The 127,819-nt window shown below is 35.3% G+C and overlaps 14 protein-coding genes, 2 long non-coding RNA genes and 4 other non-coding genes across 32 annotated transcripts; 13 read left to right on the plus strand and 7 right to left on the minus strand.

Moving 5' to 3' along the window:
- Window positions 1-221: 221 nt before the first annotated feature.
- Window positions 222-3,229, minus strand: LOC112292141 (uncharacterized). The gene is made up of 7 exons (XM_024540300.3): window positions 2,974-3,229; window positions 2,141-2,202; window positions 1,657-1,908; window positions 1,472-1,563; window positions 1,166-1,238; window positions 894-956; window positions 222-750 (listed from the first exon to the last, which is right to left on the minus strand). The coding sequence occupies exons 2-7, from the start codon at window positions 2,171-2,173 to the stop codon at window positions 715-717; spliced, it is 549 nt and encodes a 182-aa protein (XP_024396068.1). The 5' UTR covers window positions 2,174-2,202; window positions 2,974-3,229; the 3' UTR covers window positions 222-714.
- A 6,326-nt stretch (window positions 3,230-9,555) lies between these two features.
- Window positions 9,556-10,441, minus strand: LOC149987710 (uncharacterized). Its single transcript, XR_016506487.1, has 2 exons — window positions 10,294-10,441; window positions 9,556-10,053 (listed from the first exon to the last, which is right to left on the minus strand). It is a non-coding gene; the product is annotated as an uncharacterized LOC149987710 (long non-coding RNA).
- Window positions 10,442-15,395: 4,954 nt separating this feature from the next.
- LOC112292509 (uridine/cytidine kinase UKL1, chloroplastic) lies at window positions 15,396-20,876 on the plus strand. Of its 5 annotated transcripts, none has more exons than XM_090256263.1 (16): window positions 15,396-15,784; window positions 16,143-16,200; window positions 16,353-16,584; window positions 17,027-17,168; window positions 17,262-17,423; window positions 17,774-17,892; window positions 18,019-18,115; window positions 18,305-18,384; window positions 18,704-18,898; window positions 19,064-19,147; window positions 19,308-19,368; window positions 19,512-19,572; window positions 19,701-19,794; window positions 19,959-20,031; window positions 20,210-20,292; window positions 20,402-20,876. In XM_090256263.1, the coding sequence occupies exons 3-16, from the start codon at window positions 16,483-16,485 to the stop codon at window positions 20,639-20,641; spliced, it is 1,593 nt and encodes a 530-aa protein (XP_090112389.1). In that variant the 5' UTR covers window positions 15,396-15,784; window positions 16,143-16,200; window positions 16,353-16,482; the 3' UTR covers window positions 20,642-20,876. The 5 variants fall into 5 exon arrangements, with proteins under 5 accessions (XP_090112389.1, XP_090112390.1, XP_024396830.1 ...); XM_090256264.1 differs by having other exon boundaries at window positions 15,396-15,532; XM_024541062.3 differs by lacking the exon at window positions 16,143-16,200.
- Window positions 20,877-29,633: 8,757 nt separating this feature from the next.
- On the plus strand, window positions 29,634-33,096 carry LOC112292021 (uncharacterized). Of its 2 annotated transcripts, none has more exons than XM_024540100.3 (8): window positions 29,634-30,268; window positions 30,758-30,866; window positions 31,011-31,126; window positions 31,379-31,498; window positions 31,759-31,848; window positions 31,986-32,131; window positions 32,357-32,690; window positions 32,860-33,096. In XM_024540100.3, the coding sequence occupies exons 1-8, from the start codon at window positions 30,056-30,058 to the stop codon at window positions 33,010-33,012; spliced, it is 1,281 nt and encodes a 426-aa protein (XP_024395868.1). In that variant the 5' UTR covers window positions 29,634-30,055; the 3' UTR covers window positions 33,013-33,096. The 2 variants fall into 2 exon arrangements, with proteins under 2 accessions (XP_024395868.1, XP_024395869.1); XM_024540101.3 differs by having other exon boundaries at window positions 29,707-30,268; window positions 30,768-30,866.
- A 12,469-nt stretch (window positions 33,097-45,565) lies between these two features.
- Window positions 45,566-48,348, plus strand: LOC112292833 (putative clathrin assembly protein At2g01600). Of its 3 annotated transcripts, XM_024541696.3 has the most exons (3): window positions 45,579-46,843; window positions 46,958-47,475; window positions 47,716-48,348. In XM_024541696.3, the coding sequence occupies exons 1-3, from the start codon at window positions 46,455-46,457 to the stop codon at window positions 47,961-47,963; spliced, it is 1,155 nt and encodes a 384-aa protein (XP_024397464.1). In that variant the 5' UTR covers window positions 45,579-46,454; the 3' UTR covers window positions 47,964-48,348. The 3 variants fall into 3 exon arrangements, with proteins under 3 accessions (XP_024397462.1, XP_024397463.1, XP_024397464.1); XM_024541694.3 differs by having other exon boundaries at window positions 45,566-47,475; XM_024541695.3 differs by having other exon boundaries at window positions 45,574-47,475; window positions 47,821-48,348.
- Window positions 48,349-49,437: 1,089 nt separating this feature from the next.
- TRNAT-AGU (transfer RNA threonine (anticodon AGU)) lies at window positions 49,438-49,511 on the minus strand. Its single transcript has one exon. It is a non-coding gene; the product is annotated as a tRNA-Thr (tRNA).
- A 2-nt stretch (window positions 49,512-49,513) lies between these two features.
- TRNAA-AGC (transfer RNA alanine (anticodon AGC)) lies at window positions 49,514-49,586 on the minus strand. Its single transcript has one exon. It is a non-coding gene; the product is annotated as a tRNA-Ala (tRNA).
- Window positions 49,587-50,221: 635 nt separating this feature from the next.
- LOC112292836 (histone H4) lies at window positions 50,222-51,055 on the minus strand. Its single transcript, XM_024541698.3, has one exon. It carries the CDS (start codon window positions 50,899-50,901, stop codon window positions 50,590-50,592), a length of 312 nt encoding a protein of 103 aa, XP_024397466.1. The 5' UTR covers window positions 50,902-51,055; the 3' UTR covers window positions 50,222-50,589.
- Window positions 51,056-53,278: 2,223 nt separating this feature from the next.
- Window positions 53,279-55,982, plus strand: LOC112292835 (uncharacterized). The gene is made up of 2 exons (XM_024541697.3): window positions 53,279-53,933; window positions 55,087-55,982. The coding sequence occupies exons 1-2, from the start codon at window positions 53,393-53,395 to the stop codon at window positions 55,305-55,307; spliced, it is 762 nt and encodes a 253-aa protein (XP_024397465.1). The 5' UTR covers window positions 53,279-53,392; the 3' UTR covers window positions 55,308-55,982.
- Window positions 55,983-56,939: 957 nt separating this feature from the next.
- On the plus strand, window positions 56,940-59,813 carry LOC112292147 (bZIP transcription factor 44). Of its 2 annotated transcripts, none has more exons than XM_024540324.3 (2): window positions 56,940-58,210; window positions 58,672-59,813. In XM_024540324.3, exons 1-2 carry the CDS (start codon window positions 58,055-58,057, stop codon window positions 59,200-59,202), a joined length of 687 nt encoding a protein of 228 aa, XP_024396092.1. In that variant the 5' UTR covers window positions 56,940-58,054; the 3' UTR covers window positions 59,203-59,813. The 2 variants fall into 2 exon arrangements, with proteins under 2 accessions (XP_024396092.1, XP_024396091.1); XM_024540323.3 differs by having other exon boundaries at window positions 58,685-59,813.
- LOC112292148 (uncharacterized) lies at window positions 59,262-62,045 on the minus strand. Of its 3 annotated transcripts, XR_016506573.1 has the most exons (4): window positions 61,797-62,045; window positions 61,212-61,268; window positions 60,535-61,013; window positions 59,262-60,364 (listed from the first exon to the last, which is right to left on the minus strand). XR_016506573.1 is itself a non-coding variant. In XM_073539124.2 (3 exons), exons 1-3 carry the CDS (start codon window positions 61,908-61,910, stop codon window positions 60,825-60,827), a joined length of 360 nt encoding a protein of 119 aa, XP_073395225.1. In that variant the 5' UTR covers window positions 61,911-62,045; the 3' UTR covers window positions 59,262-60,824. The 3 variants fall into 3 exon arrangements, 1 of the variants encoding a protein (XP_073395225.1); XR_016506574.1 differs by having other exon boundaries at window positions 60,535-61,358; XM_073539124.2 differs by having other exon boundaries at window positions 59,262-61,013.
- Window positions 60,664-60,736, plus strand: TRNAR-ACG (transfer RNA arginine (anticodon ACG)). The gene has a single exon. It is a non-coding gene; the product is annotated as a tRNA-Arg (tRNA).
- Window positions 60,740-60,821, plus strand: TRNAS-CGA (transfer RNA serine (anticodon CGA)). Its single transcript has one exon. It is a non-coding gene; the product is annotated as a tRNA-Ser (tRNA).
- Window positions 62,046-62,203: 158 nt separating the features above from the next.
- On the plus strand, window positions 62,204-65,109 carry LOC112292146 (uncharacterized). Its single transcript, XM_024540321.3, has 2 exons — window positions 62,204-62,340; window positions 63,357-65,109. Exon 2 carries the CDS (start codon window positions 63,367-63,369, stop codon window positions 64,708-64,710), a length of 1,344 nt encoding a protein of 447 aa, XP_024396089.1. The 5' UTR covers window positions 62,204-62,340; window positions 63,357-63,366; the 3' UTR covers window positions 64,711-65,109.
- A 1,767-nt stretch (window positions 65,110-66,876) lies between these two features.
- LOC112292701 (photosystem I reaction center subunit V, chloroplastic) lies at window positions 66,877-68,096 on the plus strand. The gene is made up of 2 exons (XM_024541447.3): window positions 66,877-67,248; window positions 67,704-68,096. The coding sequence occupies exons 1-2, from the start codon at window positions 66,988-66,990 to the stop codon at window positions 67,908-67,910; spliced, it is 468 nt and encodes a 155-aa protein (XP_024397215.1). The 5' UTR covers window positions 66,877-66,987; the 3' UTR covers window positions 67,911-68,096.
- A 2,213-nt stretch (window positions 68,097-70,309) lies between these two features.
- LOC112292808 (large ribosomal subunit protein eL14y) lies at window positions 70,310-71,908 on the plus strand. Its single transcript, XM_024541638.3, has 2 exons — window positions 70,310-70,789; window positions 71,786-71,908. The coding sequence occupies exon 1, from the start codon at window positions 70,378-70,380 to the stop codon at window positions 70,777-70,779; it is 402 nt and encodes a 133-aa protein (XP_024397406.1). The 5' UTR covers window positions 70,310-70,377; the 3' UTR covers window positions 70,780-70,789; window positions 71,786-71,908.
- Window positions 71,909-73,159: 1,251 nt separating this feature from the next.
- On the plus strand, window positions 73,160-75,581 carry LOC141046300 (uncharacterized). The gene is made up of 3 exons (XR_012219135.2): window positions 73,160-73,579; window positions 73,818-73,926; window positions 74,073-75,581. It is a non-coding gene; the product is annotated as an uncharacterized LOC141046300 (long non-coding RNA).
- Window positions 75,582-80,572: 4,991 nt separating this feature from the next.
- Window positions 80,573-82,986, plus strand: LOC112292158 (uncharacterized). Of its 2 annotated transcripts, XR_002972621.2 has the most exons (5): window positions 80,614-81,208; window positions 81,509-81,590; window positions 81,794-81,955; window positions 82,425-82,674; window positions 82,824-82,986. XR_002972621.2 is itself a non-coding variant. In XM_024540353.3 (4 exons), the coding sequence occupies exons 1-4, from the start codon at window positions 80,846-80,848 to the stop codon at window positions 82,571-82,573; spliced, it is 756 nt and encodes a 251-aa protein (XP_024396121.1). In that variant the 5' UTR covers window positions 80,573-80,845; the 3' UTR covers window positions 82,574-82,986. The 2 variants fall into 2 exon arrangements, 1 of the variants encoding a protein (XP_024396121.1); XM_024540353.3 differs by having other exon boundaries at window positions 80,573-81,208; window positions 82,425-82,986.
- A 6,389-nt stretch (window positions 82,987-89,375) lies between these two features.
- On the minus strand, window positions 89,376-98,041 carry LOC112292441 (BAG-associated GRAM protein 1; the record flags this gene model as incomplete). Its single annotated transcript, XM_024540929.3, has 19 exons — window positions 89,376-90,110; window positions 90,499-90,560; window positions 90,903-90,966; window positions 91,477-91,530; window positions 92,018-92,164; window positions 92,412-92,516; window positions 92,618-92,767; window positions 93,083-93,189; window positions 93,512-93,611; window positions 93,951-93,980; window positions 94,155-94,271; window positions 94,397-94,520; window positions 95,086-95,132; window positions 95,330-95,458; window positions 96,003-96,078; window positions 96,281-96,378; window positions 96,574-96,618; window positions 96,841-96,950; window positions 98,017-98,041. Coding segments are annotated over 19 exons (1,743 nt in total), but the record flags the coding sequence as incomplete, so codon positions are not given.
- A 4,487-nt stretch (window positions 98,042-102,528) lies between these two features.
- Window positions 102,529-108,866, plus strand: LOC112292935 (uncharacterized). Of its 2 annotated transcripts, none has more exons than XM_024541952.2 (18): window positions 102,529-102,640; window positions 103,645-103,810; window positions 104,043-104,137; window positions 104,360-104,401; window positions 104,601-104,657; window positions 104,792-104,863; window positions 105,138-105,206; window positions 105,395-105,440; window positions 105,625-105,673; window positions 105,920-106,016; window positions 106,226-106,278; window positions 106,427-106,511; window positions 106,688-106,790; window positions 106,971-107,063; window positions 107,305-107,371; window positions 107,756-107,822; window positions 108,131-108,184; window positions 108,451-108,866. In XM_024541952.2, exons 2-18 carry the CDS (start codon window positions 103,768-103,770, stop codon window positions 108,592-108,594), a joined length of 1,236 nt encoding a protein of 411 aa, XP_024397720.1. In that variant the 5' UTR covers window positions 102,529-102,640; window positions 103,645-103,767; the 3' UTR covers window positions 108,595-108,866. The 2 variants fall into 2 exon arrangements, with proteins under 2 accessions (XP_024397720.1, XP_024397719.1); XM_024541951.2 differs by having other exon boundaries at window positions 102,538-102,830.
- The last annotated feature ends 18,953 nt before the right edge of the window (window positions 108,867-127,819 follow it).

Consider the following 127,819-nt stretch of genomic DNA (forward strand, 5'->3'; position numbering starts at 1 on the left):
ATTCTTGGTAATTCAGCAAATTTCAAGGATAGTTATGATATTTTTCACATCAAAGTGGTGTTATCACATCAAATTGCTATCAAATCAAACTGTATGATTCTATGTAAGTTAATAATTTGAACATCTCTTGTACACTTTTAACCTCCTTTCAAACCTTTGGACACAGTTCGACAGACTTTAATCCATTTAACCTCAACAGCAGAAGTTCTTAACACCGCATGAACATTGCACCGTGTAAATTGTTACGGTGATGAGATAGCAATAACAATTTACTGCTTCCATGTCCATTTATGAAGTGAATCACGGATGCAATGGAAGGTAAAATATTGCTCCGAACAAAAGTTTCGAACCAGCCTATGGCTCAGTTCAGGCTTGTCATGTGTCTACCTCTGAATCTGCTATCCAAGTGTCCATGTAATCCATATGACCACACAAATAGTGCGATAGACTACATGAAGTTATGGATGACATGTAAATGTAGAACCCGATTAATAACCAAAAAGTAAACTTTGTTCAAGCTAAATAACCATGAAAAATTTGACAAAAAGCTGATATGGTGCCCTGCATGAGCCATTTTCTCACTTGGCATACAACTTTACCTCATGCTTCTCATCAAGATCTACAAATAGACTGCTCTACCTAGAGCAGAACGATGTGACCAAACAGGAAGCCAGCTTGAAGCTTATTAAAAGTTAGTTTTAAACCTTACAGTTCTCAATGTTGGGAAGTAGCTGTTCTCTGAGCAAAACTCTGTTGAACCAAAACAACATGAACTGGTTAGTTTCCAGATTTGTGAGTTGTCAATGCAAATTTTGAAGCAACAATGTAGCTCTACAAGTTCTTCCTTTTAATAATTTGAGAAAGCTTTAACTCCTTGGGGGTGGAGAAAGAACCTGCTGCGCACGTTGAGCGCATTCCTTATAGATTCTTACTGCCTCGGTACACCCTAAAGGACTCTGCACCCAGAGGATGAGTATGAAAAACTGCTTTCACGGACCAAGAGTAACTTGTTGAATATTAAAGACCAAACCAGAAAAGCAAATTTAATCCTGTGCTTGCTACAGAAAATATTATTAGATGATGAAGGACTTATTAACAAGTCTCGTTCATTGCCCAGTTAGAAATAAACCTAGAAATGTAAAAGCGAATAATGTCCTGTTCGAACCTTTGCAGATTCCCGATAGCACTGTAAACATCTATCCTTCTCGGCCTGGCAAGGTATTGTATACGATGGAGCCCTGAATTCCGTTTCATCATCGGTAAAGAGTCAGATGAGAAGGATACTTGCAATTGGCATTCCACATACTCATTACAAATACACGTCATCTATCCATCATAAATGTACTCATCATAAAACATTATTAGCCAAAGTGTGCATCGAGAATTTGTCATATTTCAATCTACATGGAAACCTCTAAAACACACAATATTGCATCTAGAATAAGAATTTCCAAGAACAATCATCACGCACCGGAATTGCTTGTCTTGCAGTTCTCGAGCAAGTTGTTTTACTTTCTCCAACTCCTCCTTTTCTCGCTTCTGTAGCTTCTCACCCAGGTTTTCCTGTAATGAGCAAGACCTTCAGTATTTAAGAAATTCAAAAGATCAACTGAAGGATGTAACTTGGTCGTTGATAACGAGATAAAGATTACTTACAGATTCTTCGACAACCTTGTAGATAGGGCCAAGGTCGTGGATTTGTTTCTGTGTTTGTTGGTGACCTTGTTCTTTGCTTATTCCAGGCAGAGCCGATAGAAATCCAGGATAAAAGGGCAGTGGGAGATCCTGCTTTGAAACCAACGGAGCCTCTGATGGCTTTACGCTTGGTTTCGGTGCAGGAGCTTTCTTAGCTGGCCTTTTTGGAACAATATTCTCCTTCGCAAGCTTTTGCATAAGATCATTCGTTACCTAGAAAACAAGAAAAATCCATAAGCCTCAAGGCTTAAATATGAACAGACCGCCTTTCGGTTCAGGTTGACAACCTCTAGGGCGTCAAAAGTACAACGACCTAAGAACTCAAGTCATCCTTTGCTTACGGAATTCAGATAACATGAAAGCCCTCTAATCAAGTCCTTTTCCAAATTCTACAAGCTAAGACAAGTAATACTCATAACTGCACTATGATAGAGAATCAATTAACCTGCAAAGAGAAGGCATCATTTGCTGGGGCCATCTCTTCGTGTGAGCTTGCTGATTGAGATCCTGCTCGCGTTGTTAAACCCACAAATATGGTCAGCTGTCAACAAACAAGCTACACGTACTTGAAAAGCAATTCACTCGCAAACTATTTTCAGAATACCCTGCACCGCTCGGTGAGAAAGGAGACCATACTTTAGAACTCAAGTATGCTAACAAAGTAATGCTTGCTGTACCTCGGGATTCCACTTTTGGAGTAAAAATTGAAAAATCATGGGACAGAAAGCTGGACAGTAGAGCTCTGGTATCAAGCAGTCAGAAAGAACCGGACCGTGCAATCTATCTCGACAATACCCAGACCTAGCTCATAGACGTCTACTAACGCAACCGACCCAGACGTCCGGCATGAGTATATGAGGAATCACTATACACCAACACTCCTCCTGCAGTAGAAAGCTTATATAATTTGAATGCTAAAACTATGAGACTTCGAATAAAAATTCCAAAAACAGACCGAATTCTCAGTTGCTCATGTACAAGCACTAAGCGGAACGGCAATTTCGTGATCGACAGGCTCAATAGCGATCATGTCGATGCTCTAAGATACAGTAATATTAGAATGACATGAAATCTCCAAACTGGAACTCTATAAATTCAAGAGCAGCTCAATGGTGCCAAGTATCTTAATGTAAAGTACACCGGGTGCAGGCCACAGTCACTCAGATCACAACACTGTTAAAAAAAATTATAAAAATTAAAACCAAACAAACAAACAAACAAACAAAATACAGCAATCGAGCTCCGCATCCGATACATTGAAGTCTATCAAAGGCGCACCTCTCCCCAGATTCTTCAAAGCTCAAAGCTCCAGCCCGACACGACCCGCGCTCCACCTTCACAGTTACAAATTTGAACTCTGCGAGTTTTAACAACAAATTTCGGGAAGAATATTGAAAAATTCAAGAGAAATGGAGTAAAATTGCGACGGAGAATCGACGGCAAAGCTTTGCCAGGAGCGAGCTGGTGATCGGCGAAGCAAGCGTCCTCTCCGGAGGAAGGACGACGCTGTGGAGTTCGGATTCGAGACGACGACGAGTTCCACTTAGAGTCGTCGGCCCTAAGATGACTAGTATACATTCCACTTGGAATTAGCAGTGATGACGTGGGTTAATCGACGAATGTCGTTCGGGGGTGTCGATTCTGAGAATGGATGACACGCTCCAGACGTTCATCCGTGAGCTGGACGAAGTTCCTTTTCTGGTTTGTTACAAAGAGAGTGCCCCATTCCTATTTCTTCTCGACTCTCAACATTTAATCACTTATTCTTTAATTAGATGATAATCATGTATGAAATTAGAAACGAACCTAGAATTATCATAGTTCGCATATGGGGGAAGTCAAAGAATAAAATCTTAATAAAATTGATCCATAGGTTTTAGTTTAACTTTATATCATCATATTGTGTATGTGATGACATGCCTATATATATATATATATATATATATAATTTTATACAATATAAATTAAATTTTATATTCTAATATTAAACAATGATTTATGAAATAATTACACTAACACATTTATGACATTTAATTTTTTAATATACCTTAGAAATAAGTGGTGTAAGAAATGATTAAGTCTTACTACTTTACAAATTTTTATTCAAAAATTTAGTATCCAAAACATGTTGTTAGTTCAATTAGACCATAAAAACAAGCCCAAGTTTCCAAATCAACTGATATCTGTGGATGTGAATAAAACCGCTAAAACAAGACAACTCAAAATCAAAGTTTGAAGAAAGATTATAAACAAATTGAGAACTAAATTTTATCACGTGATATCATACTATCAATATTTTTTGATACTTTATTGCTAAGTACTTTTAGTAAATATTATATTACTTAATATTAAATATCATCTTGAATTATTTTGAATTATTCATTGATCTAAAATTAAAAAACACAAATATTAGTTTGCTTATGAATCTGTACATATTTTGTAGATAAAGCTCTTGCTTAGTTAATAATGAAAGTATATGAAATTTATTTGATTCGATTAGTATATTATTTTTTCATCTTTAAAGGAAATCTCTTCTATTTATGATATCTTTTCAGTTTTTTAAAGTTACTTGCAACAAAGGAACTCTTTATCAAAAAATATAAATATTTTCTCGGTATTATATGTATATGTATATATATATATATATACACTGAAAGAAATCTTCTTATTATCATTTTAATTTTAATAATAAATTTACTATAATTAAAATTATTTTTTATTTACAAAATATTAAAGTTCTTCTCAAGTTAGCTTAGTTTTTTACTTAAATTCAATGTTGAATCAAAACAAATACTGTAACATTTGATTTTCCTCTGAAAAAACTCACAATCAATATGTAATTTGGACCTAAACCTCTAATTGATGGAAATAGAGTTTTATTGTTAAGTACTAAACATCTTAATTATTTCTTTATGCAAGATCTTAAAATATAAATATATTTTGTAACATTGTTGTGCTACATTGTGTGTGTGTGTGTGTGTGCGCTTTTCTTTTTTCTTTTTTCTCTCTCACTTATTTCTTTTAAAGTATGTTACTCATCTTTAATGTTCACTGTATCTTATGATGTAAAGAAATTAGATAAACCTTTCAATACTTCATGTGTAGTTTTAAATGACTGTGCATGTGATACTACATTATTTTTAAGACAATTGTTTTTAATGATTCAAAATATAAAGTCTTTGTTATTCTTATTACTTACACTTGATTTCAGTAACAAGAAAATTTAGAATTTTGTGACTAAGCTGAAATTAGTGAAAAAAGTAAGGATTTAATATTATTTACTAAGATCTACAATTTAATTTCATTTTTTTTTAACTTCCTATAAATTTGTGTATACATAAAGTATAAGAAAAATAAAAATTAATTTTTTTAAAATTAAATTAAATTAAATTGAACATGATCGATATCTACCTTCTAAACATTTTTAATATCTTGTAATTATAGAGGTAGAAATTCAACTTTCTGCTTCTTAGTAAAACTTCTTAACATCTACATAAGTACCCTATACACAAGATTCAATATGCAATTTGACATCTTTACTAGCTTTTTTAATGCCATAACTAAAACAAAAAATTCTTGATGAAGCAACTAATAATGCTTTTAAAAACTGAGATGAAATTTTTGAATGAACTTCTTGAAAAAATATTTTTATAACCTTATACAAACTATGATACATTCTTTGGAGATTAAATAAAAAATTAAGAATAATCAAATATAAAATAAAATATATGAATCGTTTCTAAAAAAACAGATTCAAAATAAGCTTAGATTTCATGTGAAAATTATAGATGGAAATGATAAAAAAAAATATGCATTTTATCGATAAGGAATAATAATTTACAAAGCTATATATACTACAGTCACAACTCTTGACAGTATAGTCCCAACTTTCATTATTATTTTTATTATTAATTCTACTACTACTACTCTGATTTATGCTTTACTACTGTATCTTGCAAGTGTAAGACCTGGTTTTTCATTCATCTCGCTGTGCACCTGCTCATGATAATATTGCAGACATTGGCACTTGCCGAAACTCATTTACAAGGACAATAATTCGCTTAGTGTTATGGAATATTCACACAAACACTTCAACACGAATGCATCACTGTATTTTTCGTGAGGTGAAAAAATTGTCTCTACTGCAATCCTGTCCTGGTTTATTTGATTTATGATCCATATGTAGACTTTTACTGTGTTTGAAGTTGAATTGGAGGATTCTCATTCACAGTTTATAGAGTTTTAAAGAGTTTTTTCCCAACTTTTGTGTTGCGAATGTATATCATTTCCTTCATTTTTAGCATCCGTTGCACAGTCAACTGTGACTGCAAATTTTCATGTGTATTTATTATATAATCTGGACTTGCGTTGTATTGCATTTTAGCACCATGGTGACATGACGACGTGGGCATCCTACCATGTGCGTCAATGAACTCATTATTTCCTTCCTTGCATCATTTGCAATGTCTAGCATCAGAACACTGATCTTCTCATGCAAGATAACTTTATCATGGTCTACTGCGGCATAGTTGCATCATAGTCTTACCGTGTAATGAAACCAGAGCCGATCAGGGCACGATTAGGTCGAGGTTTACGAGCGCCCGAGCGAACAATGCCAGGAAGAACCTTACCCCTTTCACATGTGGTATCTCTTAGAACGTTACTCGGATGCGTTTGTAGATTCTATGCCATCTCCATGTGCTAAGTTGTAGAAATGGGCGGCGGCCTTGAATCTGCGGCCCCTATCCAACCATGTCTGCACAGGTCGAGGCTCTAGGGTAGACCACAACGGAAGGTCACAGTCTTTACCGTGACTATGAAGAGAGCACTTTCTACACCAACAGCATTCTTCGGGAAACACAATAAGATAGCTTCATTTTGTTTCAGCGCTTGTGGGTTTGGCTCACTCCCCTCCGGTACAGGTTGATCTGGTAACGCTCTCTACCAGAGAAACAAGTTGAGTCTCAAGTAAGCCGCTACAAGCGTTGCTCAGCCTACTTGGTATCAGGAAGGTGGCGAGACCAACCAAGCTGCAGGTTTGTAATTTACGGCATTGGACTGCTGGGGATCAGTCGTGAGAGCTGTCTGCGATGGGCTAGACGTCAACATTAAATCCAACAGCCACGTTCGCAGCAAACTCTTATTGCCCCTGATTGCTAGCTGTAGATGCACCCATGTTAATCCGGATCACTGAAAACAAGCCCAAATAATAATGATCTGCTAATACTGCAGAACTGCATCGACAATCTGAGCACGAGGATTGTCAATTATAGAGATGTTAGACACAGTACCGGTGTGCATACACTGATTAGTTCTCCAGATTTTCTGAAAGACAGGATGCTTTAAACTTTATGGAGGAGTCACAATGTCAGTAGTGATTACTGCGGCATTCGGTAGTCTGTAGCTTCCGCAAGCAATTCGTTCTTCTTGACGAAATGCTGGAGCTGTTACTTAAGTTTTACACTCTGTTACCCCAGTTCTCTTCGGATCCTCATCTGGCAGATGAGTCTTTCGGCTTTTCAATGGCGGATCTCGCATGTTAACGGGTTTGTGTCTTGAGTGATGAAATCCAGCGCGGGCAGAGCACAAATTCTAAGACGACCTACGGACAGGGCGTAGTGATCAACGAAGGAGTCTCTGACAAGGTCACGGTCTGAGCTGCACGCAGACAAGCTCGAGCAGCAGGATGGTGAGCATGGCAATCTCATCTCAGAACCTCGCCGCATGATCAAACCAGTGACATCGACACACTTGAGAACCATGAAACATTCGCGTCCGTGGCTTGATGCCATGCTTAGAAGACAAATCGTGGCCAACAAGGTGCAGATTTTTGCGCATTCACCTTGAGCTCGTGAATCGCTTCTACATCTGTCCTTCATTCTGCTGCGAATAGTCGAGTCTTGTCATCTAAGGTGTAGAATACATGTTTATCAGAAGCTGCAGCTCTTCACGGACTTGAAATGCGCAGTTGAGAATCACTGAACTGGCCTCGGGGAGTGGTGACCTGGACGAGGGCAACCTTCAGTGACTCTCCAATCTAATTGCGACTCTGCCGATAAGACCCAAGGCTTTCTATGATAAGCATAAACCTGAACCGCAGGTCTGCAAAATCTCAAGCCCAGTCAGCGTCACACAGGAATCTGGTGACTGCTTCTTGACAGCGGATCATTCAAGACGTAAGAAGCGTGCTTTACGTATTTGGCGAGACTTTCTCGCCGCAATTATTCTGAGAGGAAGGGGTCATTTCCCAGCTGACTCGTCAACTTGAGATTACTCCTCTTCACCAGGAATCTCATGTAGACCACAGCAAATGCAAACCATATGTTACTCCCCACCCGAACACCAGTTGTAGATAACTTGGAGATTATTCGGTTATCGGTACGCGACCAGCACAGATCGATCTCGACGTGGTTCTTGCTCCGATTCGAGAAGATGGGTTCAGGAACTGAAAGGATAATAATACTCTTACATATCATGGAGTCAGCAAAGCACATATTTTGCAAACTGCAGGCCCGCCGTTGATGCACAGAACGGATCAGAAAAACAAATGCAATCAAACAAACAAACATGAAGTCATCTCATTTTTTATTTTTTTTTGTCTGTGATTGATTCTAGAACAGGTGTTTCTGTGCTACACAATATGGGTTGTGTGCTTATCATGTATTATGGTTCCATTCTCAAAGCCACCTCACTGAATACCGAAACGTGGGGTTGACTTTGCCACGATAAGGTTTGACCACAGAGAACACGGGTTGACCTTCGAAGACCGCATTTCTCAAGATTCCACATGTGCTCCCATTGGCTGTGATCCTTAAGTTGGGATATTGGGGCCCTGATCAAGGAATGCCACGTCCTCCTGCACCATTTCAATGCAGGATCTCAAATTAGGGTTTCCAGAAAAGAGTGGGTTGTGTTTTTTTGTCGAGGAAGGAGTGTTTGATTTGGTTGCAATAGTTAATTTTTGAGAAAGTTCGTGGAAAGGGTAAATCGCTTTGAGGACCTATCAACGAGTGCCGGTATCATCCACCCCAAATAGAGTGTAATTCATCGTGAGTTCGTGGATGCAAAGGTTTGCGAAGCAAGCAACAGGGGAATCCATTTCTTTAGAGGTTTTGTTGTTTTCCTAGAGTTTTTTCCGTTTTATTTGCTTCTTATGCTGCTTTTCATTTGCAGTACACGAACCAGCTTTGAAAAGCATGGGTGTCAATTGGAGCTTGGTGGGAATGGAGGGCGAGTGGGAATGTCATTTGCGAAGAGGATAAGCACTGGCTGAGTTGGAGGCACCATCCATTTTCATTCAAACACATTCATCTGGCACAATTTTGATTCATCAGAACGAGCCCACTTGGTGTCCCCATGCCTACCAATCTCAAGCTGGCCAATAATTAGGCCTTATCAGATTCTACAACTGCTGCATTCATTCATCTGTAGTGCATGCTTGCTGTCCATTTGAGTGATGAAGCATCAGATGAGATATTTTCTTAGGTTCAGCTAATGAATATTCATGTCTTAATGACGAAATTTAGAAGTAGGACCCACATGGAATCCTCAAATTTGCTGCTTCATTTTCGAATTCTCCACTGGGTCATGGACATGGAATGCTGGGCCAGAGAGAGATTGACATATAGATCTCGAACTAGAATTGTGGCACTCCATGTTTCACACTGCTGAGGTTCTCCCAAGGATTCTGCGGATTCTTCAACTGGATGCTTGGAGTCTAAATCTTGTGACAAAACAAAAGATTCAGTAGTGGGTGTTGAAGGAGGATGGACAAGAGAAATAATGTACAAGTATGCTAGAATCACTCCCAGCCTTCCACTTGGAGAATATAACTTGTTGCAAGGAAATGAGAGAGAAATATGTTATTTGTTTATTTTTAATATTTTTTAAAAGAAGAGGAAGATGCTGCCAACAAATGGGAAATGTTCTTTTATCCTCTTGAAAGTTTGCAAATCAAAGGACACGTTGCTCATGTGCCAACAGTTTAGAAGAATTAACATTTAAGTAATTTAGGAGAAAAAACGTCATCGGCAAGCGTCAGAGAGGAACAATGGCTTGGGAAATTTTTCTTGACAGAATATTTGTCCCCCAATTTCCTTTCTCGAAAATTGAGCCTCCATTTTGACGCTCCGTAGTTTCCTAAAAGTAAGGGTCCAAAAGCGACCAATAAAGTGGAGATTGATTGACCCACCCTAAACCAGATGAATCTTCCACACGTGCTTTTTGCCCTCTAGATCCTCTTCTTCTGATATCCCGTCAGCTACATTCTTTTTCTTTTTCCTTTCTGCAGTGTTAATATGTGTGTTTTGTCTTTCTCCCCGTCCAGCGAAAGGTTGAAATTTGAATCGTAAACAGCACCTAATTCAGCACATCTTACCATTCTCAGTCTGTAGACATGAAATGCCGCAAGCAGACAAAGCTTGGGACTGATACTGGATATGCAAGAAGTGATCCACATGACCCGACTGAGCAAGTGTGGCAAGAAATCGTCTCCACAACTTAATGCCCTGGCAAACAACACAACGACTGGGTGCAAACAAGGAACACAACCAATGCTTTCTGATAACGTTGGCCATGAACGACGCGGACGACACTCACCACCTCTGCAACGCCGACGTTGTCAATCCGCCGGAATCCGACTCATCGATCTCCCCCATCGAGATTCCGGTGTCGAATCCACTTCACCTCTGCACCTCAAGGCTAGGTAGTTTGTTGGACCTATGCTTGGGAGGGCTGCGGAACCCAGTCTCAAACTTCGGGCACACCGAGAGGGGGGGGGGGGGGATTCATGGCGGCCTCCAGTACATGTGCTGTCTCAACACCCAGTGGGCAAGGAGGCACTTTTGACAGAGTGCAGTGTTTGTGACAATCTGGCAGGCCACTGCTGGACAGCAGCTGCTTGGTCAGTCTTCTGATACTCTTTCTCTCTCTCTCTCTCTCTGTGTCATGAAACTGGTGTTGACGCGGTGTTTCCTTCAAGCAAGTGACCTATGTCGTAGCCTCTTCACCCCCTCCGACACGTACAAATTTAGACTGTAATGCCAACTCAGTCCCATCTGTGCAGCTTTGCACCTCAACTCCTCCGGTGCTTCTACAGGCCCAAGTCAATGTGTCTGCTCTCTGTAGAAAAGTGGGGCTTCTGCCTCTCACAAATTAGAGCTTCTTCACTGGGCTGGGCCGCTTTCGGTCGCTGTGTCTTGGCATTGTGAAGCTCATAACAAGTTTGTTGTAACACCATTCGACTAGACATTCCATCCTGTCTATGTCATTCTTTCTTGCTCTTGTTGTCACAAATAGTGATTGTTTAATTGCAAGGGGAATATTAAATAGACCCAAGTTTTTATTGAATCGACCCACTCATTCTAACAATCATGAAAGAAATGATCTCTGGATTTATTACTCCACTATTGGATTTGCAATCAATTAAAACCAACCACATTCATCACGACTACCATATTTTCATAAAGGGTGGGTATATTTAATAAAAGCATGGATCTATTTAACATTCCCCAATTACAATTACATCAATTAATTGTGAGTTTAAGAATAATTTTGCAAAAACATGTATCATGCTTGCTCCTAAACCTTTTTAATTCACTTGTTCCTCACCTTTGCTTGTGTTTAAGAAAAAATATTTAGTTGCTTCAATTTTTGTGAGCAACTGAGTGATGGGCAACCAATTGTTAGAAGTCCCTACAATAAAAGTAAGAAAGTTGGACACAATTAAAAAGTAGTAGGGTTTATAAAATATAAATAAAAAATTATTTGTGATCAATTTGACAAGATTGATGGATTGGTTTTAATTCAAAGGTTCCATTGTGAAGAGTTATTTGGAGTTTTGTTCATCTGTTACTGAGTGCCAAATGGGTACCTATTCTACTACCTTTGTTGTAGTTGGTTATGCAACAATAAAAAAAAGTAATGTAGTATCACATAGTAGAACCTTTGTTTTTGTATATATATAACATTGAAAAATAATTACTTTACACATTCAAAGGGTGAAGTTTTCATGTTAAATTAAAATAATTAACAATTGATAAATTGTTAACAGTTTATAGTTCACTAAACTATAGATAAAAATATTAATTTTATCAATAAATTAATATTTATATTAAAACCAGCAAATAATTAGTTAAACAACAGCCATAATATTAATAATAAGGATAACAAAAAAGAAATATAAATTAAACAATTATTGAATTAAAACCTTCAGACTTACTCTTCTATTACAATATACATTTTGTATTGTATTTATAAATTTGATAAATAGTTGCTACAATAATTACATTAAAGATACTAAATGAAAAACATATATATATATATATATATATATATATATATAAAGATGATATTAAAATTATATTTATGTAATGTTATATAGAATAAAGCATTAACGGTTTTATAAATGATTTAGTTCATGATATTATAATATAGTTTATTGATATAAATTAAAGTTTATAAAATAACTTCATAAACTCACTTAACAAATTTACTAGTTTTTTAAATTTATAATAGACAAGACTGTTATTATTCTATAATTAAAATTTGTTTTTAATACATATACATGTCTTGATGTATTCTACTACAATATATAATATATTATTATATATAAGTATCTAGGGAATATTTTGTATATATTTATATATATATATATATATTTTGTATATATATATATTTATGGCATGAAATTTATATGTATTAATTTTATCTAAAGAAATATATATAAAAAATAGTGCTATTGTGGATGGCACTTTAGCATTTTTTAAATCTAAAAATACTAAAAAAACATATTTTTATTATTAATTAGAATATCGAAAAATAAAAATAAATTGCAATATTTATAACATTTTATAATAAAAATTAACACCGTATTCAGCATGTTCAGGGGGGAAAAAAATTACAGTTTTTTATAGGAGAAAAAATAACTATTAAAATGATTTGTGTAGTTTCAAAAAAAATTTGTAAATTAATTCTAAAAGTAAATTGCTAATAAAATTAATCTGAAGTTAAAATAATCAAATCAAGTTTAAGAGGTTGATATAATTTTTAATAAGTAATGCTCTTAATTTTATAATAGTATCAATTAGGATAGAGAGATAATTTTGATATTTAAAACTAAGTTCTTAAAACTAAAAGTAGAAACCAACACCTAATAGTGGAATGATTTAATATATTAAAAAAAATTAAGTTAACAATTGTTGGATATGTAGATGTATCCCAATTACTTGACAACACTTTATTTATATTCTTTGCTTAGCTAAAAGTATTTGCTAGAATATGTATTGCTCTTAGATTGTAAACTAACATTCTTTAATTAATATTTTTGCATAATTTATAAAATTTATATCTAACAAAGTTATAGATTAAGCATAATACATTTATAAGTGAGATGTTGCATTTTATGTATTTGATATGTAGTATAAAATTTCAAGTAAACTAGTGCATTAAAGAGACATCATTTAATGCTTTTAAATAATCAATGTATTTTTTTTTCAATAACCTTGAATAGTGTTTTGAGAAAATGAAGCCATCATCTATATCTTGATATAGTTATTTAATTCAACTTAGATATTTTACAAAATAATAAATATCTATTTTATTTTAAAGAAAATATTAGCATACTGTTTGTTAACTTTATATTAAATATAATACAAAACTTTAGTTACATAAGAGCAAAAATATTCTAAATCTTATATATATTTATATTTATATATAATTTAGATTTATCAAAATATTAATAAAGAAGATATACTTGTTAGTTGTTATGATGTTTATTATGGCTTTTTTACCTCATTTTGACACATCTTATCAATATTATGGCTCTTTGTTTTTATTTCAATTTTACTTGTATATTTTTAATTTTTATTATTCACAATTGTTCCTTATTTGGTATTATTCTTAAGATATCAATAGCAATACTTTAAAATTATTCTTTGATTTGATTGCCTTAGAATAAATGATGTATGCAAATGCAATCATTTTTTTAAATAAGTTTAATTAGCTTGACAAGAACATAATTGATATAGTAGATTTGGTTATTAGTCACAAATATTGTACAAATTGGCAGTCTTCCAAATCCCAAAATATTCACCATAGAACAATTTCGTGAATATAATATTGTAAGTTCCCTCTTTATAATCAAATTATGCACACTTTTCTGCATGAATATTCTAATAATAAGGTATTAAAAGATGTGATGAAGACCATCCATATATTGTTTGGAATGAATTAACACAACAAGAAAACATCTGGTATGTTTATTCTACTTTGTATGTTTAAATGTGATCATACTTTGTTGAATCAAAGTGGTATAGTCAAAAGTTGGTTTCTACAACATTATATTTTTACTTTTGACCTCTTTCGACAACTTTTCTCAATTAATGCACAACAATATTTACTATATATTTTTTACTCATACAATTATATATATATATATATATATATATATACACACACACACACACATACTTGCATGCATTTGTAGCTTGTTTGTGGCACATAATAGATTCTACAACATAGAACTTACTACAACAATCTCATACATGACTATGATCTAAAGTTTTAACTCTTCTTTTCCATTCCCTTTTTTTCCCCATTGTTTTCTTTTATCTTTCCCATCTTTTCCTTTACTCCACTTATTATTTTTTGTTGGGTCCCAGGCAATGGTTCCCACGAGGCAGAGTTCATTCCCTTTGCATATACCAGGATTCAATTTAAGCTGTCACCCCCCCCCAAATCTGGGGACTTCCAAGATAACCGTCCATCCTTTTTTTTTTTTTTTTTTTCTTTTTCTATTTTATTATTCCCCTAACTAACTATGGAGGGAAATAAAAGAGAGGAAGGGATAGGAAGAATAAACCCCTAAAAGCACCACTACCATTACTTACTTCCTTGCATCTCCCCCCTCCCCCTTCACTAATTTCTTCACTCCAATTAGTTGCTCCAAAGGTTTAACTTTCACACAACACAAAGAAATTAGAAATAATAATTAAAAAGAAAAGGGGGAAAAGAATAAGGGGAAGAAGGAACAAGGGTGTGGCACTTCTCGCCACCTACTTGGCACACCAACAACAACACCACCACCACCACCACTTGGACCACAACCCACTATTTAGGGTTTAGCGTGTTTGCACACCATATCCACGGCATTCTATCCATGGATGAATGATATATATAAAAAGGAAATTGCGAGAGGGAGAGAGATAGTACAACTGTGGACTTTTTGCACAGGAGGCCCCATTAAAAACGTTTCCCCGTCTGCCACAACGCGATAAAACAATGTTCCCAGCAGCGTCAGGTTCCCGGGGGAAGGGAACGTGGGAACGTGGTGTTGGTGGTGGCGTACAACAGTTAACCGATACAGCAATAAAGCAAAGACGAGTGAGTGAGTGAGTGAGCAGAAGAAACTGCGTCACCCAGCTGGCTATGGACATCTGAATGGAGAAAAAGATAAAGAGGAAGAGTGGAAAGAAGGGAAAGAAAGGAAAGAAAGGAAAGAAAGAGGTGTATAAAACATTAAATATAACGAAAGAACAATATCATGAAAGTATTGGAAGGAGAATGTGGAAAAGAGGGAAGGAGATATACAACGCAGCAGCAACATGAATTATACGACAACAATTAGTTAAGGGCAGGGGACTCATGCTGCGGCGTGTGCTACAAATGTTACCTTTCCCCCTGTCCAAGACGAGCGCTTCCCATTTGGAACTAGTAGTAGTAGTAGTAGCAGCCCACTTGCGAAGTCTCTCGCTCTCCCCCGCTGGCTGGCTGGGTGGCTCGCAGTCTTTGATTGTCTTTTAAGGTTTTTATTATCGTGGAGATGTGTTACTACTCTTAGGTCTGCGTCTGATCTCTCTCTCTCTCTCTCTCTCTCTCTGTCCCTCACTCGCACTTGCACTCGCACTCGCACTCGCACTCACTTCATTGCATTCCATTCCATTCCATCTCATTTCATCTCGCTCTCTCGCTCTCGGTTTTTGGCTCGCTATTTGCCGGTCTGTTTGCCTGTCTGCCTATCTCTCTTGGTTGCTTGTGTGCTTGTGAGCGAGCTCGCTGGCTATGGCGGATTCCCAGCTTTGAGTTATCAAACGTACGTTCTGCGTTGTTCTTGCCTTTGCATTGGTGGGTTTCTTGTGTGTTTGAGGTTATGGTGTTGTTGTTCTGCTGTGGAGTTTGGCGGGGTGGGGTGTGGTGGTAGCTGGACTGAGTTGTCGTTATTGACGTGGTGGTGGTGGTGGTGGAGGGAGTGAGATTGTGTCGGATTCTGGACTGAGGAGAGGTTTTGTCCGAGTGGTGATGTGTGCGGGTGCTGTGGAGGAGTGCACTTGGGCGATTTTGTGTTGAGTCGTAGAGTTGTGGTGAAATTCGAATTGCGTGATTGGGTTGGAGTGTTGCTTGGGTTTGATAGATCTCTGTTGATGCGGCTCGCTGGAGTTTGTTGCGCGCAGATTGAGCTTGCTGTATTGTCTTCTCGATTCAATTCTTTAGTCACACGGTTGTATGCAGGTATGTGCGTTTAGATCTCTGTTGTCAGTGGGCGCTAGTGTTGTTGGATGTGCGAGTGAGTTTTCTCTGCTGCTCCTTGCTCCCTTTCTTCCGGGCATCAATTTGGAGTCATCTCACTTTCGAATATTCCCTAATTATTTTGTGAATTGCAGATCGTGCAGCCGACATCTATTGGCTAGGAGAAAGCGTTGAAGGCGTAATTTTGGACTTGTACTTAGCATACCTGACGAGTGGGAAGTAGATTCGTTTAAGCAAGTGTGTGGGTCGATCAACGTCAAGCTGATGCGGGATCGTATTGCAAATGGTGGTGAGAGGCGGATCCCTCAAGGAACGCTTGATATGATGTCGGATACGTGGGAATTAACTCCAAACTGTTTAAATCCTGTAAGCATTCTCCTGGTTTGATTCTCCGACCATTGTAGGTCTTGCACCTTCCCGCGGAACTCTCTGCGAATCTTCACAGAATTTCTATCCCCTACATGTACCAAACTACGCATCATGTGAGGCTGTCGGTTCTAGCGATAGAAACTTTCGCAGATAACCATTCATTGGTTTGCAAGTGGGGTACAAATTGTAGCCTCGTGCGGAGCAGGATGCTTTCTTGAGTAGATCTCAAAAGATTGTGCCAATATTTACACGATCCGCCGTACAACTTTTTGCTAAGTTTTGCTTTTCTTCCGAGGCTATCTTCATGTAACACTCTACCTTGCGGTAATCGAGTGACTACTGCAGCGAACATTATGTTTTCGCAGCTGTGGATCCCCTACATCACAGTCTGGAACGATTTCTCGACAGAAAGGACTGAATATTTGGTTGATGTATTCAGATGTTGAGCGACAAGTTGCCGAAGTCGGAACCCGAAGTAGCCATGAAAACCGCTACGGATGGCCTCTGGATCCCTGGACCTAATAATGATGAATACCCGGCTACAAAACATAAAGGAGCTAACAAAGTTCCATTTATAATTGGTACGTTGTGTAGGTGTCCAGCATTGTGAGATTGTGGTGCGAATTACGTCTTGGTAGTGGGAATTACTCAAATTTTTAGCTTTTTCTGAACAGGAGTGGCTGGGGGTACTGCATCTGGAAAGACCACCGTGTGTGATATGATCATTCAGCAGCTTCATGATCATCGTGTTGTCCTCGTCAACCAAGACTCGTTTTACCGGGGCCTAACGGCTGAAGAAAAGGCGAAAGTGGGTGAATACAATTTTGATCATCCAGGTTGGATTAATACTGTGACGGCCTTAAAATGCTTATTTCACTTTTTAAGTTTTTTCTCTCTATAATTGGCAATCCTAACAAGTGGAAAGTTCATGATGACATTAGTCGTTCTCCGGGCATCCGTTTTATTTGGATTAGCCCTACTCTACATGTTTCGCTGGATGGTACTCTTATCTGGCAGCAGAGTCTGTTTTGATCTCGTGGTTGCATGCATAGTTACATGAACCCCCTAAATATTTCCTCGTCTCTTTTGTTTATGCCTAATGGATCCCATGGCTAATTAGATTTTAACTTTCAGTTGTCTGGGAGGACTTCGTTCAATACTTATTGAGATTCGTTCATGTGGTTAGACGCATTTGATACGGAGCAGCTACTTGAATGCCTGGAGAATTTGAAAGCTAATCTGCCAATTAACATACCTGAGTATGATTTCAAGAGGCATCAACGCTGCACTGACAAGTTTCGCAAGGTGATTCTTTAAGTACCATGCTGCCAGTTCATTAGTTTGTGGATGTTTGCTCATTTTTGGTCGACGATGCGTGAATAATTAAGAGCAAACCATACCATGCTGCTAAAAGTTCCTGGTCACCTGCAGGTCAATGCATCTGATGTAATTATTGTGGAGGGAATATTGATCTTTCATGATGCTCGTGTTCGGGAGTACATGAATATGAAGATCTTTGTTGATACAGGTCAGCATTGAGAATCATTACCCAGTTTTATATAGCTCTTGGTCTCATTCTAATGTGTGTTTGAGGTCACCTTTGTTAGTTTCTTGAATGAGTTAGATATTCTGCACCTACTGCACAACCCGTTATGAGTTGGCTCTTGAAGCCAGAGACGTGTCGGCTCGGACACTCATCTTGAACAGTGCAGTGCAGATGCTGATGTGAGGCTAGCGAGGAGGATAAGACGGGACACTCTGGAGAGAGGCAGGGATGTCAATGGTGTCATTGAGCAGGCAAGTTAAGCAATGCTTTAACTGGCCCCTCAGTTTCAAAACCTAATACGGATCTAAATGTTTAGTCTCTTTTACTTCCATACAGCTCAACTTTGCGGCCTGTGTTGGATTATCACACACGTTAATGTATATTACGATGTTGAGCCCAACATGGAGTTAAATCGCTGGTACTGATCAAACGTTCGTCTTTAATTTTTCTTGCTTTTTGATGTGAAACCTTGATACTTTCATGACTCTTAATTGCACGTTGTGATTAGTTTCTTAGACTTTTGTGCCCCCGAATTGTGGACTTAGCCTAAATTTGTGCGTATTCATGCAGTACGGGAAGTTTGTAAAACCCGCTTTTGATGACTTTGTGCTACCAACGAAAAAGTATGCGGATGTGATATTGCCCCGTGGAGGAGACAACCACGTGGCTATTGATCTTATTGTGCAACATATCCGCACAAAACTTGGCCAACATGACCTTCGCAAGATCTACCCAAACGTTTTTGTGATACAGTCTACTTTCCAGGTGAGTTGAGTCTGACAACATTTCCACGCAAATGGTACTGGAGTTAGATTTATCTCCAATTTCTCATCCTTGGATAGGTCTTCTTTCGCGACATGAAAATGAACACTTTTAAGAATGAAAATTTGAAGGTTATTAACAGGTCGCTTTTCCGTCCTGCCTCTTAAGGTCCGGGGTATGCATACCCTGATTCGGGATCAAGAGACACAAAAGCATGACTTCGTCTTCTATGCTGATCGTTTAATTCGATTGGTAAGTCATTCATACAATGTGTTGTACTTTCATCTCTTCTGCATCGATATTCTTTCGCCCCAGTCACCACAATACTAAAGCCTTCCGCACAAGATTGTATGCGACCACTGGGCTTTTAGTGCCAACAGCTGATTTGGTTGAAGTTGATATTCATTTATAGGTAGTGGAGCATGGACTAGGTCATTTGCCGTTCACTGAAAAACAAGTCATCACGCCAACAGGTGCGACACAAGCCATATACCGTGTCGAGGTTAATTACTAGCAGTATGGAAACAGATCAGCTCACCTCATTCCCATTTGAGCGTCAGGGATAATCATGAAACTTGCTAATTGTGCGTTTCCTGGGGCTTGGCAACAATTTCAGGGTCAATATATGTTGGAGTAGACTTCTGCAAACAACTTTGTGGTGTCTCCATAATAAGGAGGTATTATTCCTCATTACGAGTTACCACCAGTGATTATGTGAATTGGCTGTGTGGAACTGGTATGTGGGGCTGATCTAATGTCATTACAAGTGAGTTGCTAATTATTATTGTCGGGTTCTGCAAACTAGCGGGGAGAGCATGGAGAATGCACTGCGGGCGTGCTGCAAAGGCATCAAGATTGGAAAGATTTTGATACATCGCGAAGGAGATAATGGGCAACAGGTATCAGTCAATTTAATCGTGTTGGATGGTGTTCACTATTTTTCCCTGATTGTACGAATATTCACTCTTCATTTGGTTCAGTAATGATCAGTCTTAGACTTCCAGCGAGGTCAACAATGCAACTCATCCTTTGTTTAGGCTGACTTAATTTTTGCACTTTGCAGCTTATCTATGAAAAACTGCCCCGTGATATAGCCGATCGGCATGTTCTACTTATGGACCCTATTTTGGGAACAGGTTCGACCTTAATCTTCTGACCCTCTAGACCAGACCCGTCCATTCCAGGCTTTTGTGGTTTACTGGACTGGTTTCTGAATCAAACCTCAATATGTCTTATCCCTTGTGTTGAAATATTGTTGTCATTCTAATGCTCCAATTACATGCTAAGAATCCACGGATGTATTCCTTATTGTAGGAAATTCGGCTATTCAAGCTATATTGTTGCTACTTCAGAAAGGAGTACCTGAGTCTCATATAATATTTTTGAACCTTATATCGGTAAGTTTCATTTTTCCTACGTTGAGCAACGTTGGGAGTTCCATTGGTTCGATAGGATTATGACAACTCGATGTCGCGTTCCTGATCCCTGTTCTTGCTGTTTCCGCAGGCTCCGGAGGGCATTCATGCTGTGTGCAAGAAGTTCCCTCTTTTGAAGATTGTTACCACAGAAATTGATGCTGGGTTAAATGATGAATTTCGTGTAGTACCTGGAATGGGTGAATTTGGAGACCGGTACTTTGGCACCGATGACGATGGACCAGAGCGAATGTACAGAGTCCCGATTGAAACCAAACCCTCACAAGCGCAGTGTACCCCTTTGAAGAGTCTAAGTAATGGCAAATGTTAAGTATACATATTAGCCCGATCACATGGTGGAAGCAGACAGGCACAATGTTGGAGAGCTTTACATTTTCGGGAATATCCGGGAATCTTCAGTATTGTAAGGCTTAAAGCTTGGCATTTTCTTTTACAGACTAAGCGTACGGGAAGGAGCAACCTCCTTGTACTCAAACATGCATTTGAGGTTTGTACAGTGTTTTCAAGCCAGAGATGCAGTATAATTCTGTCTTTTCACGTAATAATTTCTGTGCTCTCCAATGACTAGTGTTTGCGCTTGATTTTTGAGGTCTTAAACGCTGTCGTGTGTTGGTTTGGAACCTCCTGTCCGCTCATGGGTACTTTATTAATTAAATTCAGCTGAATTGTAAAAACTTCCCTAGGTGGTGAGGCATCGAACAATTTATCAGGGGTTCTAGAGTGGCATGTCTCATTTCATCATTATATCCCATTATCCCTCTGACGCTGTGACTATTGATATAATGGAATGATGTTTACTACTTGCCAGTTTTGTGGAGAGGCACAAAACGCCAAGCCCGTAAGAAATAACTTATTTGCATGGGTGATTAAGAAAAACACCCACGTTGTCAGTGTCACGACATGCACGCGCATTATGGCTCAGTCAAACGCAAGGGAGGAAACTCACTGACGGTGTTGCTTGTAATGGTATAACACATGTCCAAACTGGAGAGCGTAGACGCCATACGAACCACAGACCTTATGAAGAAATGGTGCGGTGCACAGTTATGTGAGCAATAATTTTTGAAAGGATCGACTGGTACCGACTGACAGCACAAGATTCAACCTTGATTTTCAACGTCCACTTTTGCAGTCTGGAACTGGGTTCAAGATTCCACAGCTCGGGGCTAGCTGCTCATTCCTAACTCCGACACTCCAGCAAAAAATCACACCAACATCAGGAGGAACATGGGGCATAGAAGCGGTCTCAGCTGGGTATCAGACACAGAGAGCAGCTAAACGAGCCAGAATAGCATTCTCTCAGCAGTGTAGATGGGGAGCCATGCCAAAGCAGGACCCACATGAGCTGGATTGCAATGGGACGAAGAAAAGGCAGATCAACACACCATCTCCCGTTGCGTGTGTGTGTGAAAAGATGCCACAACCCAAACAAGCATGTGAAAGATGCAACAAGTTCGGAAGCTTGCTGGAGCAAGCAAGCGCTGTCCTCACAAAGTCGCAGATTTTTACTGTGGCTTCGGAGTAGTTGATGAGGTTGTGATCCATCAATTGTAAGCTGAAAGGTGTGTGAATTCTACGTTCAGTTCTATGCCCCTTTTATTGGCAGTAATAATCATGTGCGTTTGTTCTCTGTCGGCGTTAGTTTGTGGGCAACGTAAAAACTTTCCTTTCGTTGATTTTTGTTTTGGAAGTTATGTTTGTTATATATATATATATATATATATATAGAGAGAGAGAGAGAGAGAGAGAGGAATGTTAAATAGACCACAGATTTTACTAAATTAACCCACCTATAATGAAAAAAATAAATGACCTCTAGAATCATTTCTCTATTACTACATCCGTAACCACATTCTACACACTGGTGTGTGAATGCATTATTTTTATCTTCTATTTTAATATATATTCTTTTATAGGTATAAGTTTATTTTTTTATTTTCTTTAAAGATATATGTAAACACCATAATTTGAAATTGGTAGTTTCAACACAATAGTTGTAGGAATAAAAATGAATGGTAGAATAATACATTAAAATAATAAATACGTTTTTTTAAGTCTATAACAATGCAAGTGCAAGATCAAAGAACCAAGAACAAAAATCATATAAAAATTTAGATATGAAGATGTTACATTTTATACAATATATTGTTGAATTATTTCTACAAAATCAGCATTAGAATAATAGTTTTGATCTTCTTATGCTTCCCAAATGTGTAAGCAATGTAAAAATTGATTCTATAAAAGAAACAAAAAAATTATAATAAATAAAATTTAAAAACTACTGTAATTATTAAATACATAATTTTTAAAACAAAGATTATATCAAAGCTATAATTTTTATTATTTAATAAATATTTCTATTTGCATAGAAATTTGGAATAATTAAAAACAAAGTTGAACATTTTGTAAGCATGAAATTTATAGGCACATGCGTTAAGCATAATTTCAACACACATAATTGTTATTATTTACATTACTAGTATATAATTTCATGAGTTTTTTTTATACTTCTCTAAAATTTATTTTTTCTATCACATCAAAAACACATACATAAGAACACATTGATTTTATGTACAATTTAATAGTACAAAGTTTAACCTATAAATGTTTTTAAAAATTATATATATATATATATATATATATATATAATCTATCATATATAAAATTATACTTATAATTTATAAATTCTCTTCTTTTCAAGTATAAAAAATAATGAGATTGCCTACTTAAGTTAATTTTATAGCAGAGTGCAACTATCTTCTCAAATGTAATTTTTTCTCCTCAAACTGCTTTACTCTAAACTTATGATTAAGTTTTTGGTTTTGATTTTGGTTTTTATTTATATTCTTTCTTAATGGTTTGTCTATTTCTTTTGCTGTATTTTATATAATGCATGTTTCTTTGTCTCCAATATATTATTTTATGCATTATTAAACTAATATGGTTTTATGTACACCTTAATATTTTTATCACTTATGACATAAATATAAAAGAAGAGAAAATAAAAGATTGCCTAAACATTATGAATCAAAGTATAATACATGATTATATATTCCTATTGATTGTAGTTAAGTACATTTCTTATATCTCTAAAGGTTGTATTTTAGATTATGTATTGTTGATTATAAATTGATGTTTATGATGAGATTTTTTGAATATTTAAGATATTAAATCATTGATAGAATTTTTTCATGTAGTAGGTTTTTTTTGTAGTTTTTCATTCAAGATCTAATATATCTTTTTGAATTTAAATCATACAAACAAATTATATAAAAAAAACCCTACTATATATATATATATATATATATATCAAGGAAAGAAGAGCAAGAGACTAAAAAAGTCAAGAAATATAACAGAAATATGATGTTAGATAAAAAATAAAAATAAAAATAAAATAAAAACACAAGATTCAAAAATAAAATTAAGATATCAATTTAATTATTCCTAAATTTGTTTTTACTAGACTAAAATACACAATTTCTTTATCTTTTATTCATATTTTAGCAACTAAGTCTTGTAAAGGCTTTTTAGAGAGATTCTAAGAACCAAAGAACATTCTAGAAATTTAAACAATCTTGTCTAGAAAGTTTTAAAAGATAAAAGGTCTTAGATAGCTGTAGAAGACCATAGAAGCTCCTTACAGGTAATAGAATGTTTTTAGAAATTTCTAAATATTAATAAACTATTTAAAAATATCATACAACATTTTAAGATTTTCTGAAGATTCTTAAAGAGAGACAAAAATAATTACAAGACTAACAAAATTAATAAGATTATAGAAGTTTTTAAAAAAATCTAAAAAATACTTATAATTTTATTTGATTTAATATCCAATACCTTTTATATTTATTTCATTTCTAGATATAATTTTATGATTAGTTTCTTTTCTTTTCTTTTCTTTTTAATAATACTCTTTTAATGTTTATAATTTTTTGATATCTCCAACCAATCCAAGAACATGCTTTTAGCAATTTCAATCCATAAATTTCAATTTCCAGTAAAACCTTGTATATAACCATCTATATCTATTTTATTAATTGTATGATTTTTTTGTATTGCCTTACCTAAAGTAATTGTTTCACAATTTGTAGGGCATGTGTCGTTACTCAAAGTTATACCAAATAAAGAGAGGGAAAAAATAAAATAAAATAATGTCCTTCTATTGTATCTTGTTTCTCATAAGCATAAATAAACCCATTTACTACTATAAAAATAAATAAATATTTAAAAAAAAACATTATTTCACAATTGAAATAAAAATAATAATAGTCACACCATGTCAATACCATTGGTGCTATTAGATGCTACTAGTAGATCAATGGCATTTCAAAATAATTTTAAATTAGGTATATTTAAATACTTAAATATATTTAAATATTTAACCAATATTTAAATACTAAAATAGCAAACACAGCCCAACAAGCAATATTGATTGTGCCATTGCCAAAAGAGGGTTTTATTAAGCACAAAAATCACATTGTTGACCTATAGTTAGGACAATCCTTAGCAATCTGGCATTAAAATTAAATAAAAAGAAAACCATGTCAAGCAGATGCCATTAAATGCTTGACAGACTCACATATCCTTGCAAATCAATCTTTTAAATTAGTGTTGTGAGCTGCTTTATACAAAAGCAACAATAAGTAAAAATCTGTTTAACTGCATTACACAACTCTTAATATACAGCATGTTTCTAAATATATATTTCTATGTCAAAATAAGGCGTACACATGTGTGTGTGAATTTTTGGAATTTATATGTCATAAAATTGTGTAAGTTCTTTTCATATACATTCAAGAAAAATATAGTTGTTTTAAATTCAACCAATGATAATAAATTATATTTATAAAGACAGACATTAATTATTCTATTTAGTTAAATTGAATTTATATATTTTCAGACATACATATTATAAAAAGAAAAAAAAATATATATATATATATATATATATATATATCTCAAATATACTGAAATATCAAGAATATCCATATATTCTTGATAATAACAAATCTATGCCTTGGTTTTGTAATAGCAAATCTACCTTCAAATATAATAAGATAAATGAGAGAAGGTCAAGGTAGAAGACATGGAATACATATTCATGTGAGGAGTATCAAAAAAGAAGAATAGAGTTATAGTATTTATTTTTAGGCTTTTAGAGGCATTCTCCATTGAGCAAACCTTGTTGTTTGTACCAAAGCTAGTAGAATGGAATAGACAACCAAACAAGGGCTCATTTCACACAAAGATAGAATGCTCTACAGAATAAAAAGATATTAAGTTGCCAATTCCATATCCATAACAAGCCTCTATAAGTTGCTCCATGAATTCCAAATCCTTCTTAAGTGGAACAACATAAGAAGTACAAACATAGAAACTTAAGTCATCCTTACGGCTCCTCAAGGTGGTGCTATTAAGAATGTTGAGGTTAATTAGTTGCTCATAGTACAAGACATGAAGAAGAGATTTTGCTCATATAGACAACAATGTTCAAATTTTATTCTAAGGATGATTGAAACTATTTCTAAAACATTGCAATCCTCTAAGATCAAATATGAGCACAACTAAATCATTGAAAATTAGCATGAGATTGAAGCTCAATGGCTAAAATTCCAAGTTTTATTTTGCTTCTCCACTCTTCCTAGAAAATGATTTCAAACTCATTCTATTATACCATGTTTTCTTTGCAATACAATGAGACTTTGATGCATAAGGTAGGTGCTTACTCCTCCACATGCTAGCTAATTTATTTTTATTAGCTAATAAGAAGAAAAGTGAATGAAAATCAATTTGATTGGTACCCTCAAATTTGGGCATAGGTTTTGGAGCTATGGATTGATATCTTGATATTACATGGTTTATCTTTAAAGGAAACATGGAAATACTTGTTTGCATTACTAACATACACCTTCATGTTTGATAAAAGAGATGGAGGCAAGGCAAAATTTGTCAAAAAAAAAACATGCCAAAATCTATGCAACACATTGTTTGGACTTCAAAATTTGACTAAAATAAAAAGAATAGTAATGCCTTGTCACATTCAAGGATAGATTTTCTATTATTACAAAATTGACAAGTAGATTTGTTATTATCAAGAATACAAGGATATTCTTGAAATTTTAGCATATTTGAGGGATATATATGATGATTATTCATACAAAAAAAAATAAGCTTGATGTTATGTTTTAAATTCTATCATTAATATTAAGTTTAATAATTATAGGCTCAAATAGATAAATAATTATTTATATTGATAAATGAACTATTGTAGTAAAATCTTCATGTCAAAAAAAATTCTTATATATTTAAAAAGTAATGTTTGAATAATTCATATAGTTTTAGACTATCTGGTGAAATAATTTTAAAAATAAAATGACATATCTTTGTAACAAATGATAAGATATCAAAATTTAATAATCTTTATCAATCTATAAAAAAAATAAAAATAAAAAAATAAAGTTCATATATTTGAACTATTTATTCAGATATCATTTATACATTATTTAGATACACATGTTTTATATTATTTTTTAGGCAAAATATTATATTTTTTCCTAAAATATATTGAAATATCAAAAATATCCTTAAATTCTTCATAATAGCAAATATACCTTATACTTTTGTGATAATTACAAATCTATCTTTAAGCTTGATAAGGTATAATTTTCTTTCCATTTTGAATGAATCCAAGGCCTAAATCAAATACCGCATTATTTTTGGCATAGGTCAATCTCCTACAAACCGGATATTGATGCTACCATTGCCGATGCTGGCTTAAATATTGTGAAGTCTGTCAAGAATGGAAAATTTTCATAGTGTGCAATAGTGATGGCGTGGTTGAACATGATGATGAGACTTTTGAAGCTTTATGGCCTTGGTTCAAAACCTATTTTAGTCAATCGAATAACTTCAATGGAATTAGAGAATGAGGTGAATAATCCAAAATTGCATACGTAAAATTCTATGATACTTGAACCATTGCACAAAGCTTCAACTAAAGGAGGCATTTGCATAAACAAGCTCAAGGTAACAAACATCCACATCAAAAATCTTATTTTAGCCATAACCATCACCAAAACCATCTTTTCTTCAATAAGGCTTTAACATCTTCTAAAATCCTATACAATCTAGTATATTCCTATTCCAATCTTGTAGCTCAAGTAATGACTAATTTTTATACATTGATCAATTTTGAAGACTTATAGATAATAGGCATCTATGTTGCCATTCAACAACATGTTCTTCTACTTCAAATTCAATCAAAGGAGAATATAAGAAGCTAAATTCAATATAGTGAGGGAAAATGAGAAACTTGGCAATGTTTTTGAATACAAACCAACCAACAATGATTAGGATCCATAATCTTGAAGCATTTAAAATGTGCAAAAAGAAATGGGTAAAACAATAGCAACTCCCTAAAAAGTGTGATGATTGATATAGATATCACCATGAAAGGATTGCAAGAGAGATGTTTTGAAGCCACAAGCTTACTTATAAGCACATTTGTAGTAGTCCAAGATGAGTAGAAGATGATCCTAGTACAAATATTGGAATTGCTTCAATTGCAAATTATAGAAATGGATGTAGACCTTTGTGTAGTACATAGAAATGGCAAGTATTATTGATAAAGACCATTTACTTGCCAACTCTATCCAATCACCATCATTGCTCAACAAAAGTGTGCATGAAATATAATAAAAATTATAGATAAGAATAAATGAATTCTTAGTTTTTAGAAAATAAAAAAATAAAAAATAAAAAATATCCAAATCAAAACTTATCTTATGTCTCAGGTGACATTAAGGTCAAATCTCTATAGCCCGTATGCAATTATGATTGGTAGGCTTCTAGCATCTTATGCAAATTGATAACTAAGGTTGTTAAGTGTGCCATGCTTATAGTCTTAGGAAGTCAACTTAATTCTTCTTACATTGATTTACACAAAGACTTTTTGGCTTTATATGGAATAAAGAGAAAGATCACCATGGTTTAGAACTTGTGCATACAAACTAATGAACTATGGCTAGCTTGATCTACTTCTTAGGCGATCTTTCCATATTATAAATATTTATGATTCTATTAAAATCCAATTCCAAATAAATATATGAAAAAACATGATATTAAGTTGAGTAGCTAAACATATACATTTCTTAAATAAAGACTCATCATAGCTAAAAATTTATCATAAAAGGTATATAGATCCTTTAATCAAGAGACAAAGCATTTAAATTACCAACACTAAAAAAATTAGCAAACTACAGCTTTGGTTATGATTCATTCATTGAGTGGAACTTATCAAAATTTGCAATGCTCTTAGCCAACTTAGGAATCAAAATGCTTTGTGAATTCATTTGCTACTCACTTTTAGTATGCATGCAATTGTTCTCTCCTAACCATTGCAAACTAACAAATTTTAGTATCAAGTAAGCAAATGTGGTGTAATGCCTAGAGTACAACATATATTGCCCATAAAGCCACCAAGTGTTGTCCAAACAAAAAATGTTGTTATTGAATTCAAACTTGATTGTCTAGCTTGTAAAAATATTGATGCTATCAACAAAGGCAATGAGTAGATAACAAAGAGGATACTATGGCAGAGGCAGTGATAGCAGCATCAATGTTTAGTTTATAAAAGGCCAGACCTATGCTAAAAAGTACAATACTTGGTTTGGATCCTAGATTCATCCAAAATAGAAAGAAAGTTGTACCTTATCAAGTTCAAGGGTAGATTTGCAATTATCACAAAAGTAAGGAATATATTTGCTATTATCAAGAATTTAGGGATGTTCTTGATATTTCAACATATTTTAGTGGTACATATGATATTTTTCCTATTTTTTAAAACCATTGTCACTACTTAGGACAATTTGAAGATTTTCCATATTATTTTAATAAATATTTAATTAAATAATTTTTATTTTTTATTTTTGAAAGTAAGTAGATTTTATTGTTATTTGTAAAATTATAACATTTTGATGTTTATAAATCAACTAGTTCGAAACTGATAGTGTGCTGATTTTTATTTATAATATTGTAATTTTCACAAAATTTTCAAAAAAAATAAAATATAAAAAACATTACAACACAATTGCAAAGTTGACATATTAAAAAGCATCCAATCAAGGAATCAATTTTAAAAATTTAAATTACAAATTATTAACATTAACATTATAATTACCTTATTCCAATGCATCAAATAAATTTCACAATTTTTTTCTCTCATCCCATGTTATCACTATTACAATAATCAAAATGAAAACCTAAATTAGGGTATTGGATTCAATGTGCCTTCGTCTCTCTCCTGAGACACTATCGAAGCAATGCCCGAAACCTTAATTTTGCTTCGACCTTCCTTTTTTCGTTGTTGCCAAGCCCACGCGTCATTGAAATCCACTGTTTAGAACCTTATTCTCATGATTTGTCGCGGTTTTTCGAGTATGGGACGATGAATTAGGTTTTCAGCGAACAATTACGTCAATCGGAAAATGAAGACATAGCACATTGATGCCGGAATTTCGTGGGATTTACTGTCTGATCGGGTGCTCGGGAAGGTGTCGGAAATGCGTGCACGGATCCAGTTGGTGTTGTACCAACATTCGCTCCATTGATGCGGAGCGTTTGATTTTAGCGAAGTTTGGATCGTTTGTAGCGGAGAGTCGGAAGTCGATTTTATTGTGCTGTTAGATTGTTTCTTCTTGTTGAGAGTGTTCTGGAGGTTGCGGCAATGGCGACCTCCATGGGAAGCGGGGGCCTAGGTCCTAAGATTCTCTTGTCGAAGCCCGCGGCAGCTCGCGCCGAAGGCTCGGGCAGCAGCGGGCCGTCGGGCATCAAGCTGATGCGAGATCGCGACGACGATGGCGCTGGGAGACGGATGCCTCAAGTCTCCCTTAACGTGTTATCTGATTCCTGGGATTTGACCCCAGAGCGTTATCTTCCTGTAAGCAATTTTCTCTCATAATTCCTCAATGTGATTTTTTCTGTTTTTTGGCTCCCTCGAAGTGTGTTCCAAGTATGTGTGCATTGCTTCTGATCTCCATGGCTTCCTTTTTCAAACCCTTCCCATATGCTTGTGAGAGAGTAGGCTTTCATGTTGTAGCATGCACTCGGGACCCTGGAACATATTGAATCCTTTTGTGAAACAGTGCCCTGTCGACTTGCTCTCTGAATGTCTTGTTCTTTTCTGGAATGAGTTGAGGTCCACTCTCTCGCTATGTGATGGACACGGCCCATAATGATTTAGTTACTCTCGTATTCCTGTACTTTAGGTTATGATTTGATGATGTCATGGGTTTTATTTTGATTTGAGAAAAATGGGTTTGGCACTCACTGTGCACATCTTGATTTTTATTGAACATTTTATTTTTTTCTTGCAATTGTTGCCTCCCGTTTAGCTATCGACTGTTATATGTCTTATATAGAGCTACAGCTTATTGCAGACAATCAGGAGTTTATGGTGGTTGGCGTGCTTGGCCCTCCCGGTGCTGGGAAGTCAACGATTCTAAATGAACTGTATGGATTTGAATCAAGTTCTCAAGGTTTGTCATCTCCATTGCTAGCCGAATCTTAAAAACCATTTAGCGAAGTTCGACTTCATCTCATAGCATACCCAGTAATAAATACTTTCTTCGGTGAATTATAGATATTTACTCATGTCTTGCCGGTAATGTACTCTGGTAAAGGTATATTGCCGCCGTTCAACACTCAAACAGAGGATATACGGGCTATGGCGAGGCACTGCTCTGTCGGAATTGAGCTTCGAATGGCTGCTGAGCGTATCATCCTTGTTGACACACAGGCAAGTTGGCTTTTCACGTTTCCATTTCTCGTGTCAGTTTATCCCACAATGCTGGGACGCGTGAACATAGACATTTGAAAGTGTGTTACGAACGGGAGAGGCTTTTAAAGCTTTCTTATTTATCGTTTCTGTGAGCAATTGAGTCATGCGATTAACGTTGCATTGGTTGTAGGTGTTCATGATCTTTGGTCATTTCGTGAATACTAACGAATACGACTGTCGATGTTTCGTTTCATTGATTAAATGATGCAGCCACTTTTCAGTGCTTCAGTTCTTGTTGATCTCATGCGGCCTGATGGCACATCAAATATTTCAGTGATGGGAGGAGAAGTCATGTCTGCAGAGCTGGCTCATGAAATCATGGGGTTGCAGGTATGCCTTGTCCTTTCCTCTCGTTACTATTTTGCAAATGCTCTGGCAAGTATTATTGCAAATTGGCTCGAATGCAACCATTTGGAAGCTATGTATTTGTTAGTAACCATCCTTACATGGTTTGGTTTGGGTTTTTTTAAATTCCTAAGTTTTTTCTGGTATTGATGGGCTTAGGTTAGTTTGGAGTTTTACAGATTTCCAGTTGGAAGATGAATTGACTTTTATCTGTCGGTTCCGGGTTTTGCAAGGGATATTATTAGCTTGGCGTATTTTTGTTTTCGGTGTGCCATGTAGTTCTTTTGGTAACGGAAGGCACAGATGATGTCAGCATGTGGCGATATATGCGTACTGTAAGTGTTTTTTTCCCACTTGATCTATGTGGTTGAGCTTTTAAGTGCTTATTTGTTCGTTTCGGAAAGCGTTCACGAATTATCTTGTGTTCTTCGTATTCTTTTAAGGAAAACCTAAACCGCATTCAATCTGACAGATTGAGATGCTGAAGCAAGGAATACCTGATCCTTCTATTTACTCCCAGTCCTCTTCGGCATTTGAAAATAGCGGAGACAAGGACAACGATAGTTTGCAAGATGATCAGCTTGAACACTTCGCTGACGCAGTATTTGTGCACACCAAGTTCGTATTCAGCTCTTTTCATATTTACTAAATCTTAATTAGTGCATGGATATCAAGATCAATGGTGTGTTAGCTACAATTTATAATCTGCCTTGATACTTCATTTGATTGGTGGTGTATATGCTGAAGTATAACAAGTTCTTTTAAATGTGTTTTTGCATAGGTATGCAGAAACTGTTTTACTGTTATAACTACATGTCCGTGTAAATTTGTTGTGGTACCTAGATTACAGGATGTCAGTTACACGGAGATAAAATGTTTGGAGATGGCTCTTAATAGCTACTTCCCAAATCCAGCATTTAATAGGAACTCATTAATCCGATACGTAGTACCTCAATTCCCACCTCCTTCTGAATGGCACAAAATGAGTTCTCATCTCAAGGGGATGCAACCTATGCTGAAACCTGTGGAGAATGGTAGTGAGGCTACATCGATCAGAAAGTTACGAAAGCCCGAGAAGGGTGTTAATTTCTATGTGCTTCCATTGAAAGTTTCGGGCGATGTCGTTCAAAACACATATGAGAGCTACCATGTGATGCTTCAGCAACTTCGCAACCAGGTTCCTTGCGCTTCCTTCGCCTTGGTTGGGAGACTCATTTTATTTCATGATGCTGTTCAGGATATCGCTTACAGCTATAGCAGATTACTTCGTACGCTTTCTGTCTCCTATTTTGCAGCTTGTGGTGCACAAGTAAAAGAGAGTTTTAAGGCCCACTTTCTCTTTGCAGGTTCTTTCCTTGCAGCGGCGTTCTTTTTCTAAACCCTTATTTGAGCGGGATTGGCTTAAAGTGTTGCCTCGTATCTGGGATCTTGTGAAGAAGTCTCCAGTGCTTGCAGAGTACTGCAAAATGCTGCAAAGTTCGGGGCATTTCAGGAGATGAACAGCTGGAGAACCCTCAAGGATGCATTGTACACACTGAAACACTACACTGTCGTGAAATTAACATGGAAATTTTTGCAATTAATGAGCAGTGTGAACTGTGCGCGCTTTGAATGATTGTATTCCTTCTTTTGTCATCACGCCTTCATTGCATTCTCAATTGCGAAAGTGTTGGTTGACTTTCCATCACCCACTTGACGGCCACTTTAGCAGTCTGGCAAGCAATGAGGACGACTTTTTGAGCAGATGCCCGTTACTGGTACTTATTCGTTGCTCTGTGCACATAACTCGTGCTTTTTATAGCTGAAGCAGCTCACTCTGTTCTAAACTTATCTCAATCACCTCTCAGGACGTTGTAAGCTATTGGTAGGGACTCTTGATAGGCTGTCCCTTACGATCCCCGTGTCGTATTGCAAGTTGGAGTCCGCTGGAAGTATACAAGTTGCGAACCCTAAATGCTTTTAGTCTCGTGCTGAACAGTTAGATTTCTTTTAATGAAAACAGATCGATCATCAGGAGTAGTAGTTAGTTTGGAGAATTCGACTTGTAGAGTAGGAAACAGTGAGAGCGGGCCATGTGTTTCGTCCCTACTATGCCTCGTTTTTTCCTACGAATGGTACCCAAAATCACAATTCCTCAAGTGCTTTGACTGTTTTTCGCATTTGCTCTTCTCTACCTTTTCCCGGGCCATTCCGGGTTGTATCTCTGTGTTGATACTGCATCATATTTCACGAAGCAGACAAATAGTGGGGGGAATAGAATGGTTTCTATTGAGATCATTATTAAATGTAGTTGGTGCTCTCCATAATATTTACTGTAGACTATAGTAAATACAATAGCTACAGTATTTAGAGTCTAGCGGAGAAGTACTATTTATCCTCTCTCCTTTTTTTCTTGTTGTATACGAGACACAATCAGATCAATAGAATTTTATGTGTGAAGCTCTCTCTCCTTAGAAATCCTTTTGAGTGTATGACTTACTACTACTCTTGTGTGTGTGTATTACTTACTATTACTCTTGTGTCTTTCTAAACATTTTCAACACATTATTAGTACAACTCTCTTCTACACACTATCACAATTTTTTTGCTCTAGTCTTGAATCTTCAAACCTATTGCTATTCCTGCTCAATGTTTGCTTCATGATCTTGCTGCTCTTCTTGCTAGCCTTTCACATATTAGTTGCTTGCTTAGAGCACTTGTTCCACTCTCTGCCCTGCTTGCTTAAAATACTTGCTTAGAATACTTGATCTAGCCAAGCTTCATCCCAGCTTGTTCCCTACTGCTCCTCGCGCCTGCCGCCAAGTTGTCATTGAGCTACTGCAGAGCTATTGCCGAACTGCAGCCGAGCCCGCCGTTGCCACCCTGCCGCCCTCCGTCAAGCCCTGCTGCTCTATCACTGTCGCCCGCCACTGCTTGCTGTCGCTGTCCTACTACTATTCTGTTGCCTTAATCCACAATATCTTGTATAAAAAAATAATAATAATAATAATATTTTTTTTTCAAGCTCAAGTTTATCATTTTATTTGACTTTATATTTTAAGGTACATTTTATTCAACTTTTCTACTTGATTTTGTATTTTCTTTACAGATTTATTTATAATGAAAGCTTCAACATCTTCAACTATTTCCACTATGGTTCCAACTATTATCAGTGCATCCCAACATTTTCAAGCTTTTTTATTTCCACCATTGACTATGGATAGAAACAATTATCTATTATAGACAAAAATGGCAAAAGTAAATTTATTTGCAAAACAACTCTCGGATACCATTATGTTTGAAGAATCTCCTATAATAAGTATTTCTATTCCTCTTACTATTCATTGGAAAGTACTTCTTCTCCTTCATCGTCATCTTATATCTGCATTACAACATCAATACTTGGAAATGGAAGATCCTGCAGAACTTTGGAAGAATCTTAAATCCAAGTTTGATCATCAAAAGACCATTTTCCTTCCATGCACATGTCATAATTGGACACATTTACATGTCTTGGATTTTCCAAATTTAAATGCTTTCAATAGTGAAATGTATAGTATTGTATCACAATTACGATTATGTAGACAAAGTATCTCTGAAGAAGAAATGATTGAGAAAACTCTCTCTACATTTCCTCATGTACCTGCGGTGCTTGCACAACAATATAAGAACATGAAATTTCAGAGTCATTCAGATCTCATGTCCTATCTATTTCTTGCGAAGAAGCAAAATGAGCTACTCTTGTGCAATGCGGAAGCTCGTTCTATTGGAACTACAATTCCAGAATCTCATGCACTTAATATTTCAAAATCTAAGAAAAAATTATATAAACATGGAAAACGTCCTTATAAGTATCAGGGTAGTGATAGTCATGACCATTTCTACCCATATCAAAAGAATAAACGTTCTACTATTAATTATAGTAGAAAATAAAAATTAAAGATGTGTTCTTGCCATAAGTGTGGAATGATTGGACATTTAGCACATGTGTGCTGTACTTTATAATATTTTATTAAAATATTTGAAAAAAATATGAAACGACGAGCTAAGGCTCATGAGGTTTATATCATGGATGCGTCGATGGATTCAATTGGTGTTGATGACTTAGAGGCTTATATGAATGACAAAACCTCTAATGATGAATCAAATGATGTGCTCATTGATTCTGCAACAAAACATATTATCTTGTGAGATAGATGATTTTTTATTGAAAAATCTTCAACTTGGCAAACTATAAATATGATGACCATGGCTGGAACAAATGCATTTTGTTTTCAAGAAGGCACAGCAATGGTAAAATTACTTGTGGATTCGATTATAAAACGTAAACATGCAATGTTTGCACACTCAGCACCTCGGAGTCTGATCAGCTATCGAGATGTGCGTATTAATGGTTATCACGTCTCGACCACCATTTTAAATAAAGAAGAGGTTTTGGTTCTTGCAAAGAACCATAAAGTTATTGAAAAAGCTTTTGCTACAAAAAATGGTTTATACCGAATTGTGATTCACCCTCCTATTATATTTAATTTTGCATCATCTATCATAGAGAGTCGTGTTTCCCTCTAATATGGACGATTGGGACATCTAGGATCTCCATTATTTAGAAAGATCATTCCATGTATAACTAAGCAAAATTTAAAGCATGCGAATATAGACTCTATAGAATTATGTTGTGCATGCGTGCAAGATAAAATGATTACTCGGCCTTCAGTTTGGAAACTTCTACAAGAATTACCACGAATGCTTGAAAGATTGCATGGTGATATTTGTGGTCCTATTAATCCAATATAGGAACCATTTCGTTATTTTTTGGTCTTTGTTTATGCATCAGGTAAACAATCACTGTTTCATTATTATCAATTCAAAACATGGTCTTTGCCAATCTTATATCTATACTTATTCATTTTCGAGGACATTTTCTTAATTATCCTATAAAAACATTGCATATAGATAATGCAAAAGAGTTTGCATCAAAATCTTTTGAAGACTATTGTACTGCAATAGGAATTGAATTGACATATCGTGATCCATATGAATATGCTCAAAATGGACTTGCAGAGTCATTTATAAAGTGTATAAAATTCATTATTCGGCCATTCCTCCTCCATGCAAATTTACCTGCATCAATGTGAGGTCATGCAGTTTTACATATTGCAGCATTAATATGCCTCCGCCGTTCTTCTCTTGAAATTGTTTCACCACATGAGTTCATTTCGGGTCGTGTTCCAAATGTATCTCACTTACAAATATTTGGTTGTCGTGCTTGGATTCCAGTACCAAAACATCAATGGCGTACCATTAGAGCTCATCGACAAGAAGGCATATATGTTGGTTTTGATTCACCAAGCATTATTCGTATTGTAGATCCATCAAATGGCATATTATTATGTGCACGTTCGAAAAAAATTTGTTTTGAAGAAATTGTATTTCCATCTCTTCAACGAGGAATATCCAATCAACAAAGAAATAAAGTACTCATATTTAAAGCATTAGAAACGTTTACAATGAATCCCGATCCTATGTCAAAGAGAAGAACTCGATGAAAAAATAATTCAGACAAGTGAGTCTTCATTCAAAGAGAGGTAACAAAATATATATAAACAAGTATATATATTGAAAGAGGAACTGGAATGGCTATTGCCAAAAGACAAGAAAACTAGAGACCCTTGAAACTAGACTAGAAGCAAGAAAGGAGTTGACAAGAGTGAAGAAGCCTTCACTCTTGTCTCTATATATACTATCTAACTAAGAGCTACGTGGCGACGTTCTATAGGACCTCCAATATGTGTTGACTTTGTAGGGCACATACCTTGACTTACAAGGCAAGTTTTTCTACGTGTGGGCCACATAGTTAGCTTGATCTTCAAGCTAACAACATGTGTGGCACATGGCCAACTTGTTGACCACGTTTCTAATCCAAAAAGTCAATTAAAGACACTTATGAAGTCAAAGCACCATCTAGGAAGTTTCTAAGAAGCTTTCATATTAAATATTATAGAATTAACTTACTTTTACCTACTTTTACTTACTTCTACATATTTCTATATGTAATTATTAGCTTAAATGATTATCGCCGTGACATGATCCCCCCTTCTAGGGACGAATTCCACGAGGAGCGGTCATCATATGTTGAGGAAATCTATGATGTGACGAATTATATTCGCCACATACTCTGATCTCTGTTCTCTTCGAAGATGATTGATAGGGCCTTTCAAACATCGGTAGTGTCCCATACCAGAGCAAGAAGACCACCCAGTTATTTGATCATTGTTGAGGCCTTCATAACTTCTTTCGAATAGAATATTTAGAATACCATCAGGAATTGTTCCTACCTCTAGCAAAATCACCAAACATCTGGATTCCCTTCCCAAATCGTGATACCAGACGCATTGTATTTCACCATCTATTCGAGGAAGAACATGTCGTTCTTGAAGATCTTCATCTCGATTGCATCGTCTTGAAGGTTGTGACAATTGTAATGCTTCGTCTGGTAGGTCAGCAAATAAAGGCTCTTGAGTTGAATCCGCTCGTTGTTGGTTCTCCATCTCCTGAGCGCCACTACTACAATGAAGCTACGAACAAGAATTGAAAGTAGAATGTTATCTTGCCTAGATGTTGTTTCTTTTATAAAGAAGGTTTTCATCTTGATTTTGATGGATGTCGTTGATGAAAAGCCTCCACCGCCTTTGCTGCATTTGCAAGATTCTTTATTGGCTCCCATGTGCATTCACTAATACCATATCCGCACCAATGGACAAGATATTCTAATTTATTTCGGCGTCGCCTTGAATCTAAGACTTCTTCTACTTCAAACTCTTCATTATTGTCCACTTCTATAGGATGAGGTGGAGCTTGTCGTCTTCTTGGTATGTCCACTGTCTTGTATGGTTCAAGAAAAGACACGTGGAATACTGGATGGATTTTCATTGACTCTGGTAGATCTAAACGATATGCAACTGGATTGATTTGTGCAGAAATAGAAAATGGTCCTAGCCTTCGATAGTCCAACTTGTCACAAGGACAAGTGGTCGTGATATTGCGACCAAGTAGCCATACTTTATCACCCAAGACAAATGATGGTTGTTCCTTTCGATGGACATCCGCATTGGCCTTTTGTTGTTCTTGAGCCTCTTTTAACTGCACCTTCATCGTTGCATGTAGCTCCGATAAATGAATTGCCAAATCTTTCGCAGCAGGATTATCAACTTCTGAAAAGTCAAAAGTATCAAGTCGTGGATGATAACCATAATTAGCAAAGAAAGGTGTTTGTTTTGTTTAAGAATGTATTGTGTTATTGTAAGCAAACTCTGCCAATGGCAAAAGAGTTGTCCAATCATCTTGTTGGTAATTAATGGTACATCTTAAATATTGCTCCAAAACTTTATTAACATGCTCCGTTTGTCCATTTGTTTGAGGATGGAATGCCGAAGATAGTTTTATATCCACTTTAAGAATCTTGAAAAGAGTCCGCCAAAATCTTGATATAAATTGAGTTCCCCTATCTGATATAATATCCTTGGATAATCCATGATAGCAATAGATATTGTCAAGAAAGAGCTTAGCTGTTTCTTCACCTGTGATAGATTTTGTACATGGTACAAAATGTGCCATCTTGGTAAAACGATCTACTATCACGAATATAGAGTCATAAGAACCTGAGATTGGAAGATCCGTGATGAAGTCCATAGAAACAGAAGACCATGGTTGTTCTAGAATGGGTAATGGATGAAGAAGTCTAAAAGGTCGATGACGAGGAGTTTTCGATCTTGAGCAAACATCACATGATTGTATAAAATCTTTAACTACATTCCATATTTGAGGCCACCAAAAATCCCTAGATATGAGCTCCAAAGTCTTCTTATATCCAAAATGTCCTATTGCTGGGAAGTCGTGACGAGCTTGAAAAACACGTAAACGTGCTTCTCCTTCTGGAACATATAGCCGTCCTTCAAAATAGAGTAGGTTGTTCTTGAATTCAAATTTAGATGGATCATGAGATTTAGAAGAATTGCTCTTGATATCATGAACAAGAAGGTCTGAAGACATACTTAATTGGACTTGCTTAAGGAAAGTTAAATCAACAGTCAATGTTGATTTTATTGCTCGAAGATGAAATTATTTCGGCTTCAAGAGAACCGTTTTTTGTTGCTCAAAAGCTGCATCTCCTTCTTTTGGTGCAAGATAAGAACGTCTAGACAAGGCATCGAATAAACCTTGTTGTTTTCCTAGCCGATAAGTGATGATGAACTCGAATCTTGATAAAGACATGCTCCAACAAGCTTGGCGATGATTTAATACGCGTGCTAACATAAAATATTCGAGGTTCTTATGTTCCGTATACACGGTGACTCGACTAGAAGCGCCTTCTAGATAATGATGCCATTCTTGAAAAGAATCCACAATTGCAAGAAGTTCTTTGTCATGGATCTCATAATTGATTTCTGTTGCTGAGAATTTTCTTGAATGAAAGGCTACTGGATGAAGTTTGTCATCTGTTCCCATTTGTGATAAAACCGCACCCAAAGCAAAGTCTGATGCATCTGTTTCCATAAAGAATGCTTTGGAAAAATCAACACGATACAAGATTGGTGCAGAAACAAACGTTGTCTTCAAAGATTCAAAAGCAATTTCCCCTTCTTGATTCCATCTTTACAAGTCAAACATGTAAGTGGAGCTGCAACTCGAGAGAAGTCTTTGATGAAGATCGGATAGTAGTTGGCAAATCCCAAAAAACATTGGACATCTCTTACCATTTTTGGGATCTTTCAGTCCATAATAGTTTGAACTTTCTTAGGATCCATCATAAGTCTATCATTTGAAATGATGTAACCTAAGAAATCGACTTGAGTAGTGTGGAATACACACTTTTCTATCTTGGCATAGAGTCTTGCATCTTTTAATTTATGTAACACACGAAAAACATGAAGTTCATGTTCTTTTGGATTCTTAGAATAGATCAAGATGTCGTCTAGATAACATACCATAAAATCATCCAAAAACTCTCGAAAAACATCATTCATTAGATGTTGAAAAGCTGCTAGTGCATTTGTAAGTCCAAAAGGCATGACGTTGTATTCAAAATGTCCATACCTAGTTCGAAATGCAGTCTTCCATTCATCTCCTTCTTTGATGCATACTAGATTGTATGCTCTCCGAAGATCTATTTTTGTATAGATCTTAGCTTGATTCAGCTGATCAAGAAGTCCGGATATTAAAGGTAGTGGATACCTGTTTTTGATGGTAATCTTATTGAGTCCTCGATAATCAACACACATCCGCAATGATCCATCTTTTTTCTTCACAAATAGAATTGGAGCTCCTGCCGAAGATTTAGTATAGCGTATAAAATTCTTGGCTATATTTTCTTCAATATACTCCTTGAGTTCAGCCAACTCATTTTAAGATAAACTATAGATTGGTCCAAATGGCGGTTGTGCTCCTTCTTGAAGGTCAATTGAGCAATCATAGGAACGATGTTTCGGGAGTGTATCCGCATTCTTTTTTTCAAATACATCTTGAAATTCTTGATATTGACTTGGAATGCCACTTGAAGTCTTTTCACCAGTAGAAACGGGTGTAGCATAAATAATGTATGGTGATTCTTTCAAAACAGCATGCAAGAAAGCTTTTGCACCTATAAATACAGGTTTAATTGAACTGGACTTATGACTCTCTACTTGATTAACTACACTGTTAGTTATACTTTTAGAAAAAGTAAGAGTTTGAAAAATCCACTCTATTTGAGGGTTGTATTTTTCTAACCACGATAAGCCTAAAATGACTGGATTAGAGGGAGATCTAATGATATTAAATACTACAAAACTATTATGACCATTGATTATTACTTCTATAGGAAGGGTTTCATGAGTAATATCTCCAGAAGACAATGGACGACCATCTATGACTTCTACATGAACAGGTTTAGTTTTCTTTACTAAAGATATGCTATGTCTTTTAGTAAATTCTTCATCTAAAAAACACGTTGAGGCTCCTGAATGTAACAAGGCACAGACTTTGTAATGTTTAGGTCCTAAAATAACATTTAATGTAAAACAAGGAGAGGGCTCTGAGGAGAGAATAGGACCTTTACTAGAAGTTGTGCAAGGTTCCAGCCGCACGGTCCCTATTATAGTTGGACAAACTCGTTTTTCGACATATTATCTTCTTTCACAGTCATACTCCTCATTTTGTGATTGCGTCATTTCTTTGGACAATGTTGAGCAGTGTGCTTTGGTTCTCCACAAGATAAACATAATCCTTCTTGACGACAACGAGTCTTTTCTTGCTCAGTAAGAGGTTTGAAACATACTGCATCAATTTGCATATCCTCTACTTCTAAATGTATGTGTTGAAGAGGTGTTGGTGTTGCCATTGAATTATAGTAACGTTGAGGTCCACTTGTACGGTTCTCAGATTGGAATTCAAAAAGGCAATTGTCGCACTTCACAGCAAAGTCAATTGCTTGACTCAATGTTTGAGGATCAGGTAAGTTGAGCATTAATTTTTTCACCTCATATTGTAATCCGTAGAGAAATTGGCTAATAAGTGCAGCATCATCCCACTTGATATCAGTTGCAAGTTGTCGAAATTGTGAAGCATATGACGTTATTGATCAATTATCTTGTCGTAAAATACGGATCTTATTGGTTGCAACACGAATTGAATCATGTTCTCCATACATGGATCGAAACTTCGCCAAAAAAGCCTCTAGATTATCCAATATTGGATCTCGTCATTTAAGAAAAGATGAAAACCACGATAGTACCGAATGTGAAAGAAGCGTACCAATGAATCTAACTTGTGATCCTGGAGGTGGATAGCTTTGGGGTTGAAGTTCAATCACAAGTTGCACTTGATTGATAAATCCTCGAAACTTGGATCTGATGCCATCAAACTTCTCGGGTAGGGCAATTCTTGGTTCTCTAACATTTGAAGGGCGTTCCACCATAGGAGAAAGGATATGGTTTGGTACAGATGCTGAAGCAGCTCCAAACATTTCTATATCTTCACTTCCTGCCAATCTTGTTGCTCCTTGTGGTGATAAATTGAGTTGATGCATTGCAAGCATTAACTTCCTCTATTGTTCTTGCATTTGTGCCATTGCACTATTCATTTCAAGAAGTTCTGCCATGATAATACTTAGAAGAGAGAAGATGTTTAATATCGCTCAAGACAAATAGAAGAGAGGACTTGCGGACAAAGAAAATACTAAGGACAATATCAGTTTAGAAGAGGGTAATCCGCAACTTCTAATACGCTTATATCTTATCAAGAAAAAGGGGTAATCCACTCTTAATCAAGATTAGATAAAGCTCTGATATTATACGTGTACTCTTGTCAATCTGTCAAGGAAAAGAACTCGATGAAAAAACAATTCAGACAAGTGAGCCTTCACTGAAAGAGAGGTAACAAAATATATATAAACAAGTATATATATTGAAAGAGGAACTGGAATGGCTATTGCCAAAAGACAAGAAAACTAGAGACCCTTGAAACTAGACTAGAAGCAAGAAAGGAGTTGACAAGAGTGAAGAAGCCTTCACTCTTGTCTCTATATATATTATCTAACTAAGAGCTACGTGGCGATTTTCTATAGGACCTCCAATATGTGTTGACTTTGTAGGGCACATACCTTGACTTACAAGGCAAGTTTTTCTACGTGTGGGCCACATAGTTAGCTTGATCTTCAAGCTAACAACATGTGTGGCACATGGCCAACTTGTTGACCACGTTTCTAATCCAAAAAGTCAATTAAAGACACTTATAAAGTCAAAGCAGTATCTAGGAAGTTTCTAAGAAGCTTTCATATTAAATATTATAGAATTAACTTACTTTTATCTACTTTTACTTACTTCTACCTATTTCTATATGTAATTATTAGCTTACATGATTATGGCCGTGACATCCTATGACATCTTTGGCAGAAACTGAAGTTGTTAAGATTTTGCATCTAAAATGGATCGCAGATGAAACACCTGATGGCTTCAATGATGTACCTAGAATTACAAGAGTTCTTACTAATGAGGCTCAAAATGCACTTGCTCATATTGCAGTGCCATTGACTACAATACCTCAAGTTATAACAACAACTAAAAAAACTCGTGGACTAGATAAGCAACCATGTAAAAAGAAAGCTATAAAATTGACTAATTCTGGTATTATTTCTCAAGAAATTGCCACTCATCGTGCGGAACTACCAATTCATGATAATATATCCATGCATAATGTATCTTCAATTCCTATGAAAAATAATCTTGGAATTGGAAGGAATAAGAATAAGTTGAGTAAATAATTATCTATTCTGTATTATACTACAAATGATATTTGGGACAGACCATCTATTACGGTAGATGAATCATTTGCATATATGATTATAGAAGCCCTTTCTTGTAAGGAAGGCAATCCTGAACCTCAAACCATCAAGGAGGTGATGCATCGCTCTAATTGGTCAAAATGGAAAACTATTATTGAGGAGGAGTATGCCTCTTTGCTTAAGATGAAAGTCTTTGGTCCAATTGTAGACACTCTTACATCTCGCCTTGTGGGATATAAGATGGTATTAATATGCAAGCGAGATGCTCAAGGTCAAATAATCCGCTATAAAGCTTGTCTTGTTACTCAAGGATTTACTCAATGAGTTGGCATTGATTATGAATCCACATATTCTCCAATTATGGATTCAATTACATTTCGATATATTATTGGAATGACAATTCATGCCACCCTTGAGATACATCTGATAGATGTAGTAACTACATATATATATATATGGTTCTCTTAATGTAAATATTTATATGAAAGTTCTACTTGGCTTGGAAATAGGAACTCCAAATGGACCCGCTCCAAGAGAATATCGTGGTATTAAATTATGTAAGGCCTTGTATGGTTTAAAACAATCTGGACGCATGTGGTATCAATGTCTTCAAGATTATTTAATTACAAATAATTTTATAAGTGATCCACTAATCCCTTGTTTGTTTATCAAACGATATAAAACTGGTTTTGTAATCATCACTGTATATGTTGATGATATTAACCTAGTGGGCACTACATCTGCATGTGTTATAGCTACTAACCTACTTATACATGAATTTGAGATGAAAATGCTAGGAAAAACAACTTTTTGCATTGGTTTTCAAATTATGCATCTAACAGATGGTAGTATTTTTCTCTACCAACTTACATATATTAGACAAATCTTATGAAGATTTAATATAATTGATGCTTATCCATTGTCCACACCAATGGTTGGACGTGGTCGTGATGGTCATGATCCATACCGTCCATGCAAGGAGGAGGAGGAAATATTGGGAGATCAATATCTATACCTTGAAGCGGTTGGAGCACTTTTGTATTTAGCTACATCTACAAGACCAGATATTGCATTTGCAGTTAAAGTTCTTGCAAGATATAATGCATGTCCAACACTACGACATTGGAATGGCATCAAACATTTATTACGTTATTTAAAAAGTACTGAAGACTTGGGATTATTCTACACACAATCCGTAAACTCTAAATTGGTTGGATATTGTGATGTAAGATATAAATCTGATACTGCAACAGTTAAATCTCAAATAGGATATGTATTTTTAAGACATAGAGCTGCAATATTATGGAAATCAATGAAACAAACAATAACTGCAACTTCATCCAACCATGCAAAAATTATTGCCTTACATGAAGCATCTCGAGAATGTATTTGATTGTAATCAATTGATAAATTCATTCAAACAATTTGTGGATTCAACCCTAAACCCTAAACCCTAAACTTCGTTGTCTCGTATATAAGAAGAGAAAAGGGGAGAGGATAAACAATACCCTTAACCCTAAACCAGATCATTAGAATTTTATGTGTGAAGCTCTCTCTAGTTAGAAACCCTCTTGTGTGTATGACTTACTACTACTCTTGTGTCTTTCTAAACATTCTCAACAGTATCCTGCCCACTCTCATATTCCTTAAAAACAGAAATCCTTAAAAAGCGGTTGTCTAAGTCAAATGAATGCAGTACGCTACAATAGTACAAATGCTGTATCATTTGACTCACTCTTGACCGCTATTGATTGTTGTTGGAAATCGCCGTCGAGCTGTAACAGTGCAGAGGAATTTCTATCAAAACCACAAAATCTGGCTTGTGTGTGACTTCAAATCACACCAGTTGGGGTTGCGGAGGGACTGTGGCACCCTACCGAGTCCCCAACCGGTTGCTTAAGTGCCAGGGTTTGGTGTGAAGTTGAATTTGGGTGGTGCGTGCGTGCGTGCGTGCAGAATACGATGGAGTCATCCGAGGAACAGCCTACAAACTTTTCTCTAGTGATTAGTTTGAAGAATCAAATCACAGAGCATTTTGCGGAATAAGGAATGTACGGACCTTTAGACCACACTTGGAGTGAGTTTGCTACCGATTCCGTCACCACATATCAGCTGGCATCTCCTGCTGGCCCACTACGAGGTTTCTCGAACATTTGCTGATGGAGTTGTTCAATTGGAGCTGTCTTTCATCTGTTTAGGTGGACCAGTTTCTTTTCACGGTTTCACTAGTGATCGTACAGTGCGACTTTTCTCAATCTTTTTTAGGGCGGTTGCGATATTGGGCGAGTTAGTCTTTGGTCTAGATTTGCGCTCTGTGACTGTGACCTGATACTCCTCGTGGCTTCATTCGAAGTTTCTGTCTCGCGGACCCGCAGTTGGTTTTGCCGTTGGGTGGAAGATGTTCTTGCCAAAGTATGTCGTGCTCAAAAACTTCGTTCAAAATAAGGTTTGTCGGTGCGGGATTTGGAGTTTTGATGACACGAGTTAGAAGCCGTGGAAGCTTGTAGAAGAGGTCGTTTCAGGGGATTCCTTTGCGATGAAGTTACAATATGAGTGATGGTTACAATCCTGGGAAAATTAGTGCGATGGTTTGAGTAGTTTGAAACTTTTCATTGCCTCAAAAAGTTGGCAGTTGTATCATAGGGTATGGCAGGATGGTTGAAGGGAAGGGTGAAGGTAGGCGCCATACTGGCCTTGTTGAAGGACCAGACCGCTGCTTCTCTAGCAAGGGCAAGCGGGACTTTCCCTCGCTTACAAGTGGCAATTTTAATGGGCACAAGTCACAACGAGTGCCTGCCTGCGGAGAGTTACGTGGAAGAAATTCTTGCTACAGGAACTGGATCTCGCATGCAAGTCACTTACTGCATACAGCATCTTAGGAAGCGCCTGAATAAGACACAGAACTGGGTCGTGGCCATTAAGTGTCTCGTCATCTTGCACAGGTGCATTCTGGACGGCGGTTTCCTCTTCCAAGATGTCCTCTCCTTCAGCTCCATTAAAGAAGCCAAGCAGTATCTCCAGTTTGAAAGGATAAGGTATTCCCAAGCTCCTGTGGAAAGGGAATATTGCTTGTGGGTGGGTCAATACGCCTCTTACTTAGACGCGAGGCTGAGGTGCGCCCATACTTTGAAAACGCATCTTGATTGCAGGTGGAGCGTTGAGATCATTGCGAATAGAGTGGAGTACATGGACACCTCAGAGCTCTTGCATCAGTTGGAAGCGTTGCAGAACTTGATGCATGGTCTTTTCCTTTGTCAGCTTGGAGGTGAATCGGGCGAGCATCCAGTTATTCAAGGCGCCCTGGTGCTTGTGGTGATGGATAGCTATAAATTGCATGAGGAAATCAGGCTCCGCATTCAGGAAATCCTAGACAGAATCGAGATTCTGCAGTTCGCTGAGCTCTTACACGTTTTACATATTTTCAAGAGAGCTATTTCCCAGTTGCAATGCCTGGAGACGTTTCTGGCGAGCTGCAAGGAAATGAGATTGTTTTCTGACTTGCCCTGTCCGGGGAAAGGTGTCGTGTCAAAACTTGAGATACAGAAAGTGACTGAGATGATCCAGAACCTACAAAATAATCCGAAAGCTCCTTCGAATGCAAATTCGGTGTCATTAGGCAAAAACAAGTCGGATGGAAACGCTGCTCTCAACTCGCTCAACATAGGAGGTACGCCTTTGTCCACAGGATCTTCCCTGAGTAGGAGATTCATGTTTTGTAGCTAACGGATACCAGTGTGCTTCTATTGGATAGTTGCAGCTTTCTTTGAAGAGTTAAAATATCGGCCATTTTCAGATAATTTCAGTGCTTGTTATTGTCTTACATACTGTTTCTGTAACCTTCTATTCGTGATTTCTGCTGCAATTTGATTTGAACCTAAAGATCATGTACCTACCTCTGATCATGCAGGTCAAGGTCCTCTGCTTAGGACTACTAGTCAACCTATGAAGCAATTGCCTAGACATGCCCAAGTTACCAATGGATATATGACTCGAGAGTTTCCTTTCATTGCAGAAGAACCAGCCCCACATCGTCATTCTGTCGGTGGCGTTGCCGACTTAATCGATCTTTCAGTGGATATAGATGTTTCAAATTTGGGTAAAGGTAATACAGTCAATTTTCCTCCTTCCACAATGCAGGACCTGATCACATTCTAATTTTTCTGAGGTATATCTCTCACTCTCAAACGTAGATACGTTTTCAGTTTTGGTCACTCAAAACAGATGTTTGCTAGAGGCTCCAGGCAAAGAACGATGCAGATAAAGTGGCTGGCTTCAGCAATCATCCTGGCCCCTGCCTTACTGTTCTATCCAGATCTTTATGACCCATGTCTGAATTGCTTCATTTGTACTCTACAGAAGTTATTGAGCTTGAAGAGTGTACATACGAGCCATGTACACTGGAAGCCCTTTGTTCAGAAAGACAATTCTTTTTCAAACTGCCTGTTGTAAAGACCTGTGCATGTAGGTCCAAGTCTTGGTTATTGGGGTCGGCCATTGTATTCAAGTTTATCTTCCAAATAAACAATGGATTTCAACAAAATGATCTACAGACCTCTAATGTTTGGTTGTGTTGTGAGATAGAACAAGATACCGTTAACAGTAGAAAGAACGTTTTTTTTGAAAGATATGCTATTTGTTTTCCACACATGAAATTATCATTCTGTATGGAAAGGTCAGTATTTAAAAGTACAGATTGTTTTAATACTGTGAACCTGACAATTTATACATAATTTTAATAAAGTTGGCTGGTTATATGAAGAACATTATTAATTGTACCGATCTGAAGTCTTCAAACAACTTTTTGTATATATAAATTTACTTATAACTATAATTATAATATTGTGGATGATTATTTTACTTTTGAATTGCAATGAAATTTCAGAAGAAAATTTATAGATTTATTTGATTATAGAAATTTAAAATCCTTTTCAAATTAAATCATCCACATGAGAACCAATACAGTTGTATGTCACTTGAACTTGGAGTGTTTCGCGGGGATACTCATGAGCTTATCTGCTCTCCCACTTTCTTTGAGTGTTTAGGGCACTAAACTAAGTGAGAGTGGCGCGGTCGACGAGTCTGGAGTGCTCGACTTTATTCATATAATGATTGAAAGAAACGTTACAAGATGGATACCTGTTAAAATCGAAAATGGAGAGTGGAAAGAAAAGAAAACAAGTAAACGAAGCTAAAGAAGAAAATAAATTGAAATATACTTAAAAGATAATTTTTAAAAAACAATCTTAACAACTACTCCATAACTGTTATAATAGTGGGAAACGTTTTGAAAAGCCTAAGAACTTGAGAACAAATACTAGCAGTCATGCATACGCTCTACAGTTCACAGAAGGAGAAAATCAACACTAGAAAATTTCCTTTAAAATGTTCGATCCCAAGAGGGCCAGTCAAACAACAAGTCAACGTACAGCGGAAAACAGGGGAAACGCGGTGCGTGAAGGCCATGGATTGTGGGTGAGAGCGGGTAAGAGAAAGAGGGGGAGCATGGGAGCGGCAAAAGCCATTCAGCAGAGGGAGTGAGTACCTGCATCGGTGAGGCGCGAGCCGCCCTCCAGTAAGACTATTGTTATTATTTTCAGTTCCCACCTTTCTGAAAAAAAGGAACTGCCGCTGCTTCCACTGAGAGTTGAACTCAGGACCTCCCGCTTACTAAACGGGTGCTCTAGCCAACTGAGCTATAGAAGCTGTGGAGAAGTGGGGTATCGATCCCCATACCTCTCGCATGCTAAGCGAGCGCTCTACCATCTGAGCTACATCCCCAGAGGCGCAGCCCTCATTGCCGCGGCAGCCGCCAACGGAATGTAAATGACCGGACATGCATATATTATGCATCCCCGTTCCCCCACATCTCAGTTCTCATGGTAGTATCTCACCTCCCTCCTCTCTTTCCCACACTCAAAATAGAGTTAACAGACAATTCCAGCTCTTGAAATTCTGGGACCAGTATGTGTTTGTACCTACGTAAACATACACTCCAAACCATCAAAAGTCTAATCGATAAACTAGAACGAAGACAATAACGGATAAACGACACCGCCGTGGTGGGTCAAAGCCAAGTGTACGATCGCAGGCGCGAGCGCAATGCATCACAGAATTGACAGGATGGTACCTGACACATCATAAATATTTCATGTTCAATCCAATGCACTGAAATGGAAATGGCCTGTAACAAGTTAATGATCAGAGATGCCCCCACATCGAAAGTAAATCATTCGAGATAGCTTCCGCCAACATCACAAGTCTTCATGTGCCGAACGTTGCCTCAAAGTAGAATCCAGCCTCCACTCTTCCGTACATGCACATATAACACGCTAAACGCAACATCAAACTGAATAATAAAACGTTGCACTCCCTCTGAGAGATAAGAGATATCCGGTAGAGGCATCCTGCAGATGTGATGGAAAATAGTGACGGCATTGGTGTCATAACAGCTAACAAACGTCTCCTGAGAAAACGTGGCCCAAGTTACTGGAAATACACAGCTTGAATATGATGAACATTAACTATTTATGGGAATCCGTCTTCGAACCGATTGAAAGACTATTCCGCACACCACATTAGAGGCCCTACAGAACATCTTTAAGCAACTGAACATATACATAACCGTCTATATACAGTCTCGTTTAGGGTTTGAAAAAAAAACGCTATGACATATGAAACACTGCGAAGATTCGAAAGCAGCAAAAGGACCGCTAAAGCACGCGGCAAAGGTGGTGTTAATGAACACCAGTTTAGGTTTACAAGCCGACTCCAAACAACAGAGTTAGCCTCCGAAGCCGTAAAGAGTCCGGCCTTGTCGCTTCAGCGCATACACGACATCCATTGCGGTCACAGTCTTGCGCCTGGCGTGCTCAGTGTAGGTCACAGCATCACGAATGACGTTCTCCAAAAAGATTTTCAGCACACCGCGAGTCTCCTCGTAGATCAAACCGCTGATGCGCTTCACGCCGCCTCTCCTAGCCAAGCGCCGGATGGCGGGCTTGGTGATCCCCTGAATGTTATCACGCAGAACCTTTCGATGACGCTTCGCGCCACCCTTGCCGAGCCCCTTCCCTCCCTTGCCGCGTCCCGACATGGCTCACGAACTCGATCCACACACCACAGTATACAACGGCAATCAGCTAAAAGGCACGAGAACGGCGAACAAGAGACTGAGATTGATGAGGCAGACAATCACGAAACCCTAACTAAAATACTCGCTAAGTATGACTTGGCTTCGCCATGAAGCTTTCGCGGCACTCGATTCTGGAGCCAAAGTCAAAACTCCCGCCAATTCTACTGGCGCCAAATTTGGTGAGGGTGAGTCAGCACCGGGATTGAGTGCACTGGAGGAAAAGAGAGAATCCAACGGCTTCAACACTAACTTTGATGGTGATGAATGATATTTAGATGATTCCAGCTAGTATAATTCATCTTATAATCATTCGTTGTCTTAAATGCAATTTCTAAGACTGTTTGGCGTATTGTTAATATGCTAATAATCACACGGAAAAAACTCTCATTTGATGAGTTTTAAGCTTAAGTTTGCATGTACATAAATACGTTTGTGCATAAGAAATTCATTTTTTAGAAAAATAGTACACTCTCAAGTATATTCCTTGTGTAAGATGGCCTTAAAAGAATCCTAACATTTGTATTGATCAAAACTAGTGTGAGAGTGATTATATCAAACACTATATCATTAATTTTGAATTCATTTGTTATTCTTCTTCGACAATTCTTCCTCAAAAGACTTGACAACCACGCGTTTAGTCTAATTTTGGAACAATGAGAAAACTAAACAATATAATTTAAGTTTGCTTCCTCTAGTATATTACATGGACTTTAAATTTGAATGATTAAGTGATGGTTGTTTCTTAACATTGTTAAATTGATAATATTCATTAGCAGTATATGCATGTATGTATGTATGTATGTATATACACACAATGTACAACTTCAATTATAAATAATGTTTGTTCATCAACAAGTGTGTTTATTTGCAGGTCGAATTTAATATATATTATTTTATCTGTATCACTCACATTATATATAAAAATAGTAATGTGCAATTTCATGACACGAGCTAAAATAACATTTCAGCCACTATTATAATATAAATAAATAAAATAAAATACACTCATTGAGTGAGCTTTATATTTCTTTCTTATTTTGTAAAATTTGAGTACACTTTGTGTAGTAGATTTATTTTGCAACTTATAGAGTTAATGTCAACTGAAACAGATGAAACGTGGAATAGATGGTCAATATATGTGGTACAGCTTGCCAACGTTGCTATTTATCCATTACTTTGAATAGAGATATAGCCCAAAGATAATGTGTGGATAGTGAAATTGTATCAAAGCTAGTGTGAATTCAAATTTCAAAATCAGTAGTCAGTAATATACATATAAGTATATGAAGAATGGTTATTTAATATTTCTCTCTCTCTCTCTCTCTAAATACATATTTATATAGATATATGGGTGTTATTTATGGATTATTTTAATGAAAGAAGCATCAGGTATAATCACACATAAATTTTTACAAGTGTAAAAAAAAGATGTAAGTATTTTTAGCATTGATTTTAGTATTTATAACATACCTGACATTTTGTTTTCAACAGAATATATATTTTTTCTATTGTTGTTAGTGTATTGTTTTACTATAAATAATTTTGACGCTTTCATAATTTTTTCACATATTAATAATAGTTGAGGAACTTAGGCTATTATAGAAATTCATACCGAAGGAAGAAAATCTTTTAATCCAATAACATCCACAATGTAAGACACTCTAAATTTTATACAAACACCATATCAAATGTATTGTGCAATTTAAATACAAATTAGAATATGAACCGTTTTAGTTTTTGTTTGTACGTGTAGCTAAACTCATAGAATAACCATGTTGAAAATTGGTTTTAAATAAGACGTTGTAACATTAAGGTTGTTGTTGTTGTTGTTGTTGTTTTTTTTTTTTTTTTTTTCTCGTGGTGTTGAAAATCAAAGACATATTTATAATGCTTTCACAACAGCTATTGTATAACAATCGTTAATTAGAATTGTTGTCAGTGTTACTGCTACTCTCTGGATTCTGTTGGCAACATAATCAAAGTGGTTTCATTCCAAAAAAAACATTTGTACACAGGAAAGCTGCGTGGTACTTTTTGAAAAAGCTGTTTAAAATTTGAAAATCGAAGGCTATAAATGGTTTCTTTGTTATTCTTAACTAGCACAAAAATACACATCTCTTTTAATCGACGTGGCGATTGTACACGTGTACATCCTGCCAACGTAAAATAGCACACGTGGGCCGAGAACACTCTGTACATCTGGAGGAGCCACGACGGATATATTCGTCCAATCGTCGAAAGTCCGGAGGGACCACGTCAGCAGTGGGAAAATCGGGACTGAAATTCTGGTCTCAAAGAATAAGTTTCGGCTCAAGTCTAGAGTTTTGTTGGGATTGGTAGTGTGGTTCCCTAGGGAGAGCTTCAAACCCTAACGGAGGTGCCCGCTTGCGGAGACGTTTGGCTGCTCAATTTCGGGCTGCCGAAGTTTTGCTAATCTTTGTTGGTGTGGTCCATGGGGCTCACGTTCTATGCTGCGCTGCCGTCCGCGGCTGTGCTAGCGGCTTACGTTGCGTTGCGTCAATCCGGAGCTCCTACGTTTGTGACGCTTCCCGTGTTGCATAGTTCCCTCGTTGGTTTCTCGGCAGCCATTGCTGCGCACCCGCGGTTGAATTATACTCCATTGTTTGGGAAGAGAAGTAGCGGGTCGTTTCCGTGGTGGTCTTATTTGGCTTTTTTTCCTTATTTTTTGGCGTTGAAGTCGTATGTCCATCTGCGGCGGTTGAAGAGTGGTGAGCCGGTGTTCACCGAGGTGGAGCCAGGGTTGTTCGTTGGCGGGTGGCCGGCGTTGCAGCGGGACGTGCCGCCGGGGTTGAAGGGTGTGATTGATTGCACTTGCGAGCTGCCGCGGAATGCGTGCTTAGATGAGCTTCCGTATCTGTGTGTGCCGACGTGGGATACGCGTGGACCGCGACCAACGGAAATTGAAAATGCTGTACGCTGGGCGCTGGAGCAGCGTGCCGAGAAGCATCCTGTTCTTGTCCATTGCGCTTTTGGTGCGTGCCTTGTTTCTTTGCTTTGCTATGTGTCTTGATGCAGGGTTTCTTCCTGGACACGGGATGGGTTTAGGCGTATTTCTGTTACGGCAGCCTGAAATTGAGAATTACCTGCCAAGTTGTATGCTACGTTACAAATCTGTCACTGGCATCACGTAGACAACCTTGATAGGTTCCTACACCACAGTCCGGAACCTCGTCTAGACTCGGGTGAAGGTCGGGATGAAATTTTTGGAGAAGATACAGGGGGACAGGAGGTGTCCGTGCAGCTAGACCAAAACTTTAGCCTGTGGTCCAAGTAGATTTGTCCCGGCAGTTTGAATAGCCGAAAGTTGGTTCTTACGGTTTACTGAGATTCCCACAAATCGAACTTCTCCCCCATCATACAACTTAAGTTTAAGTTCCATTAAATATCTGGGAGTGAAAGGAATATTAAATATGACTCAAATTTTTCATTGAAAAAAACAGAAACGCGCTTTAATAATTCGAAGCCTCGTATCCAAGTCCCTGAGACCCGGCTCTTGACCCTCTGCAGTCTTAGAGAAGGACATCTAATTTACCAAGATGTGGATGAATAATGATTTTTTTTGCCAATCGAAACGCACCATCCGGCGTGGTCGGATGTCTCGTTTACGTGAGCTTCAATTTCTGTGCCACAAGCACGATCGTTTCGGCATGACAGGATGAAGAAAGCATCTGTAGACTTCGAGAATTTTTCAGTAAACTTAGAGGTTTATTGAAACCGCACTCTCATGTCTCATGTCTACCTTTACTCTCTCCCGTCTTCTCTACCTCTCACTTTCCTTCTTCTTGTGCACTTTCCTGTTGTGTAAACCTTTTGTTGCTTTACAGAATGAAATGTACCACCACATGTGTTGAAATCAGGCAATTTGTTTTCGTAAGGCTTGTGTAGATGGATTATAGATTACCAATTGAATTCCGGACTGTTGTGCAACTGGAATAAGTAACAGTGTTCTTAAATAGAGTGATTATTTCCTTGCATCTCTGTGAGGATTTTGGCTCCTCACCGTTTTGTTCCTTCTCGTGGAGAATACGACATTCTCTTCATGCCCGGCTACGTTGCGGGACTAAAGTTTTACTGATTGTCGAGAAACTGATTTTGATACGACGTGTTCTTTCGTTGTTTGGGCAGGTCACGGGCGCAGTGTAGCTATTATGTGTGCCATACTGGTCACCCTAGGAGTGTGTGACACATGGAAAGACGCTGAAGTATATATTAAGCTTAGTCGACCTGGTGCTCGATTGAACAAAGGCCAGAAAAAGAGCCTAAACGAATGGGCTGCCATATACGCAATGAAGCGGGAAATGCAGAACCCCGTGGGAGAGGAGATAGATCAATCAAGCGAGGAATGAATTGTTTATTCCCGTAGGAAACAACTAGAATATGGGGTTTGTGACAAGGGTGATGCTTAATGTGGTCTTGGGAAATGCACAGATGGACCTCTTAGGGAACGATTTCTCGATCAACACTTCACTTGATGAAGTTGTACCCTTCAACATGTATCAAATCTCGAGTGACTGAACCGTACTTAACTTCACCCAGATTCATATCATCGGAACATGACGAAAGATATGTGACGATCATTCAAGAAATTCTCATGCAGCGTATGGGTGAACTACGTTGCAATGCAGGTTGCTCTCGAAGATATTCTAATTCTATTTGCAGAGGCTGTATGTACTCTGGTGTTAACCGCTGCAGCTCGTGGCATGAGATGGTATACGAGATTGTGAAGCTGTTGGTGGCGTCCCCACTTCTTGGCAGGTGATGGAGAAGGGTTGTCCATTGAGGAAAAGAGTAGTTGCATTAAAGCACCCCGAGGCATGCATCGTGCTTGTATAGTTGAACTAATTCCTTGCATTCGTTAGCACTACATTTGTGATCTTCGAAGAATTCATTCTCCAGACATGGATGGATTGTTTTGCAGCGTTTGCTTTGTGACAGTTGTAGGTTTCATTTAGTGGGTGAATTTCATGATTGTGTACGTATTGGAGAAATGCAAAATTTCCGGTTACATGTGGTTAAACTAAGCGAAGTTGATATATGACCTTGACTTGTTCTTCTAAATTTGTGTTATCTTGATTAAGCCTCGATTGCAAAATGTAACTTTGTTTTGTGCAATTGAATATGTGATTTTCAGCATCTGCGAAGTCAATGCTTTCTCATCGTTGAATGGAGGTTTATAAGATTGATTTCGGGATCTTAACACCTTAACTTATTTCCACATGCTGTACTGTATCGGGCCGTTGAATGTACCCTTTTCGTTCAGCGGTCGGAGGGTGATGAACAGTTGTTGATCATTGGTTGTTGACTAAACTGGATTTTGACCCCTGTTTCTATTTTTATTTGGATTGGCATAATTAGTTCATTCTGTCGGAAGAAAAGGTGCCAATTTCTCTGTAATTAATGGATGAAACAGTCAACATGTTATTTTTTAGGGTGTATGCAATATTAGGACATATTAATTTTGAAGGGTATAGACAGTGGTTGGAAGGGGCTAGAAGAGGAGAATCATAAGTTTAGAAAATCCATAGAGAAATTGGAGATCAGTAATGTAGTGCCAATGTCATGGTGTCAATATAAGATCCATTGTAAGATACAATTTGCAAAAGGGAGTGAGAATATGTGGGAAACATCAATAGAGGTATGTAGAAAATATCAATATTTCTAGTCTTGTCTTAACTTCAAATTCAGGAATTGGTAGTAAAAACTCCTTGATAAAATCATATATACTTTTTGTTTTGTTATCAAGGGCATCAATTGCACATTCAATTTTATTTTTATTTTTATTTCATTTTATATTATATTGGCTTATATTAGTCTTCTTAGACTGTTTATTAAATAACATGTTTCTTTCTTAATGACTACAATTGCAAAATCACAAAGATGACAAACCAATTATACTTTATAAGAGTAGACAACCTAAACAACATTGCTCAAGCAATTTAATACTCCAATTAAATATAAATATTGGTTTTAATAATATGTAAGTACATTAAATATCTAGTGTAGATGTTGTAGAAATGTGGTTGTTGTGGGTGTATTTTCCTCATATAATCAACATATGTTTTCTAAAATTAATAAAACTGTGTTAATTTTATTACTAATTTTATTACCAATCTTGGTGCCCCCTTGGTCCAAAGCCCTAATGAAAAACAACGTTGCAAAAACAATCCACAACCTCGAATGCCATGCTTCAGTGAACAAACCGCGGAGACCCACGACCGCTGAAGGAGCCGCACAAAGGCAACCGAACCGGAGCGGCTGACACATGGTGACTGTTCTCCGACCCGCGATCCACGTCGACGGCCAGGTAGACTAGGGGAGGATCATGATCCAGCTGGAAGAGGATCAGGAGTGACGTGGTGACAAGCCTCATCTGGATCATGCGCTCCACCCCACGCCCCCGCCCTCGCCCCCTTCTCCCTCTCCCTCTCTCTCCACCTGCTTCACCACCATCACCACGAGGACGACGAAGAAGACGAAGACGAAGTCGAAGAAGAAGGAGAAGGCACCACCACCACGTAGCCGAAGAAGCAGAATAAAGCAGAATAAAGCAGAAGCAGAGCAACCGGACGTCTTGTAGGGTTTGAATACTCTGCGCAGCGGTGCGTGCGATGCGACTTGCGGTGTTTGTCCCTGGCTCACGATCGTTGGAGACGAGGTCGATGACGACGACGACGACGGCAACTTCTTAACAGCTTTCCACGGGGTTTTTTTTTTTTTTTTTTTTTTTTTTTTAAATACTAGAAGGCCGTGCTTTGGACAGTAGTTGCACATGCGAGCTACCCGAAGACAGACTTAGGTGGTAATTAAACGCATAGTTTCCCTAGGAACTTTTTCGGAAGGTCATTGTCTGGGCTTGGGATAAACCCTAAGACATGATAGATTCATGATTAAGTAGATGACGATATGAAATCTTATTGACAGCTTTTTTTATATGTTACAGACGAAAGCTGGTTTTGTTCCTATTTGAATGTACATAAGGTTTATTTCAAAAGAGCGTGCAAGTCCTGGCTTATCATGGGGGCGATGGAGATGACTGGGGCGGAAGAGAAGATGCAGGGAGAAGTGGGAACTATGTCCCGAGCGGCGCCAGTGGATGACCTTTTTGCGCCTATGGGTAGATTGGATGTGCAGTCATTGGGGGTGGGGTTGGGGAGTGAACGAGGAGAGGGAGGTAATGCTTCGTTGTTCAGCTCATGTGCGATTTCAAGCAATGTTCGAAGTCGAACAGCTGAGAAGTCTCCTACTAGCGGTGAGTATGTGCACCGATCTTCTACTTTGAATCCTTCACGGAACATTATAATTCTAAAAATGCAGCAAGAGCATAGGAAGCCACATTTGAACGATAGAATGTGTTTTAGCGGAATTTTTGTCTCTGACTTTAGGACCTAGTTGGCAGCTTGCTAGTGCGCCAGGAATGCTTGCGAATTTGCATATCCTTGAGTCTTCTAGAGCGCACTCTTGGATCTCGCATGCCTCTCGACCTTTCAGCATAGAACAGTGTATTCTCTACTTGTGGTGTGAATCTGTGATTTTTCTTTCCTACAGAGGTGCTTGTTTTCTTGTAGCTATGTTCCCATAAATAGCCAACAACGATGTTGTGAAACATTAGGCTCCTGCTATACGATTTTTGTGTGGCCTTCGATATTCTACAGTTAATACGGAAATAGTGAAAACTTGTTGGGGACGATTTTTCACCATTGGCTGTTGAAGGTGCTTTGTGCAGGACCAAACTTGGCCCTTGATGTGAATCATCTGGATATCTCAGGGTTATCACGGGATTACTATGAAGGTGAAAGGCATGACATAGGAGGTGACACAAGTTTTAGTCCGAGAGTGAACAATCTGGAAGGTCAATCCAATTTTACATCTGATGATGATCAGGTCGTCGTTGATGAGAGGAGGCAGAAGCGGATGATTTCAAATAGAGAATCAGCTCGACGTTCGAGGCTCCGAAAGCAACAACATTTGGACGAATTGCGATCGCAGATTGCACAACTTCGAGCCGAAAATACACACATGCTGAATCGATTCAGTCTTGCTTCTCAGCAGTATGCGCAGCTGACTGAAGAAAACTGTGTACTAAGATCAAATGCTACCGATATGAGACATCAGCTCCAAATGCTGCATCATGCTGCTTCGAGTCACCAACCATTGTCTCTGGAACGTGGCCTTGGCACAGTGCAACCCCTTCCCTTAAATTTGAGTTTGTGTTCTGGTCTAACGGAGGATGCCAATTGGTGATAGCTTGAAATTTGAGCCCCTTTTCAGTTTGGCGTTTGTATATGTTTTTTTGGGTAGGGCTCAGTGTGAAATGTTTCCAGATGAGTTGATTTGCATTAAGCAAATACTCTTAGTACGGATTGATTTGCTTGGATAGTGCCTGTTTGAATGCACGCAAAGGCGTCAAACAGACGTCTCTAGATCAGTTAGCGTGACCGCTGCACTGTTTTGTGCAATTACTGGTGGAAGGGTTCTATGCCTCAAATTTATTGTGGGTATTGGTGGTAAGTCAGGGAGTGCAAAACGTATCCACCGGTCTCACTCATGCGAAAAGAGCATGAGGTATTCCTGCTTTCCGAAGCACATAGTGAAACAGATTGAATTATCTGAGATGACAAAGAATGTCCTACAGAACTCTATCCGAGATCAGAGAGTGATAACATTGCAAGTACTGTAAATCAGTCTGGTTGCGCGAAATTGAGTAGATACGAGTGCGCTGGTACTTGTACTTCACGGAGAATTCATATTGAAGACGAAGTTTGATCTTCTTTGTGAGATGTAAATAACGTAGTTGCCTCCACCAGAATTATGTTGGAAGGATTTTGCAATTATCTAACTGTTGTCACGATTAAGATCGATGTGTACATGCTTTATATTTTATTTGTCACGAAACAGAAACTCCTTTTCGGTACTGACAAATCTTTGATAAGCTGAAGAAATGTATTCATATGGGTGTAAATACGGTGTTTGTTGTGTAGGAATTATTCCGAGCTTGTCACGTTGCATTTATAACCCAATGTAGCATTGACTCTACAGTACCATCTCCCTTTGCCGTTCTGTAATTCGGCTGAAGAATCCTTGCAAGATCTATACTGATTTGCTCCTTCATATACTATCCTTGGAGATGTAACTAAAATTCCTGCAATTGTCTTCTGAATGCTTAGCAGCATCTTTTCCCCTGAGGTTGCCCCCCCCACCCTTGTAACCACGACCGCTCTGTTCATTTAGATCCTTTTCATTACAGCCGACTACAGGTATGACTCAAACTCCAAAAGAAACCAACTTCACAGTGTCGTCACCATCCCGGCTCACTCACGTTGTGCACCAGAAAATTAAGTAGCAGAATACAGTGCACCATTGGCTGTTGAAGGAGACCATGACCTCACCGAGTGCAACAGACCATCTGCTTTACAGTGCACTTCTATTCATGGTAAGTTTTCACAAGATTTTGCCTTTAAGATCGGGTCACCATCGAGTCAATTAAGAAAACAAATACTTCTGTTTCTCGTACTAGAATTATCACGAAGGCTGAATTTAAAAAAAGAATAGATGCACAAGTGGAGGCAAACACACCTGGTCAAACAAGTTGTTCATGATCGAAATAATAACTGTTTGACGTGTGTGTTCGATAACCAAGAGGTTGTGGAAGTAAATAGCTATAATGTATTATGGTAAAACGTATGGACCAGATATGGGGCTCGAGACCGTGTGGCCCAATGGATAAGGCGCTTGCCTACGGAGCAAGAGACTCTGGGTTCGATCCCCAGCATGGTCGTACGTCAGTTTGGCCGAGTGGTTAAGGCGGTAGACTCGAAATCTACTGGGGTTGCCCCGCGCAGGTTCAAATCCTGCAGCTGACGTTTTTAGAGCCCGAACTCTACGTTCTGCAAGTGTACCAAAGACCTTTTTGCTCCACATCTCAGCAAAAAATCTATGCGTACCTCTATGAAATGATCATGGTAAATTATTTCCAGACCACATTTGCATTTGCATAGGATATCCCTTAAAGTTGAGACAGTAAAGTCCTCGCCTCGTTCCGTGAATCTTCCAGCCTTTGTGAGGTGATTTGAACCCAAATTGATCAACAGTTCAGTATTTTGCATTAATGAAAACTTTGATTGCACTGATGGTCTTTGAATAATTCATCATGCCCCGTTAATTCCACTATAGAAGTCAACGGCATTCGATGTTTAGTAGAGATGGAAACTATACCATTGCTTACAGTACCGAGTTCAGCTGCCAATACTCACCTTGCTCTGTGATTCTTGTTTCGAAGTTGAAGAATTCTCCAGATGATTTGCTCCCCGCTGCATGTTACGTTAACACCGACTCAGATGTTTTTCAACTACATTTCGGAGCTTCACTTCAAAGCTTTCAAATACATAGGTATAGATTTGCTGTGACAAGCCGCAATGTTTACATTCTCAGCTCTGATGCACACCATTAGGACTCGATCCTTTCGCTCGAAATCTCCAACCATGAAAGCATAATCGTGATAATACAATTCCATCAGCCAAACTCATATTCTTCCAGTTCCTAGTATCCACAACGCAGCACACTCACAAATCCCTAGGTGACCAATACGAGCCAAAGCCACAACTATTTCAATACCGACGAGAAGTTTTAGCCCAAATACTTCTACGTGAGTCACAAATGCATATCAATCTGGCCAGATGCGACCGCGGACGCCACACGAGATGTAGAGCTCACAACCCCTGAGCAATCAATGTTTACAATAATCATCCTTCGTCCCAGCAACAATGTTTTGAATCCACGGAAACCTAATCAACAAAAAGACCAACCCTAATTGTTCTCCAAGAAGGTGTCTGAAGGACCTCATTTTTGTCCTGAAGCAGCTGCAGGCCGTCTTCAAGCACTTTGATAAGCCCTGAGGAATGAAGGCTCTTCCCTCTTCTCCATTCCAACTGTGAAGAGATTTGTGTCGACATTCACAACTTTGCAAAGTGCCTTAAAATTTAATATAGTAAAGCACACATATATCATTTTTAAGAAGATATTTGAAAACTTTCAGAGGGTATCTTAGAAAGTGAAAGTTAGGCGAAAAAGGCATTTAAGACAATGCTCTTTTGTTGTGGAAGAGAGTCCCAAGGTTGTTTTGAACGATCACGAGGAAGTCCACTCGTGTTCCCCCTAAGTTCCCAAAGAACTCCGTTGTGAACGCATCAAGGGAACTTCACTCCTCCAATTCGTGTCAACCCTAATCCTTCTCACTTTGCGAAGAGTTACCGTAGTGTTCTTGTGGCCTGCTGCTTGGAGATCGAGGTCCCTTTATCCTGCTGCCTCTCTATTCGCAAGCCTAATTGGAAGCAAGCAAATCGCTGAGGACGACGTATTTTCTGAGATCGTTCAGGCTCACAGGTGAGGTTTTACACGATACTTTCCACGTGCCTGGCTGTGTTGTATTTGTAGAGCTTACTGCAAGTGCTTTGAAGTTCATAAGTTTGGCCATTACAGAAGTGGCTCTCTTTTCTTCCAGAGGATAGATGGAAATGTTAGAGTCGCTGTGCTCGGTAGTCGAACTTTTGTTCGTAGCTGCGCGTCTGTTTCTTGTGCATATCCACATGTCTGGATTTTGTCTGCTTTTCTGCTGGAGGTATCTCTGTTAGACAGGTTTTTAGAGATTCTGACGCCGATCAGGGAGGTGACGTCGTTGATTCGCACCTTTGGCAGGTCTCGGTGATATGGAATCATCTTAGCCTGTAGTTATAGACCGTATGTAATATTCGAACTAGGTATATTGTTTCTGCTCTAGGATCTGGCATCTTACCTTACATGTGAGGTTTTTAAGTTTGCAATCGTGTCGTAGGCTTCGTCACAAAGGCACTGGGATGTAATCAACTATGACTTTCTAACTCTTGGTGAGTGTTTGGTCTGCCTAAACTCATCTGGAGTGGAGTCTTCGAGGTGAGCGTTGTCTTTGGAAGATAATTGTTTGTGAGCTGTATTTAAATGGATGCTATTGGACGCATGTCTAATTGGAGTCGGTAATGCCGCAACAGGCTCTACTACCGAGGTAGTATTTGATGTCTACGCTGGGGTTTCTCTCTCTCATTTTAGGTCTTTGAGAGACCCCACGGGATCGGATGAGGATTGCTATGCAGAGAAAAGTTCAGCTCAATGATGAACTTTCAAATGTGAAATATGACCAGGTTTGCAGGCAGCAGTTTCGACGCGCAGCCACTTGTAAACCAACGTTCGTTTAGTATTTTCTCCTTGCTGAATGATGTTGCTTGATACTTGCGCTCAGTTAAGCGCTGCTAGTTTTGTTTTCTTGGATGAAAAGTCTCAAATAAATTCAACAACCTGCTAATTCTTATTGAAGAGCACAAAACCGTGATACTAGTTTTAACGACCGACTATTCACTCTTTTGTAGGCATAACAGCATGGGGAAATTGCAGAAGGGACGCGTTGCCGATCTCTCTCGGACTCTTCAAAAAGTGACTACCTCATTGAATGAGACTTTTGCGTTGTTAAACGAGCCTGCACCTGCTGAATCAGTGAAAGGAGACTGGTCAGAAATACAAAAATCTGCAGATTTGGTGTTCAAACACTCAACCACTATAGGTTTACTGTGGACTCAAGGCCCGAAGGTTGACGAAGCTGCGCAAGCTATGAAAACTTTTGCCGAAAGCCTTCAAGGCCTCATCCTTCTTTGCCACGGTCACACTGTTGGAGCAGGTCCAACTCTTTCTCTAACCATCCGCAATGCTGTTAAGGTTGTTCTTGATGCAGGTCTGTCCCTCTTGACAAGGGCTGTATCATTCTCAGTGAAGGGCTCTTCCAGGGAGGAACGGGAGGGAGCAATACCTGCTCTGGTTGGTTGTGTGTGGGAGTCTTGTAATGCCCTCAAGAGAATGCCTTCCACAAACCGTGCAGCTATTGGGCGCAGCCTAGCCCAGGTTGCTACATCTGTAAAAGACGTGTTGCGAGAAATTGGTGAGATGCGCGAAGGCAAACCAGTTGATCAAGCCGACGATTGTGGTTGTGGACACTCTCATGATGAGTTAGCTACTACAGGCAATCATAGTCACAGTCACAATCATACTCACGACCATGGTCACGGGCCTTGTGGTCACGATCACGGCCATGACCATGGTCACGATCATTCCGGGCATCTTCACACTCACGACCATTCGCATGGCCATGGGCAGTGTGGACATGATCATTCTCACCCACATGCTGGACGTAACCATGCCCCTGCTCATGTTCACAGCCACGGGGGTTATGGCCATGACCACGGCCCTTCTGGACATGCTCATCCTCGTAACCATGCAGGTCACGAGGACTGCGGACATGACCACGAAGAGGCTAGCTCATCGATTGAAAGCCTCGAGTTTAATGACGATCTCTCACCAGAAGAGATGGAGGTCGTGGATGCCACAAAAGGGGTTGTTACATCTGTCCTAGATTTCGTGAAGCAACTGCTTTATGTAGCAGCTGATCGTCAACAAGGTGATGATGAATCTGCCACAGCGTATCTGGAAAACATTCTGAGCCATTGTAAAAGTTTGGGAGTCGAGGCGGACGAATTTGGAGCTTCTCTGTATCCTCCTCAGGAGATCAACCAGCTCCGTGACAGGATCACTAAATCCAGCGCTCTTATAGAATCGATCAAGGAGGAAGTGAAGGCAACTAAAGGAACCGTGCCGGAGGGTCTTGAATTGGCGTCTGTAGCTGTGAAGGATGCACAGGCTCAGCTCACGCAATGTCTGGGGGGGTTGTCGTGAAGCGTTTCAAGTCAACCATTTACTCTTCTTTGTTATAATTTGTCCAGCAATTCTTGGAAATTCGCTTGCTTGGATATTTTTGTGGACATATTTGTTTTGTATCCTGAATCAACACCTGACGCGTATCAACGTTGGCGCCGTAGTTTTTGGATTTGAAAACTGCATTGATAGGTTTCGTAACCTCTAAAGCTGAACACAACCTGGACATGTGTCTGATTCATTTGCAGTTGATTTCATGTTTTAGACCTGATTTCTTTTGTGATCATATCTGCATATGTCCCAGTCTGTTTAGTACGTTACCACTAATCACATCTGCATTTTAGGCACTGTTGTGTTTTTTACAAACCACTTGTTCTACTAAAAGACATAATAATGGAGCCCACACTTCATTAGAAATTACTGAACCTTGTAAATTAATCTCTTCTCTTATTTTTTTGTTTGCTCTCATGTGGATTGTCTTCAGTGGGAGCTGTTAGAAACTCTTGTCACCTGTTCGAATCGCATCATGGAGTTTCCACCTCATAGTTTTTCGAATGCCAATTAATTAAATGAAGCTTGTTATCATGAGCTTACTCAAAGGTCACTTTGTCAGGGCAATAGGGGCCGATTCCCGTAGCGTTGAGAATCATGGGTCGTAGAAAATTGATTTTTCCGCACGGTTATGTGATCAATTACTATTTTTGCTGAGTTTCCCATGTGCAGATTAGGTGGGAACTCTTTGGTGTAAACAACACTTTCTATTCAAAAAAGATAAGAATCACGATTTTAAACTATTATTTCTGCTTTTGACATTTTCTTTGGAGTCAGGACTAAAAGTTTGTTTCGAAATGAAGTTCCAAAAACTTAAATGAGAACTCCATTTCAATACGATTTACCACACCAATTTTGTAGTCTCTATAATTAGCTAATTGAGTTTAGTTAATAACTTAACTTTTACTTCTGTGTAAGACATTGCAACAGCACTATTTTGACATGATGGTTTTCAAATATTGTATACGCCTAATTGAGCCTCCCAAAATGCTGAATTGCCCACATTTCCTACTACTCTGCTAATATAATGCAAGTTACACATCACACTATCTTGGAAATGGTTTTACAATTTCATATCATTCTGAACAATCAATATTCCTCATGGAGCTTTCTAAGGAATTTTACACCAATTTCGTTGTCATTTAAGTTTTGTAAATACATAAAGTACTTAAATTTATATTTTGGTTGTTAGTCAAGTGCCACATAAAATTAATATCTACAAACTCTTTTTTTGATACAAAGGTACAAATATGGATAATATTGATTCTGATTTTAATTTAATTTAATATAATTTCTTTTATGAAACAACATGGGTGGATCCTATGCAAATTTGTGTCAAGTGAGGTTAGAAATTTACAGTTGGGGTTCAAACCACCAACACGTTCAGAGCCATATATATAGAGCAAGAGTGTGAGAGAGATATTTTATTGTAATTATTTTTGTGTTCCTGGTACTAAGAGTAGCATCTCAGAATTTTACCAATAACACCTTACAAAACAACAAGCATTCCACTTTTACAAAAAAACTCAACAAACTATCTACAAATCTAATCAAATTAAGGATCAAAAAAGATACTAGAAAGTTTCAGAAAGCAAAGGCACTCCACTTAAAATTCAGATCATCACTTTTTGGCCTCGAAGAAAGAAAAAAGAGGATGAAAGCATTCATTGTACACTTCACAAACACACGCACCATTTTTCATCACCACACCTGCACATGTACCCATTCGCACACAAACCCAGAGATTCTCCAAATGTACTGCATCGGACGATATACCAGCCCACCCTCCTGAGTGCCCGCTCGCCCTATGGCCGAGGGCCCCAATACCGTTCGATTGATGATTATGGTAAATAGTGTGGGGCCTGCTGGGAACATATAGTGTGACCCGGAGGGAGATGACCGGGAAAAAGCACCGAGAGGGCAGGCTCGATTCCATCTATCCATCCAGTGGATAAGATACACTTCGCCATTGGCCGACCCAGCCTTAGGGACTCTAAAAGAGTATCCCGCCCGGGCATTCGACGGGTCTGCGCCGGGCCCGCCCGTCGCCACCTTCTTGCTCGTGCTAGCCCCACGCTCCTCGCCATAGCTACTACATTATCCATCTCCAATCCCCTACTTCGCTATCTTGTTCCGGCCTAGCTCTGCTTGTTGTTGTTGTCTTTGCTCCCCGGCATCGCCTCGCTCTGTCGTTGCTCAGCTCTCGAATTTTTCTCCGTTTTTTTCACGTTTTTCTTACGTTGAAAAATGGCTTCCTGCGCTGCATCCATGACAGGGGTGGCTGCCTCCAGCCTCTCCCTCAAGGCTAACTTCTCCGGCCTGAGGCGCGGAACTAAGGTGGACTCCATCGCCATGAGTCGGAGTTCCTCCTTCGCTAGCAAGACCGCCATCGCTAAGTCGTCCGGCAAAGTCACTTGCGAGGCCAACACTGCTCTGACGATCACCCTCAGCACTGGCGCCCTGTTGTTCCTCGGCCGCTTTGTCTTCCTCCCCTTCCAGAGGGACAATGTACGATTTCTTCCTGTTTGGGTCTTTTGTCGCTTTGCATGCTGTTCTCTTACTTGATTGAGATCGCGTGGTTGGATTGGGAGCTACCGGGATGTGTGAGAGGCGCTTCCTCGTAGCTGGATGATTCAGCTCTGCCCGTGACTGAGCGCGCTTCACTCCTTGCGCTGTGGAAGCCCTCGCACTGTCAATCGTATTCAAATTTGAATATCGTTATTTGCGTGTCCATGGTAGGAGCCTCAGTCTCACTTGACATTCTGACACTTAATAGAAATCATCACTCCCGTGTATGTCCAGAAATGTCTCGACCTAAATATTTACCGAGAAGGTGGTGAGGGCCGATGTGCTTAGCCCTGGCATCCTCGTCCTTTCGGTCAAATGCAATTATTTACAACGTCTTCTCTATGAGTGGACTGTGGCGAACCTGCCCTCTGAATTTGTGGCCGACGTCTATGCAGGTCTCGAGGCAAGGACTGCCCGTGCAGAACGGAGTGACTCACTTCGACGCCGGTGACAGCCGTGCTCAGGAGGTGACCAGCTTTTTGAAGACCAACGACCCCGCTGGCTTCACCATCGTAGATGTGTTGGCATGGGGTGCCTTGGGCCACGCTGTCGGCTTCTTCATCCTGGCAACCATCAACAATGGTTACAACCCCCAGTTCTAGACTCTGTATCAGTCGACTCTTCTTGAGTGTGGGTGTAATTCCTCCCATAACCTAGTTCTGCCCTCAGCTAAGATTGAAGACCAAGATTCTGTAAATTGAAAAAGTTTTGTTTCTACTCATGTCTCTTTTCGCATCTTGGTGATCTTAATGTCAATTCTATCCAGCGATCAGCCTGGCTTGATTGTCTTTAGCTCGTGACGCAATGCCTCGATGTTCCATTTTCGAAACTTTGTCCTGAAACAGTGACCTGAAATTACACTCTTGTGAAATTAATTTGGGACATGTCATTGAGTAGTACGTAGTGGTCAATCACTTCGAACTAATTCGCCTTGCGAGGAGAAGTGCCCCAACGAACTTGCAACACGACCAGTCGCAGCAGATGAACCCTCCTCAACTTTAATGGAAGTGTGCTAACGAAGCTAAAAATCTGCACACCACTTCGTTCTGATACAGAATTAGATGTGATCACCCACTGCTAGAACCCTCCCGGTATACACCCCTCTGCAAAACGTCGACATGAGAACATGAGAAAATAATCTTCGAACCATTCCACCATCCTTCCTAGCAGTAAGTATTGATGAATGCAGGTGTATGTCTGAGACGGTAGAATAATATTCTGTCACAAAAATATATATAAATGTATACAAATAAATGTATGTGTTATTACAGTGTAGCACAAGAGGTATCCTCTGTAGTCTTCTTCAATTAAGGACTTCTCTCCATTTCCATTCGTAATACCAATGCAATAAAACTTGAAGATGATTGTTGTGCCATTACTATAATAACACATACATTTATTTGTATACATTTATATACATAAATGTGTACATACATATTTTGGGTTACATTTTCATAGCTACGGTTAAATGATATGGATTCCAGAAATCGTAAAACGTGTCACGAAATCACAGAAAATTGTAATTTTTAATTGAACTAATGCATTCGTCATGGATGTTTGCACAAGAAAGAAGTATACACTCATCGGTTTGATGCTATTTTAACGTGGTATAAAACTGAGACTAATTTATAAGCAAGTCTTACTGCGATATCTGATTAGTTCATTTCTTCTTCAGATTTTTTAAATATTTTGTTTTAATACTGTTGTTTAAATTTACCTTCAAATTATTGATAGTAATTTATTTCTAAAGCTCATACTTTTTAAAATATGAAGTGAATCATGATATTTTGACATTGATTTTATTGAGGAATCATATAGAGAATTGTTAAGTAGACACCTACATTTTATTATATGGATACCTCTTGTGCTACACACCCTCACATACACACTTTTCAAAAAAAAAAAAAAAAAAAAAAAAAAAAAGTTTTGACTTCAAATCGTTATTTTTTTATATTTATTACTTTAGTTTCAAAAAATTACATGTACTTATCCATCTATATTCTTTGGTACCATGTTATCTCATTCTTCAATTTATTTGTCCTTGCAAACATTTTTCAACTTAATTTTTGAATAATAAAAATAACATAATTTTTGAAAGATATGTTTTATATGTCAAAAAGAAATAAATCAAAAAATGTCATTCAAAATCAAAACTAGTTATTATTTGGAGGACTGAATATGCAAAGGTACATGGCATGTGAGGTGTCCACATAATAATAGGAAGGTATCCACCAAGCTCTTTCCATCAAATAATAAATCAATATCAAAATACAATGCAGAATAAAATCAAAACACAATGATTTGCAAAAACTATTATATTTATTTTCCAACTTAGTAAGTCTCTATACTTAGGATATAAGACGAAAAGATACACTTGTTTAATTTTCGAATTAATTGAAATCAAGAAGACTCACTAAATCAGTTTTATATTTAGAAAATAAGTTCAAAATCCCTATGAGAAAAAGATGAGATTTCATGCATTTGTTTTCTTTCAATATGATACGAATGGTGTTGTTCCCTGTAATTTTCATTGGATCCATCTCAAGAACTAATAATTTGAAAATTAAAAAACAATAAAACTTAATATTATTAAAAACCAATAATAACAATAATAATAACAACAATAACTGAATTTATCTTATTTGGTCAAAATACATGTTTGAAAGTCTCCAAGAAGAAAAGGAAAAAAATTAGAAGGGCCTAGGTTAGTTCCCAACAAATACATATATATATATATATATATATATGTATTTTTTACAAAAATATTATAAATAAACTTCACATCAAAGTTGCATTGTGTCTACCACATCAAGCACCCACATCCCGAAAGAGCCAACAAGACCTCAGGGCACAACACCCCGATGCTTTAAGACCTGGAAACGGACGAGACGTGGGACCTGGGACGCAGGATACGTATTAGGGTTTGGGGGCAGAGGGGGACGGGGCAGCGCTGGCTGGCTAAAGAGGAAGGGAAGGCGATATTGAAGCTCTTTCGCAACCAAGCGCCGCCCCGTCTCCTCCCCGAACTCCCCCGTTCACTTTGTCGCCCCGCGCTACCTCGCTCGCACCATGGTCTTCCGCAGGTTCGTCGAGATCGGGCGCGTCGCCTTGATCAACTATGGCCCCCAGCATGGCAAGCTCGTCGTCATCGTCGACGTGATTGACCAAAACAGGGCCCTTATCGACTCCCCTGACATGGTCCGCACCCAGATCAACTTCAAGCGCTTGTCGCTTACCGATATTGTCATCGAGATCTCCAGGATGCCTAACAAGAAGGCTCTCAAAGAGGCAATTGAGAAGGGCGAGGTGTACAGCAAGTGGGAGAACAGCGCCTGGGGTAAGAAGCTCGCCGTGCGTCAGAAGCGGGCCTCTCTCAACGACTTCGACCGCTTCAAGGTTATGGTGGCGCGTGTCAAGAGGAGTTCCATTGTTCGTAGAGAGCTCGGAAAGCTGAGGAGGGAGAAGGCCTAGAATGCATCTGGTACATTCCTGCTTCTGGTTCATTTTTTTAGGTTAGGGTTTGGTCTTCACATTGGGTGCCAGTTTGGTTTTGGTACTTTATGAACTTTAACTTCTAATCCTCTCTCTCTCTCTCTCTCTCTCTCGCTCTCTGCTTTATTTATTTATTATTTATTATTTATTTTATTTTTCTGGACTACCAGCCGGGTCAGGGTTTTCTTGAGAAGAAGGGGTGGAGTTCTGTATTGCCGTGCAATGAGACATTCATGAACGCTTCTTGGATATTGTGCTGGTTGCTGCGGAGGTGTTCATTTTGTATGAACATGTCCAGATTAGGTTATTGTGAAGAAACCTAAAATTGAATTCACATTTTGGTTTCTTCTGCTTCATAGACACAAATCACACATATTGCGCTAGGTTTCGCCGGTATTGTCAGTAGTAAATACGTGGGTTCAGCGCACGTACACCCGGTATATTTTTTCATTTGTGGGAGGCACATCAGGAATAGATGTCAACGATGGCTCAACTCCTGGCTTTCGACGTCTTGAGTTAGTTGTCTACTTGAGAGACGAGTTGCGGGTACTCTTCCATGTAGTGAACATGTCGATTTACTATGTTAAGAGGATCATTGGCGAGGTTGAGATGAAGGGGTGCTTGTATGTGTGTGAGTTATGTAGATTTGGGACTCATCATTTGGGAAGTACGCCTGGTTATGTAAAATGGATCTTCTGCATTGGGTCATTATCATGTTCTAAGGCTCCATAGGGACCATATTTGTAATCTTGGAGACATAGTGTACCGAAAATAGTACGTCGATTCTCGTAGTTCGATTGAACGGAACGCTTGAAACATTCTAACGTATTGGTTGGAGATTATGGTCTGTGGGGTTCGTTGGTTTTTTTAATAACAAATTGTTTTGTATTGGTGGTTACAAATCAACAGACTGTGAATATGTAAGGTTTGTTTGAAGGTCCTTGCATCGATTCATTGAGTCATAACTTTTCTTTCGATTGTGCAGGGATTGACGATATTGTACACTTCCGAATAGCCCTCCGCATGGGAGTTAGATGCAGTCGAGTCTTGCTCCCTGTTTTCGTTTCATAAATGAAAAGTTATTGGGCAAGCGCTCACCTTCCCATTTTGAGAGTTTTGACCAGCAAACTGATGTGCCTGATTCACGATGTTACGGTGTGATGCAAATCGTTCGGAATTCGTAATATACCTTGTCCACCACTTTCTCTTTCCGAGGTAGATAAGGCTTATTGTTCAATCGAAAACTCTGCACCTTTAACATGTCGGATATTTAGACATTAGCACATTATATTGCATTTGAAAGATTAAAACCATATTAATAACGAACCTGTGCATAACAGCCGCATGGCGTAACCCTGGACTCTGCTTAATATGTGTGCACTATCCTGGATAATGTGTCTAAAGCTAACTAACTATAACGGTATATTATTCATGTCGGACCATTTAATTCTCATCAAAAAATACCAGAATTCCTGTCTATCTACCAGTACTATACTAAAGTTTACTGAAGACGAGAGGTCATCAAACCTCCTTCATTGTTGACACAGAGATCTTGTGGTGAAGCTGCCAGCTTCTGGACAGACATGCTAGATTGTGAACCATGAACTCTTGCGTGATACTGCTATGTTGAGTACAACCAATTATCTTGAATTGTCTTGCAGTTAAGCAGTCGAAGGGGTTTGGAAGCAGCTCCAGATCTAGTGAAGACCATTGAGGATATAAATTGATGTTGGTACCAACGGATTCATCCCACAGATTGAAGAATAATTGCTTTACATGATTTTCACCGCACTCCCTCAAAGGGTTTGACATGAATTGTGTGTTCCAAAGGTGCACTACTTACCCTGCAGTATCAAAGTCCAATTTGTTGTATCATTTTTGCGTTCCACTAAAACATGATCAATTGATAAATTGTTTTTTGCTTCAGGCATTTCTGCAAGGGCACATCTCGGCCCAAAATTCATGAGATATTAATTAAATAAAAGTTTTATGATGGTAACTGCTTAAAGTCAACGTTGGAGCCTTTTGGATTACAATTGATACTGTTTTGGGTTCAAGTTGTCTCGTCAGTCAAGTCTGTTTTCATTCAACAGTGTGTACTTTTCATGATTCCAATATGTGAGACACTTATGCATTGGCAATATATATTTCTTTACAACCCGTTTTCATGTCACGATGAACAGAGTGTGTGTGTAAAATATATATATATATATAGTTGAGATTAAAAAAACCATAACTTTCAAATAGAACACAACGAAAGTTATTGAATTATCCTTAAAAAGTGTTAGGTATAATTGAAGTATTAAAATGTAACCATGTATATATATATAAAGAAAAAAATAATATATATATATATATATATATATATAAGATTATTATAGTGGTTGAAAAAAAAGTAACTTATATGATTGTTAATTATTTTATCTAATAGGATTATTTTTAATTATTAAGTGATTTTTCTTTTGATTTGTAAAAAATATTGCTATAAGTACCTTCAATTTTTAATTCTGCTTGCTGGTTTTTGGAAAAAAATGCATTGATAGTTGAATTTTGAAATTTTATTAACTGAATATTATCAATTTATATATATATATATATATATATATATTACAACCTACAAATTTGTGGGTTTTAGAAAAGCATATTTCAAAAAGCACATATAGTTTTTGTTAAAAAATAGTTTAATGAGTATGCATAATTATTCTAAGGAAGCACCAGGCGGACACCCCTCTTTTACTGCATGGAAACCCCCTATGCCACACATCCTTTCATGCACAAAGTAAAACTCTTATTTACACCAAAAGGCTTTAGAATAAATTTGCAATAATAGATTTGTGTGCAATGACTCCAGGTTTATTTTTTCTGATTATATTTGACTAAATTTGACAATTTTTTTAATACACTAAATATAATTCTTTCATTTTTTCAAATATAATATTGAAATATGATATTAATCTTATTTAAGAAATCTTTTATTGTAAATTTAGCCTAATAACAGTTTTAGTGTACATATGCAGGATATGTGGCATAGTGGGGGTTTCCACATAGTAAAAGAGAAATGCCCACCAAGCAGTTCTTTTATTATAGTCAACATCATTCTAAGTTTGTAAATTGAGAAAGTTGAAGGTGATCATTTCAAAGTTAATTTTTTATCATAACAATCTCATTTTAAAGATATCAAGTGAATAATGTATATTTATAATTTATATTTTAACTTTTGATATACTAAATTTTATAATAATTAATAAGGAAATCAATTTTATTTGATGCAGGTGAGTGTGGCACCTTTGTGAAAAAATGTGTAAAATTGTGTTTTTATTGTATATATATATATATATATATATATGTATATATAATTAAAATAAGTCTAGAATATCAAAAAGTATATTTTGCAAGTGTGCTAGCAAAAAATTACAAATCATCAACGACACTTCTAATTAGACTGCTACAGTGGCATGATTCTACAAAGAATGTTATAAATTTAGAAGAACTTGATTTTATTATGGCTTTTAAAAATATAAAAATTGAATATTTTATTAGAATTTGGACCATAATAAATTATTAATTTGTAATTATTTTTAGTAATTTGGTGTATTAATCAACATGATACATATTTGAGAAGATTTGATTTTTATTTTTAACAATTAATGTATATCTTAAAAAAGATGTCAATTCACTTTAAAAAGATGCCAATTCACTTAATTTAAATTATAACAATGTAAGTTGTGCATTATTTTTTATTTGCATATAAGACATAGTGTTATAGCATTTTCATGCATTTTACTATATAATCTTCGAATATCCAGTTTTATTTATTTATTTATTATTATTTTATTATTGTAATAGATATTTATTATATTATATTATGATTTATAATTATTAAATTGTAATATATGTATAAAAATTTTCACACGTACTTTCATATATATATATATATATACATATATACATCATTTAATCACCAATATTTAAATATTACTTAATATTTTATGATCAAATAAAGATTTATTAGACTAACAAAAATGTTTTGAGATTCTACTTATTGTTGGAAACATGCTATAATTTTTTAAAAAATAAGATATTACTTTTCTTTTGTATAAATAATTTCTAATAACTCTAAATTTGATCTACAATTATAAGGCAAAATTTAAATATCTTATAGATAACCTTGGTTGGAATAATAAAGCCTTTATGACTTGATTTCTATATGGCTTAACAAACATTATGAAAATTTTATTGATTACAATGATACAAGTCCATAATTTGGAAGAACTCATGTCTTAAGCTATCACTTGCAATAACAACTTATTTGAATTGCAACAAGAAAAACAATGGAGTTGTAGTAATGTTTATCAAAATATAATTTTTACTCTTTCAAGAAGTATTTAACAAATCCTAAAATTATGCAAATCAATGCAACTTAATTTAAGCCACTCATTGATCAAGAAAAGAAGCATAAAAGTGAACTTAATTTATGTGTGTATTGTAAAAAACGTGGTTATAAGATGGAAATTGTTTTGAGAAACTCGAGCGCATAGAGTAGATAAAAAATCCAACTACATCACTAAATGCTTTGTAGGAAAATAAAGACTGTTTAGCTATAGTAGAGGCCATATAATTGGATACTTCTATTTTTAAGTCAAAAAAGATCCTATACTATTAGTTAGTTTTTTAGTTTTTTTTTAATACCTATTTTTTAGATATTCAAAAACTTATGGTCTATGCTTTACTACATTGAAGATCTTATGTTTAATTTTTTGATGAAGAATTTTCAAAAATAAGTTTCCTAAAGTCAAAAAAAACTTAGATTGTCCATGTTGAAGTCATAGATGGTTGATCCTTATCTTTAGGAGATGTTATTCATAAAACCACTCCATTAGAGGTAACATCAAAAAATTATAGTAGCCAAGTAATATTCAATATTATTAACTTTCTATCCAATTATTAGGACTCTCTTAGGTCAAAAGACATAATCTGCATATAGATTGGATATATAATAAAATAAAAATTATATAGTAGAACCTCTTCCTACTAAACTTGGTAAAGGATCTCAAACACATCATAGATTCAAGTTCACAAAGCCTTTTTTTTTGGAATAAGAATATCCATTACTATTGATATTTGGATTATTAGATTAATTAGATAAAGCAAAGATCTACACTAAAATAGATCTATAGGAAGCTTACAACCTAATGAGCATTAAAAAAGGGGACAAATAGAAGACAACCTTCCAAACAAAGAATAGGCACTTTGAATACAACATCATGCCTTTTAAACTTACAAATGCAAATGGCCATCTTCTAACATATGATGAATTTCTTGATGACTTTGTTATACATTATATGGACAATATCTTCATTTATAAATCCTAAAAATGCATGAAAACATGGTTTCTTGGTTTTTCCAAATACTCCCAAATACTGGGCTATGTGCCAAGTTAGAAAAATGCATATTTTATAAAGAGACACAATTCTAGTCATTACTCAAGGAAGTGCAGTTTCCAAGATATGAGTTGCTGAATGGCCCAAAATTCTTAATAAATTTCTCACATGTGATTGCCATAGTGAGATTACTTATACAATTTAGATCCAAATGCAAATTATCATTTGTCAAGTTTTTTTAGTACTTTTAGTTAGCTCAACATGCAATGTAGCCAATACAAGTAAGTTGGAATGGTGTTATACTTGTTGTTTTAAGAAGATCTGTCCTAGATACTCATGGCTTAGTTTAATTGTTTTTCTTGGAATATATATGTAGAATCTAGAATTAAATGATTCCTTATCATTTTTGATTTGGAACAACTCTATGAACCTTGTTGTTCTTGCATGAATATTGCATGAGTGATTTGTGTATACTCAGGGCAGTAAAGGAACTCAGGTGGATAATTACAATGGATTTAGCTCTCTAGGAATGTCATGGAGTTGTTGCAATTGAAAATGTTGTACCAAGTCATGGAGGTTTTTGTAAATTTTGACTGTTGTCGAGTATGGACTTAATTGCTAAGAGTATTTTGTAAGTATATTTCTTGTTTTCTCTCTCCCCGTTTCAGCTGAACCTTCAGAATCATGTCATTTGGATTTTGTTTTCAATCGTATTCAGTGATATTTTTTAGTCTTTGGCCTTTGAAGTTTCATGTTTTTTGTAGCTTTCTAATGTTTTAACTCAAAACATTATAATTGTAGGGATTACATTCTTAACAATTCGTAGGTTTTTTTTAGCAGGGTTCATCTTTCATTATGATCATATACATGGTATTTGTAAGTATGTTCAATTGTTAGTTGTTCAATTTGCTTGTCAAAAAGCAACTCAATTTTAAAGTTTTCTATTCCAGGAGGTTAAAAGCATCAAAGAAAAAGTGAAGGAGGTCATTTCTTCTCGTACTATTTCTTTGTAGCTTCGAATAAGATTGAACGTACAAGTTTAGATAATGATTAACATGCTTTCACTGATATTTTAAAATCATACACAGCTTTATTATGCAATTGCACCTTCCACTTGAAATTTTTTTGCATTGAATTTAAGAACAAGACTCTCTTATATTTTGAAGCAAAAAGGCTGGAAATCCAATTCCATTAGTTTTAAGTATTGAGCTCTAGCAATAAACAAATATTTTAAAGATCTCTTATTGGATTTATAAATTGACTCAAGTTGATTTCTAACATTAAATTGAGGCAAAGTGTTCAGCAAAGTGTTCATCATGTAATGTAAGGAGAATGTAGGCCACTTCAATAATTATATTTAGTTATTAAATTAAGAACACAATATCCATCTTTGAAAACTATCACATCCATATCTTACAAGTTTTTCCAATTAATAATCACTAAGAAGAGAAGAGATACTATTGACCATTAAGGATGCTTTAGAAGTGATAAAGAGACTTCTAATGAGATATATTTGGGTTGATAGTCTATGCATCCTACAAGATGATGCAGTTGAGCAACAAAATTATATACTTCATATAGACTCCATTTATGGATTAACTTCAATCACAATCATTGGTGCTTTAAGAAACAATTCTAATGCTGGTCTTTCTATTATTAGACCTAATTCACAAACTCACAAGAAAAAACCTTTTACAATAAGAGAAATCACATTATTGCAGACCCTTGAACCAACATCTACAAGTAAACAATATATTGGAATATGCATAAGTTATCTAGTTTAGTCTAAATGAAACATGCAAGGGTAGACCTTGTAGGAGAAGGTTTTTTCTAGATGGGCATAGATATTTACAAAAGAGCAAGTGTATTGGGAGTATTGTATAGCTGCATGGTGTGAAGAAGACATCATAGAGGCAAGGAAACTATTAGAAGTTAGACATTCTCATTTATCTCTTTCTGGCTATTTTAGCCATTTTTAGCTTTAAGATGAGACTTACTTCATAAGCTTGTATAGAAAGCTGATTGAAGAATATTCAAAGCAGATATTGACCTATGAAAAAGACGGTTTGAATACATTTGCACAAATTTTGAATTCTTTTGAAATAGATGCACACCAACCTTTTCGATAGGCATTATCAATCAATTTCTTAAGCAATGTGCTTTCATGGCATTTTGAATCCAGATGCTTATATAAAAGAAGAATGGATAAGTATATTATTTCTATTAAAGAAGCAACAACCTCTTTCAATAAGATAATCATTGTGTATTCTTTTCTAATCTGGTCTTTAATTGAATGGATGGGCAATCTAAGATTCATAGATGAGTAGAGTCAATTTATTGATAGTAGAGAAGATGCAAAGACAATCAATTTGATTGTTTCCTATCTCGATGGTAGTGGCTTGCTTAAAGAAGTTGAAACAACTTGTTTAAGTCAAAGACTTTCTAAGATCCACATCAAGGAGAATACAAATAGGAAGGATGTTATACTTGAGGACATTCAAAACTAAGTGGGCTAACTTATGAATATCAATGGAGAATTTTGAACATATTATTTTTTTGGAGCAATACAGCTAAATTACAAGCCTAGGAAGGCTACTCAAGCTTTTTATAAGTGACTTATTATGCCTAATTTTATATTGTTTTACAATTTAAAGGTTTATGTTAATAATTTTCGTGTTCAAGTTAATTATTCATAAAAATTTGGAATACATAATAATCATGTAATAATAATCTATATTATGTATAGATGTGCGTATATGGATTTGAAGATAAGATATATATATATATATATATATCTATCTATTAGTTGTATTAAAATAATAATTATAATTATAATATTATTTTATTATAAAAAATCTATTTTAAATAAGATTATTTTATCAATAATTAGTTTCAGCCGTAGATGTATATTGAGCATTTATTAAGAGATTATATTAAAAAAATATTAAAAATTATTTGAATATAATTCTTAGATTTTTTTTGAAGAAGCATATATTAAGTTCTATTAAATAAAAAACTAAGTTAAAAATAATCTATTATAATGTACATTCTTACATAAAAGAATAAATTGCCAACTTGGGCTTGTACAAACAAGATTGCACAAGTTTCTTCTTGTATTAAAATTAAATAGATTTATTAGATATCATAATTTTGTATCAAAAGCCATCTTTTTGAAACAGTTTAAAGCTAGACTTTCAATGTGTTGTTGTTGAAAGGCGAGATTGAATGGAGACAATATTTATACATAATATTATGGATATACATATTTACTTAGATAAGAAGTGTTAGGTAGAATATTAATATAGGTAGATTTGATATTCTACCTTACATTTCTTATCTAAGTAAAATGAAAAAGCTTCTTATAAACTTCATAGATGAGTATTTGACTTTATACATGTTTATAGTTGATTAATAGGTTAAAAACTTGTCAAATAAGTTAGCCAAGTGTCGCACGTGTAGATAGCTTGTGGTACAAGCTTACCATATAGTATGCATATATAAACTTGTCTTATAAGTTAAGACACATGTTTCATAATTTGGACACATATTAGAGGTCATATAGAACGTTGTCACATAACTCCTAGTTAGATAATATATATGGAGGCAAGAGTGAAGCCTTATTCATTCTTATCAACATCTTTCTAGTCTTTAATCTTGTTTCAAGACTTTCTAGTCTTTTTGCCTTTGGCAATAGCCATTCTAATTTAGTATTATACTATCTTTAAGTGATTTTTTAATCTTTTTAAATAATACAAGAATGTATTGATCTTTTAATTCTCTAAGATTTATGTCCTTGATAATTTGACAAGAATGCTAATTTTTTCTTGTTTTGTTTTAAAAATAAGTGGATTATTCTATTTTTATTGTTGTGTTTTGAAGGTTGCTAACTATGTATTTTTAAATTAACTTTTATTTTTTTAAATGTTGATTGTCTTTCTCAAAGAAAGTGAACTACTCTTATATGTAGAAATTTTTATTTGGTATTAGAGGTTTTTGAATTACCATCTTCTAATTTCACTTATGAGTTTATTTGAGTCGTTTACAGAAGGAAAAATTATGGATTTTACTCATAATAGAAGTAAAAATAGATTTGCACCTATTGCTTACAGATCTTCATGAGTTTATCAAAACTCCCTTTCAAATATAAATATGTATTTAGTAGTCAAATTTTTGTGTTAAATTTTAGAAAAGAGTTTAAATATATATTCACTCACACACAATATTTGTATATCTATCAAACAAATAGCAATCCCGAAATCCTTTCCTAAACTTTCACACAAAAGCGGCGCAAATCCCACCACGAGCACGAACCGGTTTCACACCTACGAAGAAGCCAAAAGAGGCCCTAACATGTCTTCTTCACCGACGACGATGTTGCAGTGAGAAATCAGAAAATCGAAGGAAGGAAGGAAGGATAGAACGAGACCCTCTCATTCCCTCCTCATTCCTCCGCAATTCGCAGATTTGGGCACTCGGCTCACCCCGCAATCCCTTCTCGCCCTTTCTCCCCGCTTCCAACGACCCTCGAATTCTCTCGCATCATTGAGTGACAGGAATTTGCGTGGTCCGAGGCACCACACTGAGCATCTGCTGCGTTCTCGCTGCAATCTCGTCTCTGAAGCTGCGCATTATCTCCAATTTGTTTGTTGTAAAGCTGCGGAGCTATGGTGGGCACCATGCTCGCCACGACGCCCTGCTTGCCTACTACCCCCACTTCTCGCCTCTCAAACAGGGTATGGAACTCCGTCTCTCATGGTAGAGACTCCCTGCGAACTTCTGTGAGACCAGCAGTGGTGAGAATCACATGCTGCAGTGGCGCCACTCCCATTGTAGAAGCGGTGGACGTTAGTCAGGAGGTGGGTTCTGCTACCAGCGCCCGCTTCGGTGATGTGTATGTGGCCAGCGTCCCGCTCCGAGCACCCAAGCTCGCTCAGGAAATTTTTGAGGCGGTGAAGGATTTGGAGATGTTTTCGGAATTCCAACATTTTATGACTATCGTCAAACCCGTAGGGAATGGCGATTTGCCTGTAAGTGGCGTCTTTATTCTCTGCGTGTGCGAATTTTTGGATGAGTAGCGTCTTCGGTTTTTCTAGGATTTTGTGTATGATTGTGTGTGTATGTGCTTATCCGTTCGACCATTGGTGTGTTTTTTGGATCATTGCCTCGCTGTGAAGGTAGTCTCACTTGATGTAGGGCGTTCCTTTAGCTCCGTAGGATTTAATCCTCGTTTTTCTTTTCCTCTCCGTGAGGTTACTTCGGAAACGGAATGTTCTTGTTGCTTCTGAAGAAGTGCTTTGATACGAAGCTATAGTGTGGAAAACTGGCAGTGCACGGTATTGGACTTCCAGCCCCAAAATCCTGAGGATCCCATGACGGTTTTATCCGTCTTGATCGGAAACAGTATTCCCGGTACTACTTCATTTCGTACTGTATGTCCTTCCTAAACGGCACGAACTTTGTCACTCTTCAGTTCTGGCTTATCCATCCTAAATGCTCAACTAGTCTCATCAACCTTATTAACCTGCATATCTTGGAAAATTGCTACAATGTTAGGGGAGGGGATTATTCGTAAGGATGTTAAGCTTTTTATTTTTGATTTTTATTGGAAACAGGTGTAATACTGGAGAGAACTTTGTCAAGGTTGCCGAACCAGCGGTGTTGGTGGGTAGGGGAAATGAAACCAGGCTTGAGTCTGGAAGATGCTGTGAAGTTTAGCAGAGGCTATTCTTCGGAGCTGAGCCTCGGTATCAACGACTGTCGGCATCACACTCTAGGTATTATCACATGACTGTTTCTACCTTTTCGTATTGTTTGTTTTTCACACGAACTATGGTCAATGTGCGTTTTGGAAAAGCTTTTTTGTGCACAAATGTGCAGCATTTTTTATGATGTTATGAAGGTCGAGTTCGTGTCTTCTCAACTGGTCATGCTTGTGGTGGGGGTTGCAAGACCTGGACTAGGATAAACACAGTCTGGTTGTTTTGTATTCCTCAAATGTATTAGTTCTACTAGCTGCAGTTTTCATAACTTCGTGTTGCATTTTCGATCAACTTTCTTTGTGGTAGCAAGACTGTATACATTGCAGTTCAACTGTGAAGTTGCGAAGTTTAATTTTTCAGCCATATTCCTCCTGGGCTTGAAATTCTAGTGAATATTCATGCAGAGCGATCAATTTGTTTTCCTTTATGCTCTACTTAAGTGAATCTTAACAAAACGTTTTTTTTGTTTGCATCTTTGTTTTAGATTTAGTGGAGTATTTGACTGGGACAAAAATGAATCACATTGAAGAAGTTCGCACTGTTAAGGAAAGACAGCAACGGATGGCAGAGGAGCTTAAAAATAATTCCACACAATCGTCGGAAGAATCGATGGACTTGGAGGACGTCAATTGAAATACACAACAGGGACAAAGTTGAAAAAAAGAAAAACTGCAGTCTAGACTTCTTGATCAATTAAGCAACTGGAGGCTTCTATTATCACGAACACCTATTAAGTAAGCTCGTCCATCTTTATGTAGGTAGAGTGTTGATTATCACCTTCTCCACGGTGTTGTAGGAGAACCTACTTTTGCAATCCACCAAAATTAGTTTTTGGTGCGCTTTGTGTTGACAGGAGTGATATTGGCTTGATTCTTGTCTGCAGGTTGTGAATCACAATCTCTGGTTCCCACAAATGAGATTGAATGTAAACAGCATGGGATTGTTTGGTTTTACACGTCGACTCAAGTCGATACTAAAACTGTTCCTTATCCCATAAATGATAATGCACGATGAAATCTTTCCCTTTATTTGGGAGCTATACACAATTACAGACTTTAACCGCAAAACTCGAGATATTCTCTTACGCCAAATGTTTTGTATGATTTTTGTAAAGACTCTGTAATACTTTGCAGATTTCAATATGGAATGTGATTACCAGATCTTATTGTTAAGTACGTTTCTTATCAGACTTCAATGATCCCATCTCAAATTTTACAAAAAGGTCGCTTAACGTGTGTGTGGCTAGTATGACTGGAGCCGTTTGACAACAGAGTATTTCAAAGTGTTTTTTATTCAGTCTCTTGTCAAATCCTACTGTATTGTTTATCTAAATATATGAGAAGGGAGTTAAGTTGTTGCCTTTGTTTTTGCTACAGTGTCATGAGTGATACAGCAACAATGGGTATCCATGTGCATCATTGCAAATTTGGCATAGTTCTGGTTGATGTTATGAGGGGAGAATGCTTATGAAGGGTGGGATTGCTGATCCAGGTTTGGAACCTGTCAAAGAGATTCGAGTTCTTTCTTTGATAGTTTGTCAGGCAAGAGGGGCAAAATGAGGACGTTGCAAATTATTATGTGGACACATGGTTGGAGGCATAAATAGAGAGATAGTTCCTTTGGTGAATAGAGAATATCCACCTATCAAAGTATAATTATATATATATATATATATTAGTAGAAACTTGTACTCTTGGCCACAAAAAAGCTATAAAAGTTTAATTTTTGGTTGCTAAGTCTAAAATTGACCAATAATAAAGAAATATATATATATATATATATATATATATATACATACAATAATAGAATTATTTATTTTTCTTCATCATAATTGGAAAACATAATTTTTATTTATTACAAAAACTAAAATAGCCAAGTTAAAAGAGATATGAGATAAACTACATTTATAGTGGTATTTTTTTCTTTATTATTTTTAAGATATATGATTTTGATCATAATTGGAGAAGTATATTGTAAAAGGACAATATACAACTGTCAATGTGAAAACGCAAGGGATTTAAGATCTATTCCTTTGTTTTTTTAATAATTCTCCTTGAGATTTGTTAATGGTCATTGTAAATTCTACTTTTATTAGAAATTACCTTTGCTGCTACTTGATTTTTTTTTTTTTAGATGATGAGCATAATATGTTTCTTAGAAGAAAAACTAATTGTCGCTTGAAGTCTCTTACTAACAACCTTGCTTCTATAACTTGATCAATTAGTTCAATAATGACCAAGCATGATCTATTGTAAAGTCCTTAATATGGAATAATATTTTGTAACAACATAATAGAACATCCAACCTTGAGCTCTAGGCTAAATGGTGGTAATCCAAATTGACTTAAACTATTCAAATACACAATTGGATTACAACTACTATTGTTGACACCATCTTCCATATTGAGATAAATATGTGAAACTCCAAAAAATCTCTCCATAACATACTTATTTGGATTATCAACATTATAATTTTGTATAAATAGAATGGACCTATTGGTGAAATATTAATCTCTAAGTATTCCATTCTCATTTAATTGTAAAAAGACAACTTAAATCAAATTATTTGATGTTGGATCAATTGTCATACATTTTGGAAGAATCACCATATTTTTTAATTGATCTACAATTGTTGATCCATTTCTAATTTGCAAATAGAAATCATTCTTAAATATATTAAACAAAAACATTAGATTATTAAAAAAAACTCTCAAAAGTAATAAACTTATATAATACATACTTTCAAGAATTTTTTAATAAATAATCAATTTTCATTAAATGAACTTTCCAAATGCATATTTTTGGTCAACTTATAAATTTTAATATTAAACCAAATCTTTAATCATTGCAAAGAAACATTAAGAATCTCTTCTCTTAAGTCTTTAATAACATCATGAATAATTTGCTAAAAATCTCCACTAAAGACTATAGTAATACCACCAAATAACTTATCAGTGCCATTTATATCTTAAAAAGTTTTATTGATTAACTTAGCACAATGTTACATTGTTGCAATGGTACTTCATCTTAAATAATCAGAATTATCTTTTTTAGCACATTTGCATAAGGTGTATTCTTTGCAATATCACAAAACAGATGTTCAACAAAATAGAACAGAATTCTAAAGTATATAGTCCATTTTCCACTTAAAAATTATATTACAATTCTAAAAGAAGCAACATAAAAAATAGTTTTTTTCACTACTTTGAAACTTCATTGTTATGGTATTATAGACAAATGTTTTTTCACTTCCTACTAGTCTTTTTAAAAAATACAACTTTCCAAGATTATTATCTAATAAAATATTGATATCCATAAATGTAGTTCATTACTTATCATTAAACTTTGGTACATGTTCTTCTATTGTTTGTTTTAACTTGTCTTTGTCCTATATCATATATTCCAAAAATATTTGATTTGTAGCATTCTAATTCCTTTTTTATAACAAGATCAATGAAAAATGAGTATGTATTTTGCTTGATTCTTAAATAATTTTATCAAGAAGAAATAGTCCATAATCTAATATAGATCTTTCCATTGGCCTTTTAGTTGCATAATTTTGAATCAATTGGTAATCCACATCATTGCAAAAACTTTTTTTAAACTTGTTCTAGAACTCTTCTAGATGTGTACATAAACATTATAAAAAAATAATAGCAAAAAATGTTCTTAACTACTTCTTCATTTTCATTACAAAGGCTTCTTCTAAGCATTAATCAACTCTTTATTAACTTTCAACAACTCCATTTCTAAGCATGCCTTGTTAAAATTTGGTTAGAGCACTCCATTTATTATATCCAAAACTTCAAATAAATATGATTCTTATACTATCATTAGAAGAAGCCAAAGTTAGAATCTTTCTCTCATAGTAAGATTAAAAAAATAACCTTCTAATTATAAATCCACGTTGTCTTACTATCTACTTCTTTGAGGTTTTGTTCCATATAAAATATTTGAAAAATTCTTGATATTTATATTGCTAAGCAATCTCTATAGATTCACACATTTCAAAAAATGCCATCAAAGTTATTTTTTGTGACTCTCTATGGGCTAAGACTTCAATTACATCATTATTTAGATTAAAAATTATTTGATGCATTCTAGAAAGATGCAATGCCAATTAAACCATATTTGAAACTTTTTCTTGCATTTTTATTCTAAATAAATGCCATACTGCCTTTGGAGCTCTAATATACCATTCATCAATATATTATTTGACCTCATCTTTTTCATTTCTAATTTGCATTGTTATACAATTATGATTTTTTATAGATATACTTGTCAATATAAATATAGCACTTATTATCTTGATAATAACTTTACCTATTGTATTATAAGAGTATCATCACAAATATCAAAGATGAGTACTACATCGATAAGAAATATCACTTACAAATTGAAGAACGTATTTATATAGTAGTACAATTGGAAAAAGTGGCCTTATAGTACAAGTTCTTTAATCTTTCAAAGAAAAAAGATATATATATATATATATATATATATAACAATATCATTCTAGACCTCATCAAATCTTATCTGAATTTATATGATACAAAGTTTCACCTTCAAATTCTTAGGTAAAACATTAAACTTTATTATTATAGGTGAGTCTATTAAAAAAAAATCAAAGTCAGGATCTCTAATAAGTATACACATTTGAATCTGGCATTGATTATTTGTATGCATATAAAAAATATATATTAATAAAAAAAACTAATACAGTAGTGTATATACATTTGAAGCTAGCACAAACTGTCTTCATGTGTATAAAAGGCATGTGCATGTATCAGCATAAGTAAAAATAGCTACAATGTGTAATTAAGCCTTATATATATAATCCTTCAAAAAGCTTATGATTCACAATAACAACAACAAAGGAAAAAAAATAAAAAAATAAAAAAATGTTTCTTGGATTCAGACAAAGATAGACTCAAGTAAATTAATTCCACCATCCAAGGTCAAAGTTTTCACGTGCTTATCAAAAAAATATATTAAAAATCAATTATTGCAAAAGCATTACAAGCAATTTAATCCCAAGAAAAAATCAACCAACTAATTGTTGGTTTTTTTTAATCTTAGAATCAATCTACCTGAGGTCTTCAAAACCAAACCTAGTCTCTATCAACAGGGGCAAACCTTCTAGCAATCTACTAGATGCAACAACGACCTCATCATGCACAACATTTAAAATCAAAACCAATCATTTGATCCATTGAAGCCGATACCTAAAATCTAAACCAATCTTCTAATCTAATGAAATCAACACTTGAAATACTTTCATACTTCCAACCTCCATCTAGTCATCAAAGAATAAATGTTTACATTGTGGCTTCTTTACTCTTTTTGTTGTCAAGGGTGGACTTTCTCATAGCTTGCTACATACAATACCTACCTTATCATGTAGAACATCTTGGGTGCACATATAAACCTTCATTACAAATTCCTACCTACATAATCTCACATCCCTTCTAGCAAACTCCTATATACATATTCTCACCTCTCTACCTACAAATCCTTAATTACATTCACATTGATTCACACCAATTATTTCATCGTCATTAATGAGAAGAGAATTTTCTAGTTGATCATATTTGTTTGATATCTAATACAATATATTGATAGCTTCATATCTTGCAAGAAGGAGAGGGTGATAGATTCTAACACACAACATATAACACAACTCAATGGAGAATACAACACAATGGCAAGTACAATATCTACCACTTGGGCTACAATCCTAGTAGACAAAAAATTCAAGGTCTCAACAACTTAGTTCTTAGAGATATTCAAGGCCCCAACTACTTTACATTCCCCAAGTTCTTAAAGTTCCCTTCTCAACATCCAATCAAAATGTATTTTTGTCTCCTTATCATATACCCAATTAAAGTGCATTCTACAATATAATATTCTTTAAACAATATAAAACTTATAAGCATATAAAACTAAATATATTTACTAATAAAAATAATATACCTTATATAAATAATTTTAAAACAAATTCAAAAAACTTGCCATATAAATAGATTTTTAAGTCAATGATGTGGTTTTTTTTTTCTTATCCTTCAATTGATTGATTTTTCAATTATAAAATTATAAAATATTTTTAAAAAAGTAAGTTATATTTAAATTTGGGTAGTTTTCAATTTAGTATTTGTTTATAAATAACAAAGTATCTAAGTTTTAAAAGACAATAAATCAAGATGTTAATAAATAAAGAATCAATTAAATAACAAAATAATTATAAATACAACTTTGTACAAATCCATGTACAAATCTAAATTTAAGTTTATAAATAAAAATCATATATATAACTTTTAGAATTTAATACTAAATTAAAACATTGACATTTAAAATTTTAAAACAAAAATTCTTATATATTATGAAAAATAATACAAAATATTATAAATGTATAACAATTTCATATTTTTTACAAATAATTATTGTAACTTGTTTGCAATGTTAGACTTTAATATTATGTTGACAATTGCAAATATTTTAATACAATAGTGTCTGGTTAAAAAAATCCATTAGGACAAGGAAAAACTTTTCTCTTAACTAGACATTTTTTATAACCAAACATCACACTATTCTCCATGTCTTTGGAATGGTGTGCGCTTAGAGCTTGGAACATTGCAAATCCAATTGATAGTATCGGTATCCACAGCTGTGTTGTGCGGGTTGGAGACAATGGCATTTGCATAGAGGAGCAAAAAGTTGCTATTCATGAGATGCGTTATGCATTGTGTTGGCTGAGGTGGTACTTGTTCATTACAGAGTATTGATCCTAACCAAACTTTTCTCTTACTAGTTCATGAAAAACATGGGACAGTGTTCCTTCAAAAAAAAACGGGACAGTGTTCTTATCCATTTTTTTTTCTCCTAAGTATTTTTTTCCTAATCAAACACCACTGTATAATATTTATTATCCTTTGATTATATTTTTGATGTTTCTTTTGAAGGATGTTCTTAGGGTCCAATATATTATGCTTTTTAAATACTTAAATATTTTAATTGAATATTTTATGTAATATATATATATATATATATATATATATATATGTGATTTATTTTTTTTGGGTAATTGAAGTGCATAGTTTCGCCTGAATTTACAATTGCACTTCAATTATAAAGTAAATATTATTAAATATAATTTTGATTTGTTTCATTGGCAATGTGCCACACCTTGGATGAACTTATCAAAATATTTAAATTGTATGAAGTTTGTTTCAATATCATTCAACAAACCCATAGTTTAGATTCCTTCATGTTTAATTCAACACGTTTAAATGTGAATGTTTCTTGTGATGTTTGTTTAAACAGGTCTCAGTAAAAATTTAAAAAATAATAAAAAATAAAAAATAAAAAATAATCAAAATGATACACAATTGAAATTAAAGACCAGTAATTGTTGCTTTGAAGGCCATTCTATTAGATACTGCGTTGGAATTCATACATTATGAATATATGCAACTTGCTTATAACAAGGATACACTTTACTTCAAATATGGCTACTCGATGTGAAAGCAACAACCATGACGGATAAATGTGAGTCTAGTTAAGGAAGGGATGATTGCACTCGTCATTAAACTGAACATACACGAGCGTCTCAAAATCCCAAGTCTACAAATCATCATGACAACCCATTCCAGAAACTTAAAATCTTGATAGGTTCCTGCCCAAGACACTCAGCACAATTCAACTTCTGACACAATAAGTTCAATTCTGTTTGTATTTCGGCAACTATACTCAGGACCACCTCACCGTGTCCATCTGAGAAGTCCCCTCCAGGGTACTCAACGCACCAAACCTCTCAGCCTTGCTGGTACACCCCGTATCAGCATGGAGGCTCTGCTGCCACGGAGACGGCTACTGACACTCTCGTTTGAGCCGCCAGTGAAATACACTGAGTCGATCACCGTGTCTGCAATTCAATCCGTTTGAATCAACTGTTATCATGTATCTATAACCCTTAAATGCTTTGCTGTTCAAACTTTGTCGCTCGCAACAAAGCCGAGATCTTAGTTTGTGGCTATGGGTTCTCCCAGGATCGATCCTATAGCACCCACGCTGCCAACGTCTGCTTCATCAGGTGCCTTTTCTTGCAAATCCTCCTTGGCTCTTGCAAGCTCCTTCCGAGCCAGCTCTATAAAAAGCTCCGCATCTTGCTTCATCTGAGTAGACAATTGAGTTTGTGAATTGTCTGGGACGGTGTGGTCACGATTTCTCAAAAAAATCCCGTCCAACCTCATGCAGGAAGTCCAACAATCATCCGAAGCTTTTAACACCACTACAGTGTGGAACGTGAATATGTCCAGGTAATGTAATATCACTTCCACCGCTCCGACAGTGGGTCGCAACAAATGATAATGAAAAATGTAGTTTACACCAGAGCCGCAAGAAGCAGTTTCAACCAAAGAAACAGTTTCCCACATGCGAGTGGGACACAACAGCAAGCCCATCTCATGAATGCTCAACAATAAACGAGTTATCTCAAATACTCAATCAACCATGCAACATGCTGCAAAGTGTTAATACACTTAAAAGCGTAAATCCAATTACCTCCAACACCGTTCCAGACTTGATCTTCGATTGCATGAGACACCACTTTTGAAAATGTGCCCCTGTTCAAAATCCACATCAAGAGCAGCTCAAAATGAATTGGGGTGCGACCGTCTTCGAAGGGATTAAATCTAGAGAGTACCATAAACGTGGCAGTGGATCCAATCACCTTCCGCAATCCATACAACCCTCTCCGATTAATTCTCAACTAGCCTTAGCACAACCATCATGCGAGTCACAAACACCAGCGACAAAATAAGTTTCGAGCACTTCTCGTAGTGTTTTGTCACACTCCTTTCCATGCCCACAATGCCCTTGATAGACAAATTACACAAGGGGGAGCTCACGTCCAAACATTCACAGAGAAATAACATGATTTTTGGAACTTTCGTCACATTCCTTACCAACTTTAACAATCAAACTGCATATAGATTTTGACTTCGTCTCAAATATCCACTTTGCATGCACCTGCCAATACGACACAACTTAGAGAAATCACATCCATAGATATCTTCTCTAAGACCTAGCATGAATACTACACTAGCGAGTCTCGAAACCTTCACCAAAGAAAACAAGGTAAGCATAATGTAGACCGTCAGAGAGATGGAAAAACGCTTCAGAAACATCGCTGCAGTCCAAAACCCTATCCGTCGACTCCAGCAGTGTTTCTTGAGCGCTTATCCATCCTCTCCAACATCCTCTAATAATGCGAGCTACTAGTACATTCGATGCTGTGCAAGTGCTGAAAGTGTGTGTCAGACATGCCACAGACTACACATTGTTCTTGATCACTCTCCGCACGTCTGAATCGTTCAGCACATACGACAAATTGATATATGTGCGGCTATATTCCAGATGAAGATTGAATCAACACAAGATGGCATTTTAATTCCACCCTCGTCACCTCATAGGCAAGCCACGTTCAGAAAAAATGAACATAAGAGCTTCGTTCCTGCAGACGTCATTGACAAACAGTACCTCAAAGTATGTTCCGAAAGGCACGTCATGAATTTGTGACACGGCTTCGAAAACCTGCAAACACGAACCACAAGAATCAGCCTTCACATCCAGAAACAAAATCTCAAAACCACTCTGCAAAGCGTCTCACACACACGAGCATGTGACATATAAAACACCAGATTCCAAGGAAGGAAATCTCAGACCCCTTAGATGAGAGTTATAAGATCGAACATCTATTACTGAACCTGGACACTAGAGAGTTTACAGACCTCAAAAAAAGTTCCAATGTATACCTCTCTCCAATGTGACGGGGGAGAATTTCAAGTAGGATCGAAAAATCACAGACAAAATCTAAGTGTTCCTTGCAGCATCTCATGGCACTTACTGGTGCATAATTGTCACAAGGTGCCCAAGCAGAGCCCCAAGAAGAAAGCCTAGGTCCAAAAAGAGGGATGTGATGGAATGTGTTTAAGGCACAGTTTGTCACTTAAAAAATAATCCAGGATCGTCAGTTTGCCGAAATACCTACAATAACAAGTAGGGGACCAGTACAACAAACCAGGACTTTCTTGTCATTCGAAAACGCCGCATGTTGCCACACAGTAACGGCGGTGTCTGGAGGACACATTGGACTCCGGCATATCGAACGATAAGTCACCTTCCGAGTGAAACCGCCATATTGTTCCGTGTCTTCCCATTTTCCAATCTGCCACGTCATACAATATTGTCGTAAACTCCATAAGCAAGCATCCTTGCCAGCACAGCTTCTCACAAACATCCCGTGTCAATGGTCGGAATGTCTTCACATTGTTTCCAACATAAATGAAACAGTAAATTTCAACTATTAACCTCGGAAGGATGAAAACTCAAGCCACATTAACGAGCTGCGTAAATAGTGAATACGTCAACTGAAACTTTCTGACAGCATTTGAGCTATAGAGGCAGAACATCACCTTTAACTCCGAATCCTTTCGAAAATCACAATACTTTTGCATAAACTGAGAGTCGTCCGTCAAACAAACTGCAAAATATTCTTCAGCTGTGCACGGCAAGTCAACCTGGCAAATCATCCTCAGCAAGTCATCTTCTCTAATAAGCTGACGGCGCAATTAATGAAATAAATCTTCTACCAAGTGGGCAAGCGAAATCACAAACTCACGTTGATAACCTCAGACAGAACGTCGTCCTTAAGAAACGGCTGTATCACGATTGGGCTTTCATTTTGTACTGGAATATCATTTTGGTCATCAATCTCCTCAGGCACCCGAAATGACCCGCTTTTTGTTCTCATCGATGAGACATGTTGCTCCTAAACATATGCAAGAAAAAACAAAGACCGATTTGTCAAATTTTCGTGTACACATTCACAGTCCTCTGTAATGTGACGACTCCATTGACCCACACATACATCAACTGTTCCCAAGTAAACATAGAAGACAGCGATAGAATGCAACTTTTCACAAGTTCATCGTTGCAGTAACCAAACTGCACGAGCAGAAAGTGGTCGGTAGATTATCTCATGGCAACAACAAATGGGCATCAAATTTCTGAGCTACCTGTGCTTGGTGCAATTAAAAAGTGCTGGTTTCAATCATAAAATAGTGGAGAAGGCAATCGAAGACACCTCTTTTGCAGTCTCCTGCATGGCAGTGAACTTTTTCAAAGCTCGTTCAAGTGCTCTGAATGCTTGGTTTCGATTCCAGAATGATGCGAACTTGTACTTTGATCTGCCTGCACCAATCACAAGTGAAGCTCAACGACAGACTGGCATCCTCACGGCACCCTCCTAAGAATATGAGCACGAGAAATGGATCTATTCTTAAACCCTGGCGCCCTCATGGGATACATCAGTACAGAATCACAACAGTAGATTGATTTCCCAAATCATAGCCAAAGATTCTATATCCACCACGGATTTTCAAAGCCACTCATCAGCTTCTGATTCACTTGAAATTGGACTTTTTCCACAACAAACCCTTCAAAAAGAAGCAACATGCAAGTATTACTTTGATCAGGATAGTACGGACTAATAAACCAGGATGAAGTTGTTTACCATCAACACTAACCAAAGGAGGCACGCCTTGACCACCTGAACCTGATCGCAGTGTGATTGTTATGGCCGGATTAATGAGCGAATGGTGACTCTTCTTTACCTGCTCTCCGCCAAACCACACCCATTGCATCAGCGGCCATAGTCATGCATCCCATTCAGCACTTTACATTGCTATGATCAAAGTATCAACGTCCCCTAAGTGCAATATACCAAGATCAACACACCAACATTACGCTTCTTTTCTACAGACGCCAACAGACGAGGACTCATGATAAACTTGGTAACGCAGCTACTTTGCGTGTTGCACCGAAAAGTAGCAGACTGTTAAGAAAAGTGTTAGACCAAGAATTCCTGCCAATTCGAGGTTCTAGTTGTATATATCATACAAGCAGGTCCATTGCAGGACTGGCAAGCACCAGAAACTTCCAGAGATACTTACCTCTTCAATGTCGTCATACGGCAAAACAATCTGCACGTTCACGATCGGAGGTGTTCAAATCGCAATCACATAGCAACGTGAGAGTTGATCCAAGGACCAGAAAATACTAGCCGGTACAAGACTGTCATCAAAAACTTAGAACTAGTTTGTTGTAAAAGAGTAACCACCAAGACAAAAACCACGCGGATGTATGCAAATGATAACCTTCATCTGCTTCGCAAACACGTTAGAGTGAAAACAAATATGCCAGGCCGAAAGATACATTCGCCCGTGGTATAGGAACGATCTTTCCAGAGCACACGAGTAACTGTGCTCAATCACCTGCATCGGCCAAAAGCACTGTCATCCAGAGCACCTACGGACTATAGGTACCAAATCCAGCTCTGCTAAACCAATATATTGCGAAGAAACCTATTCTAGGAAGACGGAAGGCAACACGAAGGTACCTCGTCTGGGGGTAGTTCAAAAATGAGCTGAAGAGGTCCAGGCTTCTGCCGCACCTCTGTCCCAACAGGTTTATCAAGGGATAATCTTCGACGGGCTACAACCCCGAGATGCCCACTCAAATTTCTGCACATATGTGACATACAATAATCACAAGAACGATTACCTTCACAACAACAGTTGCGAGTTTTCCAAAAAGTATCTTCACTGCCAGCGCTGTTTTAATTCACGGTCTATGCTCGAGGAAGAAAATACTTTTTGAATATCATGTGGTATTCCAGTACCTTACAATTTGTGCTGCAACATAAACTTTTTGTACACATACATATTCATAATCAACGACAAGAGCTAAATATATACTTTCATAATTAAAAGCCGCTGAAAAATAGATAGCCAAGTAACTCATGATGGAAACTGCTTCTGAATCCATTGTAGGACAACAAATAGCACGGTTTATCATATCAACGAGTCAAGGGTTCTTGGAGAAATTTCTCTTCCCATTGCTGACGCCATGCCACTTCAACTGCCCAGTTTAAAACTACAATCGCATTAATGAAGGAAATAATCTTTTGAGGGACAATGATTTTATGCCTCGAAGACAGATATGAGTATCATAGTTACCAAACCGTTTGTTTTAGTAACCATTTAACGGGGATTTGTGTCGGTGTAAAAAATGTGCCAGTGGTCTCACCCAGACTGACTAACAGGATAACGCTTAGTCGCCACTTGGAGACACACCTATGTCCACATCCAAGACATGGTTCTGCATGAGATTGATGTGTCGAAATTTGTAGCTTGAGTAACAATAGATTCATGTCGATGAAATAGCGTGAGCGAAGAATATTCCTTAATTGGGGTTGAAATATTTACAAGATAAAAAAAACTAAGTGAAGGTCTCTTGCTGTAAACAATGTGCCATAGCAGCGAGTGCTTACCTGACCAGAAGCGCTATCCAGTGTACACCACATAGCCTCGGTTTGACCCTCCTCCGTTATGTCAAGGGTGGTTGATCCAAGTGATGTGCTCTTCCAAACAATATCCCAATCAAAGATGGCAACTTTAATCTGCAAATTCAACCCTTTAGCAAATTCTGATAGGGGCAACTAAACTTAACCGAGAAACTGCGAATTAGTTAGGCATTTTACAAATTTTTATTATGATCTGAAACTTACTAGAGGTTCAAAAAAGTGATACAAAGTGGATTAAAAAAAATAGAGCACGTTCTCAAGAGATACAAGACTCCAGATGATATTTATGTTTCCTTCTTCATGCGCGCAATTACAAATCTATCTCGAGTATGCAGTTTTGCGAATCTTCCATTCAGGAAAACAGCCGTGTCCGTAAATATGGCGGCAATCATGTTATCTTTACTGTCCAACAATTAGCTACAGCACATTTGCACGAAAATTCATTTATTTACTCATACAAATAAATTTACTTCACAAGAACAGAATCACATTTCCACATCTTGCTAGCTAATCTGACTCCATCACAGAATAAAAAAACATCTTCAAGTCCCACGCTACTTCGATGGTGTGAATGCACGAAGAGACGGATCTCATTAGAATTAATAAAGAAAGATGCACAATGATGTCCTTACGCATTTACCTGCACAGGCAAGTCTTCCGCATAGAAGTCAAATTCCTCACCCCATGCTGGATTCCTCGAGCTCGGAACCACAGAGCTGCAATACAAAATGAGAAATCAACATTGTTAAACCACTGAACCAGTCCATTTGAGCTTTAGACCTTACGAGACTCGTACAACTCATCGTGAATTGTAGACCGACTTGAATACGGCAAGGTATTTAAAGCAACGTCATGCTAAATCTGTGTACCAATCAACTAGGAATATCTAAATTACAAACTATGATATGACTCGATCACCTGAATCGCTTCTGTGTCCCACATTCGATGATAGCGTAAGGATCTGATGTGCCATTCAAACTTGCTGAAATCAAGTTCCTAGCTGCAAGGAGTTCGAACTGTTCAAAATAAATCAACCATGGTGAATAGGTCAGTTATTGCCCCAATAGAAAAAGGTGGGAATCTGCTAGTACACCAACAATTTCTACTCATGCCATTTCGCATATAAGTTAGATAAATGCTCACTGATATAACTGCATTTGTACAAGTTTTCCTTTCTTTTTAATTTGACGTAATTCAGTATGGACCCTTACCCGAATCAAATACACAAATAATCCATCCCAGTCATTCGTCACCCCCTGCACAATGGATAGCACAAGTTGCTTCAGCTGAATAAATATTTACGTTTAATACAACAGGCAAAATTTTCTTAAATCTAAGGTCAACCACACAGCATCTATCTTGCATCAGATTTCAAGAAAGTCAAATAAAAAATGTTCGAGACTTTCAACTCACACGCACTGCAGCATTAAGATAGTAAATACATAAGTCTTTAAACAGTGAGTTTCTATCATCCTCACCCGAACAACGGCTTGAGCAGTTGTGCTGCTCAAAACTACGTCCTCAAGTTCTGGAATTGCTGGAAGATGTAACACTTTCTCTTCTACAATATCTTTAGATGTATCATCCCCTGCAAGGAAATGCTGGTAGCAGCTCAGGAGGAATATAAATACCACAGCAGCTGCCAATGATAGGTTTATTTCCCCCCATGACGGAATAAAAACATCCATCGCCATCTTTTGCAGACCGATCATTTGCATGACTCTTACAGTCACTTCTTCATAAATTATTCAACTAGCTTCATTTCGACTTTTTGATGGTTCTGCTGAAAACTTGAGGCTGCAAAGTACAGTCAGAGGATTTCACAAAGACGACAGCGCTCGCTGGCATCGTCGACAATGTGTCGTTAAAGAATTATCGATTCTCACTAGGAGGTGAGACGACCTGTTCCATAGTGACGAACCACTAAAATGATTCAATAAAGAATAATCCAACGAAACATTGAAAACAAGTCCAATAATGGAACTCCGAACAGTAATTGCAGTGCAAAGCACGCCCATTCATGACCTAAGTCATGCATCCCTTGAATAACATGTCTATCAACTCCCCTCGCTCAAGTGATGAACAGGTGCAAGAAGTGAGAAGCCCAGAAGTGTGATCTGTTTCTGAGGGACTTGAAATTGTGCCAATATTCTCTAAGCTTCAAAGATTATTCAGACTTTTCAAACTGTTCGAGTTTGATATGTGAGCATCAGAAATCAAGGGCATACCTACAAGAAATAAGACAACTTCTCCGATATCAATTCTAGTAAGACCCACTCAAAATCAACTGCTGTAACATTTCAGCCGAGTATGGTACTGATATTGATTTACAAACAAGGCTGGCAAAGCAATAACTCAAAAGTTGGTGGTTAAGATTACGAGAGCATTTCTGCTAAGAGGACCACGATGGCAAAACCTTTACGTCGATTTGTGCGGAAGATCTTGACTATGACCATCATATTGTAAAGTCGTCATTTGCAACAGAAAAGATCCAAAGCAGAACTCGACACCACTAAACCCTAAACTTAGAGCCAATTTTCTGGTACATCGCATCTTCAGTGTTATATGTTGCATTCATACCGAAGCTATCTGTTAATAGATGTTCTGAAAAATGGAAGCAGCTCAAGAGACAGGGTAAATTATGAGATATGTACGAGAGATGTAGAATCGATGACTCAGTCAGTGGGGGTAAGCCCTGTGCACTTCAGCCGCTTCATGAATTGAAAAATAACGACAGACTCCAATGATACGGAGCTGCGAAAGCAGACACATCGAGGAGCAAAATCAGTAAGAAGTGCTTTGAAGCAACGAAGCTGAAACTTACATATGCCCGGTGATTACAAATGCTCGAGTGATGGAGATTAAAAAAACAGTATGGTGCGTACAGGTCCTCGGTTTCAAGAGCGTGGAAGTAGTATTCGAGGTGCCAAGCAGTAGATATTCAGAAGTTAAAGTGGACACATCCCATTGCTCCTCCAGTTTCAGATCGTTGAATTGTGTGTGTAAGGACAATAACCTTACCCTCAGCTAATAATCAAAATTACACAAAGCTCCACAATATCGACTAAAAGAGCCCGATCGGAAGTTTCAGTTGTAGCTGTGCAGCTACAGAATGGTGTGTACATGCAACGAACAATCGCGAGAAGGATCTGAGCAGGAACGAGTCGACTAATCGACGAAATACAGGTAGTTGAAACCTTCGAGGCCACTCCCACACGTTTGAAACCGCATCCCTCGCCACCTAACTCTACAAAAGGAAGCTTCCAGAGCCCTTACCAAGAAACAAGTATAAGAACCTATCTAGCATCATCAGGTAAGCCGAGCGAAATCCCCTCAATGTTCATCCTTCGTTTTCTCTTCACCAGAACAATCATCCACAAGCTGCAACTCACCACCGAAAACTACCGAGGAGGAAGCAAGTGCAAGACACATACTCATCGCACTTGCGTCAAGTGCATCAAATCCTCCTTCACAAATAATTCCATGGCCCTTTCCTTCCCGGCGCAATCAAAATCCCGTCCAAAAAAAAAGGGGAAAGAAAAGTCGTTTGGCAATCGCGATCTAGTAACTATACCACATCTTCCCTCCCTTGACCCCCCCAAACCCAGACACGAATCACTCGTTGAGCTCCCTCCACTTCACCGAACCTTCCCCTCCTGCATACCAAAGAACCTCAACAGTTTATCGAATAGACGTGTTCACCACACAGCCAATTCAATGCTGCAACGCTTAGCGTTTGCCCCGATTCCACACTCCAAATGGTTAAAAACCAGCCATTATCTTGCGCTCATGCTTCAAGCGCTGTCTAACAACGATCGTGGTCTCATAGAAAAGCAAGACTTGCGTTTTCCAAACGAGGTTTTGCGGGTTTCCTCACTACCTACTGGTGATCCCGTTACTTGTGCCCTGGAGCCCCTCTTCACACCGGCAAACGTTACTTGTTGCGTGGAATGAAATGCTTTTGATCCTCCATTTTCTAGGTCCGAGCATGTAGCCAAATCTTTTGGAAGGGTGGGTGATGTGGCGCCAGGTCAGCATGGAGGCGACTTCCCACGGAATAGTACCCTCCAGAAGCGCGGGAGGCGCAACAGTCTTTTAAAGCCCTCCTCCCACTTCGTACCTTGTGTACCACACCCCCCTTCCCAGCGTACTGGTCGGTAATAGGGGTCTGGATTCTCCTTCCAAGTAGGATGTGCCGAGGATGCATGCCCACGTGGTTGTCCACGTGACCAATTCCACGTGGTAAGTGCCACCGTGGCAAGTCTATGCGATCTGTTCAATAAACCCGCCTCCCTTCCTTGACCATGTGATAGGTGGCCGGCTTTTGAAACAAGGCCATTCAAAATCTTAAATGAAGATGTTGATACGTATCCATCCGTCTTTCAATGAGGGAGAGCTCCAAAATCTGATGTGGCAACCCATGTTGTTTTTTTTCGTAAATATACTAAAGACGCAACTTGGAATAATGAGTCAAATAAAAATAATGTTAATTCCAAAAATATTTTATTACCACTTGAGAAGATGCATAATTTAAACAGTCTATTAGTAGCTTAGAGAAAACATACATGAACTGTCATCTGCTTTCAATGGAAAATCTTAAGAAACTCTAATCTATTTGCTATCGGTCCAATAGGTGTTTTGGCATTTGAGCCCCGGTAATTCATTTTTAATGGTATTTTTCTAATTTTACAACATGAACTTGTTATTTAGAATCAATCACTTCATTCAAAAAACACATTTAGATATACAACAATAAATAAATGAATAAATAAAATAAAATAAAACATGTACAAACTTTAATTGAATGTACCTCTACTAAGTTTATTTATTTTATTTTGATTGTGAATGTTAATAAATTATGTATGTATATATATATATATATATATATACATACATATATGTGTGGGTGTGTGTCTATTGCCACAAACATCATTTATAAAACCATCTTATAATCAAATTTTATATAATTGTTTTGGATTTGATTTTATGAGTCAACAAAGATTAAAATAATAATAATAATAATAATAATAATAATAACTTGTGTTTATTTTTTCTAATTTACTTATTTCTATTTACATATCTCATTGATGTTATGATTATTTAAAACAAAAACAAACAAAAAACCTGCTAGAAAAAAACATCCCCAAAATAAACCAAGTATAAAGATGTATAGGGTAAGGGATAGAATCAGCCTCTTGTAGAGAGATCAACTTGAGTTTGTGCCACCAAGATGGCCTGCACTGTAAATAACAATATCAATAGTTATAGAATAGTATTTAACCTAAGTGAATGAAGAAATAGCCATTTTAAACCATGCAAAGTTTAATAAGTATAATTTTAAGAGGCTATAACCTACAGTAATTTTTTTGCATGAGAGTGCAAAGGAAGGAGTTTCTTCCATGGATGCACATGAAATAGGACATGACTTTGGATCTATGTGTCATTAGGCTTGCAAGGTGCACTTTGTTTGTGAAGAGATTATGGTCTGTATGTAATTGCCAAATTGAATGTGCATGCCAACTTATACTAAATCCAAGAAGGATGATGTTTTTTTCAAACCCACTAATATTATATGCTAGTATTTGAATAACTATGTGAAGGTTGCTCTGAACCAATATGTATATCCTCTTCTGTTTTCTTTTACTGTGATATTACAATGTAACACAACCATGTCACTTCTCAACTTCATTATTTTGAAGACCATGTGGAACTCATTCTCTAAAGTTTAGACCCACAACAGTTATTTATTTATTTATTTATTTTGTTTGTAATGATTCGTCAACACTATGGGTTACATGTAAGAGTCAAAACTGCCTTTAGCTCATTTATGTAGAAAGATGTTTTGCTCTAAAATTGTGTTTTTTTTTTTTTTTTTTTTTTTTTTGTGCTGATGTGGCAGCAATATGTGTAGATTGTGCAAGCCATTTTTTTATATATTTTTAACATAAAACTAACTAATATCATTATTTCCATGTAATGAATGTTCAAAAAATATTTGTGGTTTTGTATTTTTGAATCTATACAAGATGATTAGACCCTTTTAGGTATAATCATAATTTAGCTTAAGCTTTGTCCTAAATTATAGTTTATTTAATAACAATGTTGTAAATGATGGTCGAAAATAATGGTAAAAAATTAATTTTTAAATGTTATTAACAACCAATCATTTTTGGTAAGTTATGTTATTTTAAAAGAATCATATTATGATTCATATTGGCATACAAAATAGTCATCATTATGTAGATAATAAAGACTTGTCTTAAATAAAAATTATTTATGCTGAAGCAGATTTTGAATATTTTTTACTGAAAATGTAAAAATTATATGTTTGTTATCAGTATTCAAGAAGGATGTGTAATAATTTTAAGATATTTAAGACATAATTTTTTTTTGGGCTTCCTTAAAGTACATCCAACAATTCATTCGTGTTTAAATATCAACCAGTGAAAACATGTAAAAATATAATTTAACTTAAATATATCAAAGAGTCATGTTTTCTTTCATTAAGTATTATGTGAATAATGCTGATCATTAAAAAGAAAAATAGTAAAAATGTCCAATAGAAAATCATAAACAATTAGTTCCTATGCATACTTTGTATACATTTAATTTATATTGTATATATGAATTTCTCTATTGTAATCAAATAAATACATATATTCATGTACTTTTTTCTATTGTAAATAATTATTAAAAGTTCCAAATTATAATCCTTAGAATTGAAATCAATTGATATTACCGCAGAGAAGATCTGAAACATATTTAAATTTTGTTTATATATATATATATATATATATATATATATTTAATTTTTTTCAATACGTTTTAATTTTTTCTCCAAAAAGTGGTATGAAAATATAATATTTCTTTGGGCAAGAACCTATTACATGACATAATTTTACAAAATTTGAATTTTTTTTTGAAATTTTATCTCTGTAATGTTAAGTTATTCACTTTAGTCAAACTTAATCAGTTATTGTTTACGTTTCAAGAAAAGAAAGAATGCAGTGCACATGAAGATTAAACAACACGACTCCGTATCAGTTTTCAAACAAGTCTAATTATTTGTGTGTTTTGGGCATAGGCGCCGCTCTCGAGGGGGGTAATGCCGCGGGTGGGCGGTGACACCGTGGAAGGGGCGAGAACACAAAGGAGGAAAGAATGGAGGGGAGGGAGGGAATAGCGCTCAACACTTAGCACCTCGTTTGGTAACCTAAACCTTGTGCCCGCCTCACTGTCCCGCATGGCGTCGAGCATTTTGCGTCGAAATCGAAACTGGTAATGCTTCCAATGGCGAGGAGCCTGGTCCCTTCTTCAAAGCCCGCGTTCAGTCCAGGACGGTTGCGTCGGAGTGCGGCGCTCTCGTCGCAGAGCTAAATTCTCCCTACACCGGAGCGCCAGATACTCGTTCGAATAGTTTGGTCGCGTATGATCGCGAGGTTCAAGCGTCGGGGAGGAATTAGCAATGGTGTGTGAGGAGCTTGGATTTTGCTCTATTTTTTCACTCTTTTTTTCTTTACCTTTTTTTTTTAACGCCGAGGGAAGTGGTGGATGTATTTTGAATTTGGAGTTGAATCGGCAGTTTGTATTTATTCGTCTTGCTTAGAGTGTTGAAATTGGAGATGCTTCTCGTTGGATCGTTGGACAGTTTAGTATTCTTGCGAATTACACTGTAGGTTCGGAGGCTTCGGTAGCAGGTATCGTGGTCTTCTAGTTTGTTCGCGGCGGGGTGTACACTTCAAGTTTAAATTCTTGTTGCTGTATGAGTTGAAAGCCTTCCATTAATTGGTTACGTTTAAAGTCATAAATGAACTCACAGTAGTTCCCCTAGATTTTGCTTATTCAGGTCTAGGTAGAAAGGGCAGGGTGCCAAGTCAGGTCTGAGAGGCCATCACGGAGGCATTCGCAAAGTGATGACTGATTCATCAAGTTCGTAGAGGGTGCAATCGAATGGAGTTGACATGTCTGAGTGTCTTGCTTTGCATGCGTTTCAATGAGTACTGCGCTCTTTTAGTTGTTCCAGGTTTTTAAGATGTCGTATGCACAGGGTTATCTGTGTTGATGCTCAAATGTGTACTAGTTTTCATTAGAGAGGGCTTTCATCAAATTGAGAAAAGTTGGCGATGCAGTTGACCAGTGACGTTCGATTCACTGCTCGTGAATGTGCTTTGTGCTACGTTTTTTTTTTCCAATCATTTTTTCGGACTTAGTCTTGTAGGGAGGAGTTTTTAGTTTCAATCACGTATGTATAACTAAGTTCCTCAGTGTTGTTGCTTTTGCAGTTCAACTAGTACACAGTGAATGTGCACAAATTTCACTGTGGAATTCTGGAAAGGCGATGATTGATTTCACCGATCTGTTTTCTGTAATTCATCTGGTGTTGCGTGTTGAGAAAAAAGTTTGCAATGGTGGGGAATAGATTCCAGCCATGCAGGCTACTCCTTGCAGGTTAGTGATACACTTGAGTACTGGTTGTCTCTTTATCTTGATCACCAATGTATACTTTCTGTAAAGAGATGCTACAGAGCAATAAGTTAATTTGCTGATGCAGCACTTTAAGGGAATCAGGTAACGAGCGTTGTTTAGATCTTGTGCTCGTCACGTAGGAAAGGCTGTTACTGCTGATAACGAACTTCAGGTGTAAACCACGAATTCCTAACACTTTGTTTGTGTAATGCAGTGCTTGTATTTTCATTTGCCTGTCATGCGACGTTATCTCTAAGCCCGCGCTCGGAGTGCTACATGCTGGACGTGGATAATCATTTTTATGACTTTGTATCCTCCCTTTGACTCTAGATATCTCCAAGTAGATAATGTCTGGAATGCCATTTTAAGTTCATTAGATTTTTAGTACGTCATAAGCATGTAGTTGTGGGACTGGTTTGCTGGATAAGGAAAATAATGGTTGTAATGAATGTCATATGGCTAGGTATTATGATATTTACTTTCTCATTGATTTTACTTGTGGACCATTTTCTTAATAAAGTGCGACTACAGACGGATTGGATTGGAAAGGAGTTTCAATACACCGATTTCCAGGTTATATTGAAAATCTTAGTTTTTGTAAGCTTTGTGTGGTAGAATTTCAGGATTATTTAAAGCTTGCCAAGTTATTGCAGATTCTAGTATTGTAACGTTGAGATATTTTGGAGTCGTAATTTCGGTTTGAGATCCTGGTGTATTTTAACGAAATTCTGGAGCTTAAGTTCACTTTCCCTTGTTTGTTTTGGTAAATCAGGATGGGTCAACGTACACGCTTCGTTTCTGCAAGGACATGCAAGTCAGATCTGGCCAGGTCATTTTCTTATTCCGATTTACTTTTGTGACCTGTTTAAGTGCACTGCCTTGTTGGAAGCACGTGTTGAGCCTCTGATAAAAAAGTCACGTACCCAAGAAGGATTTTCTCAATCAGGGGAATTTGGCATGCAGTCAATCATAAATTACGGTCGCTTCTCACCAGCGTACTCTTCGGCGCGGGACACTTCTGATTCATTTGTCCAAGTAAGTGTGGTGGTGTTTCCTACACCTTTATCTCTTAAACTCCTAACTTGTGCTGTCTTTCTATGCCTTAAATTCAGCATGTGTTCATTCAGATGCTTCTGATCATTTCTAGATCTTTGGCCGAAAGATCAGACGGTTAATATTGTATTGGTTCAAAGAAGATGGAAATTTTCTTGAAATTTTTCAACTAGTTCTCAATGTGCTGTTCATTCTAAATGATGCAAGATGTTTGACGTATATGATGTACGAAATGACGATTGTTCACTTTTTGCAGGAATATAGACATGGAGACTTGAAGGGTTGCGAAAATGAGGGTTACGACTACAGCGGTAGGGGGTCGATGGTACTAGACTGAACATTTTTACTTTGGACTTCTGTTCTGCTGTTGTGTTGGAGCATACAAGTGCACAATGCTTATTAGAACAATTTCTTCCCAAGGTCTCGGCCTCTCATTCCACAACGATGTCTTGTTTCTAAGCATCAGTGTTATGTCTTTGTTGTGGTTGGCTTTAAAATTCTGTGCTAATGCAGGTTTCCGTTATATCTGGCGCATGCCCCAATACAAAACCATGCCAAGGTTTACAATCTCTAAACGCCAACACCTGAAGTGCAGCCCTCTTGAACACAATGTGCAGTAGTTATTGCTGGTACTAAGTAAATGTTTGTGAATCTTTGTTGTGCTCCCAGTTGTTTTTTTCCATGAAAGGAATGACGTATGGTGCTTTTTGTTGATATCTAGTTGGTTTGATGCATCATGGCAGATCCTTATGGTTGCATATGCTACGTGGAATCAACGCTGTCAAAATGTTTGTAAGCACATTAATCTTCGTTATCGTTTCACCTTTCAGTACTGTCACATTGTAATCACATTTTAATCAAGTTCTAGTTATCCGAAAACATATTGAGTTTTGCGGAGAGCAGGTATCGTGTGTGTGTCTGCGTCTTTCTTCTTTTCTTTTCTTTTCTTCTCAAAATTGTAGCAGTCTAAAGTTTGACGTCTTTGAAGGATCATACATGAATTGCTGCTTATAGCACTCTTGCTTTGTTCAATGCCAGGCTAACTTTGGTGGTGGGTCTAAATTACGTGAAACTCAAAGGGCCCCGAGTTTTTAGCGAATTTACCGTGGGTTTTAGTCCCCGCGGGAAAGAGGTGGTAAGTTACTTCGGACAGATGAAAAAGAGTTAGTAATGATCTGAGGCTCCCGCTGGTTGGTTTAAATTTCTTGTGGTATCAAACGGTAGACATGTTTGAATGTGATTAAGTTTGTGGTGGGTGGTTTCGAATTAGTTTCCGTTAATGAATGCTTCATTTTGAGACTTGTCCACCGGAATACAACTGATGATATACTCTGCGTGTGCCAGGTTGCTAATGGTCTAACGCAGTGGGGTTATGACGGTTTACACTCTGATTATAGGTATGATGACCGTAGTCCTGTACTATCAAGGCACTAGTAAACTTCAGTCATATTACACCGCACAAACTAAATTTATATCTATGTGAATCTGTTAATAGCGTACTGTGGCTTAGCACTAACATGTTGATTGCCCTCTTCTGGCGTACAGCTTCACAACGCAGCAATCGCAGGTTTTTTTTTACTTCTCAGCACAAAGCACTTCAGCAAGCAATATTGGGAAGCCTGCATACAAGGTATGTGGCTTTAACTTTCTTTCGAATCCTCATTAACCTCGTAAGTTCTGGGACTTATGATTTTTCTGTCTGAAGTAGCAATACTGTGGAACCCACAGGGAATTCCAGTCGCTGCAATGCTTTAATGGCATTAGGTGGAAGTTGCGAGCTTACTTTACATTTGTCTGGCTGTGAAGGTATACCCAGAGAGAGGTTTGAAGGTGGAGCTCTCAGGGACAGCTTCAAATGGGCTGCCCCCCACCGTCGAGTCACCTACTATCTTGGAACTCGATTGGCGATGTATGTCTGCTTTCATCTTTTTACCACCTTGTGTAATGTATGTGATTCAATTAAGCAGGCGTGCCCATCGGAATGGTATCTGAGATGTTTTTGAAGGAAAAAAAGTTGAATGTGTTTTTTATAAGGCCAGTGCGTATAATTATTCAAGTTTGTGCACGTGTTTTCGTCATGTTTGTACAGGTGAAAGAAAGGCATCCACGCCTTACTTGGTGAATGTGACCATTCCTATTGCAGATTATGACCCTATTGTGTTCACTTTGGGCAAATACTGCGGTACGTAGTTAGCTTGCCTTACTGTATACCGAGGAATAATATGAGCTGTTACGAATGTCTGACACAAACATCTTTAGATACTGTTTTGAGTTCGTAGTACTGTTTACTATTTCTCTTAGTGATATTTTGAAATCCTTGGGGCTTTTGCCCTTGATTCTTTCAATCATTCAACTTTGCAAATCATTTTCAAACTATGAGCATGGGCTATTCTTACTTTACTGTTGCGAGCATTGGGGTGCAGATTACGAAGACAACGTAAAGCCTACCGGTTCAAGTGGATGGGCAACTTTTGGTTTCCTGATATTTATGTAAGTCATTCATTTGCATGAATACATTCCCATTGTTGATCGAGTTCCAATTAGTAGTGGTCGATGAAACTGTACGTTGTTGTTTTTAGGTTATGTCCAGTATCACTATTTTCAACTGGATAATTAGAATCAGTGTATGTTGAACCTTGAGAAGCACCTTGCTCTCAAACGATTCGGAGCAGAGATGGCGATCTTGGTTGCTTTATGTTGACCAGCAAACGTTTTTTTAAGTCTGCCAACTTCACGAGCTCAACTTTGAGCAATGTACTATCTGATAGAGGATAATCATTGAATGCTTTGAGGCTGAAGCTGGGCTTTCTCAGTGCTCATCGGAGGTTACTACCTGGAACATGGTGACTGAATACGTGTTGCTTGCTTTGACAGATTGTTTGTGGGGCTTACCATGTTCTGTTGTGCGGGTTTTCTTTACAAAACTAGAATTGAAGACAAGGTGAGTTCGTTTTTTATGGCAGTATTTAGTGTGACTAGGATGTGTTGGCCTTGTTGTCTGCTTAGAATGGAGAGAGGTGTACCAGCCTATCTCCCTGGTTGCTTCAGTATTTTCTCCTTCTTACACTTTATGCAGACATTCCAAGATGAAGTCAAATATAGGTTTCTTAAATAATCATTAGCCCTTAATACATTAGCCTCTCGTCTGTCTTTCAAATTGCAGTAAATTACCTTGTGTGGTTCTTTGCTTTCATTAAATGGCAACCTCTGTGAATATTTTGTCTAATCAGCAACATTGCCTTTCTATAGCATGGCTTGGACGCGCTACCTGGATTTCCTTCAATTTTGAACATCATTGAATCTGTAAGTGGAAACCTAAACTACTGTGTTAAAAGCATAGATTTGTCTCAAAGTTTTATGTGGCTGTAGAAAATTGTAAACACGGAATTTTTAGTGATGTGATGTTAACATTGTCTTAGTGTTGTCGCCTTTATCTTAGAAGTGAGCTTCCAATCATTTCCAGAAAGCCATATTTATTTCTGTTGGATCAGGAAATATTAAGAGAATGTATGAATCTTGTTACAGTTTGGTAGGTCAACACAATCTGAGGTATCGTAATTGGTGTGTAGGCAAGCGGAAGTCGGAGTGGGTATGTTCCCGCTGATGATGTTACTAACATCACCATTTCACACAACGATTCTAGTAGCGGCAGTGGCAACCATAGCCAGAGGTTGCCACGAAGTTCTGATGGTCCCAGTTATGGGGCCGTTTGAGTACGAGTATAATACAAAAAATAACTCGTTATATTTTGTACCTGAATGAGTGCATAGGTGAGTTCTTTATTGTAGAAAGGATCGTGATGAGCCGGATGAGTTGATGTTTATGTAGACAAGAGTCTTTAAGGTCAGTACATTCAAGTATAGCGTTAGCTCGATAACATGGAGAAATTTTCAGAGGTCTTCGATTTCACCTGTGAACATGTTCATTACTGAGGGACGATCTGTATCATGCTCAATTTTCTTTATGTTTGTCGACGCCTTATCAATTCCGTGTGTTTATGCAATTCTTCAATGGTTGTCCTGGTAGTGTAACACATTAGTTTTTCAACAAATGTGCTTTTCAACACATTTGTAACAAAGTCCTGACATGTGTCGTAAACGAAACGTCAGGTTATGGTCCTTGCTTGTGCATGCCTTGTGAATGCTGTCTGTCCTCAGAACCCCCTATGAACCATTTCATGGTCTGCCCGACGTCTTATTTCTAGCAGAAATTGATTTTTTTGTTATTATGTTGTTGAAATCAGTTAAAAACAAGCATATTATGAATAAATATATATATATATATATATATATATATATATAATTTTGTTCCTCCAATAATTGGTCAAAATTTTGGGAACTGACTCCAGCAAGTGTTGATTGTTAATTTGATAATTAATTACCTCTCATGAGTATTGTTTTTTTGTGCAATGGATGATATTAATTAGTGGGGGGATAACTACATAAATGTGAAGGACCTGATATAATTTTGAACTCAATAGTTCTATAATAAATATGTACTCTTAAAAGTGCAAAAATAATGAATGCCATGTGTCAATATTTAGGTTCATTGTTTTTAACAAAATGTACATTTTTCTAATTTTGCATTAATTTTCCTGTAGAAGGCATAAAGCTCTAAAAGTCTGAAACTTTGTAATTATTAATCACAGGCTTTAGAAAAATAAAATTTCTAAACATTATGATCACAAAGTAAATTAATTCAGATTCTTAGAATTTTAATGTATCCTCCATGATTTGCTGATTACATGACATGTTGTATAGGATAGAATTTTATTTTAAAATATTTTATACGTTAAATTTTTCCTATTTTACTAAAATTTTAATTTATCATTCAAATTTACATGGTATAATATATCAGTTCTACAAAATTAAAATTTCCAAGGCTTGGTTGTATTAAATTTACCTTCAACTTTCACAATTACTTTTACTTTGAAATAATATTTTCAGTCTTCTTTAAATTGACTTCAAATGAAAGTGTACATGAACTAAAATATCATACAGAGCAATATGTAGTGAAGTAGATGTATTTGTAGATAAACGTCATGTAATGCATTAATATGCACTTTTTAGTTTCACAAACTCCTTCAATATCAATAAATTTATTAAACTTCATGACATCAAATAATATGAATTTAAGAATAAAATTAAAATTAAAAAAAAACCTAATCACATGCATTAATTTCTTTGATATATTTTTTATTTTTAATTTGAGCTTTCTTTGTCTTTTACTTAATCATTTTTACATATGACATATCAAAATAATGCAAAATAATTTTGTGAAATTGAATTGTGTGTTCTTCTTTTATCTATGTACAACCTACTATTGATTAGACTAATCTTTAAAAATGAATTGATACTCAAAAAATATATATTTGAATGTGTTTTCTAATACTTTTAGATTCAATTTCAAACAAGCATTTCATTTGAATTATCTTCCACAACAACAAAAAACAATTAAGGTTTTTTCTGTAAAAACTAGTTGATGACTTTTAAACCATTGAAACTATATGATATTGTTCAAATGATGTTACAACTTCAGCTGTCAAAAATAGTTAAATTATCGTGCAAACTTTGTATGCTAAAGTTGAATTGATAACTTCTTCATGAGAATGGTCTTCTTCTTCTTCTTCTTCTTTTTTTTTTTTTTTTTTTTTTTTTTGAGTAAAAGTTTGGTACAAATTCGAATATTTCAAAAAATCTAACCTATATATTGATATATTTCACTTCTATTGAAATACAATCTTTATATGTACACATAAATTATTCAAATTTTGAATCAAGTATTTTAGCCAGAAAAAAAAACAAAACAAAACAAAACAAAAACAAAACAAAAATTGGACAAGGCTTTCAATCATGCTAACATATACCACATTATAACACCTCGACATGTTTGAATAATATGCAGAATGATACTTTGTTTTAAAGCACATTATACAAACTAATGAAGAGTTAAAAATAGAGTAAATGAATCATAAAAATAAATAAATGAATAAGTAAATAAACACTTGTTGATAATAAAATTGACTTGTTACATAGATATTACCAACATCCAAAATTTGAGAGTGTTGATGCATTATATAGAGCAATAAGAAGATATATCATTTAATTATGAGGATTTCCATAAAGGGAAATATTCGAACTTTAAAAAAGAAAATCGCATCAATCAATTTATAGAGTAAGACGGTTAACAAAACAACCAATACTTAGAATTAAACATATCATTATATGATAATCTACTCCTCATATCAATACAAAAAAGTACCCAAAAAAATCGTCTTACATCTAAAGAAAATACGTCTTCCTAAAAAATAATTCTAACTTAAAAAATAAATAAATGAATAAATAAAATAAAACCAACAAAGGAATAAGTCATCTCTTGTTGTAGAATAATAAAGCAATCCCCACGCTTTAAACTTTTAATCCTAATTTCAGGAGACCTGGGAAGTTACACATCCATCCAATACGTAAGAATGCTATATTGGATGATATTTATAAATTATTCATTCATCTATTGCCAACGGCACTTTTTGCAGCAGGGTTTACTTTATCAGCACGGAACACTCCAGTACGAAGAAAATCTACTTATCCAGAAGATCTGCCGAATCGACGCAGAATCTACAAAACCGGTACCCAGTTCGACACGTAGATGAAATCCCGAACTCCCATTCACTCGACATGTTCCGTAGTAGAATGGGCTTCCAGTCTGCGTGTGCAGAAAGGAACAAACGAATCCCTGGGGCCCAGTTTCGCGACGGAACGGGTCGTGCAACAAAGCCGGCTGGCCCTTTGGCCACGTGTGAAAAGGACGAGGTGGATCGGGTATTATGGATGAACGTACATACGTGCTCGATAGTAACGCAGTGCTGTTGTCAGGCTTTTGGATGGGTATTATTGTATGGATGGATGGTGTTGTACGGATGACGTACGACTTGGGCATCTCGGTGGCTGGCATGTGGGACTGTCCTTTTTGGCAGAAGCTGCGTGTTCCTCGATGGACGGATGAATTATGGGTAGTTTTAACACCTAATGAATGGATGCGTTTTGTTTTGTTTTGTTCTTGTTCTTGTTTTTGTTTTTGTTTTTTTTTTTTAAATTAGAGAGAGCAATTTTGAGTTTGGTGAATGTGGTAAAAAATAGCATGATAATTTTTTTGTTTTTTTTTGTGGTTTTTATCTTTGGTTTTTATTATTTGTTTAATGGGCATGACAAACTTTAATAATTGATCCAGATAATTCAATCAAGGAGAATCTTTAAAATTAACTTGAAAAGAAACATATTTTGATCGAAAACTAAACATTGAAACTATTGTTTTGAAATTTTTATTTTAAATTATTTTGCTTAATCTTACAGTGCATCAGTTTAAACTTTACAAAAGTCTCCATGTACCCAACTTAAAAAAATTGCCAAGCAAATTTCCAACAAGGGTCCATTTCAATGCATCTGTTAAAAAATGTTTGAATGTGCTGCTTTTTGATTTCAATGCATTAATTTAAATTTTTCCTTCCAAAAAAAGAAAAGAAAAGCTTTGCACAAAATAAATTTTAAAAAATGGAGTGTGACATTATAACACACAAAATGCTCCTATGATTATTGCAGTAAATGAAAGCATAATAGTAACAATAATAATTCCCTATCATGTTTTGTAGAACTTAAGGGACACATTTTGTAGTGAGAGTGACTCACCATGGAACTATCCAAGCACTACCATTCCTATTTGATACCCTCAAAGTTAAAAGGCCATAAAGAAATTCATACTCTACATGCAAAAAAACAAATATAAAACATTCATATATATATATATATATATATATATATATATGTGTATTGGAAATTGCTAAAGCCACACCCTTATATTAATTAAGACACACCCATAAAATGTTGTGGTTGTTTGCATTGCAATTTCTATTGGAATCACACTTCACAATTCCTTTTGGGATACTTTGGAGAATGTGATCTAGTGAAGCAACATACATTTTGGAGGAAGAAGCATTGGGAGTGAGGATTTGGTGTGGATGTACAAGTAGAGAGTGACAAAGGAGAGCAAGTCTACACACAAGTGTGCAACAACATAGAAAACTAGAGTAGACACACGTGGAGAGCAGCCAAGAGCGAGAAGGGAGAGCACTCAAACAGCAGGACTTAAGGGGAGAGCAGGACTATGCTGGTGTTGCTTTAGCAGTTCCCATACATGCATACGTATGTACACACGTACATACATACATACATGTACATATATACATGTACATATATGACTGAGCAGGCATACATGAGAGAATAGTGAGCAGAAAGAATCTAAACAAGATTATTCATAAAAATTGTTCTTTTTCTGTAAAAGTGAAGAGAGGTATGGTTGAGACACATGCATGCATGCATACATACCCCTTCTTTTCTTTCCTTTCTTTCACAACATACTAATAAGGGGGTTTGGGGGGAGGGGAGGGGGGCCTTGTCAAAGGGTTGTGTGTGTGTGTGTGTGTGTGTGTGACCCTTTTGCTTCTCCTTTCCTTTACCCTTTCCCATTCTTATCCAATTCATTCTCTCTATCCCCTTTTGACCTATTCTTCTTCCTCCTCCTCTTCCTTCCTACACTCTGCCCATGCCCTCACTGCACCCTACTCAGTCCAAAACCCTAAACCAACCAGCCCTGGGATCAGCAGGAGGTTGGATGAATAAATGAATGGATGGATGAATACCCACTTGCATAATAAACTATTTATTATTAATTGGTAGCAACCCAGTCAAGTCAAGCAATCCCCCCCCCCTCACCCCCTCCCTATTATGTATGATGTTTGTTAAAATCAAAGGGGGGGGGGATTCCAATTCCCATGATCCCCCCTTTGGAAGCAGCCCCAATGGAAGAAAGGAAGGGGCTGGCTCTCACAGGCCATCCCCCTTTACCCAATTATCTATTTATTCATAAGTACTAGTCAAATGCTCCCTTCATGATCACCAAAGGGTCAAAGTCCCTTCCCCTCCCCCAAGTCACTATTCCCCACAGTAATGCAAAATGAATAATAAAATAAAAAATAATAAATTTCTTCTGTCATGTTCTGTTCATCCAATGCAACCTCCTTTGCTGCATTGAAGTTCTGTGATTTTGTTGCAGAGTTATTTAAGATTTCAAATTTTATATTCTAGTATTTTGGCATTTGTTTTTATTTTTATCCATGTGCTTCATTTATCTATTATATTTCATCGTACATTGCTGTATGACAAGCTATAATGGTTGCTAGAGTGTCTATGTGAGAGGTATTATGTATTCCATACTTAAGTAATAGTTGACCCCCTCATTTCTTCCATTCTCATGTTTTTACATTATATTAATTGAATTTTTTATGCAGTGTGTGCATATTTTAAGATTTCAGGATTATTGGTGAGGGTGGATATTTTGAATTGACTTTTACTCATTAAATTCAAATACTACATGCTGTGCATTAAATGGGTGAAGTGGAAAAAATTTAACAGTAGTTCAAAGCTTTGGTTAAAAAGATAAGAACCAAAGTTAACCCATTATATTATTCAACAAGGATCAAGGAGTAGAAATAGAAATGTGATTAAAAAAATATGAATTTTAAATACATCCCCAAATTGCTATTTCCACCTTCTACATGACTTTCGGATTGCCCCTAAAGCACCTGTGATGCAAAATACACCCTTAAACATCCTCAACCCTGCTATATTTTACACACAAATATTACCTCTATTCAAAACTTCCTACCACTCACAAGAAGAGATGTTGTGCTCTATGAAGGCATTTGCTCACACCCAATGCTATACTCTTACAAAGCTATGCTTTAAACCTATAAGAATACAATACGGCTAGGATAAGTATGTATATTGTGGCTAGTTTGATTATGCACTATGCACTTTCATACACTAGTTATGCCTGAAGCATGAGAAGATATATCTCCCTAGTCTAATTCAAATTAGGATGGATCTATTTGTATCGAGGATTTATTTTGGTATATTGCGTGCTTAGGTGCTTAATTGATAGAGCCTCTTAGATGTTTGCAAGTATGTTGCACTAGTAGAATTTCTAACACCAATGTCTATAATACCATCTCTAATAGCTAATTGTGCACTTATGCTTGCTGATGGAGTGCCAAGATATGATAGATGCCTCTATCTTTGTCAAAGATGGGTCTAAGGCTATCCATGTTTTGTAATGCTATTGTACTATTCAAAACTCCTTCATACTTCCATCCATCATTATTAAAAGGTTTTCTAATCTTTGTCCATTTTTTATTTTATTTTATTTTATGAGAATATTCTTTTGAACAAGCCAAATACAAAGAAGTAATGTGGTAATTGAAAAGATAGCTCGTAGCACATTCATGAGAGCTAATTTGTAGTCAATTATCATTGTTATTGCCTTAATGTCTTCATAAAGACTTGCAAGTTATTTAAGCATCTATTGATAGTAAAATTTACTTTTTTTTTAAAGACAACTGCAACCATGAAGGAGGTGTTGACACTTGTCATGCCAATGATATAGAGTATTGACAAATAGAATAGGTTGATCTTATAGGTGCGGTCCATAACTAATGTATAATAATACAAGATTCACATAATCAAGGTGTGCAAAAAATAGGTTTGTTACTTGATCATTTTCGTTGATACCATAGTCAAAACAAAAGTTTTCCTTCCAAAGTTGATTCACAAGAACAAAGATAGATGAGTCACTACCAAATTCAACTTTTCAAATGCATAATTTTTTATTGTAAATGGTCTTTGCTATTACTTGTGTGCTTGAATTGCTTTGCCTTAGAATGAAGAAAATGTCCTTAGGAGTAATGCCAATAACAACTATTTGATGCCTTGCTTCACTCTGATCAAATTTAAGATGACGTACTCTAAGATGACAAGTAATGTTACTGGAAGGCTCATGGTTGTGCTTAACTTTGATGATTATAATATGCCAAAATTCATCTGACTTGCGTAAACATCTATTCGATTGAAGGAGGCATCAAACCTTATATGTAGATCTTTTACAAATTTGTCCTACATCTATTGGATCCTTTGATAGTTTATATTTGCCTCTACATTCACATTTAATTATAATATATATTTTTAAGTAGGATCAGTGCATATCATTCTAAGAGCATAGTGTTGGTTGTAAGCAAATTCTTTTACAAAGCGCAACATCTCTTCTTATAAGTTGTAGGAAGTATTGGATAGAAGTAAAATTTTTGTATTAAATGCAATAAAATTGAAGGTGTTTGGAAGTGTATTTATTATCATGAATGCTTTAGAAATAGCCCAAAATTCATGTGGAGGACAAGAATATCAATTTAGAGGGTATACTAGTATTTAGCATTATAGGCAATTTAGAGATAGTCCAAAAGTCATGTAGGAGGTTGAAATAGTAATTTGAGAGAGTGTATTTAGCATTCCTTCCAAAAAATCTTAAAGATATTAATTAAGCTATTATTGGTACATCTTGTGTAGTCAAATTTTTCCATACATTATATGAGTAATAAATTATTTGGTGATTTTAAAAATATTTTTTGATGATAACTTCATCTATAATTAATTTAGTCTTTACAAAATTACCTCATAGATTTTTATTTATATATTTATTTTTATTTTTATCATTTGCAAGTATACATACCACTTACAAGCAAATTACATATCTATATATATCTATACAAAACAAGTAGGTAGTAAATAGATTCTTTGCCAAAACAAAGTTCATGCAATTTCAAAGGTAAGGCAAGATTGTAATAATTTTGATAAATAATTAGATATAAATAATAAACCTTCAAATGCTAATTAATTTATTTTATACATAAGAACATTTATTTAAAAAAAATAGAAAGAATTGTTAATGTTATATCCTCAATTGATATTACTACATCCCATGTGATCTTGATGTAAAGAACTAGTTAATAATATGTTACTTATTTTGTGTATTTTTTAATTTCTTTGTTTAAAAAAAGCTAGTGGTTGAAAGGGAGATAAAGAATATTATATAAAAAAATAGCTTACAAGTAATTTTTAAAAAAATTAAATATTTTTAATTGATTGCTAAATATAAAAAATTTATTTTTAAAATTTTATTCTATTTTTGGATTAATATTGGAATTAAATATTAGGCTACCAAATATATTTTAAGCATAGAAGAGTACATTTTAGTTAATTTAAGTTGTATGCAGGTCACATGAGGTGTAGTAATATCTATTGGAGATGCACTATTAATAATTCTTTAAATGTATTCACATTTTTTGTAAAATTATTGGTATCTCTTTACTTTATTAATATGGTTTTTATATCTTTCTTCTTTATTCTTAAATTTACATGTAAATAAAAAATATTGATATTTTAGAATAGTACAATTTTTGGGATTGCATAATTTTGTTTCAAGAAGAAATTCAACTCCTAATTGAACTAATTTACTATTTGTTACAAAATAAAATCAGTATAATTTAAAAAATAATAGAATAATTTTATTCTATATTCAAAAAAATTAATGATTTATCTTTTCTTTTTCTTTTTTCTAAAAGAAAACGAATTCATCAAAAATATGGATAGATGATTGTTGGCTGAAAAAAATTAAGAATTAAGAATTTTTATCATATAATTTCTATAAAAGAAGAAAATAATTAAATGATTTTATTTTGATTTATGTATGGCCAATTTAAATACAACTCCATACTTTTAAAATCTATATATAATTTTTTTTTTGTAATGTATGAATCCTAAGATAATTGTTTTGTATATAATTTGATGAATCTTATTATTTTTGTTAAGAATACATTAGAATGAAAACAAATTTTTTAACTTATATCATAAAATTTAGAGATATAAGATTATATGCCATGATGATAATTAAAATATAATTTACAAAATTTAGATTAAGCTTTTGAGATATATCATTACAAATAATAATATGCAAAATTATTCTAAGAAGGTAAAAAATATTTATGAATCGGAAAACTCTAATAATTTTTTTATGATTTTAAATATTTATTTAAATTATTATTATATTATAAAAAAATTCTAAAAAAATCTTGGATTTATATTTTACCAATACAATTAAATTGCAAAGATAAATTGGAGTAGAATAAGTTAAGAAATAGAAAATTTTAAGGTTTAATTTTTTTATTTTTTTATTATTATTCATATTTTATATTTAATTTTTTTTGAAGCTATTTTATTAATAAAAAAATAAATATTAGACATTTTATTAGATAAAATAGATAGAAATAATAGAATATTTTCTATTTATTTAATTCAAAAGATAATTAAAATTAAAAAATCAATTATAAATATATATATATATATATTTATATATATATATATTCATCGTTGATTTATATTAGAAATATTATTATTATCTAAAAAATAATTATAATGTGGTTATAATCTCCATTAATTGTGAGAATCCTATTTCACATCATCAAGAAAACTTTAAATCATTTGTAAGCTAGTTAGGTTGTATTTTTTTAACAATATGTATTCAATACTATATAGTGTTCCAAAAAACAATAAAGTTTGTTAGATGCTTTATATATTTACTCTTATTTTTCATCAAAAAAGATAAAATATTCTATGAAATTAAAAAAAATATATATATTTTTTAAAACCAAATTAAATATACATTTGATCCAAAAAATTAATTTTTTTAATTATTTTATATTTCTAATTTATATCTACAATTTATACCAATTTATCTTCTTATTTTATGTTTTAAAATTGAAACTTATAATAGTTATTATTAGTTTTCTTTTTTTATATCTTTAGAAGAATTTTATACATTTTAGAACGTCAAATATGATTGTATTTCTTCTAAACATGAAAAGTTATCAATAAATAATATTTTAAATATAATAAATTATATTTATTATTTTTAAATATTTTAGTGATGCCAAATGTAAAAGGTGTTAATATATTTGTACTAAATTATGGTATCTATTTTCATGCATATACTCTATAATATTAATTATAATTTAGTTTATATAATATCTATTTTAAACAATCATTATAAATTATTCAAATATAATTTATTTATATTATTATCTTATACTTTATGACTTTATTTTTGTAATAGTAGATTTTTATTTAAAATTATACATGTTTATTTGCTTTGTAGAAAAAAAAACATTGTTATTAATTTAAAAATATCTCATTTCTTCTTAAATCATATTTATGAATATAATATATTTTAAACTAGTATAATATATGGTTAGGGTTTCTATTCACATAGAATTTTTGAAAGACTTTCCTTTAAGATACTAAAGGTGGATATTTTTTATCTTCAAATTTTCATTCTTAAAATGATAAACAAACTATAGTTATGACTTAGTTATTTGATTTTTTTTTCATATTCATCAATTGTCATCAAAATAATTTTACTACTTTTTTGCTATTAATTTTTTTATTTCATAATAAAATAAATTATTCAATTCAAAAAATACTATTTATGCCAATAAGTTTTATTATCTACAACTTAATATCTTTAAATCTGATTATCCAATAATAAATATTTAGGCAAGTAGAATATAATAACTTCATAGAATACCAATTATTAACTTTAAATGATATCTAAATAATTAAAGGCTAATGTGGATATATTTTTTAAAATATCACTTTTTTTCTAAGTTAATGCATAAAATATTAAATTTGATTTACTTTGTGATAATTAGATTATTAAATGATTAGATCAAATATTATTCTTTTTTTTTAAAATATTGGTTGTGGTTCTTAATACCAAAAAACTATTTATTAAGTAATTATTTTTTGTCTTTTGAAAATAATATTAGAAATAGATAGTATATCTATTGGCATTCCAAATGTATTATTTGAAGATAATTATAAAAATATTTTAAAAAATCAAATGATAGAATTTTCTTCTTCCTTAAATATATGAAGTTTTTGATAGTTTATAAGACCTATTCTCTTCTTTTGTGCAAAACAAAGATTAAACTTTGTAACACATAATCATTTAAAAAGTCTTAGACATTAATAATTTGATCAATTTATGTCGAATTTGTCCTTAACAAAATTAAAAAAAATAAAAATGCAATGCTTAAGTATTAATTAAATAGATAGAAGCATGTACAATTATATGAATTATTAATGAAGAAATTGAATATTGGGATTCATATAGTTTAAATATTTTATATTTTAAAAATTAAATCTATTCTATAAAAATAAAATTTAAAAATAAATTTCAATCTTCTATTTTTTTTATAGTATCTTTGAATAAATAATATAAAATATATAAAATATTAAAAATTTAATCAAAATATTAATTTTTCAAAAATAATTTTGTCAAATTAATTTAAGCAACAAATTTTATTGGTAGTTAATAGAACAATAGAATAGAGTTTAATTTTGTAGATAATTACATGATGCAATAAAAAAATAATTGCCAATGTGGTTGTTTATATTGATATTATAGACATACATATTACCTCAATAATTACTTAGATAGTATGAATAGGTAGAAGTAGGTTAAAGTATATTAATTTGATAATATCTACTAGAAAAGCTTTTTAGAAGCTCTATGGATATAATTTCACCTTTTAATGTGTCTATAGGTGATTAATAGGTTGAATACTTGGCCAAAAAATTAGCAATGTGTTGCATTTATTGATAGCTTGTGGTTCAAGCTAACCATGTGGAATACATATAAAAAACTTGTCTTGCAAGTTAAAACACATGTTTCACAAATTGGACACGTATCAAAGATCCTATAAAATATCATCACAAAGCTTCTAATTAAATAATTTATATGGAAGCAAGAATGAAGCCTTCTTCATTTTTGTCAATTCCTTTCTTATTTCTAGTCTAGTTTCAAGGATTTTTAACTTTCTTGTCTCATGGCAATAGCCATTCTAATTTCTTTTTGAATATATATATATATATATATATATATATATATATATATATATATATATATATATATATATATATATATATATATATATATATATATATATATATATATTTTTCATCTTTTTTTTTAAAAGTCTTACTTGTTTATATGCATCTATCAAGTTTTTGTCCTTAATAGATTGACAAGAATATACATACAATATCAAAGCTTTGTCTTTTTATAATATATATATATATATATATAGATATTTTCTTAATAAGACATAAGCATATTAGAAGTTACAAATTTTCTACTTCTAAATTAATATTATTCTTAAATATTTCTTTGTTTTGAAGTTTTTTATTATTTCATTATTTTTTATTATTTCATTATTTTTTTTATTTTTATTATTTTTATTTTTTATGTTTAACTTGATAGATATTAAACATATTCTTTTCAATTATATTATTATGGCATAGTTTATTGAAATAAAGAGTGTGATGATAGAAATGCAAAAGTAATTGACAAAGTTAATGTTCACAATGTATCAATTTAATTTACTACTACAAGAATCAATAAGATTGGTAGGAAGTGAAGATATAGAGATAATAGGACTTGCTTCAAGATCTATACCAAATTGTATTACTTCTTCTTTAGTAGAACACTATTCAAGCATTAGAGAATCAAGAATTGTCTTGTTCAAGAAGTTTGATAGTACAAGAACAAAGTTTTGAAGATTCATCAATAAAGTACGACTAGTGATTAAACTTCAATTCCAAAGCTATCAAATTTCAAGATCATAAGTTAAGTTTATTAGAGCATTACTTTAAAATTTTTCATTATTATGATTTTTATCTTTTTTTAAATGATATGATCCAATATTAAATAATTTAGAAGCTTTTTTTAGCAAATTTTTGATCCATGTATGAAAAACATGATGCAATTTGTTTTGGAACCAACAAGATTTGTATATTATAATAAAAAAATCAATCTGTGATGTTATGTGCTTCATAATTTTGATAATATGTGATTGATATTAAGTAGGATAATGTTACATTCATTAATTATTTTTTTACGAATTATAATATTAGATAAAAATATAAATACTTAATTTACTTAATTTTAAAATATTAAATCAAATAATTGACTTTGTTATGAAGTGTGACAATAAAAGTTTTGAATTTTGATCTGAGAGTCATACAAGTAGACCTCAATGTCTTTATAATTCAATGGCAATACCATCGCCTTCTAAATACATATATTCAAAAGTAGAAGATATGCACATTAATGCAATACATTTTAAATTTCTTAATGAGAAAAAAAAGTCTCATCATTATCAAAAAAGTTTATACTTATATTGTAGAGAATCTAAATACATTATTCAATATTATCTAAAGAAGCAACAAAGCTATAAAATAAGGAGTACAATTGTTATAGAAGATAATATTTTGAAAAATGAGTTTATTGAGCTATAATAGGAACTATGTTGCTAGAACCTTGTGTAATATCTAGAAAAGTCTTAATTTTATTTTCAAATTTTTTTCTTTGTTTTACAATAAATATTAGTTTAGAAACTAAATATCACAAAGCTTCTACCTTACTAAATTTAAGAGTATCAATTTATTTCTTAGATGAAGGATTTATTAAAAGACATATCATACCTTTAGTAAAAAAAACTAAATGTATCCATATAAAAATCGTAGATGGTCATCTATAATCTTTTAGAGATGTTACATATAAATTTCTTCTTATAGAAGTAAGAGCTAATGGTTATAATAGCTTTCTAATATTTAATATAATTAGATCTTTTTTTATCTAATTATTTTTAAATTATTATTGCTAAAAAATACAATCTTCAAATAAATTGAATTAAACATAGTTTTGAATTTTTTCACAATAAAACTAAGAGTTTTGTCAATCAACTAGGAAGTTACAAGTTTAGTGCAATTAAATCCTTATTTTTAGGTATAAGAACTCTCTTATATGTTGCAAAATAAAAATTACCTTGTATTATTTATGCTACACTTATTTTCAATAGTAGAAAGACTTCAAGTAGCATTCTAAGCTAATATTAACATTATTAAGATCTTTTTAAGAAAAAAAAAAGCAAATGTTCTTCTAAAGTATCATCTCTATGATTGCTTAATTGACCTTCAAAAAATAGATCAATTGCCATTTGGACCAATCTATAATTTATCAAAAAATGAATTGATTGAATTTAAGGAATATAATAATAAAAAATAGCTAAGAATTTCATATGCTATTCCAAATCTTTAGAAAAAACTTTAATTTTTTTTGTAAAAATAAATAAATAAATAAATACAAATATGTACAAATTATCAATGACTCAATATGATTACCATCAAAAATATGTTTCCACTACTTTTGATATCCAAATTTTTAGATCAGTTGAATTAAGTAAAGATCTATATGAAAATAGATTTTTGAGGTGCATAAAATTTGGTATATATTAAAAAAAGATAAATAAAGGAAAATAAATAAAAGACTATATTTCAAATATGATGGTTATTTTAAATATAATGTCTTGCCTTTTAGACTCACAAATGTACCAATCACTTTTCAACATCTTATGAATAATGTCTTTCAAAAAAATTTAGATGATTTTATTGTTTATTATTTGGATAATATTTTAATCTATTCTAAGAGCAGAAAAGAATATGAACTTCATGTTTTTCATATATTATAAAAACTTAGAGATCTGAGATTATATGCTAAGATAATATATATATATATATATATATATATATATATATATATATTTTACACTACTCAAGTCAATTTTTTGAAATAGACTATTTTAAATGATGGAATTATGATGAATCTTATAAAAATTCAAACTATTATGGATTAAAAGATTCCAAAAATGATAAGTGATATCTAATATTATTTAAGTTTTATTAATTATAATTAGATTTTTATCAAGATTATTTTAAAATAAAAATTACACTTATATATTTGACTTCTAAAACAAACTTCGAAAAAACAAAGAAACAAAAGAAGTTTTGATGATTTGAAGACAAAATTTGTTTTTGTACTAGTTTTATATTGTATCAACTTGTCGAAGGCTCTTTTTATAGAAGTAGATGTATCAAACTTTATTTTAGATATTATATTATCATAAATAGGAACAAATGGTAAATTTCATTTAATAGCTTTTTATTTAAGAATTGTTTTAGCAATCAAGATCAATTATAAGATATATAACAAAGAACTTCTTACAATTATAAATTTATTTTAAGAATAATTTTATTATTTAAAAGATTCTTTTAATCCAGTTATTATATATACAAATTAGAATAATCTTAATTATTTCATATCAATATGTGCTTTGAATTATTGCCAAGCCCATTGGAGTATATCATTGTCAAGATTCAAATTTAAGATCACTTATTGACTAAAAAAATAATGAGATTTGTCAGATATTTTTTTTAAAAAATCTTATATTATATTAAAAAAAAGAAATATAACTTTTCATCAATATAGAATAATATTTTTCAAGCTAATTTTTTTTAATTTTTAAATATTGAAATTAAAATTGAATATTGATTCAAATTTTTTAAAATAAATTCAATTGAGTATGTATTTTGATCTTTTTTTTCATAATATTAAGAATAATTCTTCTAAGTTTCATGATATTTCTAAGTTTAAATTCAAGAATAATCTACTTTATTTCAAACGGCGTTTATATATTCCAAAAGGTGAAATATAATTACGTATTCTTCAAGCTTATCATGACTTTCTAACAACAAGATATTTTAGATATAATAAGACCTTGGAGCTAATATTTAGAGATTTTTGGTGGTCTCAAATGTAAAACATAATTAAAGAGTTTGTAAAATTATGTGACATTTGTTTAAGATCAAAAAATCCCTGTTGTTAATTTTAAGAACTTTTTTAGCCATTATCTATTCTAGAACAAACATAGTCTTTGGTTTCTATGGATTTTATCACAAATCATTTAATCTCAAGTTTTTATGATTCTATATTTGTGATAGTAGATTGTATTATTAAAATAGCATATTTTATATCATGTACAAAATCTATCACCAATAAAGAAATAATTAATTTTTTTTATAAGATCTATTGCTATTATAGATTATCCAATGATATTATATTAAATAAGGATATTTACTTTATTTTAAGATTTTGAAGAAATTTTTTTAAAATTTTAAATGTGGTCATAAAATTATCTTTAACTTTTCATCTTTAAATTGATGAACAAATATACCATGTAAATCAAATTTTAGAATAATATTTGGAGTGTATTATCAACTACCAAGTAGATGATTGAATAACTCTTTTGTCATTGAAAAACTTTTCTTATAATAATATGATATAGTCTTTTATTCAATAAATATTTTTTTTTTACTAATTATGGCTATTATCTATAACTTAATACTTTTGACTTCTCAAAAGTTGATAATCTTATAGTAGAAGATTTGGCAAATTATTTATCTGGACTAAGTACTACATCGAATGGACAATTAAATGAAACTCAAGAATAACAAAAAATTAATATGGATGTCTATTAAAAATATATATATAAATTTTATGTTAGCAATAATATATGATTATTTCATCATAATATTAAGACCATTTATCCTTGTGACCAGTTAGATTATTATAGACTTAGATTATTTATTATATCTGAATAAATCAATCAAATTGTTTATTGATTATATCCAGTTGAATCTAAGAAGATCTATTTTATATTTTACATATTTCTTTTTGAGCCATATAAGATAATAAATATTCAAGGAAAGAAACAAATTCCACTGCCTTCTATAGAAGTAAATAATAATAAAGAATTTAAGGTAGAAGAAATCTTAGATTTAAGGTGACATTGACTTATGTTAGAATATCTTGTTTATTGGTGCAAATCCAATATTAGTGAGTACACATGGAAATCATCAAAGAATCTTCTAAATACAAAAGAAAAGATTAAAGCTTTTTATTAATAACATCCATTAAAATCAAAATAAAGAGTTAAGTAAATCTTTGCTATAAAAAAAAAGATGTTCAATAAAGATTGCATTCCATCTTTTATTTTTTACTATAATTTTTTTATATCAATGGCACTAATAAGTTAAAAAACCAGAAATCAACAAGATTCAATTCAAGAGTTATTATATGTTGGATTATCAAACAAAACATTATAACTGTAATAGCCTTGAAGACAACGTAAAATTAACAATTTGGTACATATATAAGAAAGTTGCCTTCCAAACTAAGATATGTGTCTTATAAATTGGACATGGTCGAAGGTTTTGTAGAATATCTTCAAGTAGCTCCTAATTAAATAGTATATATGGAAGTAAGAATGAAGCCTTTTTCACTCTTATCAATTCTTTTTTTATTTCTACTCTAGTTTTAAAGGTCTTTAATTTTCTTGTCTTTTGGCAAAAGCCACTTCATTTTTTTTTAATATACACATTTTTTTATTTTTATGTCATATTTCTTTGAAAAAAGTCTCACTTGTCTATTTGCATTCATCAAATTATTATCTTTAATAATTAATACAATATATAATTTACTCAAAATAACAGTGCCAAAGATTAAGAAGCTATTGCTATTATATCATCACTATTAAGCATATTTTAAATTATAAAATAATATAAATATTAAAATATTTATAATTAAAAATATATATAACCTAATGAAATTAAAATAAATTCTTTGGAATTGGATAGGTAGATTTGGTAGTAATTATAAAAGATAGAAGTGTTATTCAATTATACTTATTTAATAACCATCAAGCATAGTGGTGGTCTATTTATAATTTGGATTGTATGATCACCTATGACATTAGTTACTTTACCAAGAATATAAATATATAAATGTAAATTTATATTGTAAGATTATTTGCAAGAAGCTCATAAAGACCTTTAAGTTATTACAACTTAGGTGTCAATAATGTAGTTTTCTATTAAGACAAAGATTCAAAGCACACTTTTTTTGATGACATGAATCATAACAAAACTCTAAAGAAATATTATTCTCTTGAGAAACTAAAAAATAAAAAATCAAAAAATCAAATATATATGTAAAATAGAAATTAAAATGGTTGTTGCTAAGTATAAAGAAACTAGAGATTCTTGAGTTAAGACAAGAACACAAGAAAGACATTGATAAGAATTAGAAAGGCCTCACTCTTGCCTCTATATATGCTATCAAATAAAAGTATTATGTAGCAACATACTATAGATTATTTAACATATGTCTGACTTGCAAAGTAAGTTTTTCATGTGATTTATTTAGTACTTTTCTAATCCAGATAAGTGTTAAACTAAAATACAAACATATCACCTAGTAAAGTGAGTTCTGATACTAATTAAAATATGATATATTCATCAATTTTTTTTAAAAAGAGTAATTATTCTTGTTATAGACACATTTGTAATCTTTTTCTTTTGACTCACTTTAATCATTTAAATAATACGTTATATATATACATATACACACACATTCAAATATGTATATTTGTTATAATATGATGTAATTTTTAATAAAAAGTCGTTCACATGTGTAATTCTTCTATATCAGAATCATACTCAGAACATATTAGATGGGTTACATGAAAGATTGGATTCAACTCAATGGGTGACAATAGGTGAATCACAATTGTTCCCATCATGTGTACTACACAATAGAATCAATTGATATACATATTTATACATATTACTTACGTTTTCATTTTTATATTATTTTATTGAGTAGTGAATAATGTGCATGTGAGAAGTTTTACTTTCATTTTACCACAATACAATCAAATCAAACAACCCCCCCCCCCCCTCCCCCATGATCACCAATCCACATTGGGGTACCACAACCAATTCAATAGGAAAGCAAAGCATCAACATCCAATCATTATTCTACCATTCTCCCTCTCTCCCATACACACACAATTTGCATGAATCCCTTTGGTATGCAATCCCCCACAAGGAATGCATTGTATTGTGTAATCCCATCCTTGCTGGGTGAGAAGAGTATTAATATTCCCACGGTCTTACGTACATACCCACTTCCTCACTTACCACAGGGCCCTGTCGGGATCCATCTATCCATCCATCCACCCTTTCATCCATCCACCCATCCATC

Source organism: Physcomitrium patens, chromosome 15, assembly GCF_059467195.1.
Source record: "Physcomitrium patens ecotype Gransden chromosome 15, ASM5946719v1, whole genome shotgun sequence".
Classification (NCBI taxonomy): Eukaryota; Viridiplantae; Streptophyta; class Bryopsida; order Funariales; family Funariaceae; genus Physcomitrium; species Physcomitrium patens.

Bases quoted from the DNA above. Each gene is read 5' to 3' on its own strand.
- LOC112292146 (XM_024540321.3), top strand. From the start codon at position 63,367: ATGGGGAAATTGCAGAAGGGACGCGTTGCCGATCTCTCTCGGACTCTT.
- LOC112292158 (XM_024540353.3), top strand. From the start codon at position 80,846: ATGGTGGGCACCATGCTCGCCACGACGCCCTGCTTGCCTACTACCCCC. The intron at 81,591-81,793 runs GTACTACTTCAT...TATTGGAAACAG, and splicing joins GATCGGAAACAGTATTCCCG to GTGTAATACTGGAGAGAACT. The intron at 81,956-82,424 runs GTATTATCACAT...TCTTTGTTTTAG, and splicing joins CTGTCGGCATCACACTCTAG to ATTTAGTGGAGTATTTGACT.
- LOC112292833 (XM_024541694.3), top strand. From the start codon at position 46,455: ATGGCAGGATGGTTGAAGGGAAGGGTGAAGGTAGGCGCCATACTGGCC. The intron at 47,476-47,715 runs GTACGCCTTTGT...CTGATCATGCAG, and splicing joins CAACTCGCTCAACATAGGAG to GTCAAGGTCCTCTGCTTAGG.
- LOC112292701 (XM_024541447.3), top strand. From the start codon at position 66,988: ATGGCTTCCTGCGCTGCATCCATGACAGGGGTGGCTGCCTCCAGCCTC. The intron at 67,249-67,703 runs GTACGATTTCTT...ACGTCTATGCAG, and splicing joins TCCCCTTCCAGAGGGACAAT to GTCTCGAGGCAAGGACTGCC.
- LOC112292509 (XM_090256263.1), top strand. From the start codon at position 16,483: ATGCGGGATCGTATTGCAAATGGTGGTGAGAGGCGGATCCCTCAAGGA. The intron at 19,148-19,307 runs GTAAGTCATTCA...ATTCATTTATAG, and splicing joins CTGATCGTTTAATTCGATTG to GTAGTGGAGCATGGACTAGG. The intron at 19,573-19,700 runs GTATTATTCCTC...TCTGCAAACTAG, and splicing joins GGTGTCTCCATAATAAGGAG to CGGGGAGAGCATGGAGAATG.
- LOC112292935 (XM_024541952.2), top strand. From the start codon at position 103,768: ATGGTGGGGAATAGATTCCAGCCATGCAGGCTACTCCTTGCAG. The intron at 104,138-104,359 runs GTATCCTCCCTT...GTGCGACTACAG, and splicing joins ATAATCATTTTTATGACTTT to ACGGATTGGATTGGAAAGGA. The intron at 106,017-106,225 runs GTAAGTTACTTC...TGCGTGTGCCAG, and splicing joins GTCCCCGCGGGAAAGAGGTG to GTTGCTAATGGTCTAACGCA.
- LOC112292835 (XM_024541697.3), top strand. From the start codon at position 53,393: ATGGGGCTCACGTTCTATGCTGCGCTGCCGTCCGCGGCTGTGCTAGCG. The intron at 53,934-55,086 runs GTGCGTGCCTTG...TTGTTTGGGCAG, and splicing joins TCTTGTCCATTGCGCTTTTG to GTCACGGGCGCAGTGTAGCT.
- LOC112292836 (XM_024541698.3), bottom strand. From the start codon at position 50,901: ATGTCGGGACGCGGCAAGGGAGGGAAGGGGCTCGGCAAGGGTGGCGCG.
- LOC112292148 (XM_073539124.2), bottom strand. From the start codon at position 61,910: ATGTCGACACAAATCTCTTCACAGTTGGAATGGAGAAGAGGGAAGAGC. The intron at 61,269-61,796 runs GTCCTTCAGACA...CGTAACATGCAG, and splicing joins TGCTTCAGGACAAAAATGAG to CGGGGAGCAAATCATCTGGA. The intron at 61,014-61,211 runs GTGAGTATTGGC...CACCTCACAAAG, and splicing joins AACAAGAATCACAGAGCAAG to GCTGGAAGATTCACGGAACG.
- LOC112292021 (XM_024540100.3), top strand. From the start codon at position 30,056: ATGGCGACCTCCATGGGAAGCGGGGGCCTAGGTCCTAAGATTCTCTTG. The intron at 30,269-30,757 runs GTAAGCAATTTT...ATAGAGCTACAG, and splicing joins CCCCAGAGCGTTATCTTCCT to CTTATTGCAGACAATCAGGA. The intron at 30,867-31,010 runs GTTTGTCATCTC...ACTCTGGTAAAG, and splicing joins ATTTGAATCAAGTTCTCAAG to GTATATTGCCGCCGTTCAAC.
- LOC112292808 (XM_024541638.3), top strand. From the start codon at position 70,378: ATGGTCTTCCGCAGGTTCGTCGAGATCGGGCGCGTCGCCTTGATCAAC.
- LOC112292147 (XM_024540323.3), top strand. From the start codon at position 57,976: ATGGGGGCGATGGAGATGACTGGGGCGGAAGAGAAGATGCAGGGAGAA. The intron at 58,211-58,684 runs GTGAGTATGTGC...TGCTTTGTGCAG, and splicing joins TGAGAAGTCTCCTACTAGCG to GACCAAACTTGGCCCTTGAT.
- LOC112292141 (XM_024540300.3), bottom strand. From the start codon at position 2,173: ATGGCCCCAGCAAATGATGCCTTCTCTTTGCAG. The intron at 1,564-1,656 runs GTAAGTAATCTT...TGCTCATTACAG, and splicing joins ACAAGGTTGTCGAAGAATCT to GAAAACCTGGGTGAGAAGCT. The intron at 957-1,165 runs GTTCGAACAGGA...CTCTGGGTGCAG, and splicing joins GCTATCGGGAATCTGCAAAG to AGTCCTTTAGGGTGTACCGA.